Consider the following 144179-nt stretch of genomic DNA (forward strand, 5'->3'; position numbering starts at 1 on the left):
AATAACGGTCTCTTCCTGGCCAGTTCCTGTTTCTTTGTACAAGCAAGGGTGGGACAAAAGTGCTGGGATGAGTAAGAAAGGATCAGCTTCCAAACCAACAGATTCAGACATTGACAAAGGGCCAGTGGGAGAAGAGGTTGCCATAGAATGAAGGGTACTAAATAGAGAATCCACACTCTCAACACTGCCATGAGCCTGAGAGGAGGAACCAAGGCCTTTTCGACCAATAGGGTACACCACTGTCTTCTTGGTATGAATTATTGCCATGATTCAGAGAAGGAATGCAATCATTGGGAAGTCATAAAGTAGACCCTTGGCCGTGCTACCAGAAGAGCGTCTGTTCCTAAGACTAGAGGATCTTGAAATCTTGGGAGCAACTGAAGCAGAAGGGCATTGTGATGATTCACACAAAGATCTATATTTCTGGTGTTACAAACCGGAATCATATCACTTAAAAATTGGTGGCTGATTAGAAACCTCTGGTTTGATGGAAACACAAGACTCAGATGTTCTGATATTTCCTACCTTCCAAATATGGATGGCTTTGAGTAAGAAACTCTTTTCTGGGCATGAACAAATCTGGATTGATAGGAGGTGTCGAGTATTAGGAAAAGTCCCTAACTGCCAGTTTAAGTATACTTCCACAATCAAGTTAACTGTGCAGATTACTGCTTAGGCTTCACTGATTTTGTGTGCAAAGTATTAAAAGGCCAATCAAACTGCCATCATGTCCTTCTAATTGGATGAGTGAGCCTTCTCCAGAGTGGAGCAAAGGCTTTGAACTACATGCACAACTAATGTCAAGCCCAACTCTGGAATGAGCCATCATGACCATTCGGACTGGAGTGGAAAACCAGGTCCCTCTCTTCAGGGTCGAGTAAGTAACCACCACTAAAGCAGACTCAAAATGAGCTGTGAACCTGGAATTAAGGACTCTTATTCCTTCAGTGAAAGAGATCAATGATTGAGAATGAGAAAAGCCCCTTTCCCATGTGCATCGGGGACCATAAATTACAAAGTTGCTTCTCGGAGGTGAAAATAAAAATAAAGGGAATGCTTAATATTGGCAATACGTCAAACGGGTGTATTGAGAACTGTGAGGACTTTCTCTGTATGAATGTTTACTATATTCTCTTGGACTCAAAACCACACTCTGCCTGAGGCTCTTTCCTTCGATAACTTGAAAATCAGATGACTGAATAATTTGATCCTTCTGGAAATTGTCTGAAATACCTTGCCTATGTTTGTCTTGTACCATGCCCTTCATACTCCAGACTCTAGGATGGACCGAGATGGGGCTTTGCCTGATTGATCAAAAAACCAAAGTCTTGTATATCTGATTTACAATTGTGGTATCTCTTAAAGTCTGAGCCACACGGAGAAGGCCTGAATCTGGAGATTGTCTAGAAAGTTGTGGATTCCTCTGATCCTGTTGTGGAGAAGAGCAAACTCTGGAGTTTCAACTTTTGTTACAATACTTAGAGGAGCCTTCAGATCAAGGACAACTACACCAAATTGTCAGTGACATCACCAGCAGCAAACATGAGGAACGTCTGTGAGTTCCTGATCAGGACGTGTTTTGTATGTCTTGTAAGTATATTTGTATCAAAAAGTCTCTCTTCAATATCAACTGTATTACTTGCTGAATTGAGTTCAATTGAAGTCAGTAGTAGGATGAACTTGTTCAGTAACTTCTGATCTTTTACCATTCTGAATGCTTCATTACCAGGAAGACTATTGACTACCAGCCCCAACCCTTGTGTTGCTGAAATACCAGAAGTGTAGAAGAATGTATCTCTGGGCCACAGAGCCTGAATAAAGTTAGAGCTTGGAAGAATTGTCTTGAACTCTATACCATAGCCTTCTAACACAACTTTCTGAAACCATCTGTCTGATTTTATTGTGATCCACTGATCTTGAAACAAAGTCAGGCATTCTCTAGCTGGCTCTGAATTTCAATTTATTTTGGTATAGTCATTAACACCCTGGGGAGCCAGAAACAGATTGGGAAGAATAGTTTTTCTGATAACATTTGGGTTGGAACAAAAATCAATAAAAATAGAACGTCTGTTTCCTTCATTTATTCACTTTGAAAGGGTCACTTGGTCCTTTCAAAGAACTTGGAAGTATAGCCAAAACAGTGTGTGGGAGAGCAATTGGTTATTGAATGCCTTATTAATCATTGACTCAAGCTCCTTACAAAAAACTCTATTCCCAGATAATTTAATTTTTAATAAACACGTTTTCTAAGAAGTTTCCACCTTCAATCCTATAAACTTTAAATGTTGATGTGCAGCCATAACCTCTTCAGTAGTCATGGCTGATGCTCTTAACACATGAAATATCATATCTAATAAAAACAATTCTTCATCTGAGCCTCCTGTTGTGTGAATAACTGTGAGAAATGAATTCTCCTTCACTATTTGTAGCCAACTAAAGGCAATCCTTAAAGCATAAGTGTAAGAAATTGGATTATCCGGGGGCAGTTGAGTACCTACCATAAGGAATATTCACAACACCGGAACCACAGCCAAACCGCAGAAGAGACTCCAACGCATCCAGAACGCATCCGCTCGACTCATCCTGAACATCCCCCGGCACAGCCACATCTCCGGACCCCTGAGAGACCTGCGCTGGCTCCCGGTCAGCAAGAGAATCACCTTCAGACTCCTCACCCACGCACACAAGGCCCTCCACGACCTGGGCCCCAGGTACCTCAACAACCGCCTGACCTTCTACACTCCCACCCACCAGCTATGATCGTCCAGCCACACCCTTGCAGCCGTTCCACGCATTCGAAGAGCCACCATGGGAGGAAGATCCTTCTCCTACCTGGCAGCCAAGACTTGGAACTCCCTCCCCATCCACCTCCGTCTTACCCAAGACCACCTCTCCTTCAGGAAGCAACTCAAGACCTGGCTGTTCGAGCAGTAGCAGACCCCCTGCCCCCAAGCGCCTTGAGACCCTCCGGGTGAGTAGCGTGCTATACAAATTTCTTGATTGATTGATTGATGTGAACCCCGTTGTAGCTATGGCACAGTGCAGCCAGCCATGACTTAGGACAAAGTGTAAAGTATTTATACCATACCAAACCTGTAATAGAGTCAAAATGCAATCAATAAAAATCCAAAATGAAATTACAAAAAAAGATTATAATTTAGTTAACAAAATGACACTAATATGACAAAAATCCAATAAGGAGTGCCAACGATATGAATTTTTTAAGTTTTACTTTTTATTTTTTATTTTTTTATATATTTTTATTGGGAAAAGACATATTAACGGCATTACATACAAAGAGCAACAAAATCCACAATGTCTATGTCATTGCCCATTTTTTAATTATATTCCACTACCCCCCTCCCATTCCCTCCCCCCAAACCACTACCGGAGGACAAAAGGCACAATAAAAGAAAATGCACAGAAAAAAGAGAACTACACAAACTTGGTCAAGAAGAGAGCATCTTCGGTTTCATCTCAAATTGTATTATGATTACCTCCTCTTATAGATCTATAAATTCAGCCAATTCATTAATGGCTGCCAAATCAATTCCCCTTCTCTACGAGTCCTTGGACCTTTCCTCTTAAATATCAGTAGTTCCCACTTCCCTACGTTTATAAATTTACTAAACCATTCAAAAAAATTCGGGGGGGGCAGGGTCTAACCATATTGTTGCAATACACAATCTCAATGTGGCCATAGCAATATATAATAGCTTCTTCTCTGATTCAGACAAATCCATATCGCCTATTCCCAACATTATGACCTGTGGTGACAATTGTATCCTATGACCAATAATCAGTTCTAACTGATTTTTCAAAGTTTTAAGTAGAAATAGCACAAAAAGCATAGAGCACCAAAGATAGCTAAAGGTCATGGTAGACTGTGTCTTGGTGCAATTTGAGGCTGCCTGTGATAGAGCGTGGTACGGATACACCAACCATGTTTATCCTGAGTCAAAGAGTTTCCTTTCTGTTCAACTCCTTCAGTCCCAGTCCACCCCAGGAGTACACTTCTAATGCCCCCAGCACCTCAGGGGAGACACTTAGAGACTCAAGGGGTGTCAGGCAGAGGACAACAGCAAGGTCCAGTTTAGGGCAAGTTGCCAAACGTCAGCTGGGTAGTTTCAGGAAAATACCTCTTTTAGTTTGTTTTGTCTGTGTAATTCATTCTCATGACCCCTGGAGTCCAGGACTTTTCCATGGGTGCAAGAGCAGTGGTGGCTCGCTGAGGGAGTGCTATGGGGCCGTGGGCGGGACAGGGGAGGGGCAGGGTGGGGGTAGTGGAGTCCGAAATACAACAGACAGGAGTAAGGTAAGTAATTAAATAAATAAAACAGTTTACCTTGCGCACACTGCATCACCAACTCGGCGCTGCAGCGCACGCAAGGTAAATTGTTTTAATAATTTATTTACTTACCTTACTCATGTCCGTTGTATGTCGGACTCCACTACCCCCCACTCTGCTCCTGCCCCGCCCCGCCTCACCACCCCACAGTACTCCCTTGGCGAGCCGCCACTGTACAAGAGGGAGCAGGTCCAGTCTTTCAGGGCTCCTCTCAGGTTATAGACAACAGATCCAATCCTCTTCTGATCTTCCACAGCTTCAGAAACTGTCCTCAAGTGGGTGTATGGACAAAAACCTATCACGCCTATTCACACCCATTTAAGGCTAGTTACTGGCTAGCGGAAGCAATAGAGGCAATTTCACATAATTTCAGGCAATGAAAAGGTAACTTTCTATAAGTTACTTTCCCTTAATATTTATTTTTAAAAATGACTTCACTATTGAGTGGGATTTTTAATAACTATAAAAAATAGTTGAGTAATTATTTTTCTAACTGGTCTCATTTCTAAGATACATTTGTAGGAATTTTATCTTTACTCTGGTTTTCTACATGGGACAGCTAGGCCTGCCATAGTGTTAAAAAGCTTTTGGGTGCTAGGCACTATAAGAACATTGTGGTAGACCTAGAAGAACAAAAGACATTCAGGTACATGCATCAATCTCGGCATTTGCGATTCCTTAATTGCGATTTTTAAGGAATCGCAATTAAGGAATTGCAAATGCCTATGCATTAAGAAATCGCTAAATAAATTGCGATTTCTTAGAATTCCTTAATTGCGATTAGCATTTTGCGAATCGCAATTAAGGAATCCCTTCCCATTCATTCCTATGGGCCTAGAGGCCCATAGGAATGAATGGGAAGGCAATCTCAATTTGCGATTCGCAATTAGCTAATCGCAAATTGAGATTGCGATTTCAAGGGTGCAGAAGTGTCCAAAGGACACCCTGTTGCACCCCTGAAATCAAACAATGCACATATGTTGTGTACACACATGCCCTAAGGCAGCGGTCTTCAATCTGTGGGGCGCGACCCCGAGGGTGGTCGTGGAGTCCTGGGAAGGGGGTCGCAGAGTGCAATTCCTGGCATTGGGCTGAGAGTGCTCACGGCGGAGGCCTAATTCACACCGAGGTGTGAAAAACATCAGCCTCATTAACAAGTAAAAGGTCTTTTAAAGACCTGTGAAGTACTTGGGTGTGACTGTGTGTGTGTCCTGTGTGTCCCTGAAGCTGTTACAGACGGGCTCACATACACGAGCTGGGGGGTGCTGGGGGGTGGGGGGGGTGGTTGGGGGAGTGGCTGTAGTGTAGCCCTTTGAATTCAATGGATGTTGCGCACCTGGAGCTGTGGGTCCCGTGACACGTCCCCCGCCCCCAGCAGTGAGGCACAGAGATGCCCTCCCATGAGTGGGAAAGAAGAATGAAGACGACGCAGAGAGATACTGATTCTCCCCCCCACCATGAGAGAGGCACAGAAAAGGTGGGTGGATGAATGACGGATGGATGGATGAAAGGCTGAAGGATGGATGGATGTGTGAAAAGGTGGGTGGATGAATGATGAGTGGATGGATGAATGAAAGGGTGGATGGATGAATGATGGATGTATGGATGGAAGGAAGGATGAAAGGGTGGATGGATGAAGGATAGATTGGTGAAGGATAGATGTATGGATGGAAGAATGAAAAGGTGGACGGAAGAATGGATGAATGAAAGGGTGGACGGATGATTGATGGATGGATGTGTAAAAAGATTGGTGGATGAATGAAGGGTGAATGGATAGATGAAAGGGTGGATGGATGAATGATGGATGTATCGATGGAAGGATGAAAGGGTGGATGGATGAAGGATTGATTGGTGAAGGAAAGATTTATGGATGGAAGAATGAAAGGGTGGATGGATGAAGGATGGATGAAAGGGTGGATGGATGAATGATGGATGGATGGATATGTAAAAAGATGGGTGGATGAATGGTGGGTGAATGGATGGATGAAAGGGTGGATGGATGAATGATGTATGTATGGATGGAAGGATGAAAGGGTGGATGGATGAAGGATGGATGGATGGATGGGAGGATGAAAGGGTGGATGGATGATGGATGAAGGATGGATGTATGTATGGATGGGAGGATGAAAGGGTAGATGGATGAAGGATGGATGTATGTATGGATGGGAGGATAAAAGGGTGGATGGATGTATGGATGGATAAAAGGCTGCATGGATGAATGATGCATGGATGGATGTGTGAAAAGGTGGGGGATGAATGATGGGTGGATGGATGTATGGATGAAAGGGTGGATGGATGTATGGATGAAAGGGTGGATGGATGGATGGATGGATAGGAGGATGAAAGGGTGGATGGATGAAGAATGGATGTATGGATGGGAGGATGAAAGGGTGGATGGATGAAGGATGGATGTATGGATGGGAGGATGAAAGGGTGGATGGATGTATGAATGTATAAAAGGTTGCATGGATGAATGATGGATGGATGTGTGAAAAGGTGGGTGGATGAATGATGGGTGGATGGAAGGAAGGGTGGATGGGTAAAGGAAGGGTGGATGGGTAAAGGATGGGTGAATGGATGGATGATGGACGGATGGATGGATGGATTTGTGAAAAGGTGGGTGGATGAATGATGAGTGGATGGATGAATGAAAGGGTGGATGGATGAATGATGGATGGAAGGATGAAAGGGTGGACAGATGAAGGATGGATGGATGAAAGGGTGGATGGATGAATGATGGATGGATGTGTGAAAAGGTGAGAGGATGAATGATGGGTAGATGGATGGATGAAAGGGTGGGTAGATGGATGAAAGGGTGGATAGGTGAAGGATGGATGTATGGATGAAAGGATGAAAGGGTGGATAGGTGAAGGATGGGAAGATTAAAGGGTGGATGGATGTATGAATGGATGAAAGGTTGCATGGATGAATGATGGATGGATGTGTGAAAAGGTGGGTGGATGAATGATGGGTGGATGGAAGGAAGGGTGGATGGGTAAAGGATGGATGTATGGATGGAAGGATGAAAGGATGGATGGATGAAGGATGGCTGTATGGATGGAAGGATGAAAGGGTGGATAGATGGATGTGTGAAAGTGTGGGTGGATGAATGATGGAGGGATGTGATGAGGTCTAACAGGCGCATTTATGGTTGTCAAAAGTTGATGATGAGGAGTACCAGTTTCTAGAAACTTTTGTCGGAAGGGGGTCCTTACGCCTAAAAAGGTTTTACAAGGGGGTCTCGGCATCAAAAAGTTTGAAGACCTCTGCCCTAAGGGCATGTGTGTGCACAACATGAAAGTTAAAAAAAATGCACAAAATTGCATATTTCTAACATTTCGCAAAATTACCATGAGGTACAACCTCATGGCAATTTTTTCTCTCTTATTGCGAAATCGCAATTTTTTCAGTTTCATGCATTGCTTTTAAAAGCAATCGCACTTTAAAAAATCGCAAAAATAGCGATTTCTTCACTTTTAGGATAATGCATCCCAAATAGTGATTTGGGAATCGCAAACGGCCAAATTTTGCGATTCGCACCGTTTGCGATTCCTAAATCGCTTGATGCATGTGCCTGTTAGTTATTCTTAATTCCTTATTCATTCTAACCCTCCGCCCCGTTCAGTATGTATTAATACCTGAAAAGAATTTCAACATGAATATCCAATCATTTGGGTATTTCTCTGATGATGTGATTGGTAGGGTTACAGTCTACCAAGAAAACACACAATATAATGCAAGAATTATAAACTGCCATAGATTGTGTTCTAAAATCTACATGGTCTAAGTCTATAATAAACATCACCTACCATAGCAGAAAATCGCTTATACATCACAGGGGCATTTCTTCTCTTAGCAGAGCACTGTAGCATGCCTAATCGATTTAAAAGGAAAGATCAAATCACCAAATATTTCTCAAGGTTTCGTTTCCAGTTCGCAGTAGAGAATTTGACACAAATACATTGCACGTGGTTAGTGCCCTTTTTAGGTCGAGCTGGCGTGGACTGCGCACATGCGCAGTCGAGCTCGCAAGATTTTATGACTTAGAGGGAGATTTACTAGCGGGCTTTAAGCCCCGCCCCTCTTTCCCATTGACTGGCGTCACCATTTAGGCTAAACGGTGGCCAGCCATTGGGAAAGAGCACTTGCTGACGTACAGTTTTCTCTATGTGAGCCGTCCCACTTGGACTGGCTCACTTGACTTCCTGCCATCGCAAATGGATTCTTATCTTTACGGGGCCATGTGTTTCAAAAACATGGCCCCATAAAGACAAGCTCCGGGCGCGATCTCTCCCTCCCCTTCTTTGCCTCTTCCACGCTCTCCTCCTTCCCATCTCCCACCATGGCCACGTCCACGCTACCCCTCCTCTTGGCATGCCAGAACAATGCACACATGCACGGTGTTGGTTTCCACAGGGGCAGTCACCGGAGCACTGGGGGCTCAGATAGTGCGCACAATGCGAGCTTTAAATCGTTAAACCGGAATCCCTTAATTGAAAACACGCCGTCAGTTGGCTGGGGAGGAAGGCTGCCGGGGTCCAGGGGCAGAGAACCCAACAGTTGCTGAATAGAGAACCCACCCCGCAGATCTCCTGTGATGGAGAGCACACCAATTACACAGCTTCTGGAGCAGACAACCCAAGCTTAGCACCCGGGGCATAGAACAAGCACGGCACTTAAACCCAGCACTTCAGGTCTGACGCAATAACACCCACTGCCTACCAGCTCACACGAAAACAGAGCACCGCTTTAAACTCTCTCCGAGAGGGTGTTTGTCAATTTCTCGGGAGTAGAGGGTCATGCGAGAGGTCGGAGGTAGTCAGGAAGAGGACGGCAGGGAATCCCGATTTCTGTTGAAATTTCACTTTCTCTTTCTCTGTTTTTCTCGTTGCATCATTAGGGGGGGCGTCTCTCTGCCCCACATGAGCTTAAGTGAGCTCACCTAGTTGGAGGGGAGGGTATGGCGGAGTTATCTCCATGCGGGGTGGGCTGGCCCAGTTTGTCAACATTATTCAGTGAGTGCGATGGTTCCAGCCGCTTGCAGAGTTCCGTAGCAGGGGTCAGGATTGGCCTGATAGGCGTGGGAGGACCGCATTGCTTTGGTGAGTCCTCCCCCTTCTTGGATGTTGTGGGGCAGGGAGATGGAGAGATCGCATCAGGGGTCTTGGTTGGGGGGCATTTCCACGCTGGAGCCGGCGTATGCTGCTGCCCAATAGCTTGGTCGTGTACATGCACTCAGTGTTGTTTTGGCGGATTTGGTGTATGCACTGATTCCCGCAACGGTGTGATTGTACACACATTGACTTTGGTGGGGAGAAGTGGGCTCCAATGGTGGTTATAGGAATTTGAACCTGCTAGTCAGTCATGAGATGTGCGCATGCATGCACTGTTATGGTGGCATAATTAGTATGTGTTAAGGAACAAAGAGAGTCTCACTGGGTAACCACTGAAGTGGTTATAGTTGTTCTGGTAGAACCCAAAGTCTTGTTTTTAGCAATACCAATCACACAATAAATCAGAAACCTCAAAGACTATGCAAAGACATTCGACTAAATATAGGCCAACAGTATAATCAAGTTATAAAGCAACTTAGAACCCATATGTATCACACATAATATTCACTGTTTAATCAGGTTAAGGACAACAGGAGAAATGTTTAAAAAGTTCGTTTCTGCATTTATTCAAAATAGTAATTATATTGCAATGACCCCTGTTCTCGTGAACATTTTAACCTTATACTGTAAAAAATGTTTTTTTGTATATGTCTCTGACTCTATAGGTTTTTAATTGATTGTATAACATATTGCTTTTAATTTATTTGATGTCATTGCAATATAATTACTATTTTGAATAAATGCAGAAACGAACTTTTTAAACATTTCTCCTGTTGTCCTTAACCTGATTGAACAGTGAATATTATGTGTGATAAATATGGGTTCTAAGTTGCTTTATAACTTGATTATACTGTTGGCCTATATTTATTCGAATGCCTTTGCATAGTCTTTGAGGTTTCTGATTAATTGTGTGATTGGTATTGCTAAAAACAAGACTTTGGGTACTACCAGAACAACTATAACCACTTCAGTGGTTACCCAGTGGGACTCTCTTTGTTCCTTAACCCTTTCGATGCTGATGACGAGCTGGGCTCATCATGGTGCACGGTGGTCGTGTGCTGATGACGAGCCCAGCTCGTCATGAGCCCCACCCTCGGGGGAAGCGCTGGCGCTCCCCCCGAGGTTTTCTGATCCTCGTTGTTTTGCTCGGGGCGGCAGCGGAAGAGCTTCCGCTGCCGCCCCCGCCCCCCCCCCGGGAATCCCTGATGACGTCAGAGCGCACAGCGCGCGCTGACATCATCAGGGATTCCCTGCGCTCGGGAAGCCATTTGCTTCCTGCGCGCCAAGGAGAAAGGTAAGTTTCTCGTGTCCGGCGGGGGTTTGGGGCCGCAAAGAGGCATCAGGGGAGAGGAAAGAGATTTTCCTTTCCCCTGAAGTCTCTTTGCAGGGCATTTCTGCCTCACGATCGCGCACAGCGTCGTGATCGTGCGGCGGAAATGCCCCCACTAGCACCAGGGATTGTAAATTTAGCGTTTCGGAAGCGACCCCTTGGGCAAGGGTCGCTTCCAGGTGGGCAGACATTTTCTCGACGATTTTCTGCCCCCCCTGGGGGCAAATCGGCCCGTTATTTCGGCCGTTTTGCCCCCAGGGGGGGCAGAAATAAACCACTGGCACCAGGGATTATTTGTTTTGGCAATGTTTGTTTTGGGAAGCGACCCCTTGGGTAAGGGTCGCTTCCTGGGGGCCATTATTTTGTCGATTATTTTCTGTCCCCCCTGGGGGCAAATCGGCCCGTTTTTTTTGCCGTTTTGCCCCCGGGGGGGTCCGAAAATGCCCACTAGCACCAGGGATCGTGAAATTAGCTTTTAGGAAGCGACCCCTTGGGCAAGGGTCGCTTCCAGGTGGGCAGCCATTTTATTTTCGATTTTCTGCTGACCCTGGGGGCAAATCGGGCCGTTATTTCGGCCGTTTTGCCCCCGGGGGGGGCAGAAATAAACCACTGGCACCAGGGATTTTTTATTAGTGCATGTTTGTTTTGGGAAGCGACCCCTTGGGTAAGGGTCGCTTCCAGGGGGCCTTGATTTTGTTGTTTATTTTCTGTCCCCCCCCCTTGGGGCAAATAGGGCCTTTTTTTGCCGTTTTGCCCCGGGGGGGGGGGGCAGAAAATGCCCACTAGCACCAGGGATCTTGAAATTAGCTTTTAGGAAGCGACCCCTTGGGCAAGGGTCGCTTCCAGGTGGGCTGTGATAATATTTTTGTTTTTCTGCCCCCCCGGGGGGCAAATCAGCCCGTTTTTTTAGTTGCTTTGCCCCCAGGTGGGGGCAGAAATTCCCCACTGGCACCAGGGAACTGTTTTGAGGCAATGTATATGTTTTGGAGGCGACCCCTTGGGCAAGGGTCTCTTCCTGGTGGCAAGTAATTGTTTTTGAATTTCTGCCCCCCCTTGGGGCAAATCGGAGTGGTGTTTGCCTGGCGGTGTGTGTAGTGGTGCTTGGCTGGATGGTGTGCGTGGAGTGGTACTTGGCTGTATGTGCACGGAGTGCTGCTTGGCTGGCGGTGTGTGTGGAGTGGCGCATGGCTGGATGGTGTGCGTGGAGCGGTACTTGGCTGTCTGTGCACGGAGTTGTGCTTTGCTTGCGGTGTGCGTGGAGTGGCGCTTTGCTTGCGGTGTGCGTGGAGTGGTGCTTGGCTGGCGGTGTGCGTGGAGTGGCGCTTGCGGTGTGCGTGGAGTGGTGCTTGGCTGGTGGTGTGCGTGGAGTGGTACTTGGCTGTCTGTGCGTGGAGTGGTGCTTGGCTGGCGCTGTGTGTGGACTGGTGCTTGGCTGGCGGTGTGCATGGAGTGGTGCTTGGCTTGCGGTGTGGTGCTTGGCTGGCGGTGTGCGTGGAGTGGCGCTTGGCTGGATGGTGTGCGTGGAGTGGCGCTTGGCTGGATGGTGTGCGTGGAGTGGCGCTTGGCTGGATGGTGTGCGTGGAGTGGTGCTTGGCTTGCGGTGTGCGTGGAGTGGCGCTTGGCTTGCGGTGTGCGTGGAGTGGCGCTTGGCTTGCGGTGTGCGTGGAGTGGCGCTTGGCTGGCGGTGTGGCGCTTGGCTGGCGGTGTGGCGCTTGGCTGGCGGTGTGGCGCTTGGCTGGCGGTGTGGCGCTTGGCTGGCGGTGTGGTGCTTGGCTGGCGGTGTGGTGCTTGGCTGCCGGTGTGTGTGGAGTGGCGCATGGCTGGATGGTGTGCGTGGAGTAGTACTTGGCTGTCTGTGCACGGAGTGGTGCTTGGCTGGTGGTGTGTGTGGAGTGGACTTTGGCTGGATGGTGTGCGTGGAGTGCCGCTTGGCTGGATGGTGTGCGTGGAGTGGCGCTTGGCTGGATGGTGTGCGTGGAGTGGTGCTTGGCTTGCGGTGTGCGTGGAGTGGTGCTTGGCTTGCGGTGTGCGTGGAGTGGCGCTTGGCTTGCGGTGTGCATGGAGTGGCGCTTGGCTTGCGGTGTGCGTGGAGTGGCGCTTGGCTGGCGGTGTGGTGCTTGGCTGGCGGTGTGGTGCTTGGCTGGCGGTGTGTGTGGAGTGGCGCATGGCTGGATGGTGTGCGTGGAGTAGTACTTGGCTGTCTGTGCACGGAGTGGTGCTTGACTGGTGGTGTGTGTGGAGTGGCGCTTGGCTGGATGGTGTGCGTGGAGTGGTGCTTGGCTTGCGGTGTGCGTGGAGTGGCGCTTGGCTTGCGGTGTGCGTGGAGTGGCGCTTGGCTTGCGGTGTGTGTGGAGTGGTGCTTGGCTTGCGGTGTGCATGGAGTGGCGCTTGGCTTGCGGTGTGGTGCTTGGCTGGCGGTGTGTGTGGAGTGGCGCATGGCTGGATGGTGTGCGTGGAGTAGTACTTGGCTGTCTGTGCACGGAGTGGTGCTTGGCTGGTGGTGTGTGTGGAGTGGCGCTTGGCTGGATGGTGTGCGTGGAGTGGTGCTTGGCTTGCGGTGTGCGTGGAGTGGCGCTTGGCTTGCGGTGTGCGTGGAGTGGCGCTTGGCTTGCGGTGTGCGTGGAGTGGTGCTTGGCTTGCGGTGTGCACGGAGTGGCGCTTGGCTTGCGGTGTGGTGCTTGGCTGGCGGTGTGTGTGGAGTGGCGCATGGCTGGATGGTGTGCGTGGAGTAGTACTTGGCTGTCTGTGCGTGGAGTGGCGCTGTGTATTGCGGTGTGCGTGGAGTGGTGCTTGGCTTGCGGTGTGCGTGGAGTGGTGTTTGGCTGGCAGTGTGCATGGTCTGTCGCTTGGATGGTGGTGTGGGTGGACTGGCGCTCGGCTGGTGGTGTGTGAGTACCTACTTTCTGTTGGTCACTACACACACTGCTGGTTGAGTGACACTGTACTCAGTCCATCATTTTGTGTAGTTGCTGTGGCAGATATTTGGGTGTGTGAAAGTGATGGGCCCTTGAATGGCGCTGTCTGCTGGTGTGAGTGTTGTAATGTGATGGGTCTGCGGCTGGTGGTGTGAATGTTTTGTATGTGTCACACGTACGAAAGGTGTATGAATGTCCTTACTGCCCCCGTGTGATGGGGGTACTGGTAGGAGCAGAAGACCGACTGGCACCAAAGGGGTTAGGCAGTAAAATAAATTCAAAAAATTAACCAGTGTCTTGATGTTAAACCTCATCTAATCCCAATTGGTCTTTGCCCTATTTGATGGCCCCTCTGTGCAAATGTAAATTTGGGGGGCAAATTTGTGTGTGGTTTTTTCAATTGTTATATTGTTTGTGAAATGTGGTAGTAATTTTTTTATCTTCTCCATTTTTGCCTTGTTCCAGGCTTTTGCTGTTTGGATTGTTGTAGGTTGCGGGTCCGTTACTGTTGGTTTTGCAGCTTGTGTAGTTGCTTGTGCTTGGTAAGTGAATGTATTTTGTACTACTTTCCCTTGTTTTTTGTCTTTTTGAAAAAGGTTGTACTTATATCACTTTGTGTGGCTCTGTTTCTTTTTTTCTTCAGCATTAGTGTTTTATGTGCACTTTGATTTCTAATTTGTTTTTTTTCTTTTCTTTCTAGTGGGATATCATTTCTTTTTGCTGTGTCTCAGCAGAGTAGGTGCTGGTGAGTGTAGCTGTATTTGGTAAGAGTGAAATTGTTTTGGATTGTATTGATCTTTGTGTGAAAGCCTTACCTTGTTTACTTCTTACTTTGCACAGTGTAGGTTGTTGTTCACTTGTGTGTGCTGTCTTTCTTTGTAAGGATAATGGCTAGTCGCAGGATTACTGCTCAGCAGGTTCTTAGTTTGCTTTTTGAGTCTTCCTCTGACCATGGTTCAGAGACTGACTCTGATTCGGATTTGGAGGTTGGTGGAGAAGATTCAGGCAGTGAGTTTTCTCTTTGCCTGCATTCATCATCATCGGATGAAGAATCTTCTTCTAGTGCTGATGAAGTGTCTATGGTAGCGGAGGACATTGTTGCGCCGGTAGTGGAACAAGAGGCAGCTGTGCTACTTCCTAGGGCTGCAAGGTATCCTTTCTTTTTACGTCGGCATGAGGCAGGTGGGCTACAGCCTGCGCCCAAAAGGCTTCACATTGCTGTGGTGCGCCAAGCGGCATCTGGTGCTGTTAGGCCTCCTATTGTTGTAGAGCGGCAAGGTGCATCAGGGTCTGATTTGTTTTCCGGTGGTGTAGTGCAGCAAGAAGCTTCTCAGGCTGCTGGGCTTCCCGTTGGTGAAGTGCTGCAAGAGGCATCTGGGGCTGGTAGGCTTCCCATTGTTGTAGAGCAGCAAGATGCATCTGGACCTGCTTTGTTTCCCGGTGGTGTAGTGCAGCAAGAGTCTTCTGGGGATGCTATGTTTTCTGTTGGTGATGTGCAGCCAGAAGTATCTGTGGATGTTAGGCTTCCCGTACGTGTACAGCAACAAGTGGCTTCTGGTCTGCAGGCTGAGGTGGCTGCTCCCCCCGTTCATGGGGATGGCCTCTGGGTTCCCCCTGGCATGGTGCAGCCGGCATTGCCAGAGTTCACTGGTGTTCCTGGGTGTAGAGTGAATACAGAGAATTTTCAGCCAATAAATTTTTTTCAGTTGTTTATGGACGATGTGTTTTTGCAAAATATTGTTGACCAAACCAATTTGTATGCAGAACAGTTTTTGAGGGACAATAGTGCCAGGCTTAAGCCCCATTCTAGAGCTACTCTGTGGACTCCCACAAATGTTGAAGAGATGAAGAAGTTTTTGGGTTTAACTTTTTTGATGGGCTTGCTAAGGAAGCCATCAATGTCTTCATATTGGTCCACTAGTCCCTTGATGACAACAGCTATATATCCAGCAGTCATAAGTCGTGATCGGTTTTTGCTTCTTCTTCGGATGATGCATTTTGTTGATAATGGTTTAGCCTTGGCACGCGATCACCCTGATTGTGACCGTCTGTTTAAAATTCGGCCTGTCCTTGATCACTTTGTTGATCGTTTTTCTGAGATCTTTGCTCCTGGAAAAGAAATTGCAGTGGATGAGTCTTTGCTATTGTTCAAGGGCCGCTTGGTTTTTAGGCAGTACATTCCTAGTAAGAGGGCACGCTATGGAATCAAACTGTATATGTTGTGTGACAGTGAGACTGGATATGTCTACAATTTCAGGGTGTACACTGGTAAGGAGTCCAGCATTAACCCTCCTGGTTGTCCTTCCACTTTTGGAGTGACTGAGAAGATTGTATGGGAACTAGGTAGAGGATTATTTCACAAAGGCCACCATTTGTATGTAGATAACTTCTACACTGGTGTGCGGTTGTTCAAGGAGTTGGCCAAAGTGGGCACTGTTGCTTGTGGCACAATGCGCAGTAACCGGAAAGGTTTCCCAAAGGAACTTGTTTGCAAAAGGCTTGTGAGGGGACAGTCTACTGCATTGCGATGTGGGGAGCTTCTGGCTGTGAAGTTTTCAGACAAGAGAGATGTGTACATGCTGACTACTATCCATGACGAAAGTACTGTACCTCAGCCTGTTTGGGGTCAGGTTGCTGAAGTGCGCAAACCTGTGTGCATTCTAGATTACAATAAGTACATGGGTGGTGTTGACCGAGTAGATCAGAGGTTGGAACCTTATGATGCTATTCGAAAGGCTTACGTTTGGTACAAGAAATTGGCTATTCATCTTTTCCATTTGGCATCCTTCAATGCTTTTGTTGTGTTCCAGAAGTCTTGTCCTGAGTCGAAGATGCCTTTTGTTAAGTTTCAGGAGTCTGTAATAGCCAGCCTTGTACTAGTGGAGCAGGCAAGTGTTCCTAGATTTGGAGTGGTGGAGGAGGTGGCTAGATTGAAAGATCGCCACTTTGCTGAATTCATTCCTCCCACTACCGCAAAAGACTTTCCGACTAGAAGATGCAGAGTCTGTTGGCGTAGAGGCGTGCGGAAGGAGTCTCGTATGTACTGCCCTGACTGTCCTTCTAAGCCTGGATTGTGTCTGTCAGCTTGTTTTAAATCATACCACACGAAAAAGAAGTATTGGGAGTTTTAATGAGCTGTGAAGTGAATTGCCTGGTCTGTATTCTGTAAAAAAAATTGGTTTGTTTCAAGGTTTGGCTTTAGTGCAATGTGTTTGGTTTTAGAATTTGTGTAAGTTGATTTGTAGGTATTTCCATTTGTTTAGTGTTTTTTTGAAAAGAATAATTCTAAATGTGATTGTGGTGTGTGCAGGCTGGCGCTTGGATGGCGGTGTGCGTAGACTGGCGCTTGGCTGGAGGTGTGTGTGGATTGGTGCCTCCCTGGCAGAGTGCATGGTTTGGTGTTTTGCGGGTGGTGTGTGTGGATTTTTGTTTGGCAGGCGGAGTGCATGGTTAGGTGCTTGGCTGGCAGTGTGAGTGTATGGTGCTTGGCTGGTGGAGTGCAAGGAATGGTGTTTGGTTGGCGGTGTGTGTGGAGTGGCGCTTGGCTGGATGGTGTGCGTGGAGTGGCGCTTGGCTGGATGGTGTGCGTGGAGTGGTGCTTGGCTTGCAGTGTGCGCGGAGTGGTGCTTGGCTTGCGGTGTGGTGCTTGGCTGGCGGTGTGTGTGGAGTGGCGCATGGCTGGATGGTGTGCATGGAGTGGTACTTGGCTGTCTGTGCATGGAGTACTGCTTGGCTGGCGGTGTGTGTCGAGTGGTGTTTGGCTGGCGGTGTGTGTGGAGTGGCGCTTGGCTGGATGGTGAGCGTGGAGTGGTACTTGGCTGTCTGTGCACGGAGTGGTGCTTGGCTGGCGGTGTGCGTGGAGTGGCGCTTTGCTTGCGGTGTGCTTGGAGTGGTTCTTGGCTGGCGGTGTGCGTGGAGTGGTACTTGGCTGGCGGTGTGCGTGGTGTGGTACTTGGCTGTCTGTGTGCGCTGAGTGATGTTTGGCTGGCTGTGTGCATGGTTTGGTGCTTGGATGGTGGTGTGGGTGGTCTGGCGCTCGGCTGGCGGTGTGTGAGTACTAACTTTCTGTTGGTCACTACATACACTGCTAGTTGAGTGACACTCTACGCAGTCCATCATTTTGTGTAGTTGCTGTGGCAGATATATGGGCGTGTGAAAGTGATGGGCCCTTGAATGGCGCTGTCTGCTGGTGTGAGTGTTGTAATGTGATGGGTCCGCGGCTGGCGGCGTGAATGTTTTGTATGTGTCACACGTGCGAAAGGTGTATGAATGGCCTGTAAAGAGGTTGGTGCCTTGACGTGGCTTTACAGCTCACGAGCTGTGAGTCAGTGGTTCAGTTTATCATACTTTCAATTATACGCAGTGTATTTCATTTTTGTGAAATTACTTGCAAATAAAATTGTATGTACTGAATCATCACTCATCCTCGTGCCAAATCCAACCAGTATGTGTGTGTGTTTGCGGTTTAGATGGCTGTCCAGTAATATTTGTTTTTGTTTTCCCTTTTAGAAGTAGGGTGTACCTTGTCCCTTTTTGTGAATGTTGTAATGTGTTGCTTTTCCTTCCGGATGGTGTCAATGGTCTGGTGTGTAACAGGTATGAAAGGTGCGTGAATGGCCTGTAAAACGGTTGGTGCCTTGTCGTGGCTTTACAGCTCACGAGTTGGGAGTCACTGGTTTGGTTTTTATGCATTTATTTATTGACAGAGCATTTCATTTTTTGAAATATCTTGTTAATAAAATTTTATGTACTGAACCATCACTCGCCCTCGTGCCAAATCCAACCTGTATGTGTGTGTCTTTGAGGAATAGTTAGCCGTGCTTGAATGTTTGACTTTTGAGTAACTCTGTTACGGTGTACATTATAGCTATAAATAACTTACTAAATTTAGATTTTATTGTTAAACCATGGAAGTATATGGTCATGTCTTTCTGGTGAATTTTATTGATTTTTTTCCACAATCTCCTGCAAACTTGAAATTGTCGGTCAAAATTTCCTTGAATCACACGCTCTCAAATTGAAAACTTAATTCGCCACCGTACAATTTGGACCGTTTCCTTTTGCAGCCACTATGCCTACCCACGCAAGTGAGGTACCATTTTTATCGGGAGACCTGGGGGAACGCTGGGTGGGAGGAAATTTGTGTGAGCCCAGTGACGCCACGCTTTCCCACGCAAAAAAAGTGTGTAAAAACTGATTTTTCCAGCAAAAATTGTGGTTTGCAAGGGATTCTGGGTAAAGGAACGTTGGAGGATCCACGCAAGCCATACCTCCTTGGAAGCCCCTGGGTGTCTACTTTTCAGAAATGTGTGGGTTTAGTAGGTTTCCCTACATGGCCGTCTCGCACGGGGCCAAAAACCCAGGTAACCTCTCTTTCAAAAGCTGGTGGTATTCAATGTGAATACCACCAGCTTTTGCAAAAGGGGTTACCTGGGTTTTTGGCCCCGTGCGAGGCGGCCATGTAGGGAAACCTACCAAACCCACACATTTCTGACAAGTAGACACCCGGGGGCTTCCAAGGAGGTATGGCTTGCGTGGATCCTCCAACGTTCCTTTACCCAGAATCCCTTGCAAACCTCAATTTTTGCTGGAAAGATCATTTTTGACACACTTTTTTTGCGTGGGAAAGCGTGGCGTCACTGGGCTCACACAAATTTCCTCCCACCCTGCGTTCCCCCAGGTCTCCCGATAAAAATGGTACCTCACTTGCGTGGGTAGGCATAGTGGCGGCAACAGGAAAAGGTCCAAATCGTACGGTGGAGACATTACAATAACCAATAGCAAGATTACCTTCTTTTTTTAGGGGGGGGGGACTGAGTTATTGGACCGGGGCTCGGCGGGCATCTTTGGTAACTACCAAACCCAAACATTTCTGAAAACTAGACACCCGGGGGAGTCTGGGGAGGTATGGCATGCGTGGGTCCCCCAATGTTTTCCTACCCAGAAATCCCTGCAAACCATAAATTTAGGTTAAAAAAACAGTTTTCCATACATTTTTGCGTGGGATCGCCATGTCGGCACAAATGTCCTACCACCCTGCGTTCCCCTTGTTCTCCCGAGTAAAATGATACCTCACTTGTGTGGGTGGGCCAAAGGCATGTGACTAAGGCAGGGGGGCTTAATTTGCAACACTGAAATACTACTTTTTTCAACATTCATTTTTGGCCTGTTCTGTTTGGGGCACCCACACAAGTGAGGTATCCTTTTACTCGGGAGAACAGGGGGAGCGCTGGGTGGTAGGACATTTTTGCCGGCACGGTGATCCCACGCCAAAAAGTTTGGAAAAGTGATTATTTTACCTAGTTTTAAGGTTTGCAAGGTGGTCTGGGTAGGAAAACGTTCGGGGACCCACGCATGCCATACCTCCCTGGACTCCCCGGGGGGTCTACTTTTCAGATCTGTTTGGGTTTGGTACTTTCCAAAGAATACCACCGAGCCCCGGGCCAAAAACTCAGGTGCCCCCCCCCAAAAATGAAGGTTGTTTAGCAATTTGGTATTGTAAATTCACCACCGTACAATTTGAACCATTTCCTTTCGCAGCCACTATGCCTACCCACGCAAGTGAGGTACCATTTTTATCGGGAGACCTGGGGAAACGCTGTGTGGGAGGAAATTTGTGTGAGCCCAGTGACGCCACGCTTTCCCACGCAAAAAAAGTGTGTAAAAACTGATTTTTCCAGCAAAAATTGTGGTTTGCAAGGGATTCTGGGTAAAGGAACGTTGGAGGATCCACGCAAGCCATACCTCCTTGGAAGCCCCTGGGTGTCTACTTTTCAGAAATGTGTGGGTTTAGTAGGTTTCCCTACATGGCCGTCTCGCACGGGGCCAAAAACCCAGGTAACCTCTCTTTCAAAAGCTGGTGGTATTCAATGTGAATACCACCAGCTTTTGCAAGAGGGGTTACCTGGGTTTTTGGCCCCGTGCGAGGCGGCCATGTAGGGAAACCTACCAAACCCACACATTTCTGACAAGTAGACACCCGGGGGCTTCCAAGGAGGTATGGCTTGCGTGGATCCTCCAACGTTCCTTTACCCAGAATCCCTTGCAAACCTCAATTTTTGCTGGAAAGATCATTTTTTACACACTTTTTTTGCGTGGGAAAGCGTGGCGTCACTGGGCTCACACAAATTTCCTCCCACCCTGCGTTCCCCCAGGTCTCCCGATAAAAATGGTACCTCACTTGCGTGGGTAGGCATAGTGGCGGCAACAGGAAAAGGTCCAAATCGTACGGTGGAGACATTACAATAACCAATAGCAAGATTACCTTCTTTTTTTAGGGGGGGGGGACTGAGTTATTGGACCGGGGCTCGGCGGGCATCTTTGGTAACTACCAAACCCAAACATTTCTGAAAACTAGACACCCGGGGGAGTCTGGGGAGGTATGGCATGCGTGGGTCCCCCAATGTTTTCCTACCCAGAAATCCCTGCAAACCATAAATTTAGGTTAAAAAAACAGTTTTCCATACATTTTTGCGTGGGATCGCCGTGTCGGCACAAATGTCCTACCACCCTGCGTTCCCCTTGTTCTCCCGAGTAAAATGATACCTCACTTGTGTGGGTGGGCCAAAGGCCTGTGACTAAGGCAGGGGGGCTTAATTTGCAACACTGAAATACTACTTTTTTCAACATTCATTTTTGGCCTGTTCTGCTTTGGGGCACCCACACAAGTGAGGTATCCTTTTACTCGGGAGAACAGGGGGAGCGCTGGGTGGTAGGACATTTTTGCCGGCACGGTGATCCCACGCCAAAAAGTTTGGAAAAGTGATTATTTTACCTAATTTTAAGGTTTGCAAGGTGGTCTGGGTAGGAAAACGTTCGGGGACCCACGCATGCCATACCTCCCTGGACTCCCCCGGGGGTCTACTTTTCAGATCTGTTTGGGTTTGGTACTTTCCAAAGAATACCACCGAGCCCCGGGCCAAAAACTCAGGTGCCCCCCCCCAAAAATGAAGGTTGTTTAGCAATTTGGTATTGTAAATTCACCACCGTACAATTTGAACCATTTCCTTTCGCAGCCACTATGCCTACCCACGCAAGTGAGGTACCATTTTTATCGGGAGACCTGGGGGAACGCTGGGTGGGTGGAAATTTGTTGATCCACGCAGATTCCGGAACTTTCCACCACAGAAATGTGAGGAAAATGCGTTTTTTTCCCAATTTTTTAGCTTTGCAAGGGATTCTGGGTAAGAGAACCTGGGGGTAGGCAGTCGAGTCACCCCATCCTGAATTCCCCTGGGTGTCTACTTTTCAAAAATATATAGGTTTGCTAGGTTTCCCTGGGTGCCGGCAGAGCTAGGGTTCAAAAACAAAAGGTAGTCTGTTTGCCCAAAAAGGCCACAATTTCACTGAAAAATTGAGTTGTGACCACGTTGCGTTTTGCACTGTTTCCTGTCGCAGCCACTATGCCTACCCAGGCAAGTGAGGTACCATTTTTCTCGGGAGACCTGGGGGAAGGCTGGGTGGGTGGAAATTTGTTGATCCACGCAGATTCCGGAACTTTCCACCACAGAAATGTGAGGAAAATGCGTTTTTTTTTCCAATTTCTTAGCTTTGCAAGGGATTCTGGGTAAGAGAACCTGGGGGTAGGCAGTCGAGTGACCCCATCCTGAATTCCCCTGGGTGTCTACTTTTCAAAAATGTATAGGTTTGCTAGGTTTCCCTAGGTGCCGGCAGAGCTAGGGTTCAAAAACAAAAGGTAGTCTCTTTGCCCAAAACGTGCACAATTTCACAGAAAAATTGAGTTGTGACCATGTTGCGTTTTGCGCTGTTTCCTGTCGCAGCCACTATGCCTACCCACGCAAGTGAGATATCATTTTTCTCGGGAGACCTGGGGGAACGCTGGGTGGGTGGAAATTTGTTGATCCACGCAGATTCCGGAACTTTCCACCACAGAAATGTGAGGAAAATGCGTTTTTTTTTCCAATTTCTTAGCTTTGCAAGGGATTCTGGGTAAGAGAACCTGGGGGTAGGCAGTCGAGTGACCCCATCCTAAATTCCCCTGGGTGTCTACTTTTCAAAAATGTATAGGTTTGCTAGGTTTCCCTAGGTGCCGGCAGAGCTAGGGTTCAAAAACAAAAGGTAGTCTCTTTGCCCAAAACGTGCACAATTTCACAGAAAAATTGAGTTGTGACCACGTTGCGTTTTGCGCTGTTTCCTGTCGCAGCCACTATGCCTACCCACGCAAGTGAGGTACCATTTTTCTCGGGAGACCTGGGGGAACGCTGGGTGGGTGGAAATTTGTTGATCCACGCAGATTCCGGAACTTTCCACCACAGAAATGTGAGGAAAATGCGTTTTTTTTTCCAATTTCTTAGCTTTGCAAGGGATTCTGGGTAAGAGAACCTGGGGGTAGGCAGTCGAGTCACCCCATCCTGAATTCCCCTGGGTGTCTACTTTTCAAAAATATATAGGTTTGCTAGGTTTCCCTGGGTGCCGGCAGAGCTAGGGTTCAAAAACAAAAGGTAGTCTGTTTGCCCAAAAAGGCCACAATTTCACTGAAAAATTGAGTTGTGACCACGTTGCGTTTTGCACTGTTTCCTGTCGCAGCCACTATGCCTACCCAGGCAAGTGAGGTACCATTTTTCTCGGGAGACCTGGGGGAAGGCTGGGTGGGTGGAAATTTGTTGATCCACGCAGATTCCGGAACTTTCCACCACAAAAATGTGAGGAAAATGCGTTTTTTTTTCCAATTTCTTAGCTTTGCAAGGGATTCTGGGTAAGAGAACCTGGGGGTAGGCAGTCGAGTCACCCCATCCTGAATTCCCCTGGGTGTCTACTTTTCAAAAATATATAGGTTTGCTAGGTTTCCCTGGGTGCCGGCAGAGCTAGGGTTCAAAAACAAAAGGTAGTCTGTTTGCCCAAAAAGGCCACAATTTCACTGAAAAATTGAGTTGTAACCATGTTGCGTTTTGCACTGTTTCCTGTCGCAGCCACTATGCCTACCCAGGCAAGTGAGGTACCATTTTTCTCGGGAGACCTGGGGGAAGGCTGGGTGGGTGGAAATTTGTTGATCCACGCAGATTCCGGAACTTTCCACCACAGAAATGTGAGGAAAATGCGTTTTTTTTTCCAATTTCTTAGCTTTGCAAGGGATTCTGGGTAAGAGAACCTGGGGGTAGGCAGTCGAGTGACCCCATCCTGAATTCCCCTGGGTGTCTACTTTTTAAAAATGTATAGGTTTGCTAGGTTTCCCTAGGTGCCGGCAGAGCTAGGGTTCAAAAACAAAAGGTAGTCTCTTTGCCCAAAACGTGCACAATTTCACAGAAAAATTGAGTTGTGACCACGTTGCATTTTGCGCTGTTTCCTGTCGCAGCCACTATGCCTACCCACGCAAGTGAGATATCATTTCTCTCGGGAGACCTGGGGGAACGCTGGGTGGGTGGAAATTTGTTGATCCACGCAGATTCCGGAACTTTCCACCACAGAAATGTGAGGAAAATGCGTTTTTTTTTCCAATTTCTTAGCTTTGCAAGGGATTCTGGGTAAGAGAACCTGGGGGTAGGCAGTCGAGTGACCCCATCCTGAATTCCCCTGGGTGTCTACTTTTCAAAAATGTATAGGTTTGCTAGGTTTCCCTAGGTGCCGGCAGAGCTAGGGTTCAAAAACAAAAGGTCGTCTCTTTGCCCAAAACGTGCACAATTTCACAGAAAAATTGAGTTGTGACCACGTTGCGTTTTGCGCTGTTTCCTGTCACAGCCACTATGCCTACCCACGCAAGTGAGGTACCATTTTTCTCGGGAGACCTGGGGGAACGCTGGGTGGGTGGAAATTTGTTGATCCACGCAGATTCCGGAACTTTCCACCACAGAAATGTGAGGAAAATGCGTTTTTTTTTCCAATTTCTTAGCTTTGCAAGGGATTCTGGGTAAGAGAACCTGGGGGTAGGCAGTCGAGTCACCCCATCCTGATTTCCCCTGGGTGTCTACTTTTCAAAAATATATAGGTTTGCTAGGTTTCCCTGGGTGCCGGCAGAGCTAGGGTTCAAAAACAAAAGGTAGTCTGTTTGCCCAAAACGTGCACAATTTCACTGAAAAATTGAGTTGTGGCCACATTGCGTTTTGCACTGTTTCCTGTCGCAGCCACTATGCCTACCCAGGCAAGTGAGGTACCATTTTTCTCGGGAGACCTGGGGGAAGGCTGGGTGGGTGGAAATTTGTTGATCCACGCAGATTCCGGAACTTTCCACCACAAAAATGTGAGGAAAATGCGTTTTTTTTTCCAATTTCTTAGCTTTGCAAGGGATTCTGGGTAAGAGAACCTGGGGGTAGGCAGTCGAGTCACCCCATCCTGAATTCCCCTGGGTGTCTACTTTTCAAAAATATATAGGTTTGCTAGGTTTCCCTGGGTGCCGGCAGAGCTAGGGTTCAACAACAAAAGATAGTCTCTTTGCCCAAAAAGGCCACAATTTCACAGAAAAATTGAGTTGTGACCACGTTGCGTTTTGCGCTGTTTCCTGTCGCAGCCACTATGCCTACCCACACAAGTGAGATACCATTTTTCTCGGGAGACCTGGGGGAAGGCTGGGTGGGTGGAAATTTGTTGATCCACGCAGATTCCGGAACTTTCCACCACAAAAATGTGAGGAAAATGCGTTTTTTTTTTCAATTTCTTAGCTTTGCAAGGGATTTTGGGTAACAAAACCTGGGGGTAGGCAGACGAGTCACCCCATCCTGAATTCCCCTGGGTGTCTAGTTTTCAAAAATGTATAGGTTTGCTAGGTTTCCCTATGTGCTGGCAGAGCTAGGACTCAAAAACAAAAGGTAGTCTCTTTGTCCAAATAGCACAAGATTTCACTGGGAAATTGAAGTGCAACCACGTTGCATTTTGAGCTGTTTCGTGTCGCAGCCACTATGCCTACCCACGCAAGTGAGGTACCATTTTTCTCGGGAGACCTGGGGGAACGCTGGGTGGGTGGAAGTTTGTTGATCCACGCAGATTCCAGCACTTTCCACCACAGAAATGTGAGGAAAGTGTGTTTTTTTTGTCATAATTTTAGCTTTGCAAGGGATTCTGGGTAACAAAACCTGGGGGTAGGCAGACAAGTCACCCCATCCTGAATTCCCCTGGGTGTCTAGTTTTCAAAAATGTATAGGTTTGCTAGGTTTCCCTATGTGCTGGCAGAGCTAGGACGCAAAAACAAAAGGTAGTCTCTTTGTCCAAATAGCACAAGATTTCACTGGGAAATTGAAGTGCAACCACGTTGCGTTTTGAGCTGTTTCGTGTCGCAGCCACTATGCCTACCCACGCAAGTGAGGTACCATTTTTCTCGGGAGACCTGGGGGAACGCTGGGTGGGTGGAAATTTGTTAATCCACGCAGATTCCAGAACTTTCCACCACAGAAATGTGAGGAAAATGTGTTTTTTTTGTCATAATTTTAGCTTTGCAAGGGATTCTGGGTAACAAAACCTGGGGGTAGGCAGACGAGTCACCCCATCCTGAATTCCCCTGGGTGTCTAGTTTTCAAAAATGTATAGGTTTGCTAGGTTTCCCTATGTGCTGGCAGAGCTAGGACTCAAAAACAAAAGGTAGTCTCTTTGTCCAAATAGCACAAGATTTCACTGGGAAATTGAAGTGCAACCACGTTGCATTTTGAGCTGTTTCGTGTCGCAGCCACTATGCCTACCCACGCAAGTGAGGTACCATTTTTCTCGGGAGACCTGGGGAAACGCTGGGTGGGTGGAAGTTTGTTGATCCACGCAGATTCCAGCACTTTCCACCACAGAAATGTGAGGAAAATGTGTTTTTTTTGTCATAATTTTAGCTTTGCAAGGGATTCTGGGTAACAAAACCTGGGGGTAGGCAGACGAGTCACCCCATCCTGAATTCCCCTGGGTGTCTAGTTTTCAAAAATGTATAGGTTTGCTAGGTTTCCCTATGTGCTGGCAGAGCTAGGACTCAAAAACAAAAGGTAGTCTCTTTGTCCAAATAGCACAAGATTTCACTGGGAAATTGAGGTGCAACCGCGTTGCGTTTTGCGCTGTTTCGTGTTGCAGCCACTATGCCTACCCACGCAAGTGAGGTACCATTTTTCTCGGGAGACCTGGGGGAACGCTGGGTGGGTGGAAGTTTGTTGATCCACGCAGATTCCAGCACTTTCCACCACAGAAATGTGAGGAAAATGTGTTTTTTTTGTCATAATTTTAGCTTTGCAAGGGATTCTGGGTAACAAAGCCTGGTGGTAGGCAGTCGAGTCACCCCATCCTGAATTCCCCAGGGTGTCTACTTTCCAAAAATGTATAGGTTTGCTAGGTTTCCCTAGGTGCCGGCAGAGCTAGGGTGCAAAAACTACAGGTAGGCACTTTGCCATAAAAGGGTCAATTTGTAACTGCAAAATTGAGGTGTGACCACGTTGCATTTTGCGCCGTTTCCTATCGCAGGCACAAGGCCGACCCACACAAGTGAGGTACCGTTTTTATCGGGAGACTTCGGGTAATTCAGATTTGTAAATCAACTGTTATTACCTAATGAGCTTTCTAGCATTTCTCCCTTTCAATGACAGACATTGTGTAAAAAAAAAATGTTTTTGAAAAATGACCAATAATTCTCAAGCTAGTATGGGTATTCCCAATTTTGAAAATGTGCAATTATATACTGTTTCTGAACTCTATATTTTGTACCCAAATCAGAAATACATAGGTGTCTTTCATACAGATTTTTCCATGTATACATTTTCTAAGACAAAGTGCTCTATACCCAGTAAAAGAAAAAAAAACATTGCAAGTTGCTGCTCAGTTTTTGGATCTGGGTTCGTTGGGTTCTTGGTGAAACTACAACTCCTATATATCCCCACAACCAGGAAGGTCTAACGGATGTAACAGTATATTGCTTTCCAAGAGCTGTCAAGATTAGAAAAAGTTATAGGTGAAAACGTTGAGACAAAAGGCTGTTTTTTTCAACAAATTTTCTATTATTCCAAGATTTAACTGTTACTTTCGATAAAGAATCCTTCATGGATTTAGACAAATGACCCCTTTCTGAATTCAGAATTTTGTTTACTTTCCGAAAATGTACAGCTTTCTAGGATCCATTATTGCTTTCAAACTCTTTTCTACCATTAATTGGAAGGAGGTGGAAAGCTCTAACAATAGCAAAAATAGGCTATGTCCCAGAAAAATGCCAAAACTGTGTGAAAAATGTTGGTTCCCTGACAAAAGACTGTCATTCCCTGAAAGCTGAGAAAACGGAGATTTCAGCCCCACAAACCCTTTTTTTATACCATTTTCAGGGAAAAACCCAGAGGCTTTCATTTGCAGCCCGTTTTTCCCATTTTTCTGAAAAAAACAAAAAAATCACTATATTTTGGTTAATTTCTAGGACCCCTCCAAGGGAATCCACAAACCCTGGGCGCCTTTGGAATCCACATGATGTTGGAAGAAAAGGACGCAAATTTGGCGTGGATAGCTTATGTGGTCAAAAAGTTACAGGGGCCTAAGCGCGCACTACCCCAAATAGCCAAAAAAGGGCTCAGCACAGGAGGGGGAAAGGCCCAGCAGCGAAGGGGTTAAGACTACTCCCCTGTCCCGGATTGAGAAGATAAGGGGGCCTCCTTTACCTTTTATCATAATTAGTATGTGCACTGATTCCAAAAGTACGTCCAGGTAGCAAACTGGTACTTTGGTATAGATGGTGCCTCACTTGTAGCATTACATGTAGGTAATTCCGATTGATTTTCTGGGCTTTTCTTTTACATGGAGTATGAACAATGGTTGGTGCGTTTTTTTAAATTGCATTGCAGGAACCTCTGTATGCTTTCATTTTTAATGCATAGAGGACTCAATAGGTAGTCGTTTAGGATCAGCTGGAAGCCCTAAATGAAGTCCTTCGTGGTATGCAAAAAGCTGTTGCGTGCTGAGCAAAATGCCTTTGCTTGTCTTTTGGAACGTGAACGAAACTGCTGCATTCTATACTGTGGAAGCTGCAGGAATGTTCTTATGATGCATCTTTGAAGCTTTTGCTTGCTACAGAGTGGAGTACGAAGATATTTCAGCATCTTGTCTATTGTAATATGGATCGAGCTCTTCTCGACCATCCTTTGGAGTGTGCTGGAAGCTTCCTTGGGAAGAAGCAGAACTCCGTTACATCCCAGAAGATGAGTTTTGAAGGATGATGTGTATGCTGTAAGTTCGAAATGTGCTAGACTCATTTGAAGTGTGCAGGGTTCACCTGTGCTGTTTGATGGAGTTTGAACGCGGTCCGTTGCACTGTGCATGGAACTCTGCACCTTGTGGGGTAATTTGTGCAAGTAGCTCTGTGTGCTCTACTGCTCACTGTATAAGGTGCTATGCAGTGGAACACGGAGTGAGCACTGTATACTGTCCACTGAAACTTAGTTGCACGCCACGCTTTCTGACCCTTTGGGTGGGCATGATGGCTGTTGATTGCTTTCCTTTTAAGTGTGCAAGCAGCTCTGAATGATTGCCCATTGGGTGTACAGGAACCTAATCATGCTTTATCCTCAGCGCGAGGAGCGCAAACTTGTTTTTTTTTAAGGTTTCTTTCACCTAACTCAGCGTGTGAGCAGACAATGCATGTCATGGTATCCATGCTGGTAATTGTCTGTTTTCGCTGATCCTGGGTGGCGCGTCTAAGGGGTTAACAGATTTCTGTAGAGAATCTGTGTCCTGGTTTTTGCGTGAAGAAGCAAGTGTTAAGCGTGGCGAATCGGTCTGCCAGGTACACTGCCGTGCTTGGGGAACAAAGGATACCCCAATGTCGTCATGCTTTGTGTCACATCAGTGGCCACAGCACACACCAAAATGCTCGATGGAGCGCATATTGTGTGTTATTTTATACTTGCATTGCCGTAGGGTATCATACCCTGGCCTGTGTATTTCAAAGCATCTCTGTGATTTACATACACAGTGTTATGACGTCACTGTAAGGGGTAAACGTCCATTTGTTTCACAAAGAAAGTAATAACTGGTCCTCCACTAGCATAAGTGACTAGGGTAATCCGCATTCTAATAGTAGTAATTGGTTTGGAAACAAAAATGCTAATCGGCGAATCTACATTATTTCCACAAAGGTGTAATAAATATTTCATTATATCAGCCCACCAATATTTCGAGATGACTTCGGGTATGTTCACACAAATATGTTTAAAGAGTGTTCTAGAACAAATATGCAGATGGGGTTGGGGAGATTATATTGTACTTCATAAATACTGCTTTGGTCAGGAATCGCCACACTTTTTGCTCTCAGGCAACACTGAGTGCGGGGCGTGCGTTCCTGGCTACTCTGAGTGATTGTACAAAGTGCTGTGTTGGGGCTGTGCAAGGGTAGCAACCGAAGGCCGAGGATGTGCAAATGGCGGGCTAACATCTGCAAGGCCAGTGTGGTCTGTCTGTGGGCGGGTGCTTTGTTAATGATAACACCTATATTCATCTTTTCATAGTACTGTGTGCGCACATTCACAGACTCTTGTGACCTTGACAACCACATAGTGACTAGACCTGGACAGAATTTCAATTACTCTGGAGAAATCGGAGTCATTCCATGTTACTCTTAGGTGCATTGGGGGAGGCATTTGCAATGCAATTAGTCTGCTAGTATGCTAAATGACAATGTATTTTATTTATGTTTTAAAACCCAAAACTTAAATAAAAGGCATTGTCATTTACAATGTCAAGTGCTCAAACTCGCGTAAATGCGAGACCTATTGCATTGCAAATGATTGTTCCCGGAAAGGCGCTCTTTGTTCCGTCTCTAATATAACTACTGTTTCCTTTATTGTCTTAAGTTATGCAAGAAAGTCACTCACTGTGCAGCACAGTTTTGTGCACCAAGGGGCATATTATCAAGGGGGTTTATCTCCGCTTTTTGGGCTTTAAAAGCCAAGAAAGCGGAGATAAAATTATCTCCCTATTACCTAGCTGTTGCTAACACCAGTTAGTGACAGCTAGTAGGAGATAGCGACCATCTTGGGCCCCACTTTGCATGTCAGTGATATTTATTACTACTGACATGCAAAGTGGGCGTGCCAAGATGTTAGCGACTGGAAATAGTCGCTAAGATCGCTATCTCCTATTACCAACTTTTGGAGATATTCGCGCTAAGCGCGAATATCTCCAAAAGCTAACACCTGCCCTAAGCAGTTCTTAGCCATGTTATCCAATGGGAGGTGGATAACATGGCTAAGAGCATTAGCTCGCTAATGCATGAATATCGCAGACTTTTCAGCGACATTCATGCATTGCGGCCGATTTTTATCGCATTTGCGATAAACCTTGGTAATACCAAGGTTTATCTGCGATAAGAATCGCCGCAGCTCGGCGATAATATTTTCACGCTAACCAAGCAATAGCGATAATTATCGCTATTGCTTGGTAATATGCCCCCAAATCCTTTAGGAAATTCTTTGATCAATATTATTAGCATGGGCTTTGCCATGCACCACTCTGCGTTTTACAATGTAATTTGGTTTTAAACCCAATGGGGCAGATTTTTGAGAGGCTTGCACCAGCGTTGCATCACAATCTGTGGTGCAGCCGCAACGCAAGCTGTAAGTCATATTTATAAAGCTAGCTATTTTCCAAAATGTGTTGTTTTATAAGGCTAATGTGGGGCAAAAGCTGCACCGCAACCAGCAGTGGCATTCATGTTATATTATATGCAATGTAGGTGTTCCCTGCCAAAATCTGTCAAAAATATAACACTGTCATACTTATGGGTTTAGCAGCATGTTCTGAATAGCTGAGAAGGGCATTGCAAAGTCCAAAATGCATCCTCATTGCTGCGCATCAGCATCCCAGGCGTAGGAAATGATGCAGTCGCTGGGGTACAAAAAGAGCAACCCACAAAACATGTTGGCAAGTTCAACTACGCCACGGAGGTCATTATACTGCACCACCACCACTTACATAGTGAAGGAGGAAGGAGAGTGTGTTCCGGCAGCGCATGACCTTAGTGAGGATGAGGTCATAAAATTATACAGACTAAGGAGGGAGTCCATCATTCAACTACTCCTCATTGAGAAACTTTCTAGGATGTGTAGAGAGGGTCCAAGTTGTTTTACATATAGGTAATATGTCAGGAGTATAGTATATAAACGGATTAAGGTGAATCAGATGTAAGGAGATCACATGTCTTCTTGTAGAATTTAGAATCAGGATCTAATGTTTGAAGTAAACAGGAGAGCAAATGTATCCTCAGTTGTGTCCAAAGTTGTGTGTCGTAAGATATATTCCAAAACTTGGGAAGATCAAGAGTTTCAGGTGTTGATTTCTTGGATGAAACTTTAGGGAGGGGTGTAGTCAGCAGCAATAGCTAGGTGAATGACAGCAGTAATGCAGAAAATAGGAGTGGAAAAAACATTAAGGTTATTGTTATTCACAAACTGTTCATCTAAAGTTGCCGCAGCCAAGGGACCCAAAACAATAGTAACGTATTCTAGTTCAGAGCTGAAATAAGTACAGCACCACACATGAGCAACCACTGGTACCACAACAAACTGCCATGGCAAGTAATAGTGGTTGGGACTCAAAATAATACCCCATAGGAAATAATAATAAATTACTCAAAACAGTTACAGAATACAAATAAATAATTTAACCGCATGCACGCTAGCGGTTTTCCCGCTGAGCGCTGCGATTTTAAAAATCCCGCGTTACGTGACAAGGTCAACTCGTCACACGCACAGCGCAGGTAACGCCCCGAAGGGGTTAAAGTAAAAAATATATTAAAAAGCATGCATATTAATATTTAATTTAACTACCTTCTTTAATTAAAAATTATGGAACACTAATGTGTTATAAAATATAATTAAATTACTTTTTTATTTTTACTTTAGGTGGGAATTTTAGTTTTTACTCTTTGACACACTTTGAGGGCTGGCCTCCACAGTTTCATACCAGATTACCCACTGTACCTGCAAGTGCCTTAAATATAGAGCACAATTAATTGGACCTGAGGCTATGGAACCACCTAAATTCAAGGGTAAGGTTGAACCCAACCATCTGCTAAATTCTCCAACATATCACTGAGTACTGTCAAATGTATCAGTCTTCCGAAATGACAAAAATGTGACAGCTATCTCTATATCAATTTACTGAATGCATAAGTAAAATAATGTTATCAGTTAGCTGCCAGAGGTATTAGACAATGTTGATTATAAGGAAGAATCATCTCACAGTGGATCACATAATTTTATACCATGTGGGTATAATGAATACAAATAATTTAGGTGGGAAATTATTAGTATGTGGGAATGAAAGTAAGTCTATAAAGTTGTGAAGTTACTCACAGGTAAGTGTAAAATGAATGAAGAGTATGTAGTTGTGAATAGAATACTGCAAAACTGTGATTGGAAGGGCCTTTAGGTATGTGTTGAATAGCATGAATACAAGAAGAGCCTGCTATGTTGTTGCATTGGGTGCTGAACCACATAGGTGTGAAGAGGAAATAGATTTATAAAAGAAGTTCACATAGCTGATAACAACAGAACATCACTTTTAAATGCGATATACTTTGTGGATTGAAAAATATATCATATGTAAAAGATGGTAAGAATTTAAAGTTGCGGGGAGAAAGGCATTTAGGTGGAAAGAATTGGACGAGTGAATGTCATTGGAGGGGCTCATTGGTGTGGATAGAAGTATATGTAGCAGTGAAATCACAGTTTCCATAAGGAAATGCTTAAGAAACAAATGTTTAACTATGGAAAAACCGATACACAAAAGACAACCACTTATTCACCCTGGACATTCTTGGCACTGTGTAACTGGGGTTTTCCATTACCTAATTCAATTGTTCTCATTTGTATGACCTCGAGAGGAAGCAAGTCTGTGTTGACTCACCTGGCTTTGCCTCTGAGACCACTGTGAGGCAAACACAGATCCCAGCAGTGGATGTATTAGTTCACTCAGCAATCCACAGGATTACATGTAACCAAATTAGAAAATATTATTAAATTGATCTGAAAGGGTAGATTGTGGTTCTTCTAAGAGTCTGATTATGAGTGTCCCTCTACTAGATCGCTATTTATCCAAAGTCTTCCTTGAAGTATCATTGGATCCCCTAAAGTTCATAATCAATGAGTGTAACTTGTTATCCTACAAAACAAAAATAATAGACACTGCCATTTGGTGCCTACCATTCCAAACAGAAAAAGGACAGATTTGACTAGAGAAGCCTGCTTGTGTCACACTAGTGGAATAAATATTTGCCCTCCTGTCTCAATTTGAATGAGAATATCACATATTCTAAGAGACCAAACAAACAAAGGGACTTCAGCCCCCCAAAATCACATGAAACCATTTGATACTGCATATTAGTGTAAAGATCCAGCTCAGGCCCACCTACCTCCTGCCAAGGCACATGTCTTTTGCACCTGTGTCCACTCACTTTGTATTACAGGGTGGATAGCCCCAATTAGCTCTCATGAAGATTGTTTGGTAAAAGCGATATTTTCAAGCTAAGGATCCCGTGTAGCAAAGTTGGCTGCTGAGAGAATTTCTCAGAGAAGCCACTTCTATTTTCACTTCTCTCAAGTCAAATTAAAACAGCCTGATAATTTAATGCCAAGTTGGCTTCTATATTGCAGGCACTTGAATATCTACTGATGCTACAATATGCCTGGGGCATATGTTTTGGTGATTAGGAATCTTTTCTATTTATTTATTTACTGAAATATTTTATATAGTGCGGGCCCCAAGAACAGCAGAGCGATTGAAACAGAATGCATTTTAGAGCTTGTCAAATGAAAATAGGCAATAATATGCAAACAAGAATACCTCAGGTTTAGCATACAATATTTACCACTATATACAAAGGGCAAAATGTATACATGATGTAAATGTACATCATTAATGACCTAAGGCTTTAGAGAATGATCCATTCTCTCAGTTAGGGAATATCAGCCAATGGTATCAATTTTCGTACATAAATGGTAAGAAGCTGAGTAATTAATTGGAGATGGGAGAGCAGTAGAAGCTGTGAAGGAACGGCTCAAGCTCTTTTTTGATTGATGCCAAGGAGGTAATGGTCCAAATGGCTGATGTAATTGAGTTCCAGGTTTTGGTAAAACATATGCAAAATAATCAGTTGAGAGTGCGCTTGTTATTAATGACAGGGATTTTGAGTAGTATGATATCAGTACTGCGTAGCTAACAAGAATCTCCAGATCTCTTTGGTTTCTTGATGAGATAGTGAAACTGATTAGAATATATAAGTTTGTTAGGAAGGAATGCAAGTTTAAAATTTGGTCTGCCTTCAAACAATGGGCAGTTCAAAAGAGGAGCACAAAAGTGATAGTCAAAGCGATTGGTCCCTGAGATGAGGAGAGCAGCTTACTGCATGTGGATTTAAGAGTGGAGAGGTGAATATGTGTAATGTCAAAGAGGAGGATGGTATTCCCACAGTGAGGTCTGGCAAGAACAAGGCTTTGGCTACTTCTTTTTCGGTCTGGATCTGGCAGAAAGTGTTTGATGGTACGTTTTAGTAATAGCTGATGATTGGCATCTTTGACAATGATGTTAATGTGCAGGTTGAAGCACTGTTCTGGGACAAACCCAAATAACTTAAAGTGTTTGGTAATGGTGGAAATGTGATCCAGGGCATCTTAAGAATTGAGCTAGTTTTGGACTTGGGTAGACACAGATTGAGGTGAAAAAAGAAGATCAGTTGTTTTGTGTGTTGAATTTGGGGTGAAAGGCAGTCATCCAATACTAAATGTTGTTCACTTGTCACTGAAAGGGAAATATCCTGTGAGAGGAATCCTCCAAGTAAAGTTGGGTATTAAGCTATGGAAAGGGGGCAAGACCAGAACATTGAGGAACTCCATGGGTAAGAGGCAGTAGTTTGGAAAAAAAGTTGTTAATCGTGATCATTTGCAAGCGATTCATTAGACAGGATGTAAACCATGTGAGAGTCTTGTATTTTAGTGTCTGAATGAGATCCTTGTAGTTGATGGTATCAAGTGTCAAAAAAAGGTCAAGTAATACCAATAGGTATGATTTTCCGTTGTCCTAGATGTGAAAAGCATTTTCAATTATTTGTACATTGCCAGTTTTAGTTCTATAACCAGCATTGATTCCTGACTGAAGATTGTTTGAAACCCAAAACAGTTGGCTACACTGAATAATGAGTCGAGTTGGAATTCCTCACATCTACAGAAGGCTGTTCAAAAGAGGGGAACTTGTCCAACTTTGAGGCAGTGGTGGAAACTCCTTTTCACAGTCAACAACTAATGAGGCTGGATCAATGTGGCAGCAGATTATTTTGTTTCTCTTTGGAAAGGTTGGTGGGCAAAGGATTCTTAACAGTTTTGGATGGTTTGTATCGGGAGATGACCAATAGGAGTTCAGTTTGGTATAGCTCGTCACATGAAGATTAATGTTTGAATGCTCAAAATAGAGAGTGGTACGGTATGGGAATAATGAATTTTCAACAATTTTGACCCTGTTCTAGAAAAAATGTGCACATTCCTTGCATTTTCTTTCAAGTTTTTCCAGTTTCCACTAGGGTAAGGGTCGACTTAGGCTTTGTTGCTAGTCTCTTAGGGCCACATGCATCAGGCATTTTTTCCCTTGCTAACGGGCCGATTCATAGAATCGGCCCGTTTGCGAGGACAAAAAGGCCTTTTCTGATGCATCAAAGGCCTTCCATTGACAAATTAGGTCATCACAATTTTTTGTGATTACCAAAAGTGCGAATGCATTTAGGGAATTGCAATTTGTGATTCCCTAAATGTGATGCATCAAGCCTTTCCTAAATGCAAACTGGGCATTTAGGAAATGCTAATTACCATCAACTTCAAGTTGATGGTAATTTGCACATTCTTTGAAAATGCACGAAAGTGCATTTTTCAAAGTAACATGTGCACATGTGCACACTTACCTTTTTGGGGGGTGCATCAGGGGGGCCTTAGGCCACTTGCACCCTTGGAATTGCATTCGCAATTTGCGATTGCCAATTTGATAATCACAATTTGCGAATGCATTCATTCCTATGGGCCTATAGGCTCATAGGAATGAATGGCGTGACATTACCTATTAGCGATTCGCTATTTGCGGATCACTATTCGGTAATGTTTAGGAATCACAAAATTTTATGCGATTCCTTCATGCGTAATAAATTGTGATTCCTAAATAGCGATTCCTTAAAAATTGCCATTTAGGAATCGCAATCCCTATGTTGATGCATGTGCCCCTTAGTTTCAAAAAGCTGCTTTGATTGGTTTTGGCAAAAACAACTTTGGATGTAATAGACAGCAGTTTAACTTCAGCAATATTTATTTTATTTTATTTTGAAAGTTTTTTATAGCGCGAACAAGATCTTTGCAGATATCAGAGCGCTTTACAAAGCAGGGAATATAAACAAGAGAGTGAATAACAGGCCATTAGGTATAGCGTAGCTGTAGGTAATAAGTGGGATGGGGTAGGTACATGAGGGAGCATAGTTGAACAAGTACATCAATAATGCAAATAATACAAATAAGTGTGAGCATAGATAGTCAGATAAGTCAATAATACAGGTAAAATGAATAATCGACGGGATCGAACAGATAATACAGATCGGTCCAGAGTCTTTAAAAATCCACGTTAATAGGTCAAGTGTATTTAGCCATGAGGATAGCTTTTACTTCTTTCTTAAACAGTGTGATGGAGGAGATGGGCCTGGTTTCCGGAGGGAGTGAGTTCCAGATCCTGGGTGCCATTCCTGAGAAGGAGCGTTTATAAGTTTTTTCCTTCCGTAATCTTCGAGGTTTTAGCAGGAGATTGTTTGTGCCTCTAGTTTTTCTAAAGCCGCCAGAGATTGACAGCTTCTGGGTGAGGTATCCGGGAGAGCTCAGGTGTACAGCCTTGTGTGTCATGCAGGCGATTTTCAGATGTATTCTGGCTTCAAAAGGCAGCCAGTTCAGGGATTTCAAGTCAGGGGAGATATGCGAGTGTTTTTTTGACCTAGTGATGAGTCTCGCTGCAGCGTTTAGAGAGGCTCTTAGGGGTGCAGTAGTAGTTAGAGGGAGACCGCAGAGGGCGATGCTGCCGTATTCAATTCGGGGGATGACTAGTGCTTGTACTGCAGTCATGACGGACGCATAGTGGAGAGGCTCCCACCTTGCCGTCTGGACAGCGCTGACTATCCTGCACAAGTTCAGAAAGAAATGAGCCATTCGCAGAGGATAACGTCAAACAGACTCTGGTGAGCTACCTGGTCTCCACAAAGACCCTCCCAATTCAAATTTAGCATCTGTACAGCGTCCGCAGCCAGGCATGTTATAGTCAAAATGGTGGCTAAACAGTGAGCAGCATCCCATAAGGTGACACTGAAGATGCTGGGCGATGACTGCTCAGAGCCTGTTGATGGAAATCACCAAGTACATGCTGAAGAATATGGATACATTGAGTGGCATGAGTGATATAAGCTAGTTTGATTGGAACTGTCTGTCTGATTTCACTGGCAGTGAGAAGCACAACCAATTCAGTGGTTCTGTTAGCGTTGAAAGGAAGTTGGTGGAGGTGTTACATAAAGGGCATGGAGGTATTTCTGAGCTAAAATGACCAGTGATGTTTGTGTTTTGGTGGCAAGAAATGGATAAAGACTTTAAGAGATGTGTGAGAGGTGTATATCACGTAAATGAAAAGTTTCAAATCACAATATAGTGAGGGAAGTTCAAATTGTGCCAGTCATATAGCACCAGAGCCCACAGCAATGAATAAATGTTGACAATAGTGATCCTTACAATTGTGAAGGGTTGAGAGGAAGGTATGCACTAGTGTTAGTGGACTATTGTTCAAAGTGACCAGAAGTAAAATTGATAAAGGAGTCTAAATTGGTGTATGTAATCGATAACTTAAGGGATGTTTTTGTAAGGGATGTCCAGAGGAGATGGTGTCAAAGAATAGACCAGAGTTTGTGTCTAACAAAATAAATAAATTCTTGAAACGTAATGAGATAAAATGTTGTACTTCTTTATATCATCCAAAGAAAATGGGCTTGTTGAATTGTGTGTTGAATGAATGGATACAGTTAGTGGGGCAAACCATTTCAAAGGGAGGTATACATTTAGGAATATGTTGTGAAGTTACATTTGTATGTCACATTCTTTTATAGAATAATCCTATGTCGTTTTAGAGGCTACGAACCATGCTCCTAAGTTCGTCCAGCCTGGATGGGTGGAAGTGGGGTAAAATGGGGAGACCGAAAGGGGATTTAAAGCAGAATAAAGCTGAGACAAGAAAAGTATCGGCTGACACATTGAATCAATCCATCAATCAGAGGCTGTTAAAGCGCAGCTACTCACCTAAGAGGGTCTCGAGGAGCTGAATGAAGAATGGTTCAAAATTGTTTTTTTAAGGTACAAAATTGGGTTAGCATTAAAGCGGAAGTAATGCAAGGAAGAGTGAGAAATGCTTATTTAATCCCAATGTGTGTAATCCAAGAGTTTGGTAATACTCTGGTGGTGGCAGGTGGAGGTGCCTAAAATCCGACAAAGGTGACCAGGTGTAAAGTGAAGGAGGATCATGATGAGTAATCAAGTGCGATAAAAGTGGGTGACAGGTTGTACTGGGAAAATGGCGCGTGTTAATAGTAGACACCAAGAAGCACAGAAGATTTATTGAAGATGCATGAAGTCGATGCATGCAAACCTGGCTTATCAGTTATCCTCAGAACCAGTTTATAATTCCCCCACCCCCTTGCAAATCTTGAAACACTCAAAATGTTCCTTTACGCTGGGGTGGATAGTTTGATGCCAGGGTGATTTAACTGCACATTGTTCATAAAAGGAAAGGGATCTGTTGCATCTTATTCGTAAGGTATTTGTTCCACAAAGATACAGTAACTTCAAGTCATCAGGCAGGTGTGAATGTTGGATACATGAGGTTCCATTGGAATGTCTACAAGGTGAAATATTGCTGAATTCAGCTAGAGTCGGTTATCGATCTGCCTTGCTGTCCAGGTTGTGACAGACTTAACTCAACAACAGGTGCATGAAGGTGCCTGTGCCATTTCAGCACTGTGAGCATATCTGTGTCCCTAAGTGTGTGAGTAAAAGTAAGAGAGAGTCAGTGAAGGAGTAAGTCAGAGTGAGTGAAAATGAGTGACAGGACAAGTATGTGTGAGAATTAATGTGAGTGAGTGAGAGAGACTGACATTGAGTTACTAAGTGTTACTGCGTGTGAGGCACAGTAAGACTGAGTATTTCAGCATGAGTGACAATTGTCACAGCAATAGAAGGTCGATCTATGTAAGAGGTTAAAACCCAGGTTTCCTTGAATGTACAGATCTGGTGCTTGTCGATTATCGCACCAGTTGCGGTCCTCTAAGTTACGCCCCAGGATTGGCACATGCCCAGGGCCGGACTGGGAACCAAAACTGGCCCTGACAAAGAGCTCGGTTTTGGCCGATTTTGTTACAGGTGCCGATTTTGCTTTTCTGCTGCAAAAACGACCCTGTAATAAAAACGCCCCCCACCTCAGGGGCCCAAAATCGGCCCCACCCTAGCGGCCCACTGGGGAAACGCAGGGTGCCCGCAATGGCCAGTCTGGTCCTGCACATGTCAGTTTAATAGTTTAAGTTAAGAAAGATTATAGTTCTTAGATAGATGAGCCTGGGACAGCCTACCAGTGCAGTATTGCAGAGCATTGTGTAGGTAATCATGCTGAGGTTTACGCAGGAGAGATTGGACAACCCATTCACCTTTGAAGAGTTCTTCACAAGGTTTCGTTATTACTTAATTGTCATTACAGATGTTGTATCGTATCCTCATCAGGGAAACGTTTGAAAATATATATACGTTTTGGGTCCCTTAGGGTTTGTCAAGCTTAGGCGTGCGAACTGGTTTGTCACCTGGTGCATCAATGCACCTTTGGTTAGACTGGTTACTTAATATAATGAGAAATAGGTACTTTTCAAGTAGTAGTTTTGTTACCAGCGTTCCTTGTTTACTCAGTAGTGACCTTTGGGCTCATAGACCAGCACATGGGTAGTTACACACCCATTCGTTCATCAAGATGAGAGAGTGTGGGAGGTTGTGTATGACTTTCACATATCTTCCCTTATGACACAAGTTATTTCACCACCAAATGCGAAAGCCCGGGGACCATTTGTTGCCTGTGTGTGATACTTGATCCTACAGGAATATAAGAAATATTAAGGGGGAGCACCTCACCCACCAATTGGTGTTTCCTCTCACCTCAGTAGGTCATTGCCATATGGGTGGGCTCAATCAAGCCTGGGAGCTCTAATATAAACTATTTTCTGGACGACTACGGGAGTCCAGTTTGTTGTTAAAGTTGGATATGGGTATACCCAGTTACTAAATCCATTATGGTATATGATCTGGTTACGCATTTCCAGTTGTTTATCAGCCTTCTTCGAAATGATCAGAAGCGAATGGGACTGAACTCAGAAACAAACCTTTATGTTCACAATTGGAGTCATGCTACTTACCTTTTCATTCATTTTTGGATTTGACAAGAAATGATCACCAGGGTGCAATATTAAGGTGAAATTCTGCTCTTCTGGGCGTGACATCTCTGAGGAGAGGCGCTATTTTTCAAACATAGTCCCTAAACTTAAAAAAAACGGTCGACTAATTTATCTCAAGAACAACAAAGATTTATTGTATGCAAAAAAGGAATGCAAAGGTGCACAAAAGGGATGAATCCAGTAAAAATATAATGGCAAAGCAATAGGTCTGGCATTGTCTGGCAGACCTTTTCAATGTTTGTTTGTTTTTTTCATGGTTTTTGCAAAACGTTAGTGTTAGAGAAGCTGTTGGACCCCCATCAATCGAAAACAAATGATCCTGGCTAAAACAAAAATATGTTTTGTTTCAAAAAGCAATCCTTGGCATTGTAGTCTCGGGCACTAAATTAAATAGTGAGTGGATCTGTTCCTTGTCAAACAGCCGAATAGCATCACTGACAGTGAAGCTAGCCAATGGCTGCAGTAGAGTAACTCATTGCCCCATGATGTATGTTGTAGTGGGTGGGAGAAAAAGTGCAGGACACAATAACAGACCTAATGAAGAGGGTTGATTCAAATTCCCAGAAGAAAGTATATTACACATACAATTTTAGACAAATCGAAAACGTGTAACCGAAAACCTAAAAAAGTGAGTTTTGCAAGATATTTCAAGGAGTTGAAAATTGCTGCAAAAATCTGCGTGTAGCCTTTAGGTCACTACTTTGAATCCAATTGGCCAACTCGGTCTTTCATCTGCATGAGATAGATAACATGAGTGACGTACAGCTGAGTCGGCCAATGAAAGTATCTACTATTCAAATGCCAAGATATAACTTAGAGGGTGTTGTGATGCAAAGAAACTCGCAAGACAAAAGTGCGAAAAAAAGGAAATGGCCTTGATTTTCCTGTGTGCTTTGGGGGCTCAGAGCGTTTCCCCTCAAGGAGCTCGCCCCTCCTTCGGAAGAAAGGGCAGCATCTTGTTAACAGACCCCTCTGCCCTGCGCGGTATCTGCATACATTAAACTTCAAGCCAGCCTCCTCCACGCCTGTCTCATGACAATGATTAATGGATTCGGAACATGCATTTTTCTGCACCACTGTGTTTAACTTACAAACCATCACAAATGTTTTCAAAGTAAGATATATTCTCATTTCTCTGCCAAGTGCGGGAAGCAGGAGAATAAAGTACTGTGCCTGAAATGTAAACTGCTCAGCAAAGGAACATTCCGGTTTGAATGCAGTGCAGGATAAGAAATCAAGGCTTTGCAGATAAACACCTTCAGGATAAATGGGTCCCATTCAGCTGAGAATTTTACTGGCTGTGTTTCGCACAAATATTCTCTCTTGAGAAATGACTGCTTGGCAAGTCAGCTGGGCTTGCCCGGGCCTTGCCTTGGTTGAATCAATTCACTTTTCGGGCAACCGCACTTCAACTAACCTGGGACAATCTAACATCATTACAACATGTGTAGATGTACCATAGGTTGAGGCCAGTAGCATAGCCAGTGTGTCATTGTTCATAGTGCACAGAAGCAAATGTGGATGTGGCCTAACAGCTAGAGCGGTCGACTTCAAATCTGGGAACCAGGGGGCATATTACCAAGCAATAGCGATAATTATCGCTATTGCTTGGTTAGAGACAAAAATTTAACGCTGAGCTGCGGCGATTTTATCGCAGATTATCGCAAATGCGATAAAAATCGGCCGCAATGCCTGAATATCGCTGAAAAGTCAGCGATATTCATGCATTACCGAGCTAATGCTCTTAGCCATGTTATCCACCTCCCATTGGATAACATGGCTAAGAACTGCTCAGGGCAGGTGTTAGCTTTTGGAGATATTCGCGCTTAGCGCAAATATCTTCAAAAGTTGGTAATAGCAGATAGCGATGTTAGCGACTGTTTCCAGTCACTAACATCTTGGCATGCCCACGTCATTAGTGATAAATATCACTGACATGCAAAGTGGGGCCCAAGATGGTCGCTATCTCCTACTAGCTGTCGCTAACTAGTGTTAGCGACAGCTAGGTAATAGGGAGATAATTTTATCTCCGCTTTCTTGGCTTTTAAAGCCAAAAAAGTGGAGATAAACCCCCTTGATAATATGCTCCCCGGTTCAAGCCTCTGCAAGGTCGCCCAACATCCTGCTATTCTGGGCAAATCACTTAATTTCCCACGCCTAACAAAAGTGATTGTGTCCTTGTGTAACGCAACTGGTGCTCATGTAAAGCGCTCTGATACCGGATACCTTCGGGTCAAGTTTGCGCTGTATAAAACTCTGAAAAAAAAATATGACCTCTGACCGCTGTTTAAACTGAGAAATCCAGCAATAGTCCGGATTCAATGGGTAATCAGACCTCTGCACCCAGTGCCACTGCACCTGCTACTCTGATGGAAGGTAAGCACTGGGTGAGGCAGTTTCTTTGAGGTTAGTGTTGTGTTGCAATACGCACTAAGCTACCTTCATTGTCAGCATTACTAAGTCCCTTATTATGAGTTAGCCATGGCTGTATCCCTGAATGTATAGACCTCCATCCCATTGTGAGAGGGTTGGGGTTCCTGTGCGTAAAATGACCTGATATAGAAATACCACGCCCAGTTTTACTGGATGCATCTCTGCACCTGATAAAACCACTCGGGGAATATGGGTAGACATCTCCAGAGCAGGGATGGCTGAAAGAGGGAGTTGTTGATGTGAGGATTATAGTCTATTACATTATACAGTTGTGTGTCTTTACAGTGTAATGCACTCGCAAACCAGTCTTGGGTACAGTCAGGCTAGTTTGTAAAACCTTTAGCTATCCTGGGTACCTATGGCTTCAAGCAGCAAGGCTTAAACAAAATAACTAGGGTATCATTTATAAGAACCAATCAACGAAATAAGAAAGACACACAACACAAAAGTAATCTGACACAATTTTATAAAAAATAAAATAGATTATATTTTCATTTTCAGACACCAAGATGAGCAAAATCTGCTAGGGGGTTCCAGAGATGCAGATTTTCAAGCAAAACGTAAATCTCAGCTTTTTTAGTCCAGTGCACAAACAAGCACTGGTAACAGTAAAGTTTATAAACTTTTGAAAACTTTGTAAGGGATGTTTTCGGCTTCTCCGGCCCGAGTGGGGTAACCAAATCCAGTAGGGAGAAGGTCAGCTGTGGGGAGTAGGGAGTAGTTGGACAGTTACCTGATCACCAAAGCAGTCTCAAGTCCAGTTCAACACCTTACATGATGACACCATAGATTTCAATTGAGTGGTTCGAATGTTGGCTATGCAGGATATTGAGGATGCTAAAAGATGCTCTGGGTGCTGTGCAGTTGATGGGGGTTTCCTTGTAGTTATTCCTCATTCCACGGGTAAGGTGGGGCAACTTTATCCACAGGGGTTGGTGTCTTGAAGTCCCTAGAAAGCCAGCTACAGCTTGATTACTAGTCTCCCTACAGAGGGGGCTAAGCTGAATCCTTTGGTGAAGGCTGTTGTTCTTCTTTGGTGACCAGTCTGGACTCAGACAGCATTCTTCAGTTGAGCAGACTCGGGTGCAACATTTGGCTATCGAAGATCAGTCTCTTGGATTAGCCAGCAGTGGTCAGAATGTGGGTACTGACTTTTTAAAGTGGGCTTTACAGCTTTGATGGCCCTGGTGTTGGTTCCAGGGGCTCAGCCGACTGACCCTTGGAGCTACTTCTTTGTTCTGGGACTAGGAAGTGACTTTTCCAAGAGCCAGAAGTCACAGGTATAGTTCTCTCTTTGCTAGCCCAAGGTGTGGCAGGTGCAATCCAGCAATCGGTGCAGCCTGTCCTGCCAGGTGCAGAGGGTCAGCAGCGTCAGTCCTTCTTTGGTTCTTTCTCCAGTTCTGTCATGATCTGAAGTACAGGGTTCAGATGTGCCATATGTATGCACAGAAGGAGTCTTGCAGGGATGATGCAGTCACTAGCCAATGGGCTACCAGGATCAATCATGCCCTGTGACGACTTCCGGATATTTGTGGCATCTAGAAATCCCAGACTGCACTATTCAATCCACGACCAAGATGTCTGAACCCTTCCTTTGATGTTAGGAGTTTTATAGCCTATCCTAGAGGTGTGGCTACCTGTGGGCTATACACCCACTGGAAAACCGGTTTGAGCACTGGTTTCCCCTCTCTGTTCCAGCTGCCAGCCTGTCTACCTGAACAAAGGGACTGCCCTTCAAGAGTGTGATTGTCATTTGCCCCAAAAGTTGATTTTGCCTTTGAAACACATCTTTTGACCCAACACCCTGAATGACTTCCTGTGATGGGGAGGTACCAACTATCTGTAGCAGGCTTGTATTGTGCCTGAGCCTTAAGAGTCATTCACACTGCTCCTCAGGAGAGCAGAAGGCTGTATGGTGGCCAGCAATTGTCCGAGGTCAATGGACGAACTGGGCAATAGAGTGATAACTTTATAAAATTTGCTCTTCCTTAAAAGTGACATTAAATTCAACTTGGACATTAAGTCAGATTTAATGTCACAATTAATTTGATATCTAGAAATAACCATTTTAGTTTTCTCCAACAGAATTTAGCCGGACTGAGATGTCAGTCAGTAACTCTGTGTTAGCCAATGAGGCTACTAACCTTTCCACAGCAAAAACATTTTGGGAGTTTTGCACTTAGGACATATTAAAATAATATGTCTTGCTTAATACTATACAGCACCCTGCCTTAGGACTCCATAGGTCTCCTCAGAGGAGATTTATAAATGATAAGGGAAGCGGAGATCTTCCCATAGGTTCAAATGGCAAAGTTGAATGAGCAGTCTAGGCTGCAGTGGCAGGCTGGGAGGCATTTTATTCTTTGTCAGAGGCAGGGTGGCATAATCAATGTTCAGGCCAGGGGGGATACTCTGTCTTACATGCCCTGGGAGCCTTTAGTATTATATACGATGGACTTATAAGTAAGTCAGTTTATGCCAATTGGAGGTGGCCAAGTTGATTTATTTTTTGTAATGAGTTAGGATACTGGCACTGAGGTCTGGTTAGCTGGCCTCAGTGCATTCTCAGAGTTGAAGAACCAGCAGCATCAGTCCAAAACTTTGGTGGCAAAAACAGTGGAGGGGGACACCGGCAAAAGGCCTGTTTCCTCTCAGTTGGGATTAGGGAACCCCAGCTGTAATCAGACAGGAAGCAGGAGACACCCCAAGAGAAGAGTGACACAGTGAGCTATGTGTGAGCACAGAGGGGACATTGTGGCAGGTGAGGAGTCACCATAGGCCCAATCTCCTCACCCATAAGTTAGCAAGGGTGATTAGATATGCAGAGCACCTCCTACACCTGGCAAGCTGGACAAGATGTTTAGGTTGACATAGGGGCAGCAAGGAACATATGTCCAAATCTAGCAGCAACTAGTACTTGAGAGGAGCAGGCCAAGTAATGGGGTAGGCACCCTGGCTGGGGAAGACCGAAGGTTGAACCCCATGACTTTAGTTCAAAGGAGCAGACTAACTTGGATGGGCACATCCAAAGCTATGGCTAAAGGTGGTCAACAGAGGGTGGTGGGTTAGGGGCAGTAGAGAGGGTGGAGGAGGAGGCTGCACCTCATTTAATTTAATTTAATTGCGGGTTTTATATAGCGCTAGAATCGACTCCCGGAGGAGTATCTCCGCGCTTCGACCGCTGGGGAACCCGTCCTGGCTCACCCTGAGAGATGGTCCCTAATGGGTATCTCTAAGGTGCAACCAAGCATCCCCGGCGGTCTGGGGGGGCCGTTGTGAAGATGAGGCAAGTTAATGCCCAGAGTTGCCGAGTGTGGTCTCTGACTAGAGTAGGCACCGAGGCGAGAATTATCGAGTCCGCTGACCCTGGTCCACGACCCTGCTGCGTCGGGAATCGAACCCTGGTCCCGGGCCGTCCTCTGCTTACGGGTCTGCCGCCTCTAGCCAGTGAGCCACACTTCATCACACCTCCAGAAGATCACTGTCACAGTGCAAAGACTCCCAGAGTTTTAAGGACTTAGCATTGGGAGCACTGAGAGATGATGTGAGTGAAAAGCACAGAGCTGCTTCCAGATCAGATGGAAAAAAAATAATTCCTGCTCTTTCAGCCTATATCCATACTGCTAGATGTAAAAAGTATGAGCTCAGGATACCTTGCCCATACTCCTAAAGCATACTTGAATCCAAAAGCAAAGATGAGCACAACATCTGTACTTTTTAGGTCGAGCATTCAAGACCTCTTGTATATAATTTAGTATATACTTATAAGTGTTTAGGTCGAGCATTCGAGATCTCTTGTATATACTTTAGTAAATACTTATAAGTGTATGTACTTTGTGGGCTCTGGAGATCAGCCCTAGGACTTGTCTGCTTCCGCGTAGGGACTTTTTGTCTGTTCAACTGCCTCTATTTAACTGTATTAATAGAAAACTACCAGTAGAGGTCAGTAAAACACCAGAACTGCTTTCTGCCTGTTCGACTGCCTCTATTTAACTGCCTTGATAGAAAATAATCAGTAGAGGTCAGTAAAATACCAGAATTGCTTTCTGCTGAGGGACTTTATATTTGTTTCTTTTTCTGGGAACTGCCTCTATTTAACTTTCTTGATAGAAAATGACCAGCAGAAGTCAGTAATATACCAGAATCACTTTAGCATTCTCTAGATTCCAACCCGCGGACAATAATATTTTTTCAAAATCTCGTATTTTCAGTGATATGACCATCGAAGGCCCTGATTTTATATTAAAAACAGAGCTTCGGACTATACCATTTCCTGCTGAAAGGCAATATTTCTCTCCATGTGTTCCCATACATGGCGTGTCACGCAGTGTGGTGCTTAATTTCCCTCCATTTTAAAGAACAGTAGATTTTTCAGCACCCAGGCTAATGTGCTGCATAGCAAAATACATATAAGGTCCGAAAGGCGAGAACGATTGCATTGTAAATGCTTGTTCTAGACATGTTTTGGTCCTGCACCAGCGAAGCTTTTACAATGCAGCAAGGAAGAATCTGCTAAGAACTTAACTAACTCTCGCCTAGCTCAATGTTGCAAATAGCCTCAATGTGGTTGAGCTAACTTAATTAAGAAAGTATTTTTCCTTGCTGTTATTGAGTGCAATAATATGTGAATTTTCTGAGGGGTTAATACTGAGGGCAGGACTGGCGCACTTGTATTTTATGTTGAGAAGTCAATGCAATGTCTCAAGCAAGCGATTGTTGAAGTTAATTATCTGTATCTTATATTCATGTTGTAAAAACAAATCATGCCATCTCTTTTGAGATATTTCAAAGGAGTGCGTTTTTCGCTGCTGCTAATTTAGAGCAACAGTGATGATTGTTTGTGGGGTTAACATTGAGGGACGCACTAATGCACATGCACTTTACTGGCGAAAGTCCACTCCCTTGTTTCTATCTAGTGCAATAATTTGTTGACTCCTGAGGGGCTGATTCTGAGGGCAAAAATAAACCACTTGCACTTTATGCTCATTCAGCCTGATTCATCAAGCTTTTTTGCGCTCGCAAAGGGCCAGATTCTGAGAATCCGGCCCTTTGCGAGAGCGATTTTTGCATTTGGGATTCAGCACCCCAAATGTAAAAATCGCTAATTGCGATCTCGCAATTTTGCGAGGAATGACATTTAAGGAATCTCTATTTGAGATTCCTTAAATGCAATTCAACATCCTATTTAAATTTGCGAAATCGCAATTTCTAGGCGCAATTTACTGCGAGGTCAGACCTCGCGGTAAATTGCGAAAACTCCGAAAAATGCATTTAAATGCATTTTTCTGAGTTGCATGTTACACGCACACATGTCCTTTGGACATGTGTGTGTGCAACACCTGTGTCACAGATCATTTGAGGGGTGCTACAGGGTGTCCTTTGGACACCCCTGGCACCCTTCAAATCGCTATCTTATTTGCGATTAGCAAATTGCTAATCGCAAATAAGGAATACTCACCATTCATTCCTATGGGCCTTTTGGCCCATAGGAATGCATGGGGAGTTTTTCCTTATTTGCGATTAGCAATTTGCTAATCGCAAATAAAGAATGTGTAGGAATCGCAAAAAATATTGCGATTCCTACATGAATCCCGTTTTGCGAGTCCTTAATAGCGATTCGCTATGAATCGCTATTAGGGCCTGGCAAAACGGGAGAATGATGAATCTGGCGGTTAGATCCATGCTGTGGCCCTTTTTCAAGATATTTCAAATGAGAAAGTTAATTCTTGCTGCTAATCCTGGCGTAGTTGTGATGACTGTCCGAGCAATTACCGAGGGAAGTCCAAACGCACTTGCACTTTATTTAAGATATTCGAAGAGGTTTTCATTTCTGAAAGTACTTTTCCTTGCTGTTACTGAGTGCAATAATATGCTGACTGACTGAGGGGAACATTTTGAGGGCAGGATTAACGCATTTGGACTTTGTCTCCGCAAGCTCCTATCTTGTTTTAAGCATGTAGTGGTCCAGAACTAAAATCACTCACTTTCAGATTATGTTGTAAAATTATATTATGAGGTCTCTCCTAAGATATTTTATTGGGGAAAGTTTTCTCTGCCACTAAATTTGAGAAATATTATACTGATTGCTCGAGGGGTTTAATAATTAGGAATGAACTATGCACTTGAACTGCATGCTCACGAAACTAACAGCACTTAAATATCCTCGACCACCAATTTATGCACTAGCTGCGCTACATCGTATTATAATTATCTGGTCTATTGTTTAGCCAAAGATACTTAATACGAAAACATAGAAAAGCATTCCTTGGTTATATAACTATCTAAACATTTCAAACTATTGAATCCAATGGACTATTTCTATTTTTATCATCCGTGATCGTAGAGTTATCCGTGCATTTTAAATGTAAAGTAGTGTTTTAAATTGTAAAATAATTGTTATGGCCTATTATGGCTAAACAATAAAGATTTCGACTTTGGGAGAGCTGCTTTCAGATCAGCAGCGGTGGTGGTATACAGGATACGCAAAGAGCCCTGGAGAGCGAGCTATGAACTCGGGTTGGGTGAGTGGCTGGGTGGTGAGGATGAAGAAGGTTGTGGAGGAGCAGAGGAAGAGGGCAGAGGCTTCTGACAGCCAATGTTCAGAAGATGGTGAAGTGGTCATGGAGGCCAGGGAGAAAGGGGCAAAGAGACTAAGCAGCAGTGACAGTGCTCGCAGCTGCAGAGATGTAAAGGGGCACTAAAAAGTAACAATCGTGAAATGATGATGGGCTTGGCAGGGATCCAGAGTGTGACCAGTGTTCGGCCTCAGAGAAGCACACTGGAGACTCAGTGAGACAAGCAGGCAGTTGTCTTTAGAACAGGCTGCAAAGAGACAGGGAGCCAAGGACAATAGATCCATCCAGTCAGAAACCCTGAGCAGGGACAAAGATAAGGGCAATTATTTGGGGAACTGGAGGGATTTCTTGGGGAGACTGGGCCCGGGAGGTGAGGGGGGTTGGGGGGGGGGGGGGCAGGAGCTAATGACAGAGTAGTCGTGGGAGGCATGAATCAGTTTTGGGTTCCAAAGATTTCAGAAGGTTTGGTGTGGCTAATGAGACTGATTTGTAGGCATTTGAGGACAAAGCAGAATTAACCACAACCACACAAGGGTGGGATTATGGGTCTGTGCAGGCAATAGAGTCTAAAATAGAAGGAAGAGGTGTGATTAGGGTGACTGCAGAAGTAGAGAACAGGACTAAAAAAACAACAGAAAAGATGGTGACCGCTGCGCCTTCCGGCCTGGTCACCCCCACGATCCTGTACCTGTGCCTGCTCCCGCAGCCCCAGCCACCCGAGGGCCGCCGAGCCCACACCAGCCTCCCGCCGCCCCAGCCACCCGAGGGCCGCCGAGCCCACACCAGCCTCCCGCAGCCCCAGCCACCCGAGGGCCGCCAAGCCCGCTCCAGCTTTTCCTGCCGCCCTAGCCCGCGGCCCCGCCCCCCGCCAGCCGATTGGCTCTCGCTTCCGCATCCCCGCAGACCCTCCCGACCGGCTCCCTTCTTAAGGGGAGCCTGACCAGAACCAGGGAGTGACCGCTGCGCCTTCCGGCCTGGTCACCCCCACGCTCCTGTGCCTGGGCCTGCTCCCACAGCCCCAGTCACCCGAGGGCCGCTGAGCCCACACCAGCCTCCCGCCGCCCCAGCCACCCGAGGGCCGCTGAGCCCACACCAGCCTCCCGCAGCCCCAGCCACCCGAGGGCCGCCAAGCCCACTCCAGATTTTCCCGCCGCCCTAGCCCGCGGCCCCGCCCCCCCGCCAGCCTTATTGGCTCTCGCTCCCGCTTCCCCGCAGACCCTCCCGACCGGCTCCCTTCTTAAGGGGAGCCTGACCAGAACCAGGGAGTGACCGCTGCGCCTTCTGGCCTGGTCACCCCCATGCTCCTGTGCCTGTGCCTGCTCCCGCAGCCCCAGCCACCCGAGGGCCGCCGAGCCCACACCAGCCTCCCGCCGCCCCAGCCACCCGAGGGCCGCCGAGCCCACACCAGCCTCCCGCAGCCCCAGCCACCCGAGGGCCGCCAAGCCCGCTCCAGCTTTTCCCGCCTACCTAGCCCACGGCCCCGCCCCCCGCCAGCCGATTGGCTCTCGCTCCCGCCTCCCTGCAGACCCTCCCGACCGGCTCCCTTCTTAAGGGGAGCCTGACCAGAACCAGGGAGTGACCGCTTCGCCTTCCGGCCTGGTCACCCCCACGCTCCTGTGCCTGTGCCTGCTCCCGCAGCCCTAGCCACCTGAGGGCCGCCGAGCCCACACCAGCCTCCCGCCGCCCCAGCCACCCGAGGGCCGCCGAGCCCACACCAGCCTCCCGCAGCCCCAGCCACCCGAGGGCCGCTAAGCCCGCTCCAGCTTTTCCCGCCGCCCTAGCCCGCGGCCCCGCCCCCCGCCAGCCGATTGGCTCTCGCTCCCGCCTCCCTGCAGACCCTCCCAACCGGCTCCCTTCTTAAGGGGAGCCTGACCAGAACCAGGGAGTGACCGCTGCGCCTTCCGGCCTGGTCACCCCCTTGCTCCTGTGCCTGTGCCTGCTCCCGCAGCCCCAGCCACCCGAGGGCCGCCGAGCCCACACCAGCCTCCCGCCGCCCCAGCCACCCGAGGGCCGCCAAGCCCGCTCCAGCTTTTCCCGCCGCCCTAGCCCGCGGCCCCGCCCCCCCGCCAGCCGATTGGCTCTTGCTCCGGCCTCCCCGCAGACCCTCCCGACCGGCTCCCTTCTTATGACGTCCCCAGAGCGACCGCGCAGCGGACGCGCGCAGCGGGAGCACCGATTGAGCGCCGAAGGTGCGCCAAAGGTAAGCCCTTCTGCGCCCGTCCGCACCTGGACCACGCCCAGCACCAGGACCCCTGGCCCCCGCAGACCCCAGCCCACCCGCCAGACGTACGACGCCGCCACCCTCATCGCACTCAATGCCGGCCGAATCCCAGGATGCCACAGAGCCACCCCGAGACGCACCCACGGACCCTTCTGCTGCAACGCCTGCAAGTTCACCTGCATCCGGACCAGCACTACTCCAGCACCAACCAAGACCAAGACGAGCAACAGCAGCAGCCACCTGAAATGCATCCTGCTCAACACCCGCTCCGTCCACAGACACGCCATCGAGCTCTGGAACCTGCTCGACACAACCTCACCAGACGCCGCCTTCCTCACGGAAACCTGGATGAACGCCTCTTCAGCGCCCGACATCGCCATCGCCATCCCAGACGGCTACAAGATCATCCGAAGGGACCGCATCAACCAGACCGGAGGAGGCATCGCCATCATCCACAGGAACACAATCCGCATCACGACCAACACCGACGACACCCTCGCACCCGCCGAGCACCTGCATTTCCAGGTCCACATCAACCCCAAGACCACCCTCAGAGGCACCCTCATCTACAGACCCCCGGGACCACGCACACAATTCAGCGAAGACATCGCCGACTTCATCAGCCCGCACGCCCTCCTCTCCGCTGACTACATCCTCCTCGGGGACCTCAACTTCCACCTAGAGAACAACAACGACCGCAACACCACCACCCTGCTGGACAACCTCGCAAACCTGGGACTCAAGCAGCTGGTCACCACCCCCACCCACTACGCCGGACACACACTCGACCCCGTCTTCTCATCCAGCAAGGACATCGCCTTCAGCCACGCCACCGGACTCCACTGGACGGACCACAGCTGCGTCCACTTCAGCTTCAGAAGGACCACGATCCACCAGCAACAGGTTGCACGCAGAAGCTGGAACAAGATCACAGCCGACCAGCTGGCGACCTCCCTGAGCATGAACCCTCCCACCAGCGCAACGAACCCAAGCCAGGCGGCCACCAACCTCGCGAAGTGGATCAGCAACTGCGCAGACGACCTCGCCCCTCTGAAGACCCCGCCTAGCAGACCCGGTAGCAAGAAAGCCCCATGGTTCACCGACGAACTCAAGAGCTCCAAGAAGAACTGCCGAGCCCTCGAGAGAACATGGCGCAGAGACCCAACACCGGACAACATGACTGCCCTCAAGCTCGCCACCCGAAAACACCACCAACTCATCCACGCCACCAAGAAAACCGCATTCAAGGAACGACTGGACAACAACGCACACAACAGCAAGGAACTCTTCAACATCGTTAAAGAGCTCTCCAACCCCAACACCGGAAACAACGACATCACCCCTTCGCAAGACCTCTGCAACTCCCTCGCCTCCTACTTCCACAACAAGATCGCGGACATACACAACAGCTTCAGCACTCAACCAACGCACGCCACGACCGAACCACCGCCCCCCACCACCACCCTCCGCGCCTGGACCCCGGTCAGCACCGAAGACACCGTCCGCACGATGAACTCCATTCACTCCGGATCTCCTACCGACCCCTGCCCTCACCACGTCTTCAACAAGGCCGACGCTGTCATCGCACCCCACCTGCGGGACATCATCAACACCTCCTTCGACACCGCTACCTTCCCGGAGAGCTGGAAGCACGCCAAAATCAGCGCTCTACTAAAGAAGCCATCAGCCGACCCCACCGACCTCAAGAACTACCGCCCCATCTCGCTGCTCCCGTTTCCTGCTAAAGTCATCGAGAAGACCGTCAACAAGCAGCTGGCCGCCTTCCTCGAGACAAACGGATCCCTCGACCTCTCGCAGTCCGGCTTCCGGGCCAACCACAGCACCGAGACCGCCCTGATCGCAGCCACCGATGACATCCGAGCACTGCTTGACAACGGAGAAACAGCAGCCCTCATCCTCCTAGACCTCTCCGCGGCCTTCGACACTGTCTGCCACCGTACATTAGTGCAGCGACTCAGCAACGTCGGAATACAGGAGAAGGCACTGGAGTGGATCATCTCCTTCCTCGCCGGAAGGACACAGAGAGTCCGCCTCCCCCCGTTCAGATCTGAAGCCACCGAAGTCATCTGCGGCGTTTCTCAAGGCTCCTCGCTCAGTCCAACCCTCTTCAACGTCTACATGAGCCCCCTCGCAGACATCGCACGCCAGCACAACCTCAACATCATCTTCTACGCCGACGACACCCAGCTGATTCTCTCCCTCACCAACGACCCCGCCACCGTCAGAGCCAACCTTCACGAAGGGATGAAAGAGGTAGCCGAATGGATGAAGAACAGCCGCCTGAAACTGAACTCGGACAAGACGGAAGTCCTCATCCTGGGATCCTCACCCTCCGCCTGGGACGACTCCTGGTGGCCCCCCGCCCTAGGCAGCGCACCCAAACCAACAGACCACGCACGCAACCTGGGCTTCATCCTGGACTCCTCCCTCTCCATGACCAGACAAGTCAACGCTGTCTCCTCGTCGTACTTCAACATCCTACGCATGCTACGTAAGATCTTCCGGTGGATCCCCACCGAGACCAGGAAGACGGTCACCCAGGCCCTCGTCACCAGCCGTCTGGACTACGGCAACTCCCTCTACGCCGGAACCACCGCCAAACTCCAGAAGAGACTCCAGCGGATCCAGAACGCCTCAGCACGACTCATCCTGGACATCCCCCGTCGCAGCCACATCTCCGGACACCTGAGAGACCTGCACTGTCTCCCGGTCAACAAGAGAATCACCTTCCGACTCCTCACCCACGCACACAAAGCCCTACACAACCAAGGCCCAGGATACCTCAACAGCCGCCTCAACTTCTACGCTCCCAAACGCCAGCTTCGATCGACCGGCCCCGCCCTCGCCGCCGTCCCCCGCATCCGAAGAGCCACCACAGGGGGACGGTCCTTCTCCTACCTCACCGCCAAGACATGGAACCCCCTCCCGACCCACCTCCGCCTGACCCAGGACCACCTCGCCTTCAGGAAGCAACTCAAGACCTGGCTGTTCGAGCAGTAGCGGACCCCCCTCCCCCAGCGCCTTGAGACCCTCTGGGTGAGTAGTGCGCTATATAAATGCTTTGATTGACTGATTGATTGATTGAAAAGAGTGATATTTTAGGGGGCAACAGTGTGAATATGGAGGCAGAGGGAAGGAAAAACGTCAATAAGTTGTGTGTGTTAATTAGGATAGTTATCATGCTTTATATGGAAGTGGTACATCTATTGCGAATAAGACTACATTACTGAACTACTAACTAGGTACATAACACCTATAGTTCACTTTCCTTTTTTGTATAATACACTTTAACATTTACATTCATGTGAGTAAGGTGAGGAACTTTGTGCAATTCCTGTCCTGAAGAAGGAGTTTTTGACTCCGAAACATGTCCATGTAGACGCACTAAAGAGGTTGATGTACATAATTATACACTAGCAACCTCCCACTGCACCCCCTTTTAATGATACCAGCCGGGGGCTTAATAAAAGTCTATTTTACACCCCACAAGCCAGGTATTTTTTAACTCTCACCACTCCACCACTCACATTCATTACCCCACACACATCCACACATAGTCCACAGATAGTGCTCCCACGTAGTCGTCGGTCGTAGCACTCCGCATTCCGTAGAGGGGTGCGAAGACCCCGATGATGAAGCATGACACCAAGGGGCCTGTTGGTGTGTGAGGGGTATTTAAACAACACTGTGTGCTCCCCACCATAGTAGGGACCACCAACCCCCCTGTCTTAGTGGATTCCAATTTGTTTATGAGGCATCTATTCTGGGGACATATAGTAGTGAATACTAAAGAAAAGGTATAAGTGAATCAGTACATATCTATATTTCAATGAGTACATAGAAAGTAAGGTTCATAGCTGAGGAATGTGAGCTTGCAAGACACCTCAGGGTACCAAGGAACAGTGCTACCAGGACAGGGGCATTTATAATGTACACCAACATTATTTGTGAGAAGACAGCTGAGTCCAGTGTGGCACTTTTCCATTGTCTAGATGGGACCAGAACAGCCAGTATTAGTTTTGGGGGCATAGCATTCATGCAAACAAGAGTTCAAATCTAAAAGGAGTGTGAACCCTACTAAATTGTAAGGTGATTTAGATAAGAAATTGTGTCTTCATTTCACAACACCAAGGGTGCCCATGCCAGTGGTGCATACAGCAAGTGGTTTGCGTTTGTGTTTCCCCAGTGTCTCATTCTGGGAGGGGGGAGGGGGGGGGGGGGGGGGTTAACGATGGGCCCAGCCAAGAAGGATGGAATTTTAATGAAGGAGTGTGCTGCGGCTACTTCTACAGATCCAGCACAACATTTTGAAGGATGGGGACAGGCATCTTGTTATTTAGTGCTTCAGGAGGCAGTGAGCAGAGATGGGGATTGAAGTGAAGGTATTGGAGGCAATATTAGGAGTGGGAGTGTGGGTGCATAAGCACCCTGATGGGTCAGAAGCCACATTTTGGCAGAAAGGATTTATTTATTTAAAAGGTATTATGTAGTGCGAACATGACCCGAGAGGGTATCAGAGCGATACAGAGAATGTCAAAACAAGTAAGAGGAGACAAGTGTGGTAAAGCAGCAAAGTGTATAAAACATATACAGGTACGTACCTCCATAATAGTGGAGGGGATCAGTATAGAAGACATACAAAATTTCATAAGTCAGCAGAAGAGTGTGAAAAAAGTAGCCAAAAGAACATGGGTGTTAAATACAGCAAAGTGAGCTGGAACAATAACGGATGTGAAGAAGCCCATTAGGCTTGGCGGTACCGCCAGAGCTTGGCTGACAAGACAATAGGCCGTGGCTAAACTCTAATTCAAAAAAGTATTCATCAGTAAAGCTTTCACTTCATTTTTGAAGGGCACTGTTGACGGGTTTAGTCTGGTTCCTCTAAGCAGGGAGTTCCAGATTCTCGAGGCAATACCTGAGAAGGCCCGATTATACGTTTTTTTTTTTTTTAGGGGGGGGTTAAGCAACTGGGTACTGGAGCTCCTGGAGGATCGAGCACCGCCAGAAAGATCTAGTTTTTGTGCGAGGTACAGAGGGAATAGAAATTAAGGGCTTTGTGGGTCATGCAGGCAAGTTTTCGTTATATCCTTGCCTCAAAAGGTAGCCAATTTAGAGATTTCAATCTGGAGAAATGTGTTTGCTTTTATTGGAACCTGTGATGATGAGCCTGGCAGCAGCCTTCAAGGAAGCCCTAAGAGGGGCCAATCTGCACTTAGGTAGACTGCAAAGGGATGCACTGCTATATTCCAACCTTGAGATGACTAATGCTTGCACACTGGACTTGAAGGCATCGGGGGAACACAGGGTTTTACTTTCCTTCGGATGCTCAGTTGGAGGTTTGCTCCTTTGGTAGTTGCGCTGATGTGACCCTGTATGTTCAAGTTCTTATCCAGTACTATTCCCAGAGATCTTGTAGAGTCTATGATATGTAGTGTACAGTTGAGAGCGGATGGATTTTTCAGTTATTTTTCCATAATGGGTGCTTGCTAGGGAGGGGAGATAAGAAGTAATTCAGGTTTGGGGGAGTTAAGTTGAGATGGTTGGAGGTTATCCAATTTTGGGTGGTTTCAGTTTTCCATATTTAAGTCCCAGGGTGACCTGGTCGGAAGAGAATTTAAGGGTAAACATCGTTTACCATGAATCCTTTTCCCTGCAGTCTATTACAACGCAGTACAACGCATGCCATTACCCCGCAAGTCATAACAACGACTTGCAGAGGGGTCAGAAGGTGTTGGATTTAAAATTCAACACCGTTCTTTCTGTTGCACAGACTGGAGTTGGACTAGTGAATTATACTATTCCAACATCCAGCGCTCCCCTTAAAGCAAGTCGTTGTTATGACTTGCGGGGTAATGGTATGCGTATTTACAACGTGATCGTTGTAACCATCGTGTTGTAATAGCCTGCGGGGAAAAGACATGCGTTTTAAGGAGGCATATTTTAATTTAAGGTTCTGCAAGTACAAAGTGGTTATCACACATGACAAACTGCTGAAGAATGTGAGTAATGACAGTCTTCGCTGAGTCCTATCTGGAGGATCAGATCACATCTCCTGTATGGGTAGTATCAGAAAAAGTTACAGGGGAATTTTGGATGATACATCATTTGTTGTGGCTCGAAGGGATGGCAATTAATGGTTTTCTTGTTCAGCATGAATTAATGTGGCATACTTAAATATCGACACACAGTCACAATAGTGAGGAAATGTGGAAAGGAAAAGGAAATGGGAAAGGCTAAATTTCATCTGCTGCATCTGATGATTTTCAACGGCTGCATATTCAGTTTCATGGGCACTTTCTGCAGACAAATACTTGCCTGTGAGTTCTTTCGTAGCATGTGTATTCGTTGAGATGTTTAGTACATTTTTGGTTTGGATCCTGAGGGAGGTGTCGAGGTCTAAAGTGCTGCACTATGATTTTCTTTTGAGATGCAGAGCAGATGTGTTGGGTTCAGCGCTGGAGGTTTATGTTGATGTTTGAGGAGGTGTAAATGATGAAAGGACTGTGTTCTAACCTTATATTCCTTAGGATCCAGACTAGTTAGCCGTGGTTTAGTTCTTGCTAGCAGACAAATTGGCAAAACTGACAGCTTTATTCCTGGAAGTGTTGAGCAGGAAGAAGTGTGTGTTGAGATTTAGGAAGCAGGTATTGGGTAATTTGAAATCCATGATATACAAAGTGTTTTCACTGTGTACTGGAGTACTGATCCTGTATCCCTTGACAATGAAAACTCTCTTGAATATAAATTGGATATTACTAAAAGTTGTGTTTTTCTGAAATGTACCCAATAATCTTAGAGTTTGGGTATAGGGAGTTTTTTGGCACACTAAAGTTTGAATAACCCATAATGACAGGAATTCCGAGGAAGCTTTTTCAAAATGTGTTTTTGCGGACACTGACTTACACTAGGACTCCAAAAATCTAGTGAAATTCCATTGATAATAGCAAAAGCCATATCATACCGAATTTTCACACCTCTCCCAATTAAAACTTAGAGTGGGCGGGACTACCATCCAGGATAAGAAAAGCCCAGAACCGTAACAGTGGAAAGTGCAAGGAAGGCACTTGGAATGTGTATTGATTTGGGGATGTGAGTAGCTGCTATATTAAAGAAGGAAATGTACCGCAGCTAGAAAAAAACTACCAAGCACGGATATTTCAGAAAACTACACATTTGGGGTGTGGCCTCTGTGGATGCCACTATTTTATTTACCCAGAAAACATCAGACTTCCCTCACATTTCTGTAACAGAAAGTTCTAGAATTTGTGTTGAACATCAACAGTCCCACCACCCAATATTCCTATATTTCTGCAGATAGAAATAGTACCTCTCATGTATATTTGCCAACAGAAAACAAGGGCAGCTCAATATGATTAAAAGGAACCTGGGTATTATGTGCACAATTGTGGGTCAGTAAGGGATCACTCACACATCATATAGCAAACATTAATGAGCAAGTGCTTTAGACTCAAGACAATGAATGTGTAGGAGACCAACCAACATATACAAATATTTAATTTAAAAAAATATTAAAAAGTACTGTGTCCCAAGTGGTCATACTGTGAAGAGTAAGTCAAAGTGAGTATATGTGTGTGTATGTACAAAAACAAATGACAGAAGTCATTGTATTAAAGCTTGATATGCCAATGTCTGTCTTCTATCTAGATTTTTTATCAAATTAGTTTATACCCAGTCTTTTTGTTATCGCGATGATGACGTTTCAACCCTTTTATTTATTCAGGGTCATCATAAGGACAGAAGTATTGGTGACACTAAAAGTAAAGCAAGCATTTGTAATGCAAGAGGTCTCGCATTTTGGAAAGTTAGAAATATTGGCATTGTGAATGCTAATACTTTTTATTTATATTGTTGTGTTTGTGGGTGTGGAGGGAAAAAAGGAAGTTGTGTGAGCCAGCCTGTAAAAAGTAATGGTGTGGCTGCTATTGTTGCTAATTAGGAGCAGCGTGCAGCGATACTTAAAAAAAACATAAAAAGATGTTAAAATAGAGTTGGTTGAGCTGCGCATCCACCATTGTTTACGTTCAGCATTGCGCGGTACTGTAAAAAATGCAATTGATTACTAATTTACAAAAAACAATTACAAAAATGGATGCATGCTTAAATATTAAATGAGGCACCGCCGTTGTTGTTAATATGAAAGTGGGTGCCTTTCTGAAACCTAAAGCGTGGCACCCGAGGGTGGGACGGCGATGAGGAGCAGAGAGTGGAAAAGCAGGTGCTGTGCTGCGACATAAAGCACGGCACCCGTGTTGTTAATATAAAAGCAGGTGCTGTGCTGAAACCTAAGGCTTGGCTTCCCAGGATGGTGATAAGGAGCAGACAGTCAGGAGAGAGTGGAACAGCAGGCGCTGTGCTGCAACATAAAGGGTGTAGTCCACGTTGTTAATATACAAGTGGATGCCGTGCTGAAACCTAAAGTGTAGTACCCAGGGCGGAACAGTGATGAAGAGCAGACAGTCAGCAGAGAGTGGAAAAGTGGGCGCCGTTGCAGGAAATCATGTTGTGAATGTAATAGGAGAAAATCTTTTAAGAAAATAGTGCTCACAGACTGCAAATAAAACATAAAGAGTAACAACACATTTAAGAGGGCCAGTCCTCATGGTAGGTTGCAAAAGGAGAAAAGGCGGTCCTATAGAGGGACTACTAACCCTATTCACGAATCAAAAGGAACCATTTAGAAAGGACAATAACAGGAGATAATTGAAAAGATGGGCAGAGCTTCAAGTCCATACCTGAATACAGCATGTCTTGAAGAGACATCGCAAGCGCTGCCTAGACAAGACCAATAAGGGGGAATTGAGTAGCAGTTCAAAATATATATGCGTGGATGGACCTAATGGACAAGAGCAGGCAAAAACAATGACGGTATGAAATTAGTAAACTGTCTATGTGGTCTTCAAACACTTTTAACCTTTTCCTGCCTCATACATTATGTCCACCCACACATGAAGGGTACAGATGTTTTTAGGAAAGGATTATAAATGTCTTGTGGAGTGATTTTTGCCATTTGTCAGATGTTCTAGAGTTTTCTGTCACAGAAAAATGTAGCAATTGTGATTTTTTTCACTTATAAGTTGATGTTGCAGGGTAATTTGAGTAATCAAACAGAGACATTAACAGGCCGCATTACCTTGGATCCCCCTCAGTCCCTACTTTTTAGGAATGACTGGAGTTGGTAGATTACTTAGGTGCTAGCTCACCCCAGGCCTAGACCTGCAGACATCCATATGGAAGCTTCCCCCTTCAAAACCATTCCTTTTTATCTAGTATGTGCATGCCTGCTCAAACCCACTGAAAATGCATTGACACCTATGCCTGTCTGATACTCTCATGTTTTGAAAAATAAATCCCTAAAATTTAACAAACGTCTTAATTTGCAGATGAGAAGGTCGAGGTATGCTTGCTGGTGTATGAGTGGTTTGGGGTTTAATTATTTTAAAACTCTACAGTTCATTGAATCATTTAGTTGAAACATTAAATTAGTTATAATACAAAGTTGCACTAAACTATGTACACTAGAGATTTGTACCCAGTAGTTCAACTGAGTAGCATCAGGTCTCTGAAATGAAATAATTACTTCTCTGGAATGTTCAATGACTGAATTTCAAAGGAAAACCTCCCAATGGATTTCTTTGGAAAATGTTCACTCTTTACAATTGAAAATTTCTTTTTACATATAAGATGTATTCCACGTTATATTTCAGTATCTTTAACCACTCCAACGATTATTTTGAGAACAGGTCAGGAATTGTATCAGCACAAAAATAAACAAATATTGGCCAAGTTGGTAGGTCTCGTCTTTACAATGTGAGTACCAATCTATTGACTTGGCCAATGCTTATTTGTGACGTATTTTTTTGCGGGGAAAAAAAGTCAAAGAAAGAAACATTTAAAAATAGTGGAAAAGTAAACACATATTCTACAGTATTTAAGAACTGTACATCGAATTCAATATGTTCAAAAGTGACCTGCTTTTTTTTCAAATTCTTTTGTCTCAACATTATATTAAAAAAAAAAGTGTCAGAATTGAAAGGAAAAGACTTGCCAAGACCTAATTTACTTTCCATGGGACTCAGAACTGATTTATGCTCCAGTGATTCGGTCCTCTGGATAGCCCAGGAAGCAGATTCATGGGCTGATAGAGCACGCAGGTCACCCGACTAGGATCTTACCAATAATCGCCTGGGCCCATAATTCAAAAGACATCAATTTTTATTATCTCAGACAGGTAACCGACGCTTCTACTACCAGTTTATGTTTACACTAATTCCTATACCAGTAACTTACCAATCCTTGTCACTAGATACCTAAACATGATGAATCAGGGAGTTTAATAAAGATAGGCACTCAATAATACCATAACATTTGCATTTATATAATAACCACAGACTCAGGGTAGGTTCAAACCTTTTTATCTAATCATCATCAAAAGTCATGAGCCACAGATTAAAAGCAATTAAACTATCAATAACCAAGATCAGAAACAGTGTATAGCTATGTAAAAGATAGATTATGCCAACCATTTAGCAAACTTGAAATAAAGGAAGGTAAAACAAGGAACATGCTAATTGTAGAAAACAGACTTTCACAACTTGATTAAAGGAGGGTAAAGAAAGGGAACATACTAAACCCAAGAACTTTCGTAATTCATTGGCAGTTTGGAAAAGAGAACACAGTTATGCAATTCGAGATTTAGATTTGAACACAATAACTATAGGGAAGGTAAGAATTGGAACACTCTATAAATTCAACTTATCTCCTTAAAGGAAGGGTAAGAAAAGGAACATATACTAATATGGAAACATTTAGCATTGACTAAAGGTGGGTTGAGAATTGGAACAAGCTAATAGACAGTAATACATGAAAATCTCATTTACCAAGGGACGGGAAAGAAAAGGAACATATGCAATCAAAGCTTTGCAAATTTCGGGGAAGGTAAGAAAAGGACGCAATTTAGAAAGACGATTACCCACACAGATTTATATTTACCTAGAACAGTGTGAAGACCAACCCTGGCCACGGGTCAGTTGGAAAGGACAGGAGACACCCCAAAGACTTCAATGCCAGTAGGAAAGCAGGTGCAGCTCATGGACAATCTGGACAGGATAACCCCAGAATTTGGATCAGGACCACTAAAGGTTAAGACCAGCACCCGCAGTTTCGGTTGCAATGCCTGCGCTACTCCCTCTCTGCAAGGAATCTGCCAAAACCCTGATTGGGTTACAACTTTCACCAACAAAGTGCTTCGCCAGCACTTTCACTTCCCAAAACCCCGATTGGGTTCTCGAACTTCCTGACAGAGTGCTCCGCAGCCCTTTGCTCCTTGTCACCTATTGAGTGCGTTGGGTCAGTGACAGGTCAGCTATTCAGACAAGTCGGACAATTTCTCTAGCTAAACCTACGCTAATTATACTGTTTTTCAGGTCAGTGTACCACCCCCCAATGTTGCAAGAGTAAGGATCCCCAATTTTGATTGGACAAAGGAGGAGGCCAGGTCATCACACCACCTAAATTTTAGACTTTCTCTGTCTCCTTATTCAAATTTTGTCTACGTCCATTAAATTTCAGGTTCTCATGACATATGCCTTCCAACTAACAATGGTGAATTTAACATTAAATACAATGTAATAATTTCAGTACAGTTCAGCTTCTTCTAGCAGGTGAGGGGTTAGCTTCCCAGGCGCATCTTGGCTGTGGCTTTCTTGGCTCCCATTCAATGTCAAATGTTTTCAACTTCTCGCTGCAGACTGTCATGCGCGAAAAAGACTTCCAAGATGGAGTAATAAGCACCTCCCACGCCCAAAGAATACGATACATGAAAAGTAAATGGAAACAATTTAGAACACAGAAATAAATGATTACACTGTATACCATGAATCTCTACACAATACCCATTACTTTAAAATAAACTATAGCATTAGGATTAAGCAGAACGAACAGCTTAGCAAAAGCAGCAGTGCAAGCCTCTCGCATGTGTGAACACAGATCAGCCATATTAACACTAGTGCGCAGATTCGACAGACTTCTCTCCACAATGCCAGTACGTCATGTCACGTGGGTATGACAGACGCATGCGCAGTAGAAAATCCCGCGTAACAGCAGCCATATTAGATGCAAGCGTATTAGAATTAGGAAACACATAAGCAAGCTTCTCTCGGATACCCGCTGTCAAAGGGAAAAAAATAAAAGATTTAGTAAGACGAACATGTTGATTAGGCAGTTAGGGTTATTTGAGGCTCATGATACAAGCAAGTCGCTTTTCGTGCGAATCCTTGCTCCATCAGGGCCTTCTGGAGAAGAGGCAGCTACTTTTCAGTCATGCTAAGATCATCTTCTTCATCAAAAGCCATCTGAGTGCAGTAGCCAGCCCCTCATCCGTAAAAGCTTTTGCCTCCTAAGGCCTGTGCATTAATGCAATATGTAGGATGCAGGTGATAAAATGAAAATAATTTTTAAAGTCCACTTAGTCATACCCTTTACCCTTTTGTATACTTGAGTGTGACACTCTTAGGGGCCGATTACAATGTCATTAGAAGGGCTCCGGATGGGATGCAATATTATCGAATTCGATTTGGAAACCCTTGTATCTGACCAAATCGGTCATCCTTCCTGACAACCAAGTACGATGCGAGGAAACCGTCCGGGCTGTCAGAATCAGTTCCAAACACGATTCGCGAAGCCCAAGTTATTCGGAGCCGATTCGAACAGACCAATGGAGGCGGTTTCCTTAAGAGCGAGTATGATGACCGATTCGGACAGCCGTTCCAAATCGGTTTGCGCGAGATGAAACAGCTTTGGGAATCAGTCTTTGGGGGCCCTGTGTGGGGCCCCCTTCACCGGTGGGCACCCGATCGTGGCCTGTGGGCGTACCCAAGGGATTCCTCTTCCCAAGCAAACACAATGTGGCAGCCACCATGGGGTGCCCACCACATGGTGCCCACTTTACCACGACAATCCTTTTTTTCAATGGGAGACTGTGTTCTTATGTGGTACACAGACTTTTATTGAAGTCAATGAGAATCCAAACGGACCAAGTCCGTAAGCATACGGACACATCACCTATACCCAGCTGATGAGCCTTAATAAGGGTGAAACTAGTCCTGGATTGCTTGTGTTCTGGTTCAGGTTGGACCTGGCCTGGCAGTTTGGGCTGGTCTGTTCTCATTGAAGCAAGGTCAAGACTGATTGGCATATGTCTGAGTCCAATCTGAGGTGGCATGTTGTGCAAAATAACGATGGAGTGGGATGCGGCCTAGGTAAACACAAGTGACTGAGATTAATTCACTTTTTGTATACTTCTTTAGTCATATCCCAGCAAACAAATAACTGGTGCTGGGCTTTTACACACAATCTGGGAAGACTGGGGAGCAACTCACGACAGAGAGAGACAGAAAACATAAGGTGTTTCATGGAGCTGCTAATGAGAAAAAAAGTAGTTCTCTGATTATGAACAGCAGAAAGATACAAGTCATCCAGTCAAAGGATGGAAAAAATGCAGTGCTCCGGCAGATGGCACACACAAGAAGAAACAAAATGGCCACCAAATAAGAAGTAAGCAAAGAAGAGTAACAGGTAATCCAACCAGTGGTAAGCCGAGAGAGAGGGCTGAAAACCCAAATATATTTTTGGTGTCATGACCAAGGATCTTTCGACAGCAGTCAACTAAAGGCTGCCAGTAGGAGAGATCTAAAAACTAATAAATTAAAGAATATTCATCCATTGAGTTCAGAACTTCATAATGTATACAATCAGAAAGCAGCTCAATTACAGCATGTGTCATGATTGGTCAGAGCAACGCCTGTAAAATTCGGTCTCACTTACAAAATGTGTGATATTTTGTCATTTTCCACGTTTTCTTCCATTAGAGTTTAGTGTTATTATTGATTGAATGGTTTATTCATGGCTTTGACCGTTTGTCTATTGGACAGCATGTATGCTTGTAGTTGCTTCAGAGTGCTTTTTTCTATCAATGAAGGTCTGAGGATTAAGCGGGTGAAGTCGCACCATGCATCTGTGCACCATGGTGGCTAAAACGTGTGTATGCATATTTTGCTGAAGGCAGGCCCAACATATATCACTTGTAAACTGCCTCTTTAAATATTTGATAATTAAACACTAGTCTGTTTGCACAGAAACAGCGAAAGAATTATATTTGAGTAATTTAGAAATTAGCTTTCACATTCTGAAAATAGTTTCGAGAACAGCACGCAAATGTTATAAAATATGTATTTAGCAATTAGAGGAATTAATCTCTTAAATATACCTGTTTGCACTGTTAACGCTAACTCCTGAACCATGCTGTTTAATAGGAACATAAATCACTTGAGAATCTTAGTCAGGGATTTTGGGACGGTTTGATTTCCCTTCAACAACTGTGTTTTACTCCACTATCAAAACAAGCACCGGCAAAGCCAATAAGCCTGACTTGCATTTTGAATTCTCAATAAAACATTTAAGAAAAGCTTGCTGCTGTGAGAAAACAGAAGAAATAATCATTTCTGTGCGCTATGTGAATGTATGATGAGTCAGTGTACTTTTGAAGTGGAAATAGTCCTTCATGTTTTGTTTTGTAAAGACTCCAGTAGAGATAGGAGAAGTCGATAGCATGAAATCAGAAAGAAATACTCCTCTGGAATGAGCGAAGTATCACTTATTGTACATTTTAAAGTGTTGATAATAATCTGTATTGCAAATACAGCTGTGCTGTCAAGCCTGCCATGAAAAAGAAAATATGGTGATATGCGGTGCATGAGTGGGAAGAAGGTAGGGGTATCGAGGGATATTATGAGTGTAGTAGAAAGGGATGGAAGCTAAATGTATGAAAAATCCCTGTTTGCAATTCTCAAATAGCGATTTCTTGAGAATCGCTATTTGAGAATTGCAAAAAGGGATGTATGTAGAAAATCGATTTTTTTTAGCGATTTCTTAGTCTTCCTTAATTGCGATTAGCAAATTGCAAAATCACAATTAAGGAATATTTTCCCATTCATTTCTATGGGCCAGGAGGCCCATAGAAATGAATGTAAAGTCATTCTCAATTTGCATTTCACAATTTGAGAATCGCAAATTGAGAATAATTTCAAGGGTGCAAGGGTGTCATATGGAGACCCTGATGCACCCCTGAAATGAACATGTGTGCACATATGGCGCACATACGGGCATGTATGTGCACCACATGGCACCGTTACAAATGCAAAAAAGTACATTTGTGAAAGAAATCGCAAATTACCACCAATTTGAAGTTGGTGGTAATTTGCGATTCTTAAGGAGAAATCGCACAACTTGGGTGCTTGATACATTGCATTTAAAGAATCGCAATTTCCGATTCCTTAAATCCTTACGCAAAATTAAGAAATCGCAAATTTAGCGATTCCTTAATTTTACGATCAGAAAACATATCATACATCGCGTTTAGCGATTTTTCATTCGCAAATTCTGTACTTTTGAGAATCGCAGAGTTTGCGAATGAAAAATCATTTGAAACATATGCCCCTAAGTATCCTATTTGGAGGGAGAACGATATTTTCAAAACTAAACACAATTCTTATATATTGTGTAGGACCACATGGCAGAACAATAATACACAGATAATTTAGCCACATTTTAGGGTTTTGATAGCAATGGATAGGAATGTCAGCCAATCCAACTAATAATACCCTCAATCAACTTTTGCGAGAGTTGTAGGCAAGTGCGCTTATGGAGACTAGGAGAACATGTCAATATTACCTGGCTCCCAGTTCCGTAACTGTATTTTCACATGATAAGCCAGATCTGTCTTGCTCTGGGCCATGTAGCTGGTCAGTTGCCTGGCAGCAGAGTTGCAGCTTAGGACCTAGAACTGGTAGTTACAGACTGCATTCAGGAACATCAGATTGGTTTTCACACCCAGCACAACAATGAATGCACTAATATCTAACAAGACATTTATAAAATATATCACAGCTGCACCAAGTACATTATTAGAGTTGAATGATAACGGAAAATATCTAGTTTATGGAGCAAATGCTTAGTCTGAAGAGAATTCCTTTTATGCAGTTATTCTCACCATATTGTCCAATGGTGGAAGAAATTGTAACAGTGTATCCTCCTTTCTATTTATTTTTTCCTCCCAAAGCTAGAGATTTTCAGTTACCACCAATCATTCAATCAGCCTTTGATGATGTACCTTAAAATGAAGATATTGAAATTTAAATCATTACAAGTCCATAGTTTATCACTTTACAGCTGAAGTCAACTCTCTAGATTCACATTACCCCACAGTTGTGTCTCTTGAGCCATATCCTGACATAAGGAATTTACAGAGCTCTCAAAATGGCCATCTTTCCAAACCTGGAACAGCACATCTATCTCTTTGTTCTGACATCCAAAGAGCTCTCCCACTGCACCCCTATTCGTACTTGCCTCCATGGACGTCATTTAGGGGTCACCATACACAGCTGCTGTGACCCTTGGCACGTCCCTTGCAATTCCTGGCACTACGTTTGTGACCCATGGCCTCATAGGTGGCAAAATCAGTGTTTGGAATGCAGGCAGCTTGTCCTTCTGAATGTCGGTTGGGGCTTGATCCTTTGTTTTCTTTAATTTTTGTTATTACACTAGGGCCCTGTTAACAAGTTTGGCGGTCCGACTGCGCATCAACCTCTGCTAGAACACTGCTGCATCAGCAATCATTCACCCCCATATTACCAGTTGTGCTGTCTGAAATGGCAACCACAAACACTGCAGTCTTAATGCTGGGACCGCAGCGCTCTGCAATCTTCGTAGTGCACCCTCTGACACTGTCAGGTCTACGGTCACAACCCCAAGCATATTACAACTACACAGTGGTACTCCCAGCCTCCCAGCAGGGGGTAACGAAGGGCGGTTACCCAACTTGGAAGATTGCCACGGTATGTGTGAGAAAAAAACATCACAACAGTGACCATTAGATGGATTTAAAAACTACACAGCTAATTTGCTTGGGCAAGTAGACACACCTCCAAATCACACTATAAACCCCCCCCCCTGACCAGCAGCCTTTGCTTTCCAATTGTGGCCCACAAGACAGGCAGCCCTTCTCTCAGCTACCCAGTTCAACTTCCCATTTAGCACTCTACACCACCTGTAATTTTTGTTTTCCATCTTTTTCTCTGTATCACTTGTTTGTTTTTACTATCATATAGTTACTCACATTTTATTTTTCATCATGCCTGGCAAAAAACTAGACCCGAGCGTAAAACCGTGCTCCGCTCACAGAATTCGGACACTCCGTGGAGGAACACAGAGTTCCTGTATTCCACCTTTAGGGTGCAAATCAGAGTTTTTTTTCTGTTTGCAACCTCGAGTTTTGTTTTGGCACTCACATGCGAGTGCCAAGATACTCTTGGGCTGCTTGCCAGCGCGCATGACACTTTTCGCACCGCTAGCAAGCTTCCACGAGACAATGCGCTCACTCGCACAGCTACTGGCTGCCATGGCGTCAATCTAGTGCCCATTGGGATCGCAAATGGAGCACTCGTGCAGCTTTTGTGCTCGAGGTGCATCTGAAAGGCTTCTAGAGTAAATTTTCTTCTCAAACTGGCCGGCGGAGGATTTTTTTTGCAAGATGTTTTTTTCTAAATCTTTTTTTTTCAAACAGGATAGAAGTGCCCCAGAGACTCCAACTTCCTGTTCCTGTCCAGCAGGCTTCTCCCAGTGCTTTGTCACTCTCCTTTTTGGGGGGATTTGGAGCTGGAAGGATCACTCTCCTTGTCTGCTGCAAATATACCATTGGATTTAAGGACTTTGTATTTGAGATTTCACAAGTAAGTTGAAAAACAGCTGTATAAGGGTGTTGTTTATTTGATTGAGGGCATGCACCTGGATTCATTTGTAATTTTATTCGATTTTTTAAATGTATTGTGGTGTGTGGCCTGCAATTTTGGTAGGGGCCTACTTGAAATTTTGCATGTAATTTATCTTCTTTTGTAAAGGGAAAAATGTTGCACAGTTCATTGCATTTTCTTCTCCATGTTTTTTAATGAACAAGTTTGCAATATCTATTAATTCACTATGTTGCCTAGTCTGCCAAAGGGCCTTCCAGCCAGTAGACGCAGTACTAGTAATGGGTGCATGAAACAACTATTTCTGTGGTGCCTGTTTAGTTGAAATATCATTTAGGCCATTGTAAAGTGTGTTTTTTGGGGGTATTTCAGGGTTTTTTCTGCAAACAGTTTATGGATGGAGTAGTTATATTTCATGCCTTTGGAAGATGTATGTTTTTGTAAACTTTCTTAGCTCAGTTAATTTCCATATCAGGCATTACTGAATAATGAATGCTCCTTTTTCAGTGTTACCAATTCATGCCTCTTTTGTCTGACCAATATGTGAGTGTGTTTGCCATAGGTCACCATTTGTCTTTGTTCCCCATGCCATGTGGCCACAGGTCATTTTGTATAGTCAGTGCCCATAGGCCTGCATGTGTTCTTTGTTTGTCATGCCTCCTTGCTTGCTGTTTCACCTTGTGGTTGGTTGCCATTTTGTGTAGTCAGCCAGTGTGCTTTTGCCATAGGTCTGCACGCACTTTGTTCCCCATTCCTTCTTGCTTGTTGTTGTGACCATGTGGCTGGTGGCCATTTTGTACAGGCAGCCAGTGTGTTTCTGCCATAGGCCTGCATGTGGTCTTTTTTTGTGGCCATGACTCCTTGTTTACCATTTCACAATGTGGTTGGGGGCCATTTTGTGTAGCTAGCCAGTGTCCTTTTGTCATAGGCCTGCATGCCATCTTTGTTCCTCATCCATTCTTGCTTGTTGTTGTGATTATGTGCCTGACGTCCATTTTGTGTAGGCAGCCAGTATGATTTTGCCATAGGCCTGCATGTGTTTTCTTTGTTCCCTGTGCTTTCTTGCTCTGTGTTGTTGTTCTTGTTGACAATGTAGCACTGGCTGGCAGCCTTTTTGTGCAGCTAGCCAATGCAGTTCTTTGCCATAGGTTTCCATCATTGGTTGAAATAGCTGTTTTGTAAATTATATGCTTGAGGGTAATTTCACTTATTTATAAAATGTTATAGATATTTTTTAAACTTTAGTTTTTAATGTTTTTAATGTAATGCTTATTTCACTTTTTTATTTATTTCATTTTTAAAATTATTTTTTCTTCACATTTTAGGAACATCCAGCATCAACCCCATATCTGCTATAGGTGCACAACAGTATACATTGTCTAAGAAGGATTCCATTGTCACTGCACCTCCCAGAGAGCCATATCCCAACTTGATGCACATAAAGCATACAGTTACATCTGTATGTTGTTCTGAAGAGAGATTGGGTTTGGATGAGGGACAGGAAGATATGGCGCTCTAGCGGGTGCGAATCAAGTAGATTGGCTCAGATTACACGGTGCAAAGCAGGTCAGGGGAACAAACCCATACAGTAAACAGCCCCTGCAAAGGTAAGGAACAAATCCCCTACCAAACAAATGAAGATAAATCCTGTGCACACGTTTGCAGATTGCTTGATTCTTCAGTAAAAACCAGATAAATAAGACAAGGTTCAAAAAATGTACATGATTGTAATTTGCTTGGTTCTTCAGTCAGAACCTGATGAGTATGACAAAGTTCAATAAATGAGGTCGAGATCCAGCGACGTAAGATGTGTGTTTATAATGCAATTCTGATCAGTACATACGAAATGCGCTTGGGGTCGCATAACTAGTTAGCTTGGAGGAGTCTCGTTCGTTATCGGATTTAACCAGACAAATCGCTCCACCAACTAAGAACGGCCATGCACCACCACCCACAGAATCGAGAAAGAGCTATCAATCTGTCAATCCTTTCAGTGTCCGATAACGAACGAGACTCCTCCATGCTAACTAGTAAGCTAAAAAGTAAGCAAAGTAGGTGAGCAGCATGCTCCTCATGAAAAGAGCTGCTTTGCTTAATCATCCAAAGATTCCAAACATAAACCCGGCATTTTGTATTTGGAAAGTGCAAACTAATCACTCTTAAGTGTCTCAAAGCACGGGGGCCATCGAGAAGATTAAGTGAGCTATTGCCTAGAGTCACATGGTGCTGGGCTCAGCTGCCACCAGCGCCGGGAATCAAACCATGAGTCCCGCGCTCCGGAGTCAGCTGCTCTGGCTACTGCTCCACACCTCTCCATCTTCCAATATTCATTAATCCTTTCACTCTGCTAACTTATGCTTTTAATCAACAAAAAATGGACACTTGTAACACTGCTCGACCTTTGGTTCAGTGTGAATAAGGAAACCCTCAAAAAAATCAATGTTAGTTGGAATGCGGTATATATGTTTCATCCGCACCACATTGAGATTAAGGCAGTTATCATAGGGTGTTCCTATTTGTGTTGACTGCCAGCCTCATCCAGAGGCACCTCTAGTCTCGAGTGCAGTGTCCAGAGACAAAAAGGATTTCCCCACAAAAAAAAGGGAATTAAACAACAAAGTGATGCATATACAAAATCTAATAAAAAAATGGAAAAAATGCCGTATGCTTTTATTTCGGGGCAGGTTTCCATTTGTTAAAAATAATTGGTATACTATCTGAGAGCCAGGTTACTGGGCCATATAGTATTGCATGAAAAAGTTGACTCTGCTAACTTACCCACAGCCACCATGATTAAGCTTTACTTTCTCTCATCCAGACTTTCACCGAGTTACAATCCATTATCCATACATTCAATTATCCACCCTTTCTTCTAACCATCCTTTCGGCAATCTATCCCTTTTTAGTTTTTAGACAACCACGCACCTTTTCATCTACCCACCCTTTCACTCATATACCATTTCATTTCTTTTAACCTTCCATTCTTTCATGTTTCCCTTAAGGCATCAATGATCATTATGTGAGCTTTTGATGATTTGCAGATAAAAGAGCCATAGTCTCAACCACTGCTCCAACTGGTAAAGCTTGGGTGGGGGGGTTCACGGTCACGTGTTGAGTTAACGACTGCCTGGTACTAGATAGTGAGAATAGTAATTATAAGAAATGATGTGACTTACCAGTGTATGTCCCTGCTGCTGCTTCTTCCCCTCCAACTTACTCATCTGGGTCTCCTCCTGCAGCTGCACTGGAGCCAGAATCAATGGTGTGCTGTGTGGCTAGAATAAAACATTATGCATATTTTAGATGCCAGATAAGCCAACCCAAATGCAATACAGCACTACAGTGCAGTTAGCACTGCAATATTGTCTAACAAAAATATCCCTCTGGGCATTTGATTGGTTCACAAAGTTAGACAATGCCCTGGGAGTGGGACCTAATGCTTTCTTTCCAGCCAAGCTACGCTGTTCTTGGAAACTGCTGGTATACTGTATTAATGAACGAGACAGTAGCACACAACATTGGGGGGAAAGATGATCTATGATCGCCATGGTCACACTCTTGTGAACTCAACTGTGTTAAAGCATGTGCAGGAAAAAGAAAGCCTTCTCAACAAACATACATGGGGAATTTTATTTATAATACTAGCTTACTGGGGCCTGCAATCTTCACAATAGACAGAACCAACATTCCAGTACCCCACGATTCTACCCTAAGTCCACAACAATCATAAACCCAACATCAGGGAAATATTAATATTAATAAATAATAGGACTTACTGGGGTCAGCAGAGCCCTTGGCTGAGGCACTGATGGTCAGCCCCAGTTACTCCCCAACCAGTCTCCTGAATGTCCCTCTGCTTACCCTTGGGTGCTGAATGATGTAAGAAATGAAGAAGATAAAACATAGATTAGTGATTCAGTTAATAATCTCCACAAAATTTTTATGCCAAACAAATGCAGTCACATTATACTTCTCTAAAAACAGATCACCTAAAGTAGTAATTTCAACTCGAGTTGCCCATACTAAGCCTGAAATCCCTATTCCATATTTCCTAAACAAAAACTACATTTGGAGCTAATGCATTGCAATACATGATCATTGATTTTATTCTTTTTATTTATTTCCTTTTGATGGACGAACTCAGTCTCCCTTTTTAGCAATGCATAGATGCATACTACACATTGCTGTGAAATAAATAACTTGGAACAGTACGAGCTACCTAAACAAAGCCAGAGAGGGAATGCACTACTCACGATATCACTGATTGCCTAGAAGAAAATAGAAACTGGATCACACAGTAACATATCAACATAAACTAAAAGTAACTTACCTCTGAGTGTGAGCAGCCTTCTATTCAGAATTATTTTAATGCATTTTTGAACAAACACACAACAAATAATTAATACTCACAGAGCCCCGGAATCTCGATGCCTAGCATGTGGAGCAGGTCCTCTTCCCGGTCCATGATGTCCACCCAGCAGTGTGTCAGCTGCTGGACTGTGCACTGAACCTGGCTGGTGCGCTGCATGCACCTGCGTACCCTCTCCCAGTACAGCCGACACTCCCGCAGGGGGTATCCGCTCCCAGGCCTGTCACCTGCTGCCAGCATGGAGTGGACAAAAAAACTGTGCTGCCATCTCCTCCTCACCAAAGATCACCCAGGGTTGCACACCGGGACAGCGTCACCACCCACAAAGCCAAGGCGCAGGATGGGTTCAGTAACAAAAAGGAAAAGGAAAAGGAAATAAGAAAGTTAAGGAATTAAGGGGGAATTAACAAAAAGTCTCAAAAACTTGTAAATAAAATCCCCAAAACATTAACTACACAAACACAAATACACATGCTAATATAACAAATAAAAATGGGGGGTACATTAGTTTTAAAGGGGGAGGAGTGCACACATGAAGAGAGATTATATTAAAAGAAACAAGAAGGCCGCGCCCATGCGGACCTCTTGGTGCCATTCCTGCGAGTTTTAGAATGTGAACATGCATTTGATAATCGCGTGGTGCTGCTCGTGCACGATTTGGAACTTCGAGGATACACTCCATGTTCCTTTCGCAATTCAAACGGGCACCCAGGCAAACTCTGCCCACTAATAGAAATTTGCGTAGCACGGCAGAGTTATTTTGCCACGTTGCCAAGTTCCGCATTGCACAAAGCTGCAAACTCTGCTCACACCACAAAAAAAACACACTTCACTGAGCAAGAGTTGACATTCATGGTGGATAAAATCATTAGAGTACAGCCCCAACTTCCTGTTTCCCAAGTACATCAAACTTCTCTCAGTAGGAAAACGGATATGTGGGACAATATGGTCAAAAGAGTGAAAGCTGTTGGTACCACCCTGCGCACACAGGCTGACTTTAGGGGGAGGTGAACTTATCTCAGGTTGATGGTGCGTACCAGGTACAACAACCACCTCCTGGAGGCTCAGAGGACTGGTGGTGGACCTCCCAGTGCACCATTACAGTTTTTTTCCCTGGGAGGAGAAGGTCTTGACCATGCTGCATTCAGTGGGCTTAACAGGAACAGATATGGCAGTGGACTCCAGTAAGTTACACTTCAATATCAGAATACTACAATATCCTGTTTGCTCTCAACTCTGCTTTTGCTATTGTGTTCTCTATTTAATTTCCTCACATGCAATACTCAAAGGGCCTCATTTATGAAAAGTCTCGCATCTCTGTGGTAAAACAGTAATGCAACATTTTTCACTGAGCCCTCCTTGCAACGGAATGGAAGCGCCATATTTACTGTACGGCACTCCATGTCGCAGGGAATGACAGATACACCAGGAATCTTGACTTATCTGTTGACGCAAAACTCATGCATTGCTGGAGTTGTGTCGTAAGCATGACACAACTCCAGCAAATGCATGGGAGAGGCCTATACACATTGCACTGCGTCACCCTTACGCCTGTCAGGGAGGGATAAGGTTTTGCCGCAGTGGTGTCCTAGAAGTGGTGCAGTGCTGCACCACTTCTACAAGGCTTTCTTGTGGTGGAACGCCAATGCTGCATACATTATACCTGACTCAGGTATAATGTGGCACCGGGGTTTACAAAGTGATGCATCTGCCTAGATGCGTCACTTTGTAAATATGTTGCAACTTGGTGCATTGTTTACGCCACCGTTGCGTCACGAAATATGAAGCAACCATGGTGCTAATGTGTCACAAGGGGTTCATAAATAAGCCCCTAAGTTTCTGAGATGTTGGTTTGTCTGTTTCAATGTGTATTGTTGCATATAAGACCACATGTATCAAACTCCATGACATGTCATATGTTGCAAAGTTATCTTTAAGCGGATTATCAACAAAATACCAATCCAAGAGCCATGATATGTGTGAATATTTTAAAGTATGGTCTATACCAAATGCATGTTGCCAACAGGTATGGTATGATAACCATTTGTCAAATGTTGGTAAACTGGGATTGAAATTACTCCAACTACCATGACTAGTTCCAGTTGATGGCATCCTTTGTTTAGATTGAGTTTTGATAAGATCTTGGCCCCATTGTGATGTGTGGTCATGCCTGATATGTGGGGTCCCAATGTCATTTATGCTTGATTGCTTTGGTTGGCTGGTGCATCCCAACATATATTCTCATGTCTCCTTTTGTGTCCTTTACTAGCACCACTACTGTTGGGGAGACCCATGATGATGGTTTCCTAGAGACTACAATGCTGTTGAGCTTGAGGAGGTGTCTGTTGTCTCCCTCCTCAGCCTCCTGCAGTTGTATTGCTACTTGTCTGTGCCCTTGCGCTACTAGGCAAATTGCTTCTTTGATATGCAGTTTAACTCGGACATCTCTCATTTCCCACAGCCCATTTAACAGCACTGAGAAGTTCTGTGTTACCAGGCGGCTGACTTGCACGCTGAAGTTCATGGCTATAAGTTCATTGGCAGTGAGGAAGCTTGTAACACAGGCATCTCTCATTTTTCCATGTAAGACTTGAAGGGCCACCTTTATTGACACTGATTGGTAACTCAGAGTCACTTCAAATAACCCCTAAGCTCCAGAGGGTTCTGGGCGCTGCCCACGTATAGATTTCAATGTCAGTTTGCCTCAGGATTGATTATATCTTTTGGAATTCCTCTATGCACATCACATTGACTGATGCTCTGTTGTTGAGGGTGAATGATACTTGCTGGACATTACCTTTCATGTGAACTGTAGGGCATTTGATCTCTGCTCCTATAATTTTCACTTGGCAAATGTTTTTGTTTGGGAAATTCACAGCTAGTATTCCTGGCATTGTCACTCTCTTGAGGCAAGCTATGCCTTGGGCTGGTGTTAGGTCATTCAGTACATGGATTTTGGCTGCTATCCTTTCTCCTTGGTGTTGAGGTTAAGCTATGAATTTTATTTTGCATTACAATGGCTTTGCTTCTACCCACATGTATATTTGCATGTGGGCCTCAGCATGGTGTTGCGTGCATTTCATGCTGGTCAGTTCCATTGTACAGATGCCCTTCATTGATTCACCACTGTCTACTATGGATTCTGCTTCGTGATCTTCTATCAGGAAAATGACTGTCAAAGTTTGAATTCTAGGCCAGCAGATGGACATCAAGAGGATGCAGTCTACATCCGCCCTACCCTTGGATGTGGGTGACCTCTGAACGATGATGTTTAGAGCCAACTTCAGGAGTTGGCCTTGATTGCTCATATGTGGTACATTTCTTTGGTTCTTGAATCTTGCGTCTGTGTCTAAGGGGTCCATTTTTTTCCCTTTACTTGTTTGTCGATCAGCCTTTTCTCACCCTTCTTGTGCTCGTGAGACAGCTCTGCAATATTTTTCCTTCTTGCAGCCTTTGTCTGTTTGGCCCATGGCTGGGCATCTTCCTTCATGTGGATATACTAATACACCTGTTGCATCTCAATGATATCCATCTGGACAATGTTCCTTACTTCTCATGGCTAACACATTTTCTTTGAAGGAGTTGGTGTATTCCACAATTGGTTGTTTGTCTGCCCTCTTATCCACTCTTGCTGCGACTAACATTTTGTTTAGTGTGTGCATTCCTTGAGCATTCTCCATCAAAATAACTCAGACTGACACACATATATGATTTGTAGGCGCTTAGCTTCGGTATCATTGAATTGATTGAAATGGCAATGTTTGCAACATTTTTCCGGTTGATCTGCCAATTCATCATTTGACTCACGTGGGTGTTGTGCTGCCCTATTAAACATGTGTGCCTCGTACTCCACATTGTTTGTGGGATCAACATTTTTTGCCAGGGTGTCTTTCACATTCTGGTATGTGGTTATTTCTTCTTCAGATAGTTTTTGAGGACTTCAGTCACATCGTCTCCCGCAGGGTTCTTTATATATTTGATTATTTTGGTCTCTTATGTTTCCTCCTCTGCTTCAATAAAGTTGTTGAATTTCTCAATTTACTCTACCCACCTCTCACCAATGTTCTGCTCTTTAGCTGTGTCAAATGGCAGTGGCAGTTTTAGGAAAGAAGCAGCATCATATCATTCTCGTGCACCTTGATATGGTGCTTGTAGGGCTTTTCAGGCATTGTAACCAGGCGTTATAATGGGGCTGTGGCTGTTGTTTCTTCAAGATGCCTTCCTATTCTGCTGATGTCTGTGTTGCCTGATGCTTTTGCTGCTCTCCTCTTTATGCTATCTGGTGCTCTCTAGTGCTTGTGGTGCTCTGCTTCTTTGTGGCTTTTTCTCTCTGATGTCTGTGTGTGATGTCCTTTTAAAGACTCTAGTCAGCAGCTGCTGTTATCTAATATGGCTGCTTCCAGGGATTGCACATGTTCCTGGTTTTCAAATGATGGTGCTTATGCGCGATCGTGTAATTGCAGCCTTCTTTTATGGACTGAGGAGGCATGTCATGTGATGTGCTCTGCTTCTGATGCCTGAATGGAGGCTGAAGAGTTGCTGCATGTTAACGGTTCACACCATTCATTGTTGGAGGTTCGTGTGCATTGCAGTGCTCTTCATATGCAGAGGGAGGGTTGTGAGCATTCCCCCTCTGTGGTCCCTTTATTGGCTGGTGTGGATGCCCATAGGCCTAGTATGGCCCTGCAGGTACTGGCTGGCCTAACCACTCTGTTGAGTTCATGAATTCTTCATTCTGGCGCCTTCTACCTGCTTGATCAGTGTCCAGCCTATTGGACGATCTGAGGGTCCTTTATCCCATACTCCACAGCAGGCAAGATAGAGTTTCGAGCAGCATTATTTATTCACACACCAAGGTGGAGAATGCAAATGCTATGAATAAAGGAAAAAAAAAGGTTTGCGGATGCCTGCCACTAATTTACGCGAAGAAGGATTTTGTGTTCACTCTCTTTCCATGCAAAGAGCTATCACTGATTACACCTCTCCAGCAGTGCACACTACACCTAGTACTGGGGGCCAAGGGATTTCACAGCCAAGGAATTTGTTTTCAACAAAGCAGAAAAGTAAACGCCCTGTACACTACGCAGGGAGAGAAGTTTAGGTGTACTGAAGGGTTGCAGTCTCCATTTTTGATTGTCAGCAAATGAGTTTAAGACAGGCTCATTTTAGTACTGAAGGATGGTCTTCCTAGTGAACGGACGCTAACTTGCTTGGTCTTCAAAGTCTGACAGGGCTCTGGGGATGTAAGCATGGCAAAGACAAGAGGTCTCTGCAGTGAAGCCTATTGCAGATACATTCACATCTGTGGTGGCCAGCTTTGAATTGGTTTGTAATAAAGCGCGCAAAGAAATTCTTTGACCGAATTTGTTGTATTTGAACAACCGCATTAAAAAATGGCCACAGTGGTTCCGGCAGATCCACTGTAGCCATCTTTGAATAGGTTTGTCGAATAGTTCACCCATTACTTATCGGTAATCTTCATTACTCTCACTCTTACTTTTCCTCAACCCTGTCATTTACTGTTAGGAAAGTAGGATCTGCTTTTATGGTTACCCCCACTTTTTGCCTGTTGTTATGCTGTTTCTGACTAGGATCCTGCAAATCAGGACCCCAGCCTCTGTGCTTTCTCCCATAAATTGTATATGGTAAGTACTTAGGTACACCCCAGATTTGCTACTTGTGTACCCTTTGTAGTACTGGAAAAATATCGAGAAAGGCCACACTTACCAATAGCCCAATAACATTACCAAATAACCAGTCAGTTGGCAGTGAAGAAATAGCAATCGTTTATTAACAAAAGACTCTGCGCAGAGGAGCCCCCTCGTCCACACCAAAATCAGTGCGCCAAGAAGACTGATGATTTACAAATGAGACAAGTCATTTATACCATAGTTACATTACATGAAATAACCATATTTGGCAACCTCCCAATAGGTACAGGATCTTAAGGAAGAACCATATATGGCACACAAAGCCTGCTTAGAAGTCTGTTTCTGCTTTTATGGGGAAGGTCGGAAAGGGTAACTCCCTCTCATCTCAGTACATTGGAGTAACAGCCTGGCGCCGGCAAGAATGTGCTTATCACCTCTGAAGCCAGATGCGACCTTGGGCCTTAGAGTAAAGAAAAGCATAGTGAATTCAGCTGTCCTGTAACTCAACTAATTGGGACTCGCTCGGTAACATGAAAAACAACACATGATCACTACCCAGGCCCGAGTCGAGAAATGCAAAATGGCGTTAGTGTTGTTTCTCTAACTAATGTGTAATTTAACCTGTAAGAAGAAACAAAAGCTACTCCTCGTTATTAACACAAAATGGTACATAACTATGAATATACGTGTATGCAGCTACATCAGGCTAACAATGTCATATTAGTAATGACAGAAAATGGAATTCTGTACCACAGAACCGCCCTTTTAGCGTGATGTAGCTAAATTAATCTTCAAAGATACCCTCATCTATCTGCATCAAATCTCGAATTTCCTGTTGCACCATCTGAGATTTTTCCTTCTTCGAAGGGGGCGGTACCAGGGCAGAGGACACTTTCCTGGCACAATAGGAACAACAGGCAGGCCCACAATGTATGCATAAGCAACATGTGAACAGGACACTCACTATACCTACTAATACCATTAATATCTTCCATCCCCAGGCTGACAGGAGGCCCCAAACCCAGCCGGAGAGGGACCAACTCCCCGTATCAGTATGTATTTCTGCTGCTAAACGGTGTAATTTCTGAATGGCTAAATGGACAGAGGGGACGGAGTCAGGAATGTATACACAACAAGAGCTGCCGATGACCCGACAAGCTCCTCCTCAATCTGCTAAGATAACGTCCAGCACCATACGATTTTGAAGAGAGACAAGTCTCGTAGCCTGACGCTCTACGGTCAAATTTGTTAATATACCAGCAGTGGTATTAATGACTCTTTCAACTACTCTAGATAACCGCCTCACCTCCTTGCTTGTCATTATGGGTCCCCAAATGGGAAACACTCCCTTTACTGTATCCACGAAATGCTGCTCTGGAGTATCAGTTTGATCTACTTCTGACATATCCAATTCTCTTTTGTCACGTCTTATTAGTGACCCTTGTCCATCTAACCGATGATCCTTATGATAATTCGAGGGAGCTATATACACAGCTAGATAACAATGGCCCATCCACCCCTGGGGAAGCCAAGTATAAGTGTTCTCTCCACAAACAAAATAAACATTCAGGGGTGTTATCAATGGAGGACTACTAAAAGTACGCAATCGATAGGTGTAATTGCACCAACTCTCTCCTACCGGGATATGTCCTGTTCCTTGTACACAAAAGGCTGAGGTGCTATTTAATATGGGGACGGGGATTGGCTTGTCATCGGTAACATTTCGATCCTGGAAGTGTTCAAAATAATGTGTGAAATTAAATTTGGCAAAATCCAATATCTCTGTTTTCAACTATGTAACATTCTCATATTCGGTATACATATTCATGCAAGACTTGGGGTCCAAGGACCCCTCCCCATTATTTCCCTGTGGGTCAAAACCTTGGTGTACTTCTATATAAGTCACATCATCTCGTAATCCCTTTCGGTATATCGAGAGGTATCTACAGTGTAATGCAAGCACATCCTACTCAATAATTTAAACCAGGCTTCACAACTTCCTAGATAGGATAATGGTAATGAGATAAAGAGATTGTGTTGATGCATTACAGAGGGTAGCAGACCGCAAACCCAACAATTTGTCGTATTGGTAGCACTGTGAGTCTGATGCAGCATTTATGCGAATACATTTTTAATATAGGTCTGATGATGTCTTTCTTTATGAGGGGCTAACGTAAAGAAATGGTGCTCTATTGGTGGGATAGGAGTCCCTATTACTGTATGCATGGGGTGATGAAATTCTAAATATAAAAACACACTCATTACTATAATAAACAACATTGCAACGGTTATTACGAACGCAACCTTCACTCTAGTTGTCCATGATGTAAACATAGGTACATAAATAGGCATATATCGAGGAGCAAGGGGACGCTCCTCCTCAGGAATAAATCAACCAAAAGGGTACATTCTAACTAGAGTCCAAACTATTCTAAAAAATGCAGTCCATCCTGCCAGAGGGTGTTTCTTTCCTGTGTTCGTCTAGAGCCTCACAGGCAGGCTCCTATCGTTCATCAAAAAGGAACAAACTCTTTTGTCGATTATTTTCTCCCACTACAACCTGGGCCCCTTTTTCCTTTGTTTCTCAGTCTTTCTTTCTGGACAGAGCAACACAAAGTTCCAGCTCTCAACGAGTTCAGTCCAGTTTCTCGCTCAGTACCCCAAAGATTCTCTATCAAGTCCCTACCACTAAAGTCTTTCCCTATCTTCTGCAATTATTGGGGGTACCCTGTCGGTTGAGGAAGCATCCAAGGTGCCAGATTTTCCATGAAATTTTCGTGCAACAACAGGAGCAACAGATTCAGAGGCCAATTCAGCACTTGTTGACGCTGCCTCTCTCGTGCCCTCAGCTCCCCTTTCTTGCCCTTCAATTTCCTGGGCGTCAGAAAAAGGAGCCACGCAAGGAACACTTTCACCTTCCTGGGTCAATATTCCTTTTGGATTCAGACGATCAAAAGGAAGGGGCACCTTTTTAACATGAGCAACATGGATCCAGTGCTTCCGTCCGGTCACCTTCACCGCTGTTCGGGTGTCCAGCAAAACTTGCACCGGTTCCGTCCACCTAGGCTCAAAGCTCGATTTCCGCTGATAATTTTTCACCATTACCCACTGGCCGGGCTCCAAACGATGTCCCAAACCATCCGGCAGGGGCTGCAATACATCAGATGCCTGTTGGTGGATAGAACGGAGGTCTTTAGTCAAGGCACACAAATAGTATGACATCATTGGATAATCTATTTCTCTAAAACTTCTCGGACGAGGAACAACCCATACATTAGCTGGTCGTCCAAAAATAACCTCATACGGGGACAGACCTGAACGGGAATGGGGGTCATGCGTAAAGACATCAAAGCCAAGGGCAATGTGTCTGGCCACCCCAAACTGGTACTTTCCTGAATTTTAGCCATTTTCAACTTCAAGATCCCATTATATTTCTCGACTAACCCAGCGGACTGAGGATGTCGAGCAGCATGAAATTTCTTTTTTATGTGTAATCCATTACAGATATGTCTGATAGGATCAGCAGTAAAATGGGTCCCGTTGTCCGACCATATGACCCGAGGGACCCCGTATCTTGGAAAATATTCCTTTATTAGGGCTTTAGCAGTTGCTAGTGCAGTATTTTCCTTGGTAGGGTAAGCTTCTACCCACTTACTGAATGCACAAACCACTACCAGGACATACCTCAGATTATTCACTCTCTCCAATTGGATATAATCCATTTGGAGCACCTCAAAAGGTAAAGAGGGTGGTGCAAAATTCCCACTAAGAACAGGTTCTCCTCCTCCAGGATTGTATCGTAAACAAACTATAAAATGTTGGACCAGATGGGTGGCAGTTTTCAAGATATTGGGATTATTCCAAACTGGGTCCAGTAAATGACAAATTCCCTTTGCTCCTATATGTGCATTCCCTTGGGCCATAGTTACTACCGCATTGACAAAAGCATTGGGAAGCATCCATCATTGCTTCTCACTTAAATCAACCCAGCAGCCATTTTCATCCAACCTCCCTACTTCATTCTCCCATCGGGCCAATTCAGCAGGGGTAGCTTCCTTCTGTATCTCTCGGACACTCTCCATGGTGTTATCGAACATATCAGACTCCTCCACCCACCTGGCTGAATTTACATACATCGGAGACATTTTAGATTTAGCAGTGTCTTTTGCAATTTGGTCAGCGAAAGCATTTCCTTCTCCCACAGTATCCACTATGGCTTTATGAGCACTACATTTAACAATTGCTACCTTCCAGTGCAAGGTCAACGCAGTTAACAACCTTATTATCAAAGGGCCATGTTGTATTCATTGGCCATGAGAAGTGAAGAATCCCCTTTCCACCCACAGCTTCCCAAAACTATGAGCCACGCCAAAGGCATACTGGCTATCTGTATAAATGTTTATCTCCAGTCTCTCACTTAGCTCACATGCCCGTAGCAGGGCTATTAGCTCAGCTGCCTGTGCAGAATGATAGGGAACTCGAGACGTTTCAACTACAGTACGCAGGGTGGTGATTGCGTATGCAGCTGTTGTCGTGCCATCTGGTAATTTAAAACAAGAACCATTCACATACAACTCCCCTTGGGGGTCAGATAGGGACGTGTCTGTGAGGTCCACCCGTCCTTTCGTTTCTTCTTCTGTCCGAAATATACAATCATGTATGTCATTATTTGGTTCATCCGAAGGGAGGGGTAGTAATGTGGCTGGATTCAGAGTGGCACGGCTTTTTATAGTAATATGAGGGGCAAACAAAGTCAATTCATATCCAGTAAGACGTGCACTCGTAAGCTGCTGTGTCTTTGTTTTTTTCAAAAGTGTGTCCACAGCGTTTGGTACCATCACTGTGAGGTCAGAATTTAGCACGAGACCTTCCGACTGCCTAATGGCCACCGCCACTGCGGTGGTAGCCCTCAGACAGCTAGGAAGTGCTCTAGCGACATGGTCCAATACTGCTGAAAAATAGGCACAAGGTCTTTGCTTACCACCAAATCCTTGCGTTAACACTGAAAGCGAACAACCATCCACCTCGTGTACGTAAAGTACAAAAGGTTTTTGGTTGTCAGAAGTTCCTAAAACAGGTGCAGAACAAAGAGCAGTTTTCAAAGAATCGAAAGCTTTCTGACACTCATCCGTCCAGGGTAAGGGTTCATTCACTTCTTTTGTAATCAGATATAACAGTGGTTTAGTAAGAAGAGAAAAATTAGGAATCCACTGGCGACAGTAAGAGGTTATGCTAAGAAATGCACGAACGTCTCGTTGAGTACGAGCAACAGGCATGGTAAAAATAGTAGACACACGTTCAGGAGTCAACTTCCTCTCCTCTTTCGACAGTAGATGACAAAGCTAGGTCACCTCCTGTCGACAATATTGAAATTTAGAAAGAGATACTTTATTTCCATTGCCTGCTAGATGGGACAATAGTTTAACCGTAGCTTTTTTGCAGGCCTCCTCCGTATCAGACACCACCAACAGGTCGTCTACATACTGGAGAAGGACATTTCCTGAGGGTAGAGTCACTTCATCCAAAATTACCTTCAAAGCCTGACTATAAATACTAGGGCTTTCTGTATAGCTCTGGGGAGCACGGAAAAATCTAAAGCTACGGCCTGATAACGAGATGCCGAAAATATGTCTACTCTCAGGGTGTATAGGAATGCTGAAGAAAGCATTCTTTGAATCCATAACTGAGAAACATTTAGCAGTAGGGGGAATCATAGTAAGTATCGTTGTAATATCCGAGACTACTGGATATTGTGATACTACCACCTTATTAACCTCCCGGAGGTCAATTACAAAGCGGTACGTATCAGCATAATCAGGACTGCTCCCTATAGGAGCCTTCTACAAAATCAGTAATATGGGGCTGTTACATGTGTTAGAAGCTGTTTCTTCCACCACGCCCTTATCTATCAAACCCTGTATTATCGACATTAATGCGTTTTCTCCTGCTGGGGAGATTTTATACTGTGGAATACGAGGCAACCGAGCATTGGGTTTTAACGTGATGGAAACTGGTGGAATATTCAATAAGCCTACACCAGTATCACCAGTTGCCCACAACGTAGGAGGAATGGCCACCAGTTCCGGAGGGAGCTGGTCGTTATTCATGACATTCTGTTTGGTGTATTGTTCTGGTGACTGAACTGTCAAATATACTCCATCCGGAGAAAAATCTTAGCATGCATCTTTTTTAACAAATCCAATCCCAATAAATTTTCCCCACATTGCGATGTCAACAGAAATTGAGAATGTACTGTAACTGGGCCTATCGTAAATGAGAGTGGCTTCGAAATGGGGCTTACTACTGGATTACCAGAAAATCCAACTGAAACATTATTATGCCCGGACAGAGCAGCCCCTGGGACCAATGAATGAGCAATCGAACTATTCATTGCACCCGTGTCCACTGAAAAGTTTTCAGACATTCCCATTATTTGTCCTTTAACGTAAGGCCCTTTTTGGTCCACGGGTACTGACACTTGGCCCCTTCTCTGTCCGTGGCTGCCCTATGCAAAAAAATATCCATCTGATTCATCCATTCCATAATCTCCATTGTAATACTGCTTCCCGTTGGTATTATCAAAATAATTCCCTCTGGACTCACCTCGTATCACTTCCTCTCTTTTCAGGTCGCTCGATCAACACCACCCTGTCCTCTTCCTCTACCTCTGCCTCTTACAGCTCCATTCTGTTCTAAAAGGAAAGGACACTGAGCTTGCCAGTGCCCTTCCTGCTTACAATAAGCACACTGATTCTGGCCTAAAGCAACAACCGGACCTCCTCCTCGTCCTGTCCCTGCCCCTCTTGGAACAAACCCCCTTCCTCCTCCTTCATTTCTGCCACGTCCCGGGCCACCTGTTGTAATAATACACAGGTTTTAAGATCCTTAGTCTTTTTATCGGACTTGTCTTTACTCTCATTTTCCCTATGCTCATAATATTGGGCCATACTCAATATAACTGAGGGAGTAGAGGTGGTCCAAGTACTTTCAGCAGCCTGGAGCCGTGCTGATATTTCAGGCAATAAATTAGTCACAAATCGATAAACAAACAATCTTACTCCCCCTTCTACCGATAAATCCTGTCCACTGAAATCAATAAACACGCCTTCAAATCGAGTAAAAAAAATCTGATACACTTTCATAATTTTTATGTCTACAAGCAGTCAGTTTATCCCACTCCTCTTTTCGGGGTGAAATTAGAGTGTGCATATATGTAATAATTCGACCTGGCAAGGCCAAAATTTCAGCTTTAGGTTTATCTCCAGGTTTCCGTTCCCCATCCCAAGCCTTAAATTGCTCCCACGTCCCCCCTAACTCATTAGCATGAGGTTGGTCGTGTACCTGGCGCCATACATCAACTGGAACCAATATTCCCAAAAATAATTCTATGTCAGCCAAAGTCATTATAGCTGAAAAAGCTGCTTCAGTAAGCTCTTTATAATAGGCAGTGGGATTCTTACGTGGGTCGGGTAAATGGGATTTTAGGGATAGGACTTCGCTTTGTTTCCAAGGAGTATATACCCACTGTTCCTGAAACCGTGTTTCAACTCGGGCCTGAATGACCTGATTGGCATTATCCTTAGGTTCTGGAATTTCAGGATGGTAAATTGGATGGACTTCTCGCATGGGATGCTGAGAATCCCATGTGGGACATTTTGTAAATAATCTTTGTCGATATCGCATAATGGTAACCAAATTTCCATATACATGCTCCGGTCCCAGTTCAAACGTATGGGCCCGGTCCACAATATCGTATAGGACCTTCGGGGCTCTCCTGTCCTCAAAAAATTGTTCCCATAGAGAAATCAACCGATTAGCCATAGTTTCTAAGGTATATTGTTGCATAACCGGTTCGTAATCCTTCATAGTTCCCCAAATATCCTCAATATTGTAAATAGCATTCCGCACCCACTGGGACACCTGATCTATCACCATCTGTTTTTCCTTGCATCCTACAACAGCATGTGTATATAATCGTCGAACGCCCCCCATTCCGGGAGCATGGGAGGGGGTCGAATCCACCCTGGCAGGGGTTAAAGTGGCTAACTGGGAAGGCCAAGCCACTGAAGACGAAGGTGAGATCAATGTCATTGGGGACATGACAGGGGTCAATGAATCGCCGGTCAACAAAGTAGCCATAGCAGGTGTCGTAGGGGAAGGAGTAGAAATAGTTCCTGTTGACATAGTCGTGGCAGGAGTCAAAGGGGCCGTAGCTAACACAACGAGTGCACCGGGGGCACTTGCCAGGGGTATCGCAGGATACACTCGTTGCAGAGCATAAGGGGGTGGAGGACGCGTATCTAATAAGTCCTCTATTTCATCCTCCACCTCAGGTCGAGCTGTGTACTTTATAAGTCACTAGTATATGGTACCAAAGTACCCAGGGCATCGGTACACCAGGGGTCTTCCATGGGCTGAAGCTTGTATTATGACACCCAAGGGAGACCACTCAAACTGTGACTACAAGCCTGCCATTGTAGACTGTGAAAGCTGGTGCTAGCACCACTTACAAAAGATATACCTTTGCTTATAACTGAGGTCACTGCACTCAAAACCTATAAATTACCCCTAAGGTAGGCCTTTCAATCATGAAGGCAGGGTGCTTGGTTCTAAGTGTGAGGGGGTCCCTGCATGGGCGTGACACACCTATAACCTTCGGAGTCCATTCTACCAGGTTGTAAGGTAAGTGCATCACCAATTACGTTATATAGAGTAGCCATGCGTCATTACGTGATGACCATCTCTAAACTGGCTGTAATGAACCCTGTCATGTTTGGTATCAAACATGTTGGAATCACACAGGAGATATGATTCCATGCACTGTAAAGCTCCTTCTGGAGGCCCTCAGTGTTCCCGGTAGCAGTCTTCCAGAACTGAACAGCAAGCTAGGGCTGCTGCCAACTAGAGACATGTTTCTGCCCTCCTGCTGCTGAGCTAAGCTCAAGCAGGGGAAGGTAGAACAATAGATATCCTGTCACAGAGAGGTGTGACCACCTCCTAGACAGGGTTTAGTGCATCGGGCTGGTGGGGGCGCTTGCCAGCGCCACTGAGACAGCTTGATGTGCACATTTGGTGCCCTCCTTGCATACTCCAGTTCAAACTAGTTTCGGGAGCCATTGGCTCCCACTCTCCGAAACTGGACAAAGGACATGGGAGTATCCTCCCCACTGTCCGCCCCTCCTCTGGGAAGGACCCCTGAATCGTGCTGACCCTTTCCTTAGGGTACTTATTGCCTTATCTGTGGGTGGGTCCCTAGATTTGTCGGACAAGATTCAGATCAAGGCACCTCTATATCTTCAACTGTCTGGGCGCTCTGGACTACTCTGGACCTCGACTGGGCAGCCCGAGACTGCAACTGGGAAGACTCCTGCATTCCCTGGTCTCATTGTCCTGTAAGTCTGCTGCAATGTCTGTGTCTGTGCTCCATACAGGATCCTTGCAAGGCCCGTGGACATCTAAGACACCTGAAGGAATCTCCCTTGAAATGAAGGAGTCACCTCCCTGCATCTGCAGGCACCGCAACAAAGCTGAGGGGACCCTGTCAGAAACGTCGTTTGCCTGCCTGACACCTTACCTGCCTTGTGGGGGAATCTTGTGCCTCGGTTCGCAGTTCTCGTGCCTGCTCCTTCACCCTCCCTCCGCCGCCGCAAGACACTGCCATCCCTTTGCGGCCGCAGTGCGGGGGAGGGCTCCTGACACCGGGGCCAGCTGGACTGCAGCTCCCAGCCTGCATCTCGGCCGGAAGCCGACAACCGCAATGCCAGAAACGCGCCAGGAGGTGCTGTTTAATCAGCCTCTTCCCCGGTGGAGCGGGAGCGCGCGGGAGCGTCGCCGGGCTAAGCCCGGCCAAGGGGCGGGCCGTCTGTGGCCGTCCGGGGCCGACCGAGGCTGGGCTGGGCCACGGACTACATAGTGGACGGCAACCTCTGGGTCCCCATAAAAATCTTTTCCCACTAGTTTTGTCCGCTCCGCCCACCTTTAACCTATGCAACTGTTTTACACCTGTTGTTGCAGGCACGGTTGTACTTGTTTGTGAGGGAATTTGAATGAATGAGGAAGTGAAGGAGTATTTTGTGTGATGATGTATATATAACAACAACAACAAAAAATCTTTTGGAGTGCTTGGGAATGTGAGGAACTTTTTTGTGTACTGTATTTAATTTCCCCGTATCTTGAATGAAATGTGTCCTTTCCTAGATGTAATCATTTTTATATGAACTATGTATCAACAGTATTCCTAATTAAAAATCGCACTGTGAAAAGATAAATCACCTTTTAAGAAAAAAATAAAAATATCATGTATTAAAAAAAGAGGAATGGTGAAGTCTATGGCTCTGTTTTTCATGTTCACCCCATTTGTTTACTGATCCGATCCTGTAATAGGACCCCTTATATCTGTGTGGCAGGGTTAATCTTGTTCTATTTTATATGGGCCACGGACTTTGGTCTTGCAGCGGTGGACTTGTATTTCCCCAAGTGAGACTTTTAATTTTTGACTTTGGGCAGGGCCCTGTCTTAGTCAACATCTTGGTATATATGTTTATAACCCTTGTATTAGGGTACATTTTTACTTTACTCTTGTTTTGTTCTTTTTAACATTTAAGTACCTAAGCACCTATTGAAAACTTTGATCATGTCTAAAACTAAATTGGATAAAACCGCATCTGGGTTGACTACTATAGACAATTACTTCATGAAAGTGGTCAACAAAATTAATAATGACCGGAGAGCCTCGCTAGGACGGGGGAGTCCTCCTGCTTTACACCCAGTCACTCCTATCCCATTGGTGGAACCACCTATGGTTGATAGCTGTGATCTGGGTAGCAGGGTACCGGTAACGATTGAAGCCCAGGTTCACTCTGAGCTTTATCAGGATATCCCGGATACATCTATGGAGGCAATGGAGCAGTCCCCGCCAGTCCCTAGAGCAGTGAGGGCCTGTAGGAAACTACAAACTAAACGTGGGGGGAGTCGTAGTAAAAAAAGAGCAGAAATAACCCAAATATCCCAAAATAGCCCCTCTGGTGGAACTGTACTACAGGAAAGAAAAAGTGCAGCCACTATAAATATAAACCCGGAGCAATTCGAACTATTACTTTGTGCCATAGAAGCTAAGATAGAGGCTAAGATGGAAGAAATCATTAAACCCCTAGTGCTTAAATTGGATACTGTTGCTCTAGAAGTTAACAGACTAGGAGGTTTGATAGCAACGCATCTGGCCTTGGCTGAAAGAACTAAGGTTGCCGCTAAGGGTCCTGCTGGAGAGGGGCAGGGAACTAGTAAAAGCATTCAACATCAACCTATCCAGCGAATAACAGCAATTGAAACTGCTTTGTCTGATTCATCACCAATAATTTGTCAGGACAAACATGCTATAGCAGTACCAGAGGGCAAATTGGGTTTTAGAGATGTAAAGAAAAGTCACTTTATTAATCTTCCCCCTGACTGTGCACCCTATGTGGTCGTCCTAACCAATGTCCCGCCTATTGATCATCATCCTGTTCAGCCCCATGAGGAATCCCATGAATCACTCAAAAATAAAACAGTGTCATGGCTGAACAAGAAATGTGTCTTTCCAATTGCCTACTCTGAGCAAATATTGTCTACCAGAAGAGTAAACTGGATTGGCCCGTCTAGAAAGACATTAGTGCGGATTGTGTTATTGTTAATTTTAAACACCCCCAACATGTTGCAACAGCCTGTTTAAGAGCAGCCTCCCTAGTCTATGATGTGAACAGTGTATGTGTGCGACCACTTGGCTACTTCTACACTCATCTCATCAAAGCGCCTCCTGATTGAAGTGGTTTAACCATGACTGTTCCAAAGCAGCTAGTAACCTAAGGTCGGCTCTAGTAGCTAAACCAAGAATACAGGCGACTGTCCAACTTTGTCGAAAAGAATATAAATCTACTATTGCCAAACAGAAGGAACTTCTAAGGGAAGAGGCCTGGAATGAGATCCTTGATCCCACTATCTTAAGGTCTAGCTCCAGATTCTGGGCGGTAATGAAAAAACCTTTCTTGGTTAATGAGCCCGGTGATGGCTTAGAATGTTACATACCAAAGGGGGAGAGGGAAGCACACTTCAAGCAATTATACTGCTGCCCGATGGATGAATCTTCTAACCCATCATCTTGTACTACTGGTGAGCAGATCACCATTGACAGGGGTGAAGTCATTGATGGCATTATGGGATTAACAGCCGGGAAAGCACCCGTCCTGATGGGATCCCTCCAGACCTATTTAAGTCTGAACCAACCTTTTGGGCTCCTATATTAGAGTCTGTTTTTAATGCTGCGGTGAAAGGTGGTTGACAACAATCGTGGGGGGTTTCTACGATTGTCCCGATTTTTAAAAAGGGTGACAAGTGTAGCCCACACTGTTACAGACCTATTTCACTAATAGACTCTATGGTTAAAATAATAGGAAGGGTACTACTGCAGAGACTCTCAGACTGGGTGGTGGAAAACAACATCAAGTCCATCTCCCAGTATGGTTTCTGCAGTGGTCGCTCAACAATAACTCAATGCCCTAACCTATTTTTAATATTAAGCAAGTATACCGTGGCTCAAAGGGGTACCATCCACCTCGCCTTCATGGACTTATCCTCAGCTTTCGACTGTGTGAACAGGGGGAAGTTGTGGCAGTCCATGAGGGCGAGGGGGGTGGACAGCGGTATCGTTGACTTTCTGGTTGACCTTGAGGAACTGGGTTTTATCACCCAGCAACGCCAGGGGCACGTCCAAAGTCCTCTGATTCACCTGTCTTGGACTCTACCAAATTACAGAGACACTGGATACTTCTTGATGGCGTCAAAGATCCAATTTATTGGCTGCAGCCAGTAGCAGAGATCCTAGAAGTACAGCATAGCCTATAGGTTCTCAGGAGCCTGCTTAAAGTTACTAAGCAGGTCGTCCCTTTTCTACAGAAAATTGTGCTGCAGGCAAACATTCCTAAGTTCCAGTTTGACCAATCCTATGTGTACCCACCAACAGTATCGCATGACGACAAGCCCACCTTTCAGTTGTCCGGCCCATAATTAATTAATACATTCCTTCTACATTTTTCTTCAGACCAGTCGGACGAACCCGTAATAAGAGGGGTCACCTCCCCATCGTAAATGAACCATAAAAGCAGGAACAGAAACAGGTGAAACAGATAGAAAATAAGATTAGGCATGTTTGTGCGTAATAAAAGTTTATGGAGTCCTGTCCTCCGATCCCAAATCTTGATCAGCTAGAGGGCAGGCACTGGTTTAGCAAGATTTGCCTCAGGCAGCAAGGTCAGCTTTCGCCAGGTCATGCAGGAGTCAGAGCAAACCCAAGCTAATGTGTATGTGTCCTTAAGATTCATTCAGCCTAAGGTGAGGGCAACCCAAAACGGCTGCCGTGCACAAAATGGAACCCGTGGGTTCGGAACGAAATCCATTAATACGCAGTGAATCCATCGATGTAGTATGATGTAAACACTCGTACTTACTAAACTCACTGTTTGCGGTTCACTGTTACCAAAATCGTAATGGAACCATGACTTTAAAAACACGGGTTCAGAACTCACGGAACCTCATGCCCTCCTTTTGACCTCAGCTAGCACTTCTGAGCGATATTTTGCCGATGTGCTGGACCGACCATGCACTCATCAAATTTCATATAGCAGGCAGCAGATCTTGCAGACCGGCACTCCACGGACCGGTACCCCCTTACAGAGATTGGAAGGCTCTGGACAAACTCAGACTGAATGGCCCAGTATTTGAAGTGGAAGACAGTTTTTCCATTACTCAACCAGTGGAGGCTAACTATCTATCCCTTTGCACAAGGATTTCCAACACCTCGGAACGCCTCGTCCCTCTGAAAAAGGGCAAACCACAGAGACGAGCACCGGCCCCATGGTTTGACGACTCTTTAAGAGCTCTCAAACTAGCATGCAGACAAGCAGAGAGAAAATGGAGGCAAGGTTACTCTGACACTCACAAAACTCTTTGGAAAGAAAACCTCCGGGAGTACAAAACTGCCATCGCCCAAAATAAGGCTAAACATTACTGTTCCATCATTACCAACGCCACTAACAGCTCTAAAAGTATTTTTCAGATACTCAAAAACTTAACCAATCCGGACTGTGTCACCTCTACACAGCCTCCCACCCAAGCCCTCTGCGACAATCTTGCAGTGTTTTTCATTAATAAAATAAACACCATTATTCACAACCTGAAAACACCTCCCTCTTCAGGAACTTCCAACACGCAGAGACCAGACACCAGCTCTCGAAACTTGTCGTCTCCAGGCTCTGTCCTTTTGGCTAGACTACGGGAATTTCCCCCAATCCCGGCCTTCGAGTTTGAAAGACTGGCGCTTGGTATCACCTCGGGTTCTCCACTCGACCCCCTACCTCCTAAAGTCTGGAAAAATTTTGGAAATGAACTTTTTGACACCATGCGCCTAATATGTAACCAGTCTTTGCACAGTGGCTTTGTCCCAACCCCGTGGAAACAGGCACTAATCACCCCTCTCTTGAAGAAACCCTCCCTGAGCCCAGACTGTCTTTCAAACTACCGACCCATCTCCCTGCTGCCTTTCCCAGCGAAGGTCGCCGAACGATGGGTCAGTTCGTGCCTGTCCGCCCATCTAGAACAAAACAACCTTCTTGACGATCACCAGTTCGGGTTCCGTCCTGCCCACGGCACCGAAACAGCAGTTTTAACAGCCATGGAGGATCTTCGCATGCGTGCAGACAGGGGCCAGCCAGTGGCGCTGATACTGCTGGACCTGTCTGCCGCATTCGATACGGTCAACCATGGTATGCTGCTGCAGAGACTTGGTGAAGTGGGAGTGGAAGGCACTGCACTGCTCTGGTTTCACTCCTACCTTCGGGACAGAAGACAGGCTGTCTCCCTTCCCCCATTCCAATCCACCTTTGCACCAGTACCCCAGGGAGTCCCTCAGGGCTCCTCCATCAGCCCCATCCTTTTTAACGTGTACCTCATCCCGCTAATCAAACTAATCCAATCCTTTGGGATCAAAACAATAAATTACGCCGATGACACGCAGCTCATCCTCTCTTGGGAAGGTGAAGATGCCATTCCTTTCTCCACCTTCCACGACTGCCTAAGAGAGACGGCTGGATGGCTACACAGAAACTCCCTCCAGTTTAACTCCGCTAAAACGGAGGTCCTGTTTTGTTCAGGCACCAAGATACCCCGCCAGTTTCCGAATGAATTCTGGCCCCCAGAGTTTAGAGACAAACCTCTGCCAGTTCCCTCGGTTCGCAACCTGGGAGCCATGCTTGACAACAATTTAAGTATGGAAACCCAGGTGACGAAAACTGTGGGGATCTGCACAGCCCTGCTTCGTTCACTGCGGAAAATCATGCCTCTTCTCCCGGCACAAGCCAGGGCGTCGATAGTCAGGTGTACGATACTCAGTCGCCTTGACTATTGTAACGCCCTGCTCCTGGAGTCTCCAGTCACGTTGATGGATCGACTACAGCGAATTCAATCTGCCGCCGCCAAGCTGGCTCTTGGCTGGACGAGGAGGGCTTCGGCCACAGCAGCTCTGGCTGAGCTACACTGGCTACCCTTAAAACAACGAGTGGCCTTCAAGTCCCTCTGCATTGTCTTTAAGGCTCTGCATGGACTTGGACCTAAACCTCTGCAAGCCCTGTTTCTGTGGTACACTCCTGCCAGAGACCTACGCTCATCCTCGGCCTGTCTGGTAAAGGTACCCAGATTTAATAAAACCAGAACAGGGGGCAGATCCTTCAGGGTTGCAGCGGCCAAGCTGTGGAACAGCCTGCCCACTGACATACGTCAGATTTCACAGCTTCTTCCATTCTGGAGACGTATCAAGACCTGGCTTTTCCCCCAATAAATGTCCGTCTGATTGTTCCCCCGGCTATCCGTCAACAGAGTACTCTCCAGCGCCAGGAAGCCTGCAAGGTATCAGCCGCGCTCTACAAATTCTCAAAATAAAAAATAAATAAATTTACGCAATCACTCAATCTGTATCTGAGTCAATGTCAATATTCATTAGGCCGTCAAGGTATTGCTGGAGCATCATCCTATCCCTCTGTGCTTCTTTGGGAACAGGCGGCCTTCTTACACACGTAGTAGCGCAAAGGCCACATAAGGCAGGACCACACTGTACACAGAGGCAACATGAGAAAAGGATCACTAAAGCCACACCAATGACCGTCAGAATCTTCCATCCCCACGCGGATAGCAGTTCCCAAAACCATCCAGTCAACGACCAATCTCCTTCATCCACGTGTATGGATTCGGAGATCTTATGCAACCTGGAAATGGCCTTGTATACTGTCGGAGCATTATCTGGAATAAAAATGCAGCAACTCGATTGGATCACTTTACATACTCCACCTCGATCTGCAAGTATGACATCTAAAACCATACGGTTCTGTAACGTCATGAGGTGATCCGCTTGAAGCTCAGCTGTCAAATTACTAAGGGCACCGGCAGTTTCATTTACAGTGGACTCAACCACTCTGGTCAGTTTCCTCAGATTCCTACTTTTCACCATAGGTCCCCAGAATGGTAGGAACCCCTTGAAGAAGTCTCCCACTTCCTGTCCAGATGTGTCTTCCTCATCAAAGACACGTAGAACTACTCTTATTTTATGGTAATCTGTTGCTGCAGAATACGTAGGGGGCAACAAGAAACCAACATAACAGGTTCCCGAAAAATCAGGGGGCAACCATGTATATGCTTTATCATAACAGATGAAGTAGGTACCCTTAGCAGCCAAAAAGGGCGAGGAAGTCTGAGACGAAAAAACATACGTTTCAGCACAAACACTCTTCCCCAACTGAGCTCTCGGATTCCTGCCACTACCTTGCAGACAAAAATGACCTCGGTGGGGTACGACCCAAATCGGAGATGACCTCTTTCGCAGTTTTTCACCCAGACTAATACTGTATCCAGTTGCGTTCCATCCAATATAAACCAACAACTCATCCTTGGGAATAGTCATATACGTATCGATATCTCTACTCATATCCGCAATTCCCTTCACCAAGGCTCGATTACTTGAGTTATGTCTTATGGAACGAGGGGGATAGGCATCAAGAGCGTAGATTAAAACATCGTCTGTAAGGCCCATGATGACCCATTTTGACTAAAGGGTAGGACCAGATAAGGGATACCTCTCTCAGTAGTATGTGGCATCAGACCACAGACCCAACAGTTCGTGGTATTTACTACAAGCTGATGCTGATGTAGGAGCTGAACAAACGAATTGTTCACAAACTCAGATCTCCTAGCTTGCTCATGTACCGGCAGAGGGTGGAAAGAGTGCGAAGAAACAGTCGTGGAAGGAATCACAGGTTGTGTAGTGGGTGCAAAAGACATCTGTGTATAGAAAACAATCCCACCCATCAATGCTATTGTCGTGCTTAAGAACATCAGGACACATGTGGCGATAAAGCATCTTTGACGCATAATTCTACAAATCTTAGTTTTCAAGTTCAAAATGTCAGTGGCTCTCTCATTTTCAAAAAACTCCATCCTCAACGCACTGCTCTTGGCGGTTGGTTTTCTTCTTGCTCAAGCGCACCATCCGTCAATCCAGGAGTTCCCAGACTAACAGATCCGTCGACCTTGTGTCTTCCGGTTGCACACTCAAGACTTATACACCACAACCCTACAGCTTGAACTCGGATGGCAAGTTCACGAATTAACAAAGAATCAGGCAAAACAAGTTTTTCTACTTGAGAGAACTCAACAGTTGTCCATTATGTACCATAGAAGGAACGAAAAAGCTTTATTAGTCTTTAGGAGGTCTAGGCCTCAAGTTGTAGCGTGTCTTTCCAGGTACTGTCTGACTGCCGAACAACAACTCTGGTTCAGTAGTGTCAAGCTTCACAGACGACTGTATTGCTGCTTGTAGAAAGTCATCATCTTCTTTCTCCGATCGTAACCAAGGCAACTCAGCGTTGCTGAAGGGGGCAAATCTCGGAAGTCTTTCCGTCTCAGAGTCTGCAATGCCTTCCCGGACCCACCGATCATATGGCAAGGGTAAGGGAACTTTCTTACAATGGGTCGCGTGGATCCAGTTCCGCTTACCAAAAACTTTTACGGAAGTTCGTGTGGCTAATAGAACCTGGTGGGGTCCGGTCCAGCGGGGCTGTTCATTTTTGGTTCTGGCAAAATTCTTCGTGACTATCCAGTCACCCGGACTGATGCTGTGCCCCAAATCTGTAGATGCAGATGGCAGACTGTCTGAGACCTGTGTATGGAAGACACGTAGTTTAGCCGTCAAATCATACAAGTAGTCCGTTAACATAGGATACTCAATATCGCTAAACTTCACAGGCCTAGGCACACCCCAAACATTTGCAGGGCGTCCGAAAATGATTTCATAAGGACTAAGGCCAATCCTAGAATGAACTGTTGTCCTTGTTGACAAAAGTGCCAACGGTAAAGCGTCGGGCCATTGGAGACCAGAGCTCGCTTGGATCTTTGCTAGTTTCAGCTTCAACGTGCCATTGTAGCACTCGACTAAACCAGCCGATTGCGGGTGGTTCACAGCGTGAAAGTTCTGTTTTATGCCCAAACAGTCACACACTCTCTTCATAACTTTCCCTACGAACTCACTTCCGTTATCACTCCACACAATCCTTGGCATACCAAACCTCGGGAAATACTCCTTCAGTAGGATTTTAGCTGTAGACAAAGCAGTGTTGTCCTTCAGAGGATACGCTTCTATCCATCTAGAAAATGCACAGACAGCTACAAGAACATACTTCAGATTGTTAACCCTTTCCATGTGGATGAAATCCAACTGCAAAACCTCAAACTGGTACGTAGGAGGCGCAAAATGACCAGCTGGAGTTGGAGTTCCCTTACCAGGATTATGCATCAAACACACCATGCAATTCTTAACCACTCTCTCCGCACATTTTGGAATTCCAGCATTCTCCCACACTGGAGCCAACAACTTGCAAATCCCTTTCGCACTGATATGAGACATTCCATGTGCCATCGTCACCACGGCAAGCACATACGCATCAGGTAACATCCATCTTTGGTGTTCGGACAACTCAACCCAACAACCATTCTGATCCAATCTACCCGTAGATTCTCTGCATACATTCTTCTCATTCTCAGTAGCCTCAGCTTGGATAGATTTCACACTCTCATAGGTATCCTCGCACATTCCTGCATCACCAATCCATCTAGCAGGGCCTGCTACATACATTCGACTCATCATATTCCTCGCAGTTTCTTTCGCAACTTCATCCGCAAATGCATTCCCTCGACCAACATCACTCGTAACTCTCCTATGTGCACTACACTTCACAATCGCAACTTGTTCAGGCAATGTAAGCGACTCAAGCAACTCATTCACCAATTGTCCATGTTGGATCTTAGTTCCGTGGGATGTCAAGAACCCTCTTTCTTTCCACAATCGTCCAAAACTGTGCGCAACACCGAACGCGTATTGGCTATCAGTGTACACAGTCACTCTCTTTCCCTGCGATAACACACACGCCCTAGTCAACGCAATCAATTCCGCAGCCTGGGCAGAATTCTCACTAATCCTAGCAGTTTCCACAATTGTACTCAATGTCATCACTGCATACGCTGCAGTCGAGTCACCATTCGGTAATTTAAAACATGATCCATCCACCCATAACACACCATCAGGATTCACAAGGGGGGTGTCTTTTAAATCAATTCTACCCTTCGTTTCTTCTTCTGTTCTAAGGAAGCAATCATGCTGTTCTGTATTATCTGAGTCCACAGAAATCGGCAGCAACGTTGCAGGATTCAATACATTACATCGCTTTATATGCACGTGACTAGCTAACAGCGTCAACTCTTATCCCGACAATCTCGCACTCGTCAAATACGGCGTTTTCGTTCGGTTGAGCAATGTATCCACTGCATGTGGAACCATGACAACTAACGTGTTGTCCATCACCAGACCAGCAGACTGTCGGATAGAAACAGCTGCTGCTGCAGTAGCTCTCAAACAACTTGGCAACGCTCTAGCTACCGGATCCAACGTTGACGAGAAATACACGCATGGATGCTGCTTTTCACCAAACAGCTGCGTAAAAGCGCAACCTTCTCTTTCATGAACATAGAGCACAAATGGCTTACTGTAGTCAGGAGTACCCAACACAGGAGCCGAACACAATGCGTCACATAACTCAGAAAAACTCTTCTGGCAATCATCAGACCAAGGAATAAGATCAGGTACATCCTTACAAGCCAGGGCCAACAAAGGTTTCGCCAACAAGGAAAAATTAGGAATCCATTGTCGACAGTACGACGTGATTCCCAAAAACGCTCTCACTTCCCTCTGTGTGGTCGGCACTCTTATCTGCGCAGTCGCCTGAATTCGTTCTGGGGTCAACCTTCTTCCCTCCTTTGACAAGAGATGACCTAAGTAGGTCACTTCTTGGCAGCAATACTGCAACTTTGAAGGTGAAACTTTATGATGCAAGTCAGACAAATGTCGCAACAAAGAAAAGTGGCTTCTTTACAGGTTTCCTCATCATCTGCAGCCACTAAAATATTGTCAACATACTGAATAAGAGCAGCACCAGCAGGCAACACAAGAGTATCAAGCTGAGTTTTCAAAGCCTGACTATAGATGGAAGGACTTTCACAATAGCCTTGAGGAGCGCATTTAAACCGGAAGCTTCGGCCTCCTAAAGAGAAGCCAAAAATGTCTCTACTCTCCTTGGCAATCAGAATGCTAAAGAAAGCATTCTTCAAATCAATAACAGAAAGACATGCTGCTGAAGCAGGAATCAAAGTCAGTAAAGCCGTAATGTCAGGAACAACAGGGAACTGTGGCATGACAATTTTATTGGCTTCTCTAAGGTCAATCACAATCCTATATACAGGGGGCTGAGAGGAATCAGTACGCTTCAAGACAGGCAGAACAGGACTATTGCACACGTTACCTCTCGTTTCTTCAATCGCATCCTTCTCAATCAGGTCATAGATTATTGCTAAACGCGCTCTTTCACCATCACTCGAAATTCGATATTGTGGAATACGTGGTAATTTAGCATTTAATTTGAGCGTCACAACATATGGTGGAATCTCCAAGAGACCCACGTCATTAGGACCAGTAGCCCAAAGAGTATCTAGGAGACAACGCAATTCCGGTGGAAGCCTATCTTTCGATAAATACATCGGAGAGACCACTTTCTTACCCAATGTGAGATGTACTCCCGAAGGAGAACAATACAATGTCGCATGCAATCTCTTTAACACATCCAAACCCAACAAATTCTCACCACAACCTGTCGTCAAAATGAGGGGTGCTTCTAATTCACAAGGCCCGATAGAAAGAGACAAAGTACTAGAAACCGGATTATGAACTGGGGCGCCAGAGAAACCTACTGAAACATTCATTAAGCCAGATAAAGGTGCGCCAGGGAGTTTAGAGTGCATCATAGAACTCTTTGCTGCACCAGTATCCAAAAGAAAAGGCTCTACCACACCTGATGTGACTACTGCAACATAAGGCCCACTCTGGTCTACTGGAACTGACACTACTCCCTCTCTTTGTCCTTGGCTGTCCTAGCAATCATTATAACCAGTACTCTCTCTCTCAACATAGCAGTCGTCCATATAGTATTGAGCAGATCTGCCAGATTGTATATTCTGCTGATCAAAAAAATTCATAGAATTCTGCGGAGGAAGAGAACGTTCATTCTGTGGAAACGCACCACGTCCTCTACCTCTTGACACTTGCTGAAAAGCACCACGGCCGCACGGAACCGACACACCATTCGTACGCTGTCGCAAAGCGGGACACTCATTCTTGTAATGACCTTCCTCTCTACAATACGCACATTGATTCGACCCTAATGGAGGTCTTGGAGCAAAATACTGAGGTTTCTGAAATAATCTCTGAAACTGTGGTGGTTGCTGAAACTGTGGACGTTGCTGTGACTCTTGCTGATTCAAGCGAGGCGGATACGCTTGTTGCAAAAGAACCTTTGTCTTTAAATCTTTCGTCTTCTTCTCTACTCTATCTTTCTCATCCTTATCCCTGTTCTCGTAGTACTGTGCTGTCGCCTATATCTGGGCTGACGAAGAAACAGCCCATGAACTCTCTGAGTCTTTCAACTTATTACAGAGTTCGGGAAGTAAATTAAAGACAAACTTGTCCACGAACAATCTCTGACCACCTTCTGTACTCATGTCCTGACCACTATGATCTATGAAAGTCTCCTCAAACCTAGTGAAGAAATCAGACACACTTTCGTCCTTCTTCTGTTTACAAGCTGCCAACTTATCCCAATTCACTCGTAATGCAGGCATCATAGTCTTCAAAAGGTTTATAATTCTGCCAGGTAACTCTGCCACTAAAGGTTCAGGCTTAGCACCACCAATCTGTCTAGCATCTGCAGCAAGAATATTCGCCCATGTATCCCCTAATTCGGCCTGATGATCCTCATGACGAATCTTACCCCATAAAGGTTGTGGAATTACATTACCCAGCAGCATGTCTATGTCGGCTTAATTCATAATGCATGCGTCTACTGTCTGAGACAACTCTTTATAATAGCCGGCTGGATTTTTACGGGGATCAGGTAACGATTGTTTAAGGGCCAAAACCTAAGATCTCTTCCATGGAACATGTATCCAAACTCTCTGAAAATGTGCTGGTACATTATTCGCGCCAGCAGCTACTGCATCGCGCCATACTGGGGGAACTTCTCGCATAGGATCCTGCTTCACTTTCCTCCTAACAGAAGGATCAGGCTCAAACAACCGCTGCGAAGGAGAATCACTCCTAAATGCTAGCACTATCGCAACAGCTTTCTCAACTTCGGGACCCACTATTGTCCCTTTCGCAAAATCGGACTGTACATTTAACAGCTCTACTGGAACTGAACTCAAATCATCACCGTCCCATTCCTCACTGAGGAAATTGCACATAACATTAAACACGTATCTCTGCTTAGGTGGTTCCCATTGTCGAAAAAGATCCATAACAGATTCTAAATTATACCTCGACACATTCAAAACCCATCTGCGAGCCATGTGATCCAGTACCGCCCGCTCTTCGGGACTAGGTAAATGACTACGCAATTGTTTACGTGCAGGAACAGGGGACATGTTCAGTGCCCCAAAGAAAGGAGAAAAAAGACCAGTAACGGTTTCAGCCATTCGTTGTCGAGCAGAAGGAGAAGCTGTCATAAGGACAGGAGACAAGGTATTTTGAAGCAAAGTAGCAGAAGGTACAGGCAAAGGAGAGTGAGGTAAGGGAGGACCAGGCAAAACTGATAGCAAAGTCGGCGGCCCCAGAGGAGGCTGCGCCATAGGAGGAGGAACCAGCTGAAGAGGAGCCGGTGGTGGAACAACAACAGGAGGTGGAACGACTGGAGGCTGTGCAACTGGAGGTTGTGCAACTGGAGGTTGCGGAGGTGCCGTAGCTTTCTGTGCATAAGGCGGTGGCGATCTCAATAAGTGTGACATTAATGGATCCTTCTCAGGGTCCTCTATTACTTTCTCAAGAAGTGGTGGCAGAACTGGATAACATCTGTCTATGGCCATATTATGCAGTCTATTGGACACCTCAATTGCTTTATCTTCTTCATCTTCTTTAAACTGCCTAGCAGCTTGCATTATTGAAACACCCTTCGCTCTTTTATCTTTTTTAGCTTGTTTAATTTCTCGTTGTCTGGCTTCTTTACGCCAAAGGCAAAAGGAGTCAAACATTGCCGGCCGGGCTTTCTTCCTAAATAAGTTTTTTTCCAAATTATCTAGCATTTCTGTTTCAAAGCTACCATGTAGTGGCCACCGCAAAACACCGTCTTTCCTGGTGTAGCGGACCCATACTTCACTAAACATAATGGGGCCCACACCGTGCTTCGAATAAAGCTCATAAGTCGGAGTTCCAACCAGGGGTATTGGACACGAATCCTCCAATCGGGAATCCTTGTTGGAACTAAAACAAAACCAAGTACCAATACTACGATTAGGCATCTTCGCTCACTAATCGAGTTTCAAACTTCGAGGGGCTATCTCTAACGATACACTTGCAAATGTACGAGACCTTTGCTTTTTGAATACTGCAGTGCTCAAATAAACTAAGAATCAATACTAAGAACCAATACTAAGGACCAAGCAAAACCAAGAACCAATCAGACTAAGGACTCGAAGAGCCAAAGGACCAAAGAACTAGGAGCCAAGGACTAAGGACTAAGGACTGGGACTGGGACTGGGACGGGGAGCGACTCACTTATACTTAACTGAATTGTTGTTTCTTTGATGTCACCAGAAGACCTGTCTATCGGCTCGCCTTACGAAGCTTCACAAAAAGAAAGGGGGGGGGGGGGTCCAAGACAGGGCGACAGTCAGGGCAGCGGTCCTTTTGTAGCCGTCTGGAAGGCGGGAAATCTCGCGGAAAAAACCTTCGGTCCACCTTTTCGACATGCAGGGGTCGCTTAAGTGGGGTGCCTTTCCTCCAGAATTTTCGCACGAAGTCCCTCACGATCCTCGGGCTTGGACCGGTACTGCTGGATGTCGCCCAGCGTTGGGCAGCCAATTGAGGAACTGGGTTTTATCACCCAGCGACGCCAGGGGCGCGTCCAAAGTCCTCGGATTCACCTGTCTTGGACTCTACCAAATTACAGAGACACGGGATACTTCTTGATGGCGTCAAAGATCCAATTTATTGGCTGCAGCCAGTAGCAGAGATCCTAGAAGTACAGCATAGCCTATAGGTTCTCAGGAGACTGCTCAAAGTAACAAAGCAGGTCGTCCCTTTTATACAGAAAATTGTGCTGCAGGCAAACATTCCTAACTTACAGTTTGACCAATCCTCTGTGTACCCACCAACAGTATCGCATGACGACAAGCCCACCTTTCAGTTGTCCGACCCATAATTAATTAATACATTCCTTCTACATTTTTCTTCAGACCAGTCGGACTAACCCGTAATAAAAGTGGTCACCTCCCCATCGTAAATGGACCATAAAAGCAGGAACAGAAACAGGTGAAACAGATAGAAAATAAGATTAGGCATGTTTGTGCGTAATAAAAGTTCATGGAGTCCTGTCCTCCGATCCCAAATCTTGATCAGCTAGAGGGCAGGTACTGGTTTAGCAAGATTTGCCTCAGGCAGCAAGGTCAGCTTTCGCCAGGTCATGCAGGAGTCAGAGCAAACCCAAGCTAAGGTGTATGTGTCCTTAAGATTCATTCAGCCTAAGGTGAGGGCAACCCAAAATGGCTGCCGTGCACAAAATGGAACCCGTGGGTTCGGAACGAAATCCATTAATACGCAGTGAATCCATCGATGTAGTATGATGTAAACACTCGTACTTACTAAACTCACTGTTTGCGGTTCACTGTTACCAAAATCGTAACGGAACCATGACTTTAAAAACACGGGTTCAGAACTCACGGAACCTCAACCTCCACAGCAATACCAGAGCAAATGTCAGATATTCCCAAGATCTGAGCGTAACAAATAATTTTGACATTAGTAAGGGGGTCCGTCAAGGATGCATTTTGGCCCCCTTCCTTTTTAATTTTTATATCAATGATCTAGATAGTGTTTTGCAGAAGGTACAGGCTGACTGTCCTAGAGTCGGCAGGAGGGATATTCCAGTGCTTTTATATGCAGATGATACAGTTTTAATATCTAGAACCGAAAGGGGCCTTCAAGCTTTATTAAATGCTTTTAAGTCCTTCATGACAGATAGAGACCTTATGATTAATAACACGAAATCATTTGTCATGCAAGTAGGCCAACAACCAAGAAGGAACTTTTTATTTAAAATTGAAGAAGTGGTAATCCCGATATCAAAAATGTTCTCCTATCTTGGGGTTCTTTTTGACACTAAACTAAATTGGGGCCCGCATCTTGCCAAAAAGAAAGGAGAATTGGTCAGGGTGAATACCTCCATCTTTAATTTTGCCTCAAAACTGGGGGAAAAACCTACCGGTGCCATGTTGAAACTTTATAATGCTAAATCCGTGGCAACGGCTACATACGGTAGTGAAATATGGGGGTATGTCGGTGGTGAGCAGCTGCAGATTGTCGAAAGAAATTTTATGAAGCGTCTCCTGTGTGTCCCCGCAGGCACGTCCAATCTTGCGGTACACGAAGAATTGGGGACGCAATACTTATGTGACATTTTCTCCTTACGACCGTTGACTTGCTGGATAAAACTGTGGTTAAATCCGGATATTCCACTGAAACACTTGATTGTGAGGGACTGCTTGTCCCAGGACAAGGCATTGGGTATCCCATGGATAAAATACCTGAAATCCAGCTTTGCTAGGCTGGGGCGTCTTGATTTGTTTGAACATCCAAGCCAGATTGTCAAGGGTGACCTGGAGATAATCAAACGGGCCTTCTTTATGGATAGGAAGATCCAGAGGGAAGGAACAGAGCTCCAGAAACAAAGTGTGAGAAAATTTGTCATGCTGAAAACATGTGCAACCACCGAGCCATATTTATTGGGCTCCCTGACCTCTCATGAAAAGTTCCTGTTAACAAGGTTCAGGTTGAACCTCTTTCATCATCTGCTGGTTAGGCCAAAAACTGTTAATTTTAATAAGATTGCAGTACCCTGCGGCTGCGATGGAAAGTCTCTGCAGGACATGCTGCATTTTATATTTTTATGTAGGTTTTATGAATACCCCCGCAAGCGCTATTTGGTGACTCTTTTTAAAAAAACTTAATTTTACTCAGATCAGACCGGCTTTAATGTACCTACAACTTTTGCACGGTGATAGTATTCTCCAAATTACTGAATTTTTAAAATTAACTGTTAAACTGAGAAAATGTTTGGATCAGTAGTGGATTCTTGCAATGAATTTTCTAATTTCCTGATTTTTATGTAATGAAGACAGTATATTCTAGCATTCTTTGCACCTCACTAGATATGTGTTACTACAAATGTATTTTAATTGTGTCATTATTGTACATGTACAAAACCGAAATAAAGTTATTTTTGATTGATGGTTTGAACAAAGCTGACCAGCTTCCTGCTCCTGGGCTCCTACGGACTCCGAAAGGCTCAGCAACACAGGTGATGATTCTGCAAATCCCTTTAGGCCTGCAATGTCTTCACACCAAGTTTGAGGCAAGTATCCCTCATCGGAGTCCCCGGGACCAAACCCCTGTGCACCACATTAACTTGCTGTTCCCAAGGCTTGCTGGCTTTCTTCACCAGAGAAACTTTCGGGATCCAAGAAGCTCCAGACTCAAGCATCCCCTATGCCCAAGATCTTCATCCTCACCGCATATCTAAGCTGTGGACCTACATCTTTGGAGAACTGCTTAAGGTCCTCATGCGGCTCCTGTGTCTCTGGCCTGTGGGTCCTGTGGAGGGTCTTCTTTTACTCCAGTGGGCTCCCCTGATTGCCCGGGGCCTACTCCGACTCCCCTGCTAGTGGTAGGTCACTTGGACCTTGCTGGTCCTAACTGTGCACCTTTTTCGCTTGCCACTTTGCTTGCAGTTGCTGAAGCTTGTTGGTGCTCCCGACACACAGCGTGTGAATGACTCCTGGTCTTCCACAGCATCACCTGGTCCACACAGCTGCAGCTCCAAGGCCATCGTCAACTCTCCTGCATCTACCGAAATCGGTGGGCATTCGTCTCCTGTGCCTCCTCATCACTTTGAGGTGCATAGACTGTCCCCTCTGCTTGCAAGTACTTCTGAACTTGAATCCACCTTTGCGTTCCACCGTACATTTTCTCCTTCTTCAACAGTGGCATCTTCCTTAAGTCATCCATGGAGTTCAACTGCGGTTTCCAATGCCACTACACACCTATGAACTCGGCTTCTCTGGTGTAGGTATCCTGGTTCCTAGGGTATCCACAGGTGGGGTAGCACTCCAACCTTCTCCAACCTTCTCTCTTCCACAGGGTTACTTCAGGGTCCACTGGGAAGGGTCCTACTTCTGTAAAATTGCAACCGCAACTTACCTATTGACTTGAATTGAGTACACTGTTGTGTTCCCACACTGCACACAGCCTTCGTGGGGTTCCTGGGTACTTACCTCGGGTGGGTCCCCAGCATTTCTACGCCCTTTGGGTACAGTCTTGATTCGAGTCGCGATTCGCATCCCTCTATTTTAGTATATGGTTTGGTCTCTTCCTGGCGACCACTGTGTATTACTACCACTAACCTGTTTTTATTGCAAAGTATTGCGTGCATTGTGTTATATTTCTGGTTAGCAGATATGGTTATATGTTAGTGAGTGTTTAATAATAAATACCTATTTTAATAAATACACTGTTTGGTTCTTTTTCACTTAACCTATACCATTAAGATTAAGATCTGGAAAAACAAATAGCTTTATACTCCTTCTGGACTAATCCTGAAGGCTGGGTGCTACACTTCCGTAAGTGAGTACCATATACTAAGCCAGCCTAATACATTTACCTATGAGATATATTCAATCACAGGACAGGAAACAAAACAGGTATTGTAGTAGGCCTACCCACCAGTGTTAACTCCCTTCCAGAACCAGCTGCCAAACTTAAAAATACATAAAAATACCAGCAGTTGCGCACCCTTGGCTGGTCAGAACTAAGTCAGACAAAACCCTGTCAGAGGATAGATCACTTTGATAGAGGTTTCATTAGTATTGATGAAATATGTAAACATTTCTCTACCCTTCTGCATGAGCAACTCAGCCCAATCAAGGAGTGATTGACAACTTTGGAGGCCCAAATAACTAGTTTAATTAAACTTATCCACTTGGCTATTAGTCAAAACAATACCACTGGTTGCAACGACACGCATGCCTGCTGTCTCGAGCATCAGGAAAAGAGGGAGGTATTCTGCTCCTTAAGAACAACAGTAAACCTGAGCGCAATCCCTTTGGTGCCTGTTTTGTCCTCTACCTCTAATCTTATCACTATGGCCCCCACTGCCTCGGGACAAGCAGCTGGATCTTCCTGCAATGGCCCTCATAATGACCCATCTTTGAGCTTCATGAGTGCAGGTCCCGGTCAACAATGAATAAAATGACTTGGTTCCCAATCCCAGCACTCAATCTTAAACTTACCTCCAGCCGCATTTCCTTATGTGCTGATATTGACAAGTGTTCCTCCGCTAAAGCCTAAATAAACTGAGACTTTGGAGCAGCTGCGAAATAGTATTGTTCACTGATTCAGCATCCACAAAAACGTTATTGTGGCAGAGGGCAACACGAGCCTAATGCTGTGTAGGGTTGGATAGGTGGGTCATTAAAAAACATAGGTGGAAACGGTATTGTGAACTTTAGCCAACCAACCACTGTCAAGAAACTACTGGGGTCCCATGAGGAGGATCTTTGTGCATCCAAAAGCATTATTACTCTGCCCCTGGGGTATATCTCTAAACCCCTCAAGCAGGTGATACACCAACCTCCATCTACTTACAAGCCACAGTCAGATTTGGGCATGGTTTGTAGTAATAGATATATTGCCCTATCAGGACTCATAGAGATCAATTGACTTGGGGTGCCTGGGCCATCTTCCAATGGCATTTTGTCAAAGCAGTCTGTGGTTTTCTGGACCACCCATCCCTAAGTTGAAACATCTTCACCCCAAAGATAAATGGCCCCAAAGTACACCTTCCAGACGGCAACTATTTATAAGAGGTTTTTGACATCCTGCTGTTTCAAAACGTGCGACTCCTACCCTAGTGTGTTTGATGCGTATCTATGCTTCAGTGTACTAGCTGCTCTAACTCATTCTGGCTGCGCCTCGTGAGGCCTAACCATTTAGATAAAGCTATCTCTTGGAGGTCACGCCATGGCCAGTGACTTCCAAGCTGTGCTATACAAAGGGGATTTGACTCTGTACCTAATTAACTTTTAAAACAATGCTTTTATTAATTTTCCAAACTGCAGGTTTCCAGGTTTATTCAAATATATTGATTCATTCATAGGGAGAGAAACAGGAGAAGGGCAGGAAGTGCGTCTGTGCTTAGAGGGGGACTTTAATGCAAGGTTGCCCCCCCCCCCTTCCAAGATCAAGGGATGGGGTTGATATTGACATAGGCATAGAATAGAGGGGCAAGGAACCCGAGGTGTTTCTCTCCTCAATGGATTTGCACAATACGTTGGAGGAAGCGGGTATGGGTGATATGCTGTTGCCAAAATTCAGGGGCAGGAACAGCTCATCTGTTATTGATTATATCTTTGTCTACAGTAATCTAATAATTCGGCTGATGCACAGCATCATTATATGCTCTAACTTGGGTGATCACAACCCAATTAAGGAGTAGCCCTTACCATGTCACCCAAAGCAGATTGTAAAGTTGGAGCAGGAATCTGCAACTTAAACCAATCTACAGATAATCTCAGAGTGTGTTGAAAACTCCCTAGCCCACCCCAATCCCTAGGTAAATTAGTTGTGAAAAATGCAGAGCTAGTACTGGAGTGTCTGGCAGATAGGGATGGGAAAGGGGAGATAGTTAGCTCATTTGTGGCATTCTGTTTCAGTAATAAAAAATCCCTCTCTAAACCACTGAAATCAGTCCACACGCCCAAGATGGCTTGATCAGAAGTGCTCAGAAGCAAATCGAGCACTACAGAGAGCCCTATCTGCTTGTCTGACGGACCCCGCTGTTGTGGCCATTCTTTGAAAACAGTATAAGAGGATCACAACAAAGAGGTAGAAAGAAGTTATCACTCAGCAGTGGGACATCCTAGCTCATGCAGCTTCCACCAAAAATAGCAAGTCCTTTTGGAAGGCAGTTACAGACATGACATCGTCTAGTCAGATGGTGAGCCCGATCAGCTGTCACATAAGCAGCGAGGCACGGGGGCACATTTTTCCCAAATTTACCCTGCTAGGGAGCTTGTTCCACAGGCCTTAGAGATGGTGAATCGCTGCCCCAATATACCGGTCACTTTACAGGAAGTTACAGCAGCTATACATCGGAGCGCAGGGGGCAACGCACTGAGCCCCGATGGTGTACCGATTAATTTAATAAAATGCAACATCAATCTCTAGAGCCCTTTGCTGTCTAATGTATTTAATACTTTAAAACATGCACCTATAACGGGCTCCTGGCCCTTATCCACCATTCTACTGATCCTTAAGAGGGGGGATCGGTTTCTGCCAAGCTGCTATTGCCCCATCTGGTTGATAGGTATACCAGCAAAAAGTCTCAGAAGGGCCCTTCACATTAGGCACATTGAGTGAGCAGAGGCAGATAAAAACATAACCCCCTGCCAACACGGTTTTTGCAGTCTCAAAGGCACGATAGAATTTACACCCGGTATTAGGGAAATATACAGTGGCTAAGTAAACCCCTTTATACCTCACCTTCATGGACCTGTCTACGGGTTTCGACTGCATCAACCACTCTGAACTATGGCTACTTTTACTGGAAATGTGGCTGGACACAGCGCTTGTCCATCCCCTGGCATCCCTGCTTTAGAACACAAAGGCCAGGATTAGGTTTGGTAAAAATAGGGAAGTATTCAAGGAAATTCGCATTGGGCATGGGCTGTGACAAGGGTGTGTGCTTGCCCCGTGGGTCTTCATTTTGTACATTAATAAACCAAGCCCTCGTCTGATCTCCTGTATTGTTATAATCGGATGACGTCGTATTAATAGCTTTGCACGCCTAAAGATCACGCTTTCTAGTTCTTTCATTTGTGCAATTTATGGCCACCCTTGATTTATTAAAACATTATTCTAAATCATTTACAATGACATGGGGTCCTAAGAGCACTCAGCTCTCAAGTTTTGTGGTAGGCACTAATCGATTTGTTAAGCACAACCACTTTTTCCTACCCTAGGGTTACGTTTATTGCAGCTGGCTCATGGGCACTGGTTATAATACAGAGCAGGAAGAAGTGATCCAGAGTCGTAAGTTCACTTTTTAACCTCCCATTTCCCCCCAGTGGCAGGGTCTTCACACCACTGCTGCAGATATAGGGGCCTATTAGCAACAAATAGCGATATTTATCACTAAATGCGCTTAGCGCATTTTTTTTTAACGCCGTCTATCGCCGGATATTATCGCAGAGATAACGTGCTATTAGCAACGTTTATCTCTAAAGCGACAAAATATCCTGCGATAGCGGCAAAATGCTAGACTATTGCTGGAAATCCAGCGATATTCTCGCATTAACGCCAATGGGGGCTCAATCTGATAATCCACCCCCCATTGACTATACAGGTAAGTCAACTTTTTAGCAGGCGTTAGGTTATAGCGATAATCGCGCTTAGCGCAATTTTTTTTATCGCTTCGCCTGCCTTGCTAATAGGCGATACCTATGTTAGCGACTGTTTTCAGTCGCTAACAGTTTGGGTATGCCCACTTTGCATGTCATTAGCGATAAATATCACTGACATGCAAAGCGGGCCCTAAACCTGTAGCTATCGCCTAAAAGCTGTTGTTGACTGTTGTTAGCATCAGCTTGCTAATAGGGCGATAAAAATATAGCCACTTTTGCCGGAAAAAAGTCCTGCTAAAGTGGCGATATGGCCCTTGATAATATGCCCCATAGACTTCACATTGTGTTCCGATAGCATCTTATGGGGCAGAATTCTGGGGCATTGGAATTCCTCAATTATTGAGGCGAAGGAAAATCATTTCTGCAGAAAACTTTTGTTCATCCCCTTTTTCCCAGTTTTTCTTCCATAATGAGCTAGATCTAAGTACCTAAGTGATTGAATTTGAACACACCCACTGCTGTTATGGCTATCCATCTGGAAAACCGAAGAGGCCCACCTAAAGAGTGATATAATCAGCAACTGTTTAGACTGCAACAGAGGCCTCTCCATCCCATGGTTAGCCTATGTAAAGGAATCTTTTGAACAGATCAGCCTATCTCAACCTTATGCAGTGCAGCATCGAATGTCAATCCAGGAAGGAAGCATGTTCAAACCATATTATAAGAACAAGCACAAGAGACACAGCTAAGTGTTGAAACACTAAAACCTACAATTCCTGCTTCCTTGCAGTTGAGTTCTGAAACCGTTCCCAGCAACTATTTATTTAGCCTCAGCAGATGATGGGAATGCTCTCCACCGTTTCATTTTAGGGTGGACACAATTAAATACTTGCTTTGTTTTCACTAGGCTTTCAGAGTAATCTTGAACCAGTCCGTGCCCATGTAATGACATTTCTGGGCAAACCATGTTACATTTTATCGTTTTTGTGGTTTATATGAGATTTGCTAAAAAATTCGGAACCTTTTTTTATGAAGTCCAGAAAACTGAGGCATTGTATCCAGGCTTACCATTTTTTACAGCAGTTATATGATGATAAGACCTGTTTTTATGTACGTTGTCTTTTTACGCGCTGCGATACGACCATGGGGTACAATGCACCCTGACTAATGTTTTTGAAGTCCTATATTTTATTTTTTTCTATTATATTAATGTACATAATGAGTGTGTGTCACTATGTTATGTTGGCTTGTTTGCTTGTTTAAAAAGTATTGCTGAAACTGGACTGCAATGTATGTTTTTATTGCTCATTTGCACTTTTATGGCTACTTCACAAGCAAATAAAGTTTTTGAACTGAGCACTGTGTGACTGAAATGTTCTTGGGCAGGATAAATGCAAGCATAGAGCCATTGATACTAGTGGTGAGAACTAAGTTAGACATCAAAGTCACCCAATCATGAGCAAAGGGCTGCCCCGAAGCACAATCTATAAATATTAGAAGTAATAGATCACATGAAAGCCAGTTAATCAAGAGGAGAAAACTGAGACATATATCATCACCATCTTGTCATGCGCAAGGAGCTGACCCAAAGCCCACTCTAGGTATAACGCTGTCTGCAGCAAAGAACTACAAGCATTTGCAATGTAATAGGTCTCGCATTTACGCGAGTTTGACCTATTGGCATCGTAAATGACAATGGCTTTTCAAAAACCAAAACATAAATAAAAGGCAATGTCATTTACAATAAAAATAGCTCAAACTCTAGCAAATGCAAGACCTATTGCTTTGCAAATGCTTGTTATGTGATGCATTTGCTCTTTTATAAGTCTCAGGATTAGTGTGGATTATGTGCAACAGATAGAGCCAATGCACTTGCTCGCACAATACTTGCCATATAGTTTTTGGAGGGGGGGGGGGGGGGCTGACTTCTAAACATTTTGCTCAAGAAGGCTCGGAGCAGAAAAGCTTGAAGTCTTCTGACTTATATGACCATGGAATGGTCAGTGAATTCTTAAAGCAGACAGTAAGGGTGCACAAAATGTAAGCTGCCACTCGCCAACAGGTTACAATGGGCTTATGCAGGGTGCGGGCATCGGACGGAGCAGACAACGATCCCACAGTGTCTACATGCGCCTCCTGATATTGCATTCATAAAGCATCACTTTTTGAAGCATTGTCATCCGTGCTGCAGTAGCGTAACGCAAAATGATGGCTCCCCCCGCAGCATGTGAAGATAGGCCCCATAGTCTCCCATAGCTGAGACATTTTTTTTTGTTTAAATCTGTTTTTACATTCTTGCGAAAGGTAACAGTTGCATGTTAAGCTGTTGTCTACAGTAAAAGGCTAGGGTGAGATACATGCGTAACCATTAATCATCAGTATAATATAGAATTAGTTTTGTATTAAGTACACAGTTTGTAACATGCAGTTTCTTCTTTGAGAAAGCAAGGACAACATCTGCCTCCGATCTAGGGTGACCAACTGGCATAGGTGCAAATTCAGGACGGTGAGTGTAAATATTCAGGACAAAGGGTCAAAATTCAGTACAAAAATTCATATCAAAAGGTCAAAATTCAGGACAACACTTCGGGACAAAAGGTAAGTTTTACAGATACGTCAGAGGTGGTCGCGCAATAGTATATATGTAAGTAAATAGACAACCATCTAAGTACAAGTCAAAAAAGGTTTATATTAGGTTGAGACAATCGTGCACTTCACGGTTTTTCAGTATGGCTGCAGCTTGCTGCCTTAGACAATTCAAAATTTGCATCTCGCTCCAGCAGGTACTTTAATCACCAGACAATGGTGAACCACACCTGAATATAAGTGAAGCCGCTTTTATTGTTGATTAAAAACTACTGAATATATAAGGAACTTTGCAGTGCCAGCCCCCAGTAACAAAACGGCTCCCCCCCTTTCCAGCCTCCCAGGGAAACACCCGATGCCCGGTCCGGCCAGTCCTGCCTTGCTATCACCCTTCAATGGTGCCCCTCATCTTCACTTAGACCGTCTCTCATGTGTATTTAATTTCTCTCATAGTGTTACTCATCCCAATTATGTAGGGCAGGGTGTCGGAGTGCGTTACATCACACACATTATATAGAGACAATGACTCATATTAACGTGAAAGTCAATGTATAGGAAATGCTACTGAAGATAATGGGTGCTACAAGGTGTAATCATTCTTTTATCTATTGTTCAATCTTTCACCATTCATTCTGTCCTTTCATCTATGTGCCCATTTATATCCAAACATATTCAACCATTTGCAAACCTATCCACCATATATCCTTCCATCCATCATTACACTCATCCATCCCTCCATCCACCCTTTCAGTCATCCATCCATTATTCATCTATCCACCCTTTCACCCCATCCATCCACTCTTTCACCCATCCATCTATTCACTCATACATCCAGCTATTTACCCTTTCACCCATCCAGCCATTCATTCATTCACTTACTCATCCATCCACCCAGTCACTTATCCTTCCACCCATTCGCCCTTTCAGTCATTCATCCTCCCTTTCTCTCTCCATCCCTCTTTCAATCAATCAATCAATCAAAGCATTTGTATAGCGCGCTACTCACCCGGAGGGTCTCAAGGCGCTTGGGGGAGGGGGGGTCCGCTACTGCTCGAACAGCCAGGTCTTGAGCTGCTTCCTGAAGGCGAGGTGGTCGTGGGTCTGGCGGAGGTGGGTCGGGAGGGAGTTACAAGTCTTGGCGGCGAGGTAGGAGAAGGACCTTCCCCCTGTGGTGGCTCTTCGGATGCGGGGGACGGCGGCGAGGCCGTGGCCGGACGATCGAAGCTGGCGTTTAGGAGCGTAGAAGTTGAGGCGGCTGTTGAGGTATCCTGGGCCTTGGTTTGTGCAGGGCTTTGTGTGCGTGGGTGAGGAGACGGAAGGTGATTCTCTTGTTGACCGGGAGCCAGTGCAGGTCTTTCAGGTGTCCGGAGATGTGGTTGCGACGGGGGATGTCCAGGATGAGTCGTGCTGAGGCGTTCTGGATCCGCTGGAGTCTCTTCTGGAGTTTGGCGGTGGTTCCGGCGTAGAGGGAGTTGCCGTAGTCCAGTCGGCTAGTGACGAGGGCCTGGGTGACCGTCTTCCTGGTCTCAGTGGGGATCCACCGGAAGATCTTGCGTAGCATGCGTAGGATGTTGAAGCACGACGAGGAGACGGCGTTGACTTGTCTGGTCATGGAGTGGGAGGAGTCCAGGATGAAGCCCAGGTTGCATGCGTGGTCTGTTGGTTTGGGTGCGCTGCCTAGGGCGGGGGGCCACCAGGAGTCGTCCCAGGCGGAGGGTGAGGATCCCAGGATGAGGACTTCAGTCTTGTCCGAGTTCAGTTTCAGGCGGCTGTTCTTCATCCATTCGGCTACCTCTTTCATCCCTTCGTGTAGGTTGGCTCTGGTGATGGCGGGGTCGTTGGTGAGGGAGAGGATCAGCTGGGTGTCGTCGGCGTAGGAGATGATGTTGAGGTTGTGCTGGCGTGCGATGGCTGCGAGGGGACTCATGTAGACGTTGAAGAGGGTTGGGCTGAGCGAGGAGCCTTGAGGAACGCCGCAGGTGACTTCGGTGGCTTCTGATCTGAACGGGGGGAGGCGGACTCTCCGTGTCCTTCCGGCGAGGAAGGAGATGGTCCACTCCAGTGCCTTCTCCTGGATTCCGATGTTGCTGAGGCGCTGTACTAGGGTACGGTGGCAGACAGTGTCGAAGGCCGCGGAGAGGTCTAGGAGGATGAGGGCCGCTGTTTCTCCGTTGTCGAGCAGGGCTCGGATGTCATCGGTTGCTGCGATCAGGGCGGTCTCGGTGCTGTGGTTGGCCCGGAAGCCAGACTGCGAGAGGTCGAGGGATCCGTTCGTCTCGAGGAAGGCGGCCAGCTGCTTGTTGACGGTCTTCTCGATGACTTTAGCGGGGAACGGGAGCAGCGAGATGGGTCGGTAGTTCTTGAGGTCGGTGGGGTCAGCTGATGGCTTCTTTAGTAGGGTGCTGAGTTTGGCGTGCTTCCAGCTCTCCGGGAAGGTAGCGGTATTGAAGGAGGTGTTGATGATGTCCCGCAGGTGGGGTGCGATGACAGCGTCGGCCTTGTTGAAGACGTGGTGAGGGCAAGGGTCGGTCGGAGATCCGGAGTGGATGGAGTTCATCGTGCGGACGGTGTCTTCGGTGCTGATCGGGGACCAGGTGCGGAGGGTGGTGGTGGGGGGCGGTGGTTCGGTCGTGGCGTGCGTTGGTTGAGTGCTGAAGCTGTTGTGTATGTCCGCGATCTTGTTGTGGAAGTAGGAGGCGAGGGAGTTGCAGAGGTCTTGCGAAGGGGTGATGTCGTTGTTTCCGGCGTTGGGGTTGGAGAGCTCTTTAACGATGTTGAAGAGTTCCTTGCTGTTGTGTGCGTTGTTGTCCAGTCGTTCCTTGAATGCAGTTTTCTTGGTGGTGTGGATCAGTTGGTGGTGTTTTCGGGTGGCGAGCTTGAGGGCAGTCATGTTGTCCGGTGTTGGGTCTCTGCGCCAGGCTTTCTCAAGGGCTCTGCAGTTCTTCTTCGAGCTCTTGAGTTCGTCGGTGAACCATGGGGCTTTCTTGCTACCGGGTCTGCTAGGCGGGGTCCTCAGAGGGGCGAGGTCGTCTGTGCAGTTGCTGATCCACTTCGTGAGGTTGGTGGCCGCTTGGCTGGGGTTCGTTGCGCTGGTGGGTGGGTTCTTGCTCAGGGAAGTCGCGAGCTGGTCGGCTGTGATCTTGTTCCAGCTTCTGCGTGCAACCTGTTGCTGTTGGTGGTGGATCGTGGTCCTTTTGAAGCTGAAGTGGACGCAGCTGTGGTCTGTCCAGTGGAGTCCGGTGGCGTGGCTGAAGGCGATGTCCTTGCTGGAGGAGAAGACGGGGTCGAGTGTGTGTCCGGCGTAGTGGGTGGGGGTGGTCACCAGTTGCTTGAGTCCGAGGTTAGCGAGGTTGTCCAGCAGGGTGGTGGTGTTGCGGTCGTTGTTGTTCTCCAGGTGGAAGTTGAGGTCCCCGAGGAGGATGTAGTCAGCGGAGGGGAGGGCGTGCGGGCTGACGAAGTCGGCGATGTCCTCGCTGAATTGTGTGCGTGGTCCCGGGGGTCTGTAGATGAGGGTGCCTCTGAGAGTGGTCTTGGGGTTGGTGTGGATCTGGAAGTGCAGGTGCTCGGCGGGTGCGAGGGTGTCGTCGGTGTTGGTCGTGATGCGGATGGAGTTCCTGTGGATGATGGTGATGCCTCCTCCTGTCTGGTTGACGCGGTCCCTCCGGATGATCTTGTAGCCGTCCGGGATGGCGATGGCGATGTCGGGCGCTGAGGAGGCGTTCATCCAGGTTTCCGTGAGGAAGGCGACGTCTGGGGTTGTGGTGTCGAGCAGGTTCCAGAGCTCGACGGCGTGTCTGTGGACGGAGCGGGTGTTGAGCAGGATGCAATTCAGGTGGCTGCTGCTGTTGTTCGTCGAGGACTTGGGCACTGCTGGAGTGGTGCAGGTCCGGATGCAGGTGAACTTGCAGGAGTTGCAGCAGAAGGGTCCGTGGGTGCGTCTCGGGGTGGCTTGATAGCAGTCCGGGAATCGACCGGCGTTGAGTGCGTAGAGTTCGGTGGCGTCGTAGGTCCGGCGGGTGGGCTGGTGTCTGCGGGAGCCAGGGGTCCTGGCACTGGGCACGGTCCAGGAGCGGACGGGCGCAGATGGGCTTACCTTTGGCGCGTCAACGCTGCGCGTGCGCACAGTCGCCATATATGGCGAAGTGCAGGGAGGGAGGAGCAGCTGGGAGGCGGGAGCGGGGAGGGCCCAGAAGGAAGGGGCGTGTCTCCACTCGCGGCGGGAAGCGGGGAGCGGGCGGGTGGGCGCATGGGTGCCCTGCACAGGGGGGAAAACGAGACAAGCAGAGGCAGAAAGGAAATAAATACAAAACTTTAAATACAATTACAGAAGATACACTACAATTGAAACCAAACTACGCAATAGCACCAAACAGCGAAGCAGCACAGGAGCGGAATCACAACGAGCGGCGGCGGGGGGGGCGTGGCCACCAGGGAGAAGGCTCAGCAAGGCTGAGAGCAGTGGCAGGCGGGGGGCACACGCGACAGCTGGTGGCCGTGCGGCGCGGGGGTGTCCTAAAGATTAGGTCACTTATCCATCCATCCATTCATCCTCCACCCATCCATCTACTCATCCATTCATTTATTCCATCCATTGATCCTATTACTCATCCATCCTTTCACTCATCCATCCATCCGTTCTCTCATCCATCCACCCTTTCACTTCTTCACTCATCTATTCACCCTTTTGTCCATCTACCCCTTTCACTCATCCATCCATACATTCACCATTTCACTTATCAATTCAAACCATCCATCCTTTCACTCATCTATCCACCCAATCACTCGCCCATCATCTAAGCTTTCACTCATCCATCCATCCTTTCATGCACCCATCCACCCTTTTACCCATCCATCTACCCTTCCACCCATACATCCACCCTTCCACCCATACATCCATCTATTTACCTTTTCCCTCATCCATACTTCCACTCATCCATCCATCCTTTTTTATCTATCCATTCACCCTTTCATTCATCCATTCATCCTTTCAGTCATCCATCCAGCCATTCACACATTCCTTCACTTATTTACTCACCCACCTTTTCACATTATGAGCTGAGCCTTTGTTTACAAAGTTGCAGACAGAAGAGGCCCATGAAGAACTTCACCCTCGCTGTAGTTCCTAAAGCAAGGGGTGGGGTGGGGTGGGGGAAAGTTCACTATGCCCCTGCACATAGGCAGTCTGAAACGTAGAAGTCATGAGTCACACATGATGCACAGTGCCAGGATGTGAGGTGACTGTGACATGGTGTTGTTTCCAGGGCTTGAAGTGGTGTAAAAAAACTGGGGGGGTCTCTTCAAAGGGGGTGTTTGATGTAATTAAGGGCGTAGTTTAAAACACCTAGGCTAAAAATCAGTGCTAGAGTAGTGTTCCGCCCGACTGGTATTATGTTGTTTCTGTCATTGCATACAGATATATAATACAGCAAGTATCATTACACCAACAAAAACTAGGACTATTGGCTTTGTCAATGGTTGTTAGTTGCTTAAAATAAAAAAGCAGCAACCATGGCTTTGTTGGATATAATATTGAAAATACTTCAGTTAAAAAATGATGAGACAGTGAAAGAACAATAACCCGTTCTTTTTAACTTATTTTACAGGCGTCTTTATATAAACTGTTTTCTTACGTTGCTAAAGTTGCAGCATTAGCGTTTTGCCTTTTATTTTACAGAACTCCCTGCTGTACACCAAGGCATGAGGAGGCTGCTACATGATTTACCAGCCCAGACTGCCCCATTGACATTCTGTATGTGGCAATCATCAGCCCCATACAGAATTATAATCGGCGGGGAGGGGCTGCTCTTTTGCTCAAGGAGGAGCGTGAGGCGCCCCATCAGGAAGGTGAGGCCTCTCACAGGGGAGCAGTGCTGCTCCCTGTGATGGCCAAAAGTACGGACAAAAGGCGCCTGTAAAAGGTTTCCTCACGGACAACGGACGTGAGGTCCAAATTACGGACTATCCGTGAAATTTACAGACGGTTGGTCACCATACTCCGATCATCATTACACACTATGTAGAGTTACAGCTAAATACAATGGAATGGAGGCACTTAATTGGAATATCTCAGACATTTATTAGGCTTCGGCTGAATGGGGCACCTCTGAAGGGTTTGGGGGACCCCCTGAACGATTAGGGTCCTGGGTATGAACCTTACTCTGCCCCTTAAGCACAAGGGTCTCATGCCTGGATATCCTCATGGGTGACGAGAAGAGCTCTACAAATCTACTGGTTGATTTAAGGTAAAATAATTCAAATAATGGGACGGAGGTTTACTGTCCAAAGATTTAGTACTGTAATGTGGCCATGAGGAATAATAAAGCAGGTGTTTGGTACGTCTCTGGAAACTTTCCCAGGGCCGCGGTGGCTGCTCCAGGATTTCCCTGCTAGATTGCTGATGTGACCCTAACACGACCTCAACCACCCCCTTCTAGTCTCAGCCTTTTGCAGTGGAGGATGGCTTGAATACTTTTGCCTAGGGTAATTTTGCTTTACAGTTTGGCCCTGGCAGTGCCTTTGCGCTGCAAAACACCATTCCACTTGCACTGCAGCCCAGCGCTGCGTGCGGCCTCTCGGCGCATCCTTCCTCCTAGCCCCTCGAGTGTCCTGCCAAGGATCGTTCGGGGATTCCCATGAAAAGATCTGGATGATACCACAATAACAGCATCGGATCAGACTTTTAAACATTCACAGGTCAGTCAGATAGCGCCTGCTAGGGAAATCCCCACTTCTTGGACAAGGAACCGGGACACCCCCGATCAACACCACCTGGCCCAGGTCAGGCTGATCTAGCGCCTAATAGGGAGCAGAGCTAACAGGTGAGCTGGCAACCCCGGGAGGAACCTTAAGATAGTGCATGTAAGCCCCCATCACAGCGCCTATATATATATCCATAGCGTACAATGGCAGTGTTTTAAATACAGGCTCGGGCGGGGGGGCCTGCCCTTCCAGCTGTGGAGTAAAAAACCTGCTAGGCAGGGCACAGCCCCCTTCACATTCTGCCAGGTTCACCCCCTGCTAGCCCCACGTGGGAGGCACACATGCGGCTGATAGGATCAGCCATTAAACCGGCTGGATAACTCTCTGCTCAAGGAACATTACAAAGTTCTCCCTAGCGCCAAGCGCAGCTGCCCGAGGGCGTGAAGAACCCAGCCCTAAATCCCGCCACGGTGCTCCAGAATCCGATAAGAGGCAGATTAGGGAGAAATATACTGCAAATGTTTTCAAAAATTACAGACAGAACAAATACAAGCATTAGTTCACCGTGTGCTGTTGACCATGATGCATTGGGTGGAGTTGCCTAGAGTTATACAGAGCATGCGGCACCGGGTTCATATCTAAATCATTCTGGTAGAGTGACCCTTTAGAGTCCGCTCCTGTCTCATTTTGTATTCAAAATGTGAATTCATAATAGGCAGACTGCTTGTAATTAAACCGACTTCTTGTCTTGAATGCAGACGTTTTTGTTAATGACATGGCCAGTATCAAGTTTATCCTTGTACGCTGCCTTATGTTTATGCCTGTGTCCGTTCTACCAGAGTAGACATCTTTCCGATTGAAGTTACGGGCATTTTTTATGAAATGACACAGCCATCATTGAACTCTAACCGCTGGTATGCTCGGATACGTTGCTGTCTGTATGTCCCCTGTAGTACAGTTCCGATCTACGGCTCACGGTGGGAGAGGATACGCCATGCGCACGCACAACGCCAGTCCGTGCGCGCACATGGTTTGTCTCCCTTCGCGAACGAAAGCGACAACAATAGAGGGTCGCCAAGTGAAGCTGCTGCACTGAGTAAGCTAGGTGAGACCTAAAAAGCTGGCAACGAGGCAATGATGCCCAATGCTTCTATGAACAAATAAACACTCATGCGCCCCTAATTAGCTCACACATGGGCTTCTGCTATGTGTGAGCATTTAGCAAGTCCTGGGTTTTGGCCAACAGCATGTTGAATGCAGGAGACTAAGTCAAGGTTTGTGATAAGCTGTGCTAGCACCGAAATCTCATAAACATTTTATAAACAGCTCTACTTTTAAACGTACTAAAATAATCTCCAATTTCCATGACAATTTCTTCTGGTCGATGAATCTTTGCCACTGTGTTAGAACACAGCACAACCAAAATACATTTCTTAATAAGACAGTGTCATGAAGCTTTTCGAATACTAAAGACTGATCTCTCCCCCCCAATTGTATTTGCAGTATCGAAATTTCGAGCAGAAATGTGGTGCATGAGACGGAACTATCTGAATGCTCAGCCTAGTGGGAGTGCGTAGACGCATGTATATAGTTCCGGGGAGTCTGATTGCAAATTACATAAGTGCAGGGTTCCATGATGAACTTGTTTTAATTGACAGTTTTTCTTAATGATTTTAAAAAAATGATTTTATTGCACTGTGTTTTTTATAGCTCAAATGAATTTCCTCTGATGGTAGTTTTTATGGCAATGTATTGATTTATATGTATTGAAATCTCTTTTATGACAATATTGTCGCAATAAAGATGATAAAGAATTTCTTAATAAATCATCAACTTAAAATAATTAACATTCAAGCAATGATGAGAAGTTTGGTGAAGTTATAAATAAAAGTTGTACTTTCTGATTCAGAGATTATTCTGTATGTTTGTCTTTTTATTTAGGTTTGTCAAATAAGTCTGTTTACAGAAATATCAAGAAGAATTTGGTTAGAATAGCATACAAAATAACAGCGTGTTCCATAAAGAAGTTAATCTCTTTCTTAATCTAAAGGATCAAACCTAAGCTAACCAGAACCCATAGAAAGTTCCCTTGGAAAAGAGCAAGAGTAAATATGGAGCATCATGCTAATAGCTATAAGAGGTTGAACTCCCCATAAAGATTAGTTCTGGAAACTCCGTAGAGTTCCCCAACAGCTGCAGTAGCAACCGTTAATACAGGTGTAAGAAAATAATCACAGCAGTAGCTATGATCAGTATGGAAAATGTCTCCAAAAAGTCACAATTAGAAGTAGCTCATAGTAATTTCAGGCTGGAGTAGCACAGTTAAGTGCAAGAGAGCATGGCAGGGGGAAGATGTGCATAGAATGCATTGCCTCTTTAACTAGCAACACGTACTGTAAAGAAAAGCACAAAACATGTTTTAAACTCTGAATATTGAATCATCTCTAGCCAACAGGAAAGGATCTTCCGATGGTCTGTTGTCTTCTCTCTCGATTCCAACTGTAAACGTCTATTTTGACATGTTGTTATTTGAACATAGCTACAGCGTATTACAAAGAGATACATCTAGGAAGGTACTCATGAGAACCTTTACGAGCCTACTCTGTTAGTTGTATGAAATGAAACATTAATATCCAGCATGCTCTGGTTAGATCCTGAGACTCAAATCTATAGCAATATACTTGTTTATTATAAGCATGTGGCAGAGGTAACTATCTAAAATACGATTAAGTCAGTCAGTCAGTCAAATACACTTTATTCGATTTATAAAAATCATAAAAGGCATAAAAACATTTTTGTGTACACGTATAAAGTTATTTGATACATTTGAAACATTTTCATTTTCAGTATATGAGATACAATAGATCAGAAGATTAAAAACACATAAATAAAGAACATGATAAAAATTCATTGTGTCACAGACCGTGGGGCATTATGCAATTTAATCCTTGAGGCCGCCACTAAAAAATTAGCCACACAAAATGTGGTGCGAATGCTACTCAAAGACTGAAGGAAAACCAATGCCGGTCTCACTTGCGTAAAGCCAGCCTCCTTCAAAATAGGCCGCAAGTATTTTTTTCTAATGTCCGAGAAGAGCCCGCAAAACATTACAAAGTGCATTGTGTCTTGGGTTGAAAATTGATCACAAGTGCAAGGTTTTGCTAGATCTGGTTTAACCCATGTTGGGTAATTACCCAAATAAAAATGGATCAAATTAAACCTGAACTTTACCAATAAAAACCTATGAAATGGCTTAGTGACAGTTATAAGGTAATGCTCAAGTGAGTTTGAACCTAAGAGCATATAGTGGGATCGCACAGTGGGTTTCAACAGTTCCCTATCCTCTCTAGCTAGTCTGGCCCTTTCCATAAACTGTTTTTTGACCAAATTCACATCCGCCTTCCTGATACAGGATAGTGACAAGAAGAGATCCGGGCGTCCCGGATGTTCAAAAGATTTTCTCAGGTACTCCAACCAGGGCACTTTATGGGAATTATCTAAGGACATTACATCAGCTAGAATCGCGTGGTTGAGGGTTAGTTCCTTATTAAGCCAGATCTTAAGCCAGAAAGTTAAAGGCGCTAGGTTGAGCCTGTCGGTGACATAATCCAGGCCCATCTCCGCGTGCGTAGAAAAAGTCGGAGTCGACTGGGGCACGGACAACACGGAACGCAGGAACCTGTTTTCTACCCTCTGGATTGTTTCTAAATGTACATGTCCCCATAAGGCCTACCCATACATTGCGATTGAAATGCATTTAGCGTTGTAGACCTTGAGCAAGGCCTCCATCGGGCTTGCCCCCAACCTTTTTGTAAAACCCATGAGAGATCGGTTGATCTAGCCACGGATAGACTCTTTGCCCTTACCTGAGGGCCCCAAGAGCCTCTCTCGTCAAAGAGCACCCCCAGGTATGGGAAAACAGCTACCCTTGTGACCACCTCTCCCTTACATTTAAAATGTTTTGATTTGCCCCTATTTCTATGAAATCCGACCACCATGGTGTGAGATTTATTAGCATTTACCTTTAGGTCCAGCCTGTCCATAAATGCCCCAAATGCATCAAGTAAAAGCTGCAGACCGTTGCCGGTACGGGCTATGAGGACAGCGTCATCCGCGTATAGGAGAGCAGGAATCTTAGTTTCTCCTATACGCGGGACGTCCCCACCCACCTCCTCCAGATGTTGTCCTAGGCCATTAATGTAGATGGTAAAGAGGAGGGGACCCAAAATACAGCCCGGCGCACTCCACGCATAGATTTAAAGCTGGAAGTGCACCTTCCCTCATTAGTTACCCGGATTTGGGAGAACAGCTCTTGGTGGAGTGATGCCATAAATTTAACTAGTGCCCCGTTAGTCATATGGTATGAGGAAGAATATAAATACATTTTGAGGCAAATAGTACATTTCACAACGACATTAGGTTCTACAGCTCAATTATAATATTAAATCAGCATTTACAAAAATAAATTAATGTTATTAAAGGGAAAGGAAGGAATAACAGAAAATATTGAGACCTAGCAGTGAAAGAACAACAGGAACAGGAGCTTTCTGCAGAAATTAGTATCATTTTCTCCTGTTACACATTTAATAAAAGCACATTTTGTCTACACTCTATATTGACACGTATTTTCTACGTTAATGTCAAGATACATTTATACATTGTCATGTGGTACATTTTCATCAAAATTGTAAACTTCCTCAATCCTTCGTCTGGTGATTGTATTAACCTACATATCTAGGTTTCGCATGTGAGTCCACTTCAGAGTACAATTTCTTTGTCAGTTGGTCCTTGTCTTTTTCAATTCAAGTTCATGTAATCGTCATTCATACTGCTCCTCAAATCCAAATCTTCTCATACAATTTCTTTTCCAACCTTTCCTTCCTCTTGCTAAATAGGTATTTACAGGTCAAAAATTGTGCATAAAGAAATATTAGACATAGCCCCACTATCAATCAATCAATCAATCAATTTCCATCAAGGGTTAGTAAAACGCAACCACTCACTCGTGAGGGTCTCAAGGCGCTGGGGGAGGTGGGGAGCAGATCTGTCTAACTGCTGGGGTCATTGGAAGAGCCAGGTCTTTTGGTCCTTCCTGAACTTGTGTAGTGTGGGAGATAGTCTGAGGTGGAGGGGTAGGGTGTTCCAGGTGTACTTGGCAGCGAGGAAGGAAAAGGACTTTCCTGCGGTTCTGGTCTTGCGGATCCCTGGAAAGGTGGCCAGGGCAAGCAGGGAGGAGCAAAGTTGTCTTTTGGATGTGTTGAAGGAAAGGTGGTTGTTCAGGTATGCTAGTCCGGCATTGTAGAGGGTCTTGTAAGTGTGGGTGAGGTACTGAAGGTTATCCTTCTGACTTCCGGGAGCCAGTGCAGTTTGCAGAGGTGTTGCGTGATATGGCTGTACCGTGGGGAGTTTGAGGACCATTCTGGCTGTGACGTTCTGGACATTCAAGAGCTTGTAGAGGTTTTTCTGGGTAACGCCAGTGTAGAGTGCGTTGCCGTAGTTGAGTCTGCTGCTGATGAGCGCATGAGTGATGGCCTTTCTGGATTCGGTGGGGATCCATCTGAAGGTCTTTCACAGCCGGCAAAGGGTATTGAAACAGGCCGAGGATATTGAGTTGATCTGGCGGCACATAGTGAGCAATGCGTGCCGTATGTTGCTGAGGTTTCGTGCATGGTCCGTTGGGGTGGGGGAAGTTCCCAGCACAGAGGGCCACCAAGTATCACTCACTGCAGAGGAGGTGGATCCCAGGATGAGGACATCTGTCTTATCTGAGTTGAGCTTAAGGCAGCTGTCCATCATCCAGGTGGCGATGGCTTTCATCCCTTATTGGAAGTTGTGCCTAGTGATGTTGGGTTTGTTGGTGGGGGAGAAGATCAGCTGTGTGTTATCGGCGTATGAGGCAATGCTGAGTCTGTGGATGATTGCAAGGGGGCCATGGAAATGTTGACGAGGGTGGCACTGAGCGGGTAGGCCTGGGTCACTCCGCTGTCGGTCTCTGTCAATTCAAAGAGTCATGGTGGAAATCTGACCCATTGTGTTCTGCCTGTGAGGAAGGATCGGATCCAAATGAGGGCCTTGTCACGGATGCCGGTGTCATGGAGACTTGTGGTTAGGGTGTAGTGGGAGACGGTGTTGAATTTTGCCAAGATGTCCAGGAGGATGAGGGTCGCTGTTTCGCCCTAGTCGAGGAGGTAGAGGATGTCGTCGGTGGCGGCGAGGAGGCCGGTCTCAGTGCTGTGATTGGTTAGGTAATCATATTGGGAGATGTCCAGGCTGTCGTTTGTTTTGATGAAATCAGCTAGTTGGTTTTTTACGTCTTTTTCTATGACCTTGGCTGGGAAGGGGAGCAGGGAAAGGGGCCTGAAATTCTTAAGGTATGTTGGGTCCGTGGAGGGTTGCTTTAGGAGAGGGTTGATTTCGGCATGTCTTGAGGGAGCAGTTGATGGTTCAGCGTAGCTTGGAAGAGATGGCGGGTGCAGCTCTGTGGAAGATGCGGTGGGGGCAGGGGTCCAATGGTGGAGTGGATGCTTTTCGTGGTCTTTAGCGGGAAAGAGCGCTTATATCGCATGTGTTACAACACATGCGATTACAACACGGTCATTACAATGACAGTGCTGTTACAACGCGAACTATTACAAACTAAGTTGTTTCAACTACTTGCTGTAGGGGGCGCGCTAAACTAAGGAATAGTATAATTTACTATTCCAACACCTTCCCTACTGTTGCATACACTGGAGTTGGAGTAGTAAATTATACTATTCCTAATTCCAGCGTGCCCCTTACAGCAATTTGTTGAAACGACTTGCGTTGTAATGGTTCGCACTGTAATAACACAGTCGTAACAACAGCATTGTAATCGCATGCGTTGTACCGCATGCAATGTAATGACATATATTCTCTTTAGCTTGTCGTCCATGGTGAGTGGGATCTGTCATGGGCATTGGTTGAGGAGGTTGCTGTTGCTGGTGCAATGGGAGGTCCTGGTTGTCGAAGTTGTCGTAGATCATCTTGATCTTGTGGTGGAAGAAGGTGCTGAGTCTGCTGCAGAGGTCTTGGGAGAGTGGGACTTCTTTGGTTTCACTGTTGGATTTGGCAAATTCCTTGATGATGGTGAAGAGTTTCTTGCTGTTGTGTCCGTTGGTGTTAATTCTGCCTTGGAGGGCCTTCTCTGTTGTGTTTTTGATGAGGTTGTGGTGTGCGGTGGTGGCTGCTTTGAAGGCGATGTGAGCTAACAGGGTTTTGTGGCCACTCCATGTCATTTCGAGTCATCTGCAGGAGCATCTGGATTCTTAGAGGGCAGGTGTGAATCAGCTTGCTTTCTTGATGGGTTTGCCAGTGGCTTTCTTGAGGGGTGCCACGGTGTCTGCACAGTTTGCATCCATTGGTGAAGGTTGCGTGCTGCTGTGTTGGCGTCGGAGGTTGACGGTGGTGAGGTGCTGTTGAGGGCGGTGGTGAGCTAGTCATCAGTGACCTTGTTCCAGCTTCCGTGGGGGAAAAGGTGGGCGTGCTTGGGTGTGGTGGGTTTGTTGAATCAGAATTAGATACAGTGGTGGTCCGTCCAGAGAAGTTCCATGGTGTGGCTGTAGGAAACGCTGTTTCCTGTGGTGAAGATGGGGTCGAGTGTGTGCCCTGCTGTGTGTGTTGGGGAGGTGACTAGCTGTTTCAGTCCTACGTTGGTGAAGTTCTCTAGGAGGGAGGAGGTGTTTGAATTGTTGAGGTGGTCTACGAGTAGGGTGTAGTCTGTGAATGTGAGGAACTGAGGTGTGATGAGGTCGCTGATGGCATCGGCGAATGGAGCGCGGGCCAGTTGGTCTGCAGATGAGGGTGGTTTTCTGCTTGGCCTGGATCTGGAAGTGCAGGTGTTCCATGTGGGTTGTGGGGTCGTTTGGGTGGGTGGTCAGGCGGAGCGTCCTTTGTGGACGATGTCCATGCCTCCTCCTGGCTGGCAGGGGCAGTCCTTGTGGATGATCTTGTAGCCATTGGGGATGGCGATTGCGGTGTCTGGTGCTGAGCTAGCGTTCGGCCAGGTTTTCATAAGGAAGGCGGCGTAGAGAAAATCCCAGATCGCTGTGGCATGTTGGTGGAGGGATCGCACCTTGAAGAGGATGCAGTTGAATGGTTTGGGTGTGGTGAGGGTGAGATGATTGGGTGATAGAACTGGGGTACAGAGGTGGGTGAAGGTGCAGCGGGAGATAGTTTGTACATAAAGTGCCATGTGCATAGTATATAGTACGGCAACAAAACTGCAACCCTGAATATCATTAATCAATATGCGTCCTATCTTCTTCATAAAAGAGGGCCTCGAGACGTGAGTTATATTTTCTTCTTCTAATTGCCATCTGAATATAAACTGCCACTGCATTGCAAACTTTGGGGCCCGATTCACAAAAGTAATCTGAGACAAAATCCTTACTTTACGACTTTCGGCAATCACAAAGGGCATTTAGGAGTAGTAAAGTTAGGATTTTGTCTCCGTTAAATTTAAGATTTGGTCTTAAATTTGACTTACACTGCATCTGGTCACACTTCATATGAAAATGAGTGTGTTTCTGCGATAGGGACCCTATTTACATGGTGGGCCCTAATCTTTGGTTTCCCTTTTCCACGCAGCATCGTAATTGTTATTTTCAAATGAAGTACTAAATCCTTTTTCTGCATATATTCTGCAAATTTCTCGATTAGGCACTGAAGCCCATTATCAGTTCTGGAAAAAAGGACCGTGTTGTCCTAATAAAGCAAGGGGGGTAGGACACGTTTACCAACTCTAGGGACATCAGCATTTACCTTTTGTAAACCTTGGTCTACTCCATTCGTGTATAGGGAAAATAGGAGTGGTGCGAGAACGCATCCCTGCCTTATTCCCTGTGTTACTCTGAAACTGGTAGTGCACTCTCCTTCTGGCCCACATCGAACTCTTGTATTCAATCGTTTATATATTTGTGACAGCTATGCAATAATATCATTAGAAGCACCCACGAGAGCCAAGGTTTGCCATCATTTTGCATGATTCACTAGGTTGAAAGCTCACAGGTGTAAATGGCCCTTTTTTTACAACTGTATATTTACTCATTAAATGAAGGTTAATGCACTGCTCAACAGTCCCTATCTCCCTTCTGAATCCATACTGTGTTTCTGTAAGGATTGAATTTTTTGGTTGGCCAGATTTCCAATCTCTCCAGAAGATTTCTACCCATCAATTTTGATATTTTGTGTCTTCGTACATTGGCAATCAAACCAACTAACATTTTTAGGAACTATCTTTTTTGAAGCCCCCAAAGATTGCAGAGGTAATATTACAGAAAGCCCCAATGATGTGACAGTCAGAAGAATCCTCCTTGTGACAGATCTAAATATCATATTGCCAATCGTACATTATTCTATCTAAAAATTTGACAGGGTTATCACCAAACCATTTGATAGTGATGCCATTCTCTCCTTGGGTTGATATAGTAGGAGCTAAATGAAGCCCCTCCTGTTGAGTCTCATTGAGTCTAAGAGGAATAGCGGGTGATGATCACTAAAACAACTTTCTATCACCTCCATTTTCACTATCTGTCCGCATCCAGATTCAGAGATGAGTATACTCTGTGATTCGATCTCTGCTTCTATTTCGCTAGAGAGCTCAATGATAGTCTGGGTTATTTCAGGTACTTGCACTTGACTTTCTGTCAGCTGATTTTCACCCCCTTCCTCTTCCAGTGGCTCCTTCCTCTTCCAGTGGCTCCTTCCTCTTCCAGTGGCTTCTTCCTCTTCCAGTGGCTGGGCTGGCACCGGTGCTGTTGGTCTGTGTGGTCTCTCTATTGATGTTGCAACCACCAATGCTCTTCATTAAGGATCCTAGACCAAAGGCACTTCTTCTGGATTGCTCACTCTTTTACTGTGGGAAACATAAATCTAGTTTGGGACTCCAGCCCACTTAACAGCAGTTTGTGTAGCTAGGATCACCTGATAGGGGCCTTTCCACCTGGGTTTAAGGCAAGTCCTACGGAAATGTTTCTTGATCATGACCCAATCATCAGGATTGAGGTTGTGGCATTGTTCTTAATGCAGATCTTGTGGGGCAGCTGAAACCCGATAAGAGACAGAATAAACCACATCAGTCGATCCTTTGCAGTAATCCAATATGATATCAACAATGATATTCAGAAGAGCATTTGCAGGAACAGCAGGTAATCTCATTGCTCTGCCCAGCAATATATAATGAGATTATAAACCTGTCTTCCTGCCAGGGGTACTCCGGATACTCATTAACACCAAGGGTAAAGTGTCTGGCCATTTCAGAAAGGTTGGTTTACAGACTTTGGCCGATCTAGACTTGAGGGTACCGTTTATTTGTTCAACAATATCAGAGGCTTTTGGTCTGCAACTGCAATAGAATCTTTGTTCAGTCTTATGGCTGAGAAGATTATAATTATCACTTCATTGTAGAAGTACGTTCCTCTATCTGACTCAAGATAAATCAGCATGCCAAACCTAGGTATTAATTCTCATAATAACAACTTAGCTTCAGTAAGACTGTTGTTTTTTTCTAGTTGGGGAGGCTTTCACCCATCTACAGAAGACATACACAGTCACTAGGATATATCTCAGCCTGTTATGTATAGGCATCTCGTTAAGATCCATCTGCATTGTGTTGAATTGGCCACCTTATGTCTATAGGTGTGTTAGAGTGACATGTGTTCTCTTCCCTACATTTAACTGCTGACAAGTTACACCGATGGTAAATCTCTTCTGCCGACATTCTGAATCTAGGGTAGCTCCAACTTTGTCTGAAAAGTATTGCCATTGCATCCCTCCCTAGATTTGTGTATCCATCGTATTATCGTGTAATTGGAAACAACAAGCTATCCAGTAATACTTGCCTCCAATCTGCCAACATCCAAATATTGTGTGCATTTTTCTCTTATCCTGCTTTTACCCAACCATTCTGTTCTGCCTTTGACATGTTTTGCTGCACTTACTTCAGTTCATCCAATTTGTCAGGAACTTTCATCAACATTGCAAAAGAACTCTCCTCCTCAGACTCACATGTGAGATTTTAATTAATGGACCAGGCTATCAATGTGCAATACCTGGCGATTGAGCCAGAGTATCGGTTGTGCATGGCAACATATCTGCTTCCTCCTTGATGAGTTAAACACTTCCCCACAGCAATTTCTCCTGGTAATTGTAGAGCATCCAACAGGTCCTTGACGTATGTTCCTTTTTGATTGTTGTACGTGTGGATGTCAGAAAACACCTCTGTAGCAACAATTGTTCAAAATCTTGAACAACACCAAACCCATACTGGCTGTCAGTGAACATAGTGATTCTCAATTGTGCAGTTAAACTGCAGGCCCTAGTAAGAGCAATTGGGTCAGCAACTTGTCTAGAAAAAACTTTCTGAGGGAATGAAGCTTTTCCTGTGCCTCAATACTCTCTCCCTTCTTATTTCCTGTCCTCTTCTCAATCCAAGCTGATATATATCCTTCCTCAGTGACACTTAGATCACCAGGAGTCATTGGAGCAGTAAAGAACAAATTCCCTCCATCTATCAGTGCTTGTATCGTCTGTGGGGGCTTCCATAAAACTATCTTTGAATTTTGTGAAGTTGGAACATATCTAGAGGTAGATGCTTGCTGAGTATCTGGCCTCATTTCTGCTATTGGAGGAGCAGTCACAACAGCTTGAGTTGTAGTCTGAGGAGGAACAATAGGTACTGGGGCTGTACTTGTTACTGCAGCCATAGGTGTCATTGTAGGAATTATAACTTGTGATCAGGTCACAACTGGTGGTATGAGTTACAACATTTGTTATGGTTTTTCAATGGATGTAATGCCCAGATCTACAGGGGCAGTAGCCATTGTTGGACCTAAACTAGTACCTAATTATTTATGATCAACAGGGGTGGCATACAGTGGGGGTCTGGAGTTTAACGTTTGTTCTAGATTTCATCAGCAGAATTTGTATTGGACTCGTCTTCCTCTTTCTCTATGGGATTTGTGTCTTTTCCTTTCTTATCAGATTCTGATTTAGTTGTAGGATATAACCGAATTCCTTCTGAAATTGCTTTCCTCCTATCTACACTGTTTCTCTTCCAATTGGGCATTTGTATAATTCTTCACTGCTCTATTGGTTCTCCTCTGATATTTTTCCCTTTCTTTTCCCCTTGCGACTTTTTCCCAAGCATTTAAAGCCTCATATTTAATGGGTCTGGGTGGTGGCTTCTTCTTGTATAATTTCCCTTTCAAATGATTAAGAATCTTGGTGTTAAATGTCTTGTATCTAGGAAAGCTCAAGGCACCCTCCTTCGTAGTAATCCTACTACATTGGCAAACACAAGTACTTAAACCATGCTTAGTAGTCATAATGTGTTCAGTCTTACCCTCAGGAGGCGCCTCTTCACCTCTGTGTAGTGCAAAAGAAACATCCCCTCTCATCAAAATCTTAAATTCTTTAAAACAATTCATATTGACGAGTCAATTTAAAAGAGCACAAATAAACAAAATATTTTGATTTGGTTCCATATACATCAGTTTCTCGTTGGCCAATAACTTTCAGTTATTATTTTCAGACCATCATTTTAACAAATCAAAAGCATAATGGGCCCCATGCATCAAACCAAATAGTGGTCGCAAACGGGCAGATTCTCAGAATCCGCCCCTTTGCCACCGGTATTTTTGCATTTGGGATGCATCATCCCAAATGCACAAATCGCAATTTAAGGAATCTCTAAATTGCGATTCCTTAAATTGCGATTGCATTTAAGAAATCCCAAATTGAGATTCCTTAAATGAAATGCATGAAAGTTAAAAAATTTGCGATTTCGCTAATAGGAGTAGAAAATTACCATGAAGTTCAACTTCTTGGTAATTTGCCAAAACTTTGAAAAATGCACTTTTGTGCATTTTTCAAAGTTTCATGTTGCGCACACACATGCCCTTAGGGCATGTGTGTGCAACATATGTGCAGAGATCAATTTCAGGGGTGCAACAGGGTGTCATTTTGACACCCTTGCACCCTTGAAATTGCATGAGCAATTTGCGAGTACCTACTGGTACTCGCAAATTGCTCATGCAAGCTCCAGTTCATTCCTATGGGCCTGTAGGCCCATAGGAATTAATGGGACGGCATTCCTTAATTGCGACTCGCAATTTGCGATTAGCAATTAAGAAATGTTTAGGAATCACTATTTTTATAGTGATTCCTACATGCATAGCTTTTGCAATTCCTAAATAGCGATTCCTTAAAAATCACTATTTAGCAATCGCAATTCCTTCTGTTGATGCATGTGGCCGCATATGTTTCCTGAAAATCCAATCTCAGAGCGGCTCTACAACCTTTCCTAGCCAGGACCCATAAAGAGTTCCCATAACCACATGGATGCTGCACATGTGCATTTCCTGTGCTGAAGGTCAATGGAAACGGGTGTGGTCATGACGAGCTCAGTTCATCATGAGCACAGCTCCACTGTACCTCATGACGAGCTGAGTTCGTCATGAGCATCGAAGGGGTTAAAGAGTATTTCTGAAATTTCAGCCGAGATCCCCAAAAACTGCAGTAGCAACAGTTAGCAAACGTGTAGCACAGCCAAGTGCTAGAGGGCATGGCAGATGGAAGATCTGCATAGAATGAATTGCCTCTCTAACTGAACACATGCTATATAAAAAAACACATAATGTGTTCCAAACTTCGAATGTTGAATCATCTCTAGCCAATAGGAAAGGATTTTACAATAGTCCGTCTTCTTCTCTCTCTCAATTTCTACGATAAACGTCCATGTCGTCATGTTGTTATTTGAACTTTGCTACAGCGTATTACAAAAAGATACATCTGCGAAGTTTCTCATGAGACCTTTGAGAGCCTATTCTGTTAGATGTTCAGTGTCCCATTGTGTAACAATCAGCTGCTCTATGAAATGAAACATTAATATCTAGCATGTCCTGGTTACTTGTTCATTATAAGCATGTGGCAGAATTAACTATCTAAAATATGATTAAGACATATGGTGTGAGGAAGGAAATAAATAAATTCTGCAGCACATTTCACAAAAACATTATGTTTTACAGTTCAATTATAAAGTTAAACCAGCATTTACAAAAAGGCATTTCTTTTATTAAAGGGAAAGGAAGGAATAAAAGAAAATGTTGACGCCTAGCAGTGAAAGAATGACAGAAATGGCACTTTTTTGCAGACATAAGCAGCATTTTCTCTTTTTACTCGTTTAATAAAAGCACATTTTCTCTAACCTCTATATTGACACACATTTCCTAAGTTAATGTCAAGATGCATTTCTACATTGTAATGTGTTAAATTTCGTCAAAAAATGTAAACTTCCTCAGCTGCATGCCCCAGGATTCTAAGTTCTGTTTAAAAAAAAAACAATCAAGGTGTCACACAACAGTTAATGAAAATACGGAACACACAATTTAGTCACGTAGTTGACAAGTTTATTTTGATGGCTGTCAGGAGATTCAATCAGTTTCAGATTTTCATTTTTTTGCAGTGTTTTTCTCCACGCCCTACATTCTAAAGAAGGGTGTGCCCTTTCCAACTAAATGCACTCTTCTAATGAGAATAGAGTTGACTACTGGCAATATGTTGCCATCATTTTTATTAATTTGAAACGTTTTATAAAGCGCGAACAAGACCCAGACGGGTATCAGAGCGCTGTACAAAATAACTAACGTTGACATAAGAAAACAGCATGAGTGCAGTACAATAGGGAGACATAAGAGTTAACTGAAACATAAAAAGTAAATGGGGTGCAGTGGGAAGATGAAGTAGCAAGTGATCAACAGGTAACAACCCTACTAGAAGGGTCTGTGAAGTTTTAGCAAATCACTAAGTCAAAAGGACAACAAAATACATTTTGTAACACAATGTAAACAATTGTCAAGCAAGAGAAGGAAGTGACTATTAAATGTCATAGAGGCTATTGTTGATGTAGTTCATCCAAGAGTAGCCATTTGACTTGTTTTTCAAATGAAGCAGTCGAGGGGTTTTCTCTGATCTCAATCGGAAGGGCATTCCAAATTCTTGGAGCCATCCCAGAGAAGGAGCGGTTGTAAGTTCTATTTTTGTTGAATTTAGGAGGTTTAAGTAGTAGCGTATTAAAGCTTCTTAAGTTCAGTCTGGACCCGCAGAGCTCGAGTTTTTTTGCCAAGTAAACGGGGGTATTGAAGTGAATAGCTTTATGTGTCAGACAAGCTATCTTAAAATAGATCCTTGCTTCAATGGAAAGCCAGTTAAGTTGAATTAAGTCAGGTGTAAAATGACCAAGCTTTCTGGAGCCCGTGATGAGTCTCGCAGAGGCGTTCAGAGTAGCTCCCAGCGGAGCTAACCTAGTTTTAGGTAGCCCAGCTAGGTTCACCAAACCATATTCCAATTGTGAGATAACAAGGGATTGGACTGCTGACTGGATGTCCTCAGGAGTTAGGAAGGGCTTGATTTTCCTAAGAGTGTTGAGCTGATGATTGTCACTCCTAACGGTGGCACTGAGGTGCATTTGCATGTTTAGGAATTTGTCCAGGGTGACGCCTAAAGAACAAGCGGAGTGCACCCTATGCGGGGTGCAGTTGAGTGCTGAGATTGTTTTTATCCCGTTTTGCGTAGGGGCCAAATGGTTACGAGGGTAATCAGGAGAAATTCTGTTGTGAGGGTATTTAGTAACAGATGATTATGCGTAAGCCATTGTTGAGTTTTTTTTAATGAGAAATGTAGAAAGATTCCTTCCACTATGAAACTAAAAGTCATAACAGAAGGGCGCACCCCCAATGGATCCTTGGATGCTAAACCTTGGTGCCAATGAAAATAATAAATGGAATCAGGGTAAAATTGGTAAGTTCCCACTCCATAACTGTAAGGGGACATACTTGCCCAGCTAGTCACCAATCCTCCAATTCAATGTAGTACACAGTAGTGTCTTCCCTCTGCTCCAGACAGGTTCTGCATGAATTCATCTAATGGTGTAAATCAAGCAAAACTGGAAATGAAACAAAAAAGTGGTATAGTTACTATTCATTTGCAGATACAAAATAAACAGCTGGTGATGGCACATTCCTTTTTCAAGATTTCAAAAATCCCAACAGAAAGAAAGACACCAATACAGATTAAACATTCCTGACAGGGCTCCCTCTAGGAGCCTTGTGACCATTGCATGCCCACAATAGAGCATTACTGCATAACAGCACCATAGGGCCATCATGGAGGGAGCTCACCCATAGGCATTGACCAGCTGCTGCAGAGCATGCCCAGCTGTAGTGTATTTCCTATATCCCTAATAGGCTCCGCGTATTGGAATAACATACACTATAGATTTGACATAGGACTGAGGTCAGTATGTCTCTGTCGAGTATATTAAACTTAATTGTGTGTGTGCCAGCTAACTCAGAGGTCACTAGAAACTTTCTCGAATAAACAAGAAGGAATTAGTCTCTGACAACCGCATAAACACGACAACTTTGTTTCCCATGGAATCGGAACAATATCTTCAGAGTCGTGGAAACAATGGATAACTATTTCACTCAGTCAATCGTGCATGTTTAGTTTCTACAGAGTTGCATAGAAATATTGAGACGGGTGTTTTAATGAAAAGGGTTCATTGAACAGTCTTATTTCTCATGCAAGAGATATGAACTGCTACAATTGTTAGACAGAGTGTGAAGTATAATACGTACAGCATAAACAGTAATATAAAATAATACTGTAATAGCATTGTCTGTTGCTATGACATATATACAAATACATACATAAATAACACAGGCTAAAACACTCAACTGGTGCTTCTAAAATACGCCTACCCCAGTGTACCTAACCTAGGTCGAGTACGAGGGAAGAAGTAGGTGCTGGTTTAGCATAGGTTTTGTTTTGCCAAGATTTGCCAAAGGTTTCTCTAGGTTCTAATCAGCTCCATACCATAGAATAAGAGAGGTTGGTATCTCTTTCCCAGGACTCGATTTCCCAACACCCCACAAGGGGAGTCAGAAACACTGGAGCTGGATTCTCGGCAGGAGGATGACACGGTATAGTCAGTGCGTCAGCTGGGGAGTTGGCTTCCTTCGGTACATGCTGTGGTAAGCTGCGCCGTGCAAGTAGGTAGCCGAACTGCACTGAACCACACCGTGCTTTGCCATAGCAAGTAAAGGTATATTTATACATTGAAGGTATTTAGGAATGCCAGTATTGATGTAGAAGTTGGGCATATGAACGTCATGAACGAACCCCTAAGGAATAGATGTTCATGCATAATAAACGAGTTCTTGGAAAAATCAATATTCAAGCAAGGGGAAGTCCCTAACGGCTTAAGAGTCTGGTTTTCCAAGAACTCGTTGTGACGTAGCTGAACGGATGGAAGTAGCCATGCCTGTATTTGGGAAGCATGGACTATGCCTAAATTAGGACTGGATTTCTGTGCCTATGTAAGGGCAATGTGAATTATACCTATATAAGGGCATGAATCAGGAAATTCATTCGGAATCTAAATCGATACACAACACCCACTCCACTTTCTTATGTACGACATTACTAAATTCTAAACATGATAACATATCTAAAATATATCTTTAAATGTAGTGCTAAAAACATGTCCAAAATACATTAAAAATGCATTAGAACTGGTTGTAAGCATAACATTGCATTGGTGCTGTACACATTAAGGCAATGTTCTATTCTAAGCATATATTTACATTTGAATGCTAAATGAATGAATCATGAAAATATATATTTATGAAATGACTCGTAAATACAGAAGAAAAAGTGCTGAAACCATTTCATGTCAGATTACATAATCATTTGTTAGTGGACAAGGTCAAATTTTGTCTCTGGAAATGATCAAATAATTCTTGCTCTCTATGAATAGTTCTACTATAAGCAGATTTCTTGTGCCAAAAAATGAAAAATACAAATTTGGAGAAAAAAAACATTAATCATAGGAAAAAGTTCCAAAGTTAGTACCTTGTTTTTGAAAAATTAAGGTCAAATTCTCTCAGTCTCTCAGAACACTGTGTGCCATATTCAAAAGTCAGTGTTAGGGCTAGGAGAAAACAGGAAATCTTCTATGTCTGTAGACAAAAAGTTGTCTACCATCCAAGGTGAAAGCTGGATTACCTTGTTTAGAAGATTAACCACACATAGATGTGAAACATTGCCTTCAGCATTGATCGCGTCAACAATGTTAGTATTGGATGGTACCTGCGCGCCTGTTGTTTCCTCTCGTACCTCAGCATCAGCATTTTGCGTCTGTGAGATCTCAATGAATGCCATCATCAGAATTGGTAGCTGCTGGGGACAACACAGAGCATGGGCCGTTACTGGGTCCAGCAAAGTATCAACATCCGTTGGCATGACTGATGGGAGTGTCAGACAGGTGTCTAGCATGCATTCTTCTCTGCATAGCAGGCAGTGTAGAACAGGGAAGATGCAATCTTGCCAGATTGGTCTGAATGACAGAAACCATGTGGTATTTAATTCTCGTAGATGAGGTAGTCCCGAAATTTGGAAGATACGCTCACGACACTTCATCGCCAGTAGAGTTGTCTCCATGGAGAACTGGGAGTCGTTGGTGAATTGGCTTGCCATATCGTAGCAGTAGGAGCAAAAATAGTATCCCTGCAATGAGTCCCAAAAGTGGAGGCCATAAAGGTGACTCCCTGGCTGTTTTGTTTTTTGGAAACAATACTTGCCTACTGCAAGTGACCCTGGATGACACAGTTACTAGATATGGTATACCTGGCAGCATACAAAAACAACAGAACCTGTTGAATTGGGACGCACTATTCACTGGCCCACTATGGTGCCATTGTTCACGCTTATTAAATTTATTAAAAATGTATCACAAATTTCTTCACAATCTTTCTCCTTTTTTTTAACACAAAATTCTTATGAATAACTAAAAATCACAAACAAGTGTCAACTTATTTAAAGTCCTTCATTTCTTAATTAAATTCTTCCCGATCCGTGAATATTCAGAAAAGTTCAGCATATACACAAAACGCAGTCCATTAATTGTCCTGTGGAGGAATCCCTGGTATGTTCAACACCCAATGCAATTCGGTATAAAACCTTCATCAGGGGAAAAGCTGTAATCAACAAAAACATTTGCTTGTAGTTCAAAATATGAGATTCGTTTTTAAATGAAGAAAAAGGGATAGACCAAACCGGTCACAGCAAGCATGTGATCATGCTGTTTAATCATGCGACATGAACCTAAAGTGTCCCAACGGTGTTGCCCGACACTCCTAAATTTCTTCCCGTGAATGCTCCGTGCCAATCACGTGCGCCAGAACAACGTGTGCTAAGAAAACATGTGCTCTAAAAAAGCGCATGCTTATAAAACGTGTACTTGAAAACACAAGTGCTAAAGAAAATTCTGTGTACAAAAGCAGAAATAAAACTCAGTATAATGCTGCCTCTTGGCAAAATGGAACAATATAAGAGAATAATCCTCATGCATCGCTATACTCACCTGTAGGTATATGCCGTAGCTCCCTCTCTTTACCACTCGACTATAGCTGCTATGAAATCCACCGCTATATTACACCAATCGTCGATACTACAAAGAAATGCGCAAAGAAATGCGACATGAGCCCCATACTAATGTCCGGTAGTCAGCGTATCTATCCAAAGATGTTAAATCGCGTTAAACTACCTGATAGCTGCCTGTATGCCGGTAGCGCTCTCTTCCTACGGCGTTCCTCTGTTCTCAAAATTCGAACCGCCTGCGAGTCGACAAGCCGTCCTCCAATTGCGTGTAGCTTATCCTCCAAAAGAACACGCCCCTGCTTCGTATATCCTACTCGTCAGTGTCATCAAAATAAGTAACAGGCTAAACTTACTGTGTAACATCAAACCTCCGGTTAACCTAAGATGGCTCCCTTCAAACCCACTGAAATTAGTCGACATAGAGCCCTGAACACAACGAGATCACAGCAAAATGTACCCTAAAGACCAAATTTACTGTTTGTGATAGTGCCAAAGATAAAACGAAATTCATGAAAAAAGAAATGGTGAATCCAGATCTAAAAAACTCATAAGATGCAAAAATAGTCTGCTGTGTTGCTGTAAGCAACAGCTGCATAGTAACCTCATTTTGAAAAATAGTACTATTACTCCAAGAAATAGTAATACCTAAACCCAAGTGCCACAATGAAAGAAGAGTCTAACTTAGTCTCCCCTATGTACCGCTAATGTATGTGTAATTATTCATCTCACATGAACCTGAGAAACACATGTATAATATCACATGAGAATAACATTAGTCATAAAAAGTCAATACAATCAAAATACATTGTATTACAACCACTGTACAGTATCATCATAAAAAGCATAACATTTCAATTTTGTCATTCAGCCCATGGGGTACTATGGTTCTCAAAAAACGTATCCAATGAGTCTCTCTCTGTGCTGAAAAACGAGTGGCATCAACATGTTGAGACTCAACCACCCTCTCCAAAGCTGTGAATCTTAACTGCGGTATTGTGTGATTCATTTCTTTCCAATGTGCCGCTAAGCACGATTTAACATTGACGGTTCATATCATACTCTTATGTTCTGTCATACGTACTTTCACTTTTCTGGTAGTACGCCCAACATATACAAGCCCACACAGGCATTTAATTGCATACACTAACATGCTTGAATTACAGTCTGAAGTGTGTTTAAGTGGGATTTGTTTCCCTGTGTGTGGATGAGCAAGCATGTTCCCAACAAGTACATTCCCACAGTGTGCACAGTTATGGCATTTCATCATCCCTTTCTGACCAGTATCAGTGACAGTGTGCTTCTCCTGCTTAAGGATTTTTTTTAGGTTCTTGGACCGCGAGAAAGCAAAAATAGGTTTGTCCAGAAAATACCAGTTTAAAATCCGGTTATTGGGCTATAATTTCCCATCTCTTCATAATGCATTTTTTATAGCTGTCTCTGCTGTGGAATATATTAACACAAACACCTCTCTCCTCGAGGGTAATTTGTTAACTTTTTCTAACAGCTTAATCCGTTGTTTAGAAGATGCTTTCTGTCTGGCTTTCTCTAATACTGTGCTGGGGTAACCTCGCTGTTCATAGTCCTGACTCATAGTGGTAATTTCAGAAATACTCTGTCGTTCATCTGAACAGATTCTACGCGCTCTGATGAACTGTCATAATGGTAGATGGTTTTTAAGTGACTGAGCATGAAAGCTTTCATAGTGTAGCACATTTTTTCTGTCTGTGGGTTTTTTGTATAATCTAGTAGTTAGTGTGTTTCCTTTTTTTCAATCAAGATGTCCAAGTAATTAATTCGATCTGAACTTATCGTGTATGTGAATTTAATCAAAGCGTGACAGTTGTTCAATGTTCCTAAAACAGTCTGCAAACAGTCTGCAATCATTCTTGTGAACCCTTCCACAATATCAAGATGTCATCTATATATCTCGTATATAATAGAAGACCCTCACTCCAATCTGTTTTGCTCAAAATGTGTGTCTCCTCAAATCTGGCCATAAACATATTCGCGCATGTAGGCGCCCCCGTAAAACTCATTGAGGTTCCTGTTTTTTTAAGATAAAAAGTGTCCTTCCAACGAAAGTATCCATGATATAAACAAAAATGTAATAATTCTAGCAAAAATATATTTTGTCCTTCCTCGTAATTGTGTCTCAGAAGCATTCATTCTGCTGCTTCCAACCCCTCATCATGGGGAATGGAGGTGTACAATGCTGATACATCTACCGTGCAACCAGAATTCATCGTTAGCGGGAATCTCAATTCCCTGCAGTGTCCTGTACATAGGTGATCCAATTTTGCACTAAAGGCTGCATGAAGTGATCTAGGTATTTGCCCAAAGGTTCATGTAAAGAACCACATCCTGCCACGATAGGACGGAATGGGGGTCTGTTAGGCTCTTATGCATTTTAGGCAGCATGTATATATTAGGTCTTCTAGGGTGTTCAGTTGTAAGATATCTGCTTGTTTGTTCATCTATCCACCCAAGATCCGTTGCCTTCTTTAAAATCAAAAGCTAGAATGCGTTGAAATTCATTGGTGGGATCAATCTCCAATTGGATATAGGTGTTTGTGTCTTGTACATGTTGATCTACCTTAAGTGTATAGTGAGTCATATTGAGCACAACTAGCGCTCCTCCTTTGTCTGCCGATACATTATGAAAAAAACACCTTAGTCTCAGCTTTCTCATGAATTTAAAAAGAGACACCTCTGTTTCTAATTCATTACTTTGATAGGTGGGTACAAAGGAAATACCCTTATTCAAAAGTGATCTTTCTACCAGGCTCAATTCCACATCCGAAATGTTCATAATTAATTCCTCTTGGGATTGCGTCATGCCCCGTCTTGCTTTTTTGGACCCTTGTCCCCTCCTTGTTTGTTTGTTTTGGATTGGAATTGGTCGTCTGGAGGATGGTTTAACGTGCGGCCTGATTCTAAAAAAGCCTGCTTTAAAGAGTCACTAGCTTCTACTGTTGGTTCACTGGTAACACCCATCGCCCCTCCTACTGGTGGTCGTGTAGGTAAAGTTTCTTGTGATGTGACTAAGCTCTCTTCCGAAGTCGTAGCATCTGGTTTTCTAAACACTC

This window comes from Lissotriton vulgaris, chromosome 11, assembly GCF_964263255.1.
Source record: "Lissotriton vulgaris chromosome 11, aLisVul1.2, whole genome shotgun sequence".
NCBI lineage: Eukaryota > Metazoa > Chordata > Amphibia > Caudata > Salamandridae > Lissotriton > Lissotriton vulgaris.